Source organism: Podarcis melisellensis, assembly GCF_964234715.1.
Source record: "Podarcis melisellensis genome assembly, chromosome: 15".
In the NCBI taxonomy this organism is placed as follows: Eukaryota; Metazoa; Chordata; class Lepidosauria; order Squamata; family Lacertidae; genus Podarcis; species Podarcis melisellensis.
In genome coordinates this window covers 33,472,941-33,601,253 of record NC_138532.1, presented here as the reverse complement: position 1 = coordinate 33,601,253, position 128,313 = coordinate 33,472,941, and the positions used below count along the sequence as shown (strand labels likewise).

At 46.3% G+C, this 128,313-nt stretch overlaps 4 protein-coding genes across 7 annotated transcripts; 2 read left to right on the top strand and 2 right to left on the bottom strand.

The window, feature by feature from the left end:
• The first annotated feature begins 11,243 nt into the window (after window positions 1–11,243).
• Window positions 11,244–20,277, top strand: RFC2 (replication factor C subunit 2). Its single transcript, XM_081890610.1, has 11 exons — window positions 11,244–11,402; window positions 12,060–12,129; window positions 12,716–12,757; window positions 13,719–13,825; window positions 14,374–14,475; window positions 15,886–15,986; window positions 16,979–17,136; window positions 18,062–18,127; window positions 18,373–18,453; window positions 18,713–18,826; window positions 19,978–20,277. Exons 1-11 carry the CDS (start codon window positions 11,287–11,289, stop codon window positions 20,086–20,088), a joined length of 1,068 nt encoding a protein of 355 aa, XP_081746736.1. The 5' UTR covers window positions 11,244–11,286; the 3' UTR covers window positions 20,089–20,277.
• Window positions 20,278–21,090: 813 nt separating this feature from the next.
• On the bottom strand, window positions 21,091–45,551 carry LAT2 (linker for activation of T cells family member 2). 3 transcript variants are annotated; one of them, XM_081890733.1, is made up of 13 exons: window positions 45,478–45,551; window positions 38,922–39,034; window positions 38,175–38,217; window positions 35,569–35,612; window positions 33,448–33,496; window positions 32,164–32,201; window positions 31,551–31,589; window positions 30,875–30,905; window positions 29,080–29,138; window positions 28,370–28,426; window positions 26,665–26,733; window positions 25,804–25,855; window positions 21,091–22,172 (listed from the first exon to the last, which is right to left on the bottom strand). In XM_081890733.1, the coding sequence occupies exons 2-13, from the start codon at window positions 39,007–39,009 to the stop codon at window positions 22,160–22,162; spliced, it is 582 nt and encodes a 193-aa protein (XP_081746859.1). In that variant the 5' UTR covers window positions 39,010–39,034; window positions 45,478–45,551; the 3' UTR covers window positions 21,091–22,159. The 3 variants fall into 3 exon arrangements, with proteins under 3 accessions (XP_081746859.1, XP_081746858.1, XP_081746860.1); XM_081890732.1 differs by lacking the exon at window positions 45,478–45,551 and adding an exon at window positions 42,414–42,550; XM_081890734.1 differs by lacking the exon at window positions 45,478–45,551 and adding an exon at window positions 42,414–42,550 and having other exon boundaries at window positions 25,804–25,852.
• A 2,597-nt stretch (window positions 45,552–48,148) lies between these two features.
• Window positions 48,149–67,093, bottom strand: EIF4H (eukaryotic translation initiation factor 4H). 2 transcript variants are annotated; one of them, XM_081890688.1, is made up of 7 exons: window positions 66,931–67,093; window positions 56,581–56,765; window positions 55,923–55,987; window positions 55,720–55,819; window positions 53,101–53,169; window positions 50,749–50,907; window positions 48,149–50,037 (listed from the first exon to the last, which is right to left on the bottom strand). In XM_081890688.1, the coding sequence occupies exons 1-7, from the start codon at window positions 66,987–66,989 to the stop codon at window positions 49,898–49,900; spliced, it is 777 nt and encodes a 258-aa protein (XP_081746814.1). In that variant the 5' UTR covers window positions 66,990–67,093; the 3' UTR covers window positions 48,149–49,897. The 2 variants fall into 2 exon arrangements, with proteins under 2 accessions (XP_081746814.1, XP_081746815.1); XM_081890689.1 differs by lacking the exon at window positions 53,101–53,169.
• Window positions 67,094–70,658: 3,565 nt separating this feature from the next.
• MYBBP1A (MYB binding protein 1a) lies at window positions 70,659–122,759 on the top strand. Its single transcript, XM_081890187.1, has 27 exons — window positions 70,659–70,905; window positions 72,576–72,674; window positions 73,001–73,084; window positions 74,511–74,585; window positions 75,240–75,347; window positions 76,376–76,566; window positions 77,285–77,452; window positions 77,945–78,062; window positions 78,344–78,633; window positions 80,461–80,577; window positions 81,777–81,902; window positions 83,592–83,798; window positions 84,865–84,973; window positions 90,072–90,168; window positions 91,365–91,519; window positions 93,034–93,123; window positions 93,428–93,604; window positions 94,563–94,727; window positions 97,196–97,353; window positions 98,846–98,980; window positions 100,754–100,874; window positions 101,579–101,710; window positions 102,162–102,230; window positions 109,420–109,533; window positions 116,017–116,118; window positions 120,206–120,330; window positions 121,593–122,759. The coding sequence occupies exons 1-27, from the start codon at window positions 70,711–70,713 to the stop codon at window positions 121,984–121,986; spliced, it is 3,921 nt and encodes a 1,306-aa protein (XP_081746313.1). The 5' UTR covers window positions 70,659–70,710; the 3' UTR covers window positions 121,987–122,759.
• Window positions 122,760–128,313: the final 5,554 nt, after the last annotated feature.

The window sequence follows — 128,313 nt, the reverse complement described above, 5'->3', positions numbered from 1 at the left end:
CACAAAAGCACCAGATTAGGTTTAATCTAATCACAACAGTGCCAGATTTAGGGTGGTGCGAGCCATTCCCTCACACAGTGTGCCGAGCTGAGGGGGCTCAAAACTGAGAAGATCCATTTGGGGGTGCAAAATTTTGGCCTCACACAGTGCACCATATTATGAAAGTTTACCAAACTCCAGCCCTGATCACAGCGTCGCAAGATTGTGAAGGAATCCCTAACAGCAACCACAGGAAGTCTTAATGGTTGCCGTTTTGTATTATTTTGATTGTATTTTGAATGGACAGCCTATTTGTGTCTGTGCCAAAAAAACATTTTACTGTATCTGAAACGGCCTCTTGCTACAATCAGCAAATGTTTCTTGCACTGGATTAAAAAAAAATCAATATCTGAAATATTACAATAAGGTGCAGAGCTACACCCTTTAATTTTGTTTCTAAACTATGATTCCCTTTAAATAAATAGGGGACACACAGAATTAACCTATAGGGTTGTGGCAGCAAGAATGGGGGACTGCTCAGAAATGGAAAGCCCTGAAACTGCCCCTGGCTGGTGAGTGGATCAACAAGCTCTGGGAATTAGCTTCAATGTCAAAGCTAACCTACTACATCAGATCAAGAGAACAGATTTGTGGAAATATGGTCCCCGTTTATAATACATTGCCAGAGAAATCATACTCTCCCAAATGTTCAGTATGGTGTTGATGTTTTGAAGAATAGCTGATTCTAATAATTAGAAGTAGGTTGGCTGTAATAAAACACAATGTAATAGGAGTGATGCAGTTATAAAAGTGAAAAACATAGTCGTGAATCCAAATGAGTTAACAACTTCTCATTGGGGATGCGTTCATATGTCAGAAACGCACAGCGCTTCTGATATGTTCATCACCGTTTTTTAGATTAATTCCCATTAATCATTTGTTCATCTCACAGTTGTAAGTGCCTTTCACTGTCACTTTCCAAACAGCAAACTCTCTGTGTGTTTTCTTAAAAGCTGTAGAGCAAGGGTTTGCCGACCTTGGGTCTCCAGCTGTTTTTTGGACTACAACTCCCATCATCCCTAGCTAGCAGGACCCGTGGTCGGAGGTGATGGGAATTGTAGTCTAAAAACAGCTGGAGACCGAAGTTTGGGAAATTCTGCTCCAGAGTGACAGAGTACTTCAGTTCACTTTAAGTGGATAGGGAAACCCAGTGATGTGGGCAGCATATGATTATTATTATTATTATTATTATTTATTATTATTATTATTTTATTATTTATTGCAAAACCATGTTTGCAGCACTGAAGTGACTTCTCCGGGGTGCAAACCTGGGCGGTGTGTATGGAGGGCCTGGGCTGCCCAGGTGAAAAAACCCTCCCCTCGGCCTCACTGATGTGGTCCAAAGGAAAGCAGAATAATACATTTGGCACCAGCTTGGCTGCAGAAGTTGCCGGAAGGAGGCCAGTATTTGCTCAAATCCCACAAAATAGTCAAGAAGCCCCGAGGTCAAGTCTGCGACCTTACTCCACAACAAGCCATACAACTACCGCCCAGCTTCCCCTGCAAGAAGAATGTAGTGACCTTTAATGTATATTTAAAACAATCATTCAATTTCTTTTGTGAGATGAGTATCTTGCGTCCTTCAACGTCTTCAAAAGGGCACCAGCGCTATCATCCCAGTGATACGCAAGTTTATGTTGCATTTCACAGATGGATCATTTAAAAGGTTTGAAGTTAATCAAGGGTTTGGGGGAATCTTTAAATCAGCAGGCACTCTAAACAGAGTCCTCTCTAAAGACTAGCCAGAGGGGGATGCCTTGTGTCATTTTGAAGCCGAATGAAGTTTATTTCAGTGGTACCTCAGGTTACATATGCTTCAGGTTACAGACTCCGCTAACCCAGAAATAGTACCTCCGGTTAAGAACTTTGCTTCAGGATGAGAACAAAAATCGCACGATGGTGGGAGACCCCATTAGCTAAAGCGATGCTTCAGATTAAGAACAGTTTCAGGTTAAGAACGAACCTCTGGAACAAATTAAGTACGTAACCAGAGGTTCCACTGTATGACACAAACTGGGCTTTCCCCAACCAGGTGCCCTCCATCAGCACAGAGGAAGCCGCAGGGCTTTTTAAGCCTCAGTCTGAGTGGGCTGGTTGCTGGATTTACATTCACAGAATTGTGGAAGGGACCCCATGAGTCACCCAGCTGAACCCCATGCAATGGAGGAATTTCAGCTAAAGCACCCATGGCAGATGGCCACACAGCCTCTGCTTAAAAACTTCCAGTGAAGGAAAATCCACCACCTTCCAAGGTAGTCCGTTCCACTCTAAAACAGATCTTACAATCCAAATGTCCTTTCTTGTACAGTAATTTGAATCCACTGTTTCGGGCCCTACCCTCTGCGCCACCAGAAGCCTGCCATATCTAAATAAAGACCTACTTGGAGCTATCCAGGGTGCTATCGCTGCTTTGCCTGTTTGACCTCTGCCCAACCTTCCATATCTGGGCTTGCCCTCCAATATATTGGCCTTGCATTGTGGGAACCTGACGTGACCAGATTGTGCTTCTTGGACCTGGAACTGGTATAGTATTAGGTGTCCCTGGACTCTCTGGCTTGCACATTCCCCCAATTGGGTCCCATCTGCACTGCATATCTAAAGTAGTTTTGTACCACTTTAAACAGTCATGGCTCCCCCCAAAGAATCCTGGGGGCTGCCGTTTGTGGCTGGGTGCTGAGAGTTGTTTGAAGGCCCCTATCCCCCTCACAGAGCGACAATTCCCAGAGGGAAGAGGAATTGCTTGTTAGACCTCTGTGGGGAAAATAAATAGGTCTTTGCCTGACACTGAAAAGACAACACTGTGAGGTAGGCATCACAGTAAATCCCCACCCAAGAAAAATATACCCACCTCTGCTATGAAGCAGCCTTCCCCCAAGTCCTCTAGAAGACGCTGGGCTGCAATGTAGTGTGGCGTAGTGGTTAGAGAATTGTGCTAGGACCTGGGAGACCAGGGTTCAAATCCCCACTCAGCCATGAAGCTCACTGGGTGATCTTGGGCCAGCCACCCAGCTCACAGGGCTGTTGTGAGAATTAAATGAGGATGGGGAGAACGACTTACTGTATTTATTTCCCCCGATTTGAACTATAAAATGGTGACTTTCTTGAGTCAAAATGAGAGTACCCCTAAACATTTTTTTTGGGGGGGGAAGCACTGGTTGTGGGAATTAAATGAGAATGGGGAGAACCGCGTTTGTCACCTTGAGCTAGTGTTAGAAATTAGTCAGGCGCGTTTTGCTTCTGGTGCGGGTCCAATTACAACCATGTGGAGAACTCTGAATGCCAGGTAGGCAACTGACTTCTCCATCTGGCTGGCTCCTACAACTTTTTAAAGCAGGTAAGCAGAAGGGCTTATTTACTGCAGTTATCTCTCACCTTTTTCTCCAAAGAGTACATCAGGCATAGGCAAGCTCGGCCCTCCAGATGTTTTGAGACTACAATTCCCATCATCCCTGACCACTGGTCCTGTTAGCTAGGGATGATGGGAGTTGTAGTCCCATAACATCTGGAGGGCCGAGTTTGCCTATGCCTGGAGTACATGGTTCAGCCCCCTGCCTCAGTTAATCCTTACGACGACCCTGTGAGGTAGGTTAAGAGGCTGTGGCTGACTCCCAAGTTCACCCAGTCTGAAATACTTTCCTTGAAGCTTGAATTTGTTTTATTCTGGATTGTATCATTTGATGTTTTAATGTGTTGCCAACCGCTCTGAGATGGTTTTTCTTAAAAATATAAAGCAGTATAGAAATGAAATTAATAATAATAATAATAATAATAATAATAATAATAATAATAATAATATTTCACTATTTAAAAAAAGGCACCTAGACATTCCATTGCGGCAACCTTAACCCAGGTAATAAGGTGTCATTTTGTGATTTGCTTATATATGTGAGTTTCTAACACTGCCTTGAGCTCCCGAGAGAAAAAAGGTGGGATATAAATGCTATTGATCAATCAATAAATCTCTCATTATCCCCAATTCATTGACCATGCTGATGGGCGCTGGACTGCAACCACATCTGGAGGGCATCAGATTGGGAGAAACTGGTCTAAACTGTAATAGAGGGGTGGGCAAGAGCAGACGCAAGGCTCCAGAAGACTAGAGAGATATTGGCAGTGAACCCCCCAGGCTTGCAGAAGCTGAAAGCAACATTTGCCATGGGGGAGACCCCCCCAAAAAAAATATCCCAGTAAGCACTGAGCATGCCCAGTGGCTTTTGAACGTCCTTTTTTGGCAGGGGAAGGAAAACCAGGTAGAATTGGGGAGATAGAATGGAGTGACTAGAATCTGAACAGAAGCACTCCCACATGTCAACGTTTTGTTTGCTGCTTGTCTCACCTCGTTTCATTCACAGCGTTTTCCATTTTCATTGGGCGGTTTATCGTTCTCAGTTTTCTCATCATGGTCAGATTTAATGTGAGCCATATGGACAGGATCAGATTAGAAAGCTACGTTGAGGAAGCCGAAATTGCTTCGGAAGATTTTGGCCGTGGAGAAAATTGCAGCAGTTTCTTGTTGTCGTCTTCAGGCGGATTAAATGCAATTCAGAAAATTGGCAGGGGATTGGAAGTTTAGCTGGGGTAAGAATTGCGCAAAGGCACATCAAAGCACCTAACATTTAACTTCGCGTACAATAATAGGGACAAAAGCTTGCAAGTCACCCACTCATCATAACAAAAATCCCAAGTTAAGACCCTCAGGGAATTAGGCACTCACTGCTGAAGGCATCGTTCTGTTACAGGCTATATTTGCATGGAGGTGGAACCTGTGGCCCTGGAGATATTGTTGGACTTCAACTCCCATCAGCCTCCAGCCAGCACAGTCAATGGTCAGGGGTGAAGGGAACTGTAGTCCAATAACACAAAAGCTTGCCACCTTCACATCACTTCTTCTGCAATAGCTAGCTGTCCCCTAATTGGTAAAGCCCAGAGGGTGATGGGTCTTTTGCTAACAGAAATGCTAGAAAAATCTACCAGACAGCTACCCAGTTCAAAATAAACCTCAGCAGCCACGGTAGGTAAAATTGCAGGCCATCCTGCTGCAAAGCACCAAAGGTATTCATGCGTGTGCATGTTTATATGCTACCTAGACATCCAAAGGACGCGGGTGGCGCTGTGGGTTAAACCACAGAGCCTAGGACTTGCCTAGGTCATCAGAAGGTCGGCGGTTCAAATCCCCGCGACGGGGTGAGCTCCCGTTGCTCGGTCCCTGCTCCTGCCACCCTAGCAGTTCGAAAGCACATCAAAGTGCAAGTAGATAAATAGGTACCGCTCTGGCAGGAAGGTAAATGGTGTTTCCGTGCACTGCTTAGTCATGCTGGCCACATGACCCAGAAGCTGTACGCCGGCTCCCTCGGCCAATAAAGCAAGATGAGTGCCACAACCCCAGAGTCAGCCACGACTGGATCTAATAGTCACAGGTCCCTTTACCTTTACCTAGACATCCAAACCTGATGACTGTGATGTGTAAAAACGTCCATAGGTGCAAAATGTGGCTGCACAAATGCTAGTTTCAGAAACTTCAACAAGTGCTAGTGCAGGCCAGGAGGTTCAAATGCACTGCAAATTAGCTGGCATCAAGAACACTGCTTCCTGGTGCGTTTTTAAAGCGCTGATGCTAAATTGTAAAGTGCTAAATTGCTTGGATCTAGCTTATCTAAAAGCTCGCATTTGCCTATGTGACCCTGTCGGCTTGTTTGAATCAACAATAGAGGAGCTGCTCAAGTGCAGTCCATTATTTGTTTATTTATTAAATGTGTGTACCTCCCTTCATTCAAAGATGTCCTTAGGCTGGAAAGCACAGGGGTAGGGTCTTCTCGGTGGTGGCCCCACAATTGTGTTAAACATCGTTCTTATAAACTGCATCACTTCATACTTTTGTACTCTGCCTTGGAATCCTCTCACAAAGGGCTGTTTGTATGAATGACACATATGGGGCTGTATTATAAAGGCTGTAATTCTGTATGCTCCTACCTGGGAGTAAACCTGATTGAATTCAATGGGACTTACCTCCCAGTAGACATGCACAGTGTTGCACAGTAATTGTTTACTTTCTTAGGAAGGCTTTTTTAAATTTGAAATTTAACAAAAAATACTAATAACGGGTTACATCTAATGCTAGTCCTATTCATCATCATAATCACCATACCTTGCCCATCTGGCTGGGTCTCCCCAGCCACTCTGGGCGGCTCCCAACAGAATTAATAATAGTTAAAAAGCAATAAAACATTACAAACTTCCCTAAACAAGGCTGCCTTCAGATGTCTTCTAAAGTCAGGTAGTGGTTTATTTCCTTGACATCTGATGGAAAGGCATTCCACAGGGTGGGTGCCACTACCAAGGAGGCCCTCTGTGTGGGTTCCCTGTAACCTCACTTCTCACAGGGAGGGAACCACCAGAAGGCCCTCGGAGCTGGACCTCAGTGTCCAGGCTGAAAGATGGGTATGGAGACGCTCCTTCAGGTATACCAGGCCGAGGCTGTTTAAGGGAAACACATTGATGTTAATGACTATGACTAAGTTAGTTGTTGATGTATGGTGTGTTCTTTATATTCTGTTGGAAGCCGCCCAGAGTGACTGGGGCAACTCAGTCAGACGGGCAGGGAACAAGTAATAAATCATCATCATTATTATCATTATTAGGACTTAGGAGGATGCAAACCCATATTACGAGAGAGAGATTTCTGCTTTTGGAGCAGGAGGTCTGAGCAACCAAAACAATATGAGCTTCTAGACTACAGCAATTGGCAACAATTCCCTCCTTTGATGGCTCCATGAAAGCAGCTCATACTAAATTCATCAACAGCAAAGCAGGGCTGGTGGGTGGTGGTGGTGGAGGAGGAGCATCTGAAGGGCCAGGAAGTAAATATTTCTTAGGCGCACTGGAGAGTCACCCCTGGCCCACATCCAAAAAAACAAGGGTGGGCCAGAGAGGCTGGATGAGAAGCAAGAGATCCCTTTGGAGGCCGGCCCAGCAATAGGAAGGAGATGGTTGTAGGAGACAAGATAGCTTCCTTCTTGGAGGTGAGATCTCTATCAAAACCTAGAAGTTTGGCACAGCTCTCCAGGCCCACCTCACAGTGCAGAGTCATAGAATTGTAGAGTTGGCAGGCAGTGGCGTAGCGTGGGGGGTGCAGGGGGGGCCGGACGCACCGGGCGCAACATCTGGGGGGTAGGGTTAGAAGGCGCAAATCCACGGGTTAGGGGGCACAAATTCACGGGTTAGGGGGCGCAAATTACTTGCCTTGCCCCGGGTGCTGACAACCCACGCTACGCCACTGTTGGCAGGGACCACAAGGGTCAACCTAGTTGAACCTCCTGCAACGCAGGAATCTTTTGCGCAACATGGGGCTCAAACCCACAACTCTGAGAGCAAGAGTTTCATGCTATTACATTGTCATCCTCTCATCTCTGTTGACCCCTGAAAGGCACCAGAAGAGGTTTAGATTAACTGTTAGGCTAAGTATTTGTTAGAGCAGGAGTGGCAATCTTGCGGCTCTCCAGATATTTTCTGAACAACCACTCCGATCCATGTTTTCTCACTGGACGTGCTGGCTGAGTTTGATGGGGGTTGGAGTGCAAAATCCGGAGAGCCACAGATTTAGCCAATCCCACCGAAGAGCATATTCAGCAGTATTGCACAGGACAGCCTTCTTTGGACAGGTGCCCACCAGGTGTACTACAGCTCCCATCTCAGCCCCAGCCAATGTGGGGAGTTGTAGTTCAAAGCATTTGGAAAGCTCTAGGTTGGTGAGATAGAGCAAAGCAGGTTACCTGGTTGATGGTTCCCATTAGTGCCAAGAGAAGCTTTTTCCCCGGTGCAAATAGGAGTGGCAGGGTGTATATCACTTGATCTGGCCAAATCATAAAATCGAAGAATTGTAGAGTTGGAAGGGAACCCCAGGGTCATCCAATCCAACCCCCTGCAATGCAGGAATCTCAACACGGTCCCCCATCCAATCTGAAACTACACTGGACCCTGCTTAGCTTTGCAAATGTGCTACCAGTTATATTGCTGCACCATTAGGAAGACATGTTTGTGTTAGAAATTATGACCAGTAGGGGAAAGTTAAACTCGCCTTCCCCATAAGAGGCAGCCCCGATTCAGATATATCTATCTATATATTGAAATGCAACATACAGATTACTGAAATATAGAATTGTAGAGTTGGAAAGGACCAAACCTCTGTTGGAAAACCTCCACGGAAGGAGAGTCAACCACCTTCCAAGGGAGTCCATTCTACTGTTGAACAGCTCTTATTGTCAGGAAGGTCTTCCTCATGTTTACTCGGAACCTCTTATGTAGCACAAAACTTTGTAAGGGAATAGATTTTGTTTATGTGCAGTCATTTAAACAACAGATCTTGGAGACGAGTTCAAATCTCATATTAGGCACAAATTAAGGGAGATTTCCGTCCGTCTGCAAAGTAGGATACCGAACAGGGGCTGCTTAAAAAAATAAATACATAAACACATTGCAGCAAATTTCAGTATAATTTTGGCTGACTCTCCTTATTACTCATGGCTGAGTAATGCCACTGCGTAACTCTGGTCCGAGCCAAAACTGGGTGCCAATTTCTCAGAGACAAAAGAAGATTTTGACCTTGCAAAGTTGCCATTTTTTTTGGTCCACGGATGAGTTTCTGATCATCCCAGAAGTACAGGCTCCCTCTGCTGCTCAGTGTTGCAAATGCACACAACAGGGTTTTATGACGGCGTTTCTGCACCAGCCATTTATAGCACAACGAAAGCACATTTGTTACTCATGCTCCTCTTCCTTCAAGACTGAGAGTCTGCCACCGGCGGCATCCCATTTTAGGAACATGGGAATGTAGTTTATCTAGCCTAGTATTGGCCACACAGACCAACAACTTGTCCACAAACTTGGTAGGGTTCTCTCTCAGCCCTAGCTGGAAATGTTGGGAATTAGGATCACAGAACTGTAGAGTTGGAAGGGACCACGAGGGTCATCTAGTCCAACCTCCCGGGATCTTCTGCAAGCAACGCAGACACTCCACCACAGAACTATGACCTTTCCCTGATTTTTCAAGGTCTTAAAGTGCTGCATTACTTCTTCCTGAAAAATGCAGCTCCTCTCCTCAATTGCTCCCCACTTGCCATTGCTGCATGAGAAATGGCTGGATCCTGTCTTTGGCATCAACAGTGTTGGCCCTTGCCTTTAAAGTAGGTGGGTGGAAACTTTGGCCTGCTAAGGGCTGCTGTACTACAACTCCCATCAGCCCTGGCAAGCATGGCCAAGGGCCAAAGGTGATGGAAGTTATAGATCGGCAACATCTGGAGGTACAAGGATTCTAAAAGGCTTGGGACCCAAATACCTGAGCAAGCATCCTCCCACACCTGTGTTACAACATCTGTTGTTGGGGCCCTTCTCCAGGGGCTTCGATTATCAGTGGTGCACCACTCAACTATAGGAGAAAGGGCTTTCCTTGGCATAAGCAGGGAGCCACCACCAAGAAGGCCCACCCTCCGCACCTCCCTTGGGCAGGGCACACAGAGAAGGGCCTCCCTTAGAGCTAACATTCCAGCATTCCACGGAGTTGGACTACAATTCTATGATTCTATGAAAGCGTAGGTGAGCGACCAGAATGCTATGACCTCATTTAGGTGCTATGGGAGTTTCAGAGCTTTTGGCACACCCGTCCAGGCTCCTTTGCTTAAATCCACATGTGTGCACCTAGCAACACTTCAGAGTTATTTTAAGCATTTTGATTCCAGCAACTGCAGTGCAGAAAGCTCCTCTCTGTTTCTACAAGCAGTTTGGAGGCTTGGCACAAGAGCGGGTGATGAGGTAAGGTATTTGGGGTTGGGAGGGGGGAAATGCTTGTACATTTAAGAAGACAGTTTCCATTTGGCAGACCTGAGCCAATGCCAACCCCTTCTTGGAATGCCTTTTATAAAGGCATATAGACAATTAATTCAGGAAAGTGTCAGCAGCAGGTGGGAGGGAGCAAGTGACACTAAGCAGCAATCCTATAAACCAGGCGTGGGGAGACTTTGGCGTTCCAGAATATTGCTGAACTGCAACTCCCATAATCCCTGGCCATTCTGCATTTTTGCTGAGGAGTTGTGGTTCAGCAACCCCGTGCAGAGCCAAAAGTTCCCTACACCTGCTATATACTATTACCTGTTTCGGCAGATTAAGCGCTATCTAGAGAAAGCTGACTGAGCCACAGTGATACGCAATGACTTGTTTGCGTCCATGTTAGATTACTGTAATGTGGGGCTGCCTTGGAAAACAGCCCAGAAACTGCAACAGACGCAGAAAGTGGCAGCTAGACACTCAGACCATGCAATACCTACCGTAATTTACATCATATCCAGTCTGTTACTGCAGCTGGTTTTGGCCTTTAAAGACCAGAAGGGTTTGGGATGACGTTATCAGAAGGAACACCTATGTGGGTTATGAGCCTTCTGAGGCTTTAACATCAGAGACCTTGCTCTCTGGCCTGCCAGTGGGAGCCTGTAGGCTAGTACATATGAGGGACAGGACTTTCTCGGTGGTGGCACCACACCTTGGGAATCCCGCCCCTTCCATACCAGCTATGTGTGACTGGCTGTGACTTGTGCCGGGGACAATTAAACACTTCTGTTTCGTGTATTTTGCAATAGTTGTTTTCATGTCTCAGAGACTTGTGAGAGCAGTGTCCCTTGAAAGGTGTGTTAAAAATCTTCTGAGCAAATCATGCACGCACGTTTACCTGCGAGTTAAGTCCCATGGAACTCCTTTCAATTAAGAATTGCACTTTAAGGCCACGATCCTAATACACACTGACCTGGGGGTAAATGGGATGCAAACTCAACCAGACTTACTTCTGGGGAGATATGCATCGTATTGCGGTGTCAACACGCCGTATTTCCAGTTCGGCAGGTATAAAAATCGCGCACCTAGCGCAGTTAAGATGCAGTTCCTTCAACAACACGAAGATGGCATGAGCGGGAGAGCTCTCCCTGCCGCATTTCTGCCTGCCGTGCAACTCGTTTAAAAAGTCAAGAGGAAAAGGAGATTGGTGGGGAAACCAATCGCAAAATGGGCATCTCTGACATTAGCCAATGAGGCGGCAGGGAAGCACAGGCCCCGCCCCAGTGAGGGCGGAAGCGCCGCGCAGGCGTCAATCGTTGAGGTACGCCCGGCCCCGTTCCTTCATCTGCCCGCAGCCAAGATGGCGCCAGGCCCGTGCTCTGCCGCGGGAACAGGGGGCGGGGCCAGCAGGCTTTTCGGCGGGAAGCGAACATGGCGGCGGTTGCCATGGAGGTGGCCGGGCCTGAGAAGCCTCTGCAAGAGGAGAAGCCGCGGGGAGGCGCCGCCGCCTCTTCCTCCGCAGGGAGCGGCACTTATGAATTGCCCTGGTGAGAAAGAGAAATGAGACCCCCCAAAAAAAGAGAGAGTTGCAGGGAGCCCCATAATGTGTAATAATGGCAGCTGAAGGGGAGCAGCATTGTCCGGGGCGAGGGGAGTTCAAATAGAAGAACATAAAGCTTTTTGGAAGGATATTACCTGGGGGACATAAAGATTGATTGGAGGGAGTCAGGGACCAGCTTGGCGGCTGTAAGGCTGGTTTTGGGGGAGCATATATATTTAGCTCTTGGGGGCATATATTTGGCATGCAAGTAGTTGTAGGGGTATCGTTTTGGGGTGGCCATAGTGTGTGGGTCGGGGAGCATAAAACTGGTTGGAGCAGCGTTGCTGGAAGGGGGTTAGAATTATAGATTTTTGGGGGGAGGTGTAAAGTTCATAGAGTTGAAAGGAAGGGACCACAGGGTCATCTAGTCCAACCCCTTGCAGTGCAGGGATCTCAACTAAAGTTTTTGGCGTGCCCTGGCATGGGGTAACTTCTCCAACTGACACCCTGTGCTTTAATTCATACTAAGCTGAAAGCATTTCCCCTTTCAAGAAATCTTCGCTAAGCCTTCACTTTGAGACTCACTCCTCAGTTGGGCTTGTTTTCTTCTGGTCTTTTATACGAGGGAGAGGCTTAATGTGTCTCATGAAATTTTTTGACACAGGGTTGAAAAATACAGACCTGTAAAGCTGTCTGAAATTGTTGGGAATGAAGACACCGTCAGCAGACTGGAGGTATGAGACAAGCTTTGCTGTAACAAAGATCCCACTTTTGAGTTTCCATAACTGAGCTTACTCAGGAATGCCGTTTAAGTCTGTCTTGTAAATAAACCCCCCAAAGCCTACAGAGGTTTTGCTTCCTGCCCCCACCCCACCCCACCCCCCAATCTGCTGGGTGCTGGCAGACAAGGGAACACCCCTACTCTAGCAGTTAAGTTGTCTAAGAACATAATACTTGCTAGGTCAGGCCAATGGCTCATCATTCATTACATATCCATTTTTATCTATTTCCCAAAACAAAAAAATTCCTTCCAGTAGCACCTTAAAGACCAACTAAGTTAGTTCTTGGTATGAGCTTTCGTGTGCATGCACACTTCTTCAGATACACTGATACTTCAGATACACATTTCAGTGTATCTGAAGAAGTGTGCATGCACACGAAAGCTCATACCAAGAACTAACTTAGTTGGTCTTTAAGGTGCTACTGGAAGGAATTTTGTTTGTTTGTTTTGACTATGGCAGACCAACACGGCTACCTATCTGTAACTGTATCTATTTCCCAGTAACCTAGTCATCCCCTTTTCTCTCTTTCCCTCCCCAGGTCTTTGCAAGGGAAGGAAATGTCCCAAATATTATTATCGCAGTGAGTATCGATCAAATCAATGGAGTGCCTTCTTGCAGATCTTTCCAATTGAAGATTTAATCTCAAACCCGAGGAAAGCTTAAAAATAGAGTCATTATGCACTATCCAACATGGGTCACATCCAGAGTAGACTCATTGAAATTAATGGACATGGCTAACTTAGGTTCATTAATTGAAATAGGTTTACTCCGAATAGAAGTTAGTTGGGTGAAGGCCAATGGCAGTTACAAAAACAGCTGCAATGAAGACAGGGTTGGTGTTGCTGTCCTGGGCCACAATGTACTATTGCAAATACATATATATATTAAAGTTATCCTGCCTTGCAATTCTGAGACCTTACAAGCCAGTTTACAACCAATCATGGTTTTGTGGCTTGGGTTCTGAGCATCCAAGAGTAGGGTGGGAGTTATCTCTAAAGCAGCAAATAATCAGAATGCCCTCTGTGGACAGTGGTGGACTACCTATCAGTATCTTGCATTCTGTTCTCATCTCTGATGGCAAACTCCCTGTATGCTAAGATTACCTGTTCATCATCATCATCATTTTAGATCATCTGTTGAAGGTGAAGCCTGTGATACCTAAGGGACAGTGGAAGATTATGGAATGCCCACCCTGGGGAGGCTAATAATTGTAATTTTATTAATCTCCTTGACATCTGATAGGAGGCTGTTCCACAGGGCATGTTACTAATTTTTAGGTGTTCTGCATTGTATTTGCCTCTGTATTTTACACGTCAGGAGCATTTTTATACTCTACTGACCCTTATTAGCTGGCTTATTTTATTGTGATCTTTGTATTTTATTTTAAATGTGCAAACCAACCTGGGGACTTATATGAAAGGTGATGATATACAAATGTTTTAAATATTGGAATTCCCAAAGTTCAGGTTGTTTTGAATATGAGTGTGTGTGAGAGAGAAAGAGTTGGCTAAACCTTTGGGCAATCTTTCTTGTGTTGGAAGGGTCCTCCAGGAACTGGGAAAACCACCAGCATCCTCTGTCTGGCACGTGCCCTTCTTGGGCCTGCGTTGAAAGAAGCTGTCCTGGAGCTGAATGCGTCAAATGACAGGCAAGTCCAAAAGGATTCCAGTGGGAATTGGGTCATGCCTGGCTTTGCCATGAAGCAACACAAAGTTGTTGGCAGATTCCAGAGGAAGTGCTGTCTCTGTGTCCTCAATCATCTCTGTGTGCTGTTTTTGTTTTTTTAATGCTCTGGTCCAGTGTGTATTTGTGTAATTCTGACATGATTTCCCCTCCTACACCCTCCACTGCTGCTTCCTCGAAGCCTTGCCCAAAGGTCTTTTGGATTTCTGAGTAAACCCCGCAGCAGGCTTTTGGGCCCTTGTCCACCTTGGCGGGCCTCCTTAGTTGAAAACAAATCTAAGGGTTGCGTCTACTGTTCAGTGGTGCATGGATTTGTGCAACAGAACCTCTCTCCCCCCCCCCCCCCGTGCCCTCTTGTTCTTTTTGGAGCTGTAGCTTTTCTGCACCAAAAACTGAAAGATGGCGACATTTTTCTCATTCTTTGTGTCATTTCTTTTTTTAAGAAAATAATTTCTCCCCCATAAAACTTGCTGTATGTGACCCACAAATAATAACTGGACCTTCTTCTTCCAGAGGCATTGATGTTGTGAGGAACAAAATCAAGATGTTTGCTCAGCAGAAGGTGACGCTTCCAAAAGGCCGGCATAAAATCATCATATTGGATGAAGCTGACAGGTGCACGAATCTTTCTTCTAAACCAGGTGTGAGGAACCTTTGGCGCTTAGATGTTGCTGAACTATGACTCCCGTCAGCCTGAGCAGGCCTGACCAGCAGGTGTTGTATTTCGGCAGCATCTGGAGGGCCAAAGATTGCCCACAACTGTCCCAAACCTCTGCACCACATTTGACTCTCTTTGCGTAAGTTCTCGTGTGTTTCAAGGGCTGCCTGCCTCCCCGAGTCATGAGAAAGATCAACGCTACTTATCTCACAGTGCTGAAATAACTTGAGACAACCATGCCGCCACTCCTCCCCTTCTCACACTGTTGTGTTGCTTGGCACCAACTTGCACTCTGCTGAAGCATCACAACATATTCTAGTTGAGGTTTCATCCCTGTGCAAGAGGCATTGCAGGGAACAGTAGCAGCAAACAGCAGGCTCAAAGGGTTATTTACTTGTCATTATCTCGCATCCCATATTCTAAGGGCAAGCTCATTCTCAGAGTGTTTATATGGCATGATTCACACACAGGAGGGAGGTATCAGCAGGCTTGGGGAACCCCAGAGTTTCCAAAACGAGAGAGACCCTAACTAGGGGAAATCCCAAAACTTCTGGTGAGGTCTGAACATAGTAAGTGGCTTGAAATTCTGACTTACTGCCAAGGAACACATTGTTTATGAGCTGGGTGTCTGGTGGAATAAAAGATTATACCGTAGAAGAGAACAGGAAAGAGTTTTAGGGGAAGCTCCTGTGTTGCATAAACAATTTGAATTTCATTGCTACAATCTGATAGATAAGTAGAAACGGCAATTAATCCAGAATACAGCTGCCAGAATGGTGACTGGGAACAGCTGCCGAGACCATATAACACCAGTCCTGAAAGGCCTACATTGGCTCCTAGTACATTTCAAAGCACAATTCAAAGTGCTGGTGCTTGACCTTTAAAGCCCTAAACAGCCTCAGGCCTGTTTACCTGAAGGAGCATCCCCACCCCCATCATCCAGCCCAGACACTGAGTTACTTCTATGAGTGCCTTCTGGTGGTTCCCTCCCTGCAATAAGTGAAGTTACAGGGAACCAGGCAGAGGGCCTTCTCGGTGGTGGTGCCCGCCCTGTGGAACGTCCTTCCATCAGATATCAAGGAAATAAACAACTATCTGACTTTTAGAAGACATCTGAAGGCAGCCCTGTTTAGGGAAGTTTTTAATGTTTGATGCTTCACTGTGTTCTGTTATAATCTAATGGAAGCTGTCCAGAGTGGCTAGGAAAACCCAGTCAGATGGGCGGGGTTCAAGTAATCTATTATTATTATTATTATTATTATTATTATTATTATTATTATTATTATTTATTATTTACAAAACAGACACATTCTGGCAAGCTTCTGTGACTTAAATTATCTTACGTTTCTCCCCACACCCCCAACTAGCATGACAGATGGAGCCCAGCAAGCCCTGAGACGGACGATGGAAATTTATTCCAAAACAACTCGCTTTGCTCTTGCTTGCAATGCTTCTGATAAAATAATAGGTAAGAGCTTTCAGCCTGCTGGGGTAGGTGGCATAGATCTGTTTCAATAGTTCACACCACATACTGCCTCCCCTCTTTCGTACAGCTTTGGTCTCGCATAGTGTAGAAGCTAAGACAGAATCAGGAAGTTAGTTCACATCTCACCTTGGGTGTAAACTCGCTCAGATACCTTAGGCAAACCACACACACTCTCGGCCTTGGCCCTCTTACCTGCTATATGTGCATAATCATGTTGACCTGATCTGCAGGTAGGGCTGAGAATTTGCCTTCACAAGTGCAGTGGCGGAGGACGGGGGGTGCGGAGGGGGGTGACAAAATGACAAAAGTATGAGTTTTAAAAAATATTTTTTTAAAAAAATTGGGCTCACAAAACTTTTTAGTTCAGTCAACAAACATAACGGAACATGGCTGGCACTGGGTGCCACACCGCAGGGGCCGGCACTTAATACGGGGCCTGCAGCATGCCCAAACCACACGTCTCTCCTGGGAGTGACATGGTGGCTTGGGCGTCTGCAGGCTCCCCCTGCCTGAAACAGCAGCGTGGGACATCTGCCCTACAGCTGAGGGGGAGGCGGTGGAGAGTCTCCACGCAGTGTGCCCCGCCCCCATGGGAGGCTTACCCTGCCCCCGGCTGCAGGACGCGTGTGCCGCACCCAGCACCTGAGCGGCTAGCTACGCCCCTGCACAAGTGCCACTGTGACCAGTGGTTCCCGAAAAGCCTTTCCCCATGCAGTTTGATCTCAGGGTGTGTGGGCAAAAGAAAACAGGTCATCCAACAGCATTGTGATGTCAGGTGATCGACAGGTGGCTGGCTGCACCCCACCTGTCAAACCTGACCTATCAGGGTAGGTAGGTAAGGATGGAGCCTCCTGGCCACATTCAGTTCCCCACCGCTGGTGTGGGTGAACCTTCAGTTGTTTTAAGGAAGTTTCCTAGGCTCCCGAAAGGCAGGATCTCACCTGTCCTTTCTCCCTCTGCTTGTCCCCCACCAGAACCCATCCAGTCTCGCTGTGCGGTGCTCCGCTACACCAAGCTGACGGACGCTCAAATTCTTGCCAGGCTGATGAAAATTGTCGAGAAGGAGAATGTGCAATATACAGACGATGGGCTAGAAGCCATTATCTTCACGGCCCAGGGGGACATGAGGCAGGTGAGCACGGAATCAAAACCATCCTTCCACAGCTTTTCTGTTTCATGTTATTAACTAAGCAGTGGTGGCTTTGCAGCTGTCAGTTTCCGAGGCCCCACAGTTCGAGGAAACCAAGCTCCGGCCGTAGCCGGGGGGAGCAGGCAATCTGCAGAGAGCTTGTGGTCTCTGCTGCTGACAGGGTAGTGCAGCTGGGCTTGCGATGTTGCCAAAACCACAGAGAGAACTCCTTGTTGCCAAAAAGCAACTGATCTAAAGCTCTTTGACTTTTATGTCAGCCCCACTCTAAAGTGGGGGGTGCAGTGGGGAACTCCAAGCCTCAGAATCCAAACTGCAGAGGTCCTTCCCAGGCCACACCCCCTGATGACACACGAGCCGCTGCACCCCACAAGTGTCTTCCCGAGCTCCTACATTTCCCCCGCCTTCCTTCCTTTGGCATCTCTTGGAGGGCGAGGAGAACGAGAGACCAGAGGCAGGCTGGCAGACAGGGACGCTCAGAGAGCCAGTTGTGGAGTGCAGCAACCCTTGCTAGCTCCCTTGTCAGCCCACTCTCTTTCACCGCTGGCAGCTTGCTGCATTTCCATGCACACAGAGTGGAAGCCAAGCTCTTTGTGCGCGCATGTGAGCAGACACACGCATTTTGGCCCCACCTACCACCAGTATGTGGACCCTTCACCGCTTCTGCCAAGGGACTGGGACTTTAATGTTCCGTGAGCAATGGGTGGCTCTTGCACAGGGTCACAAACAACTTCAATGCAGCTATCCCATTCTGATTAGCAAATACAGCATGGGTGGAACCTGCAGCCAAATCTTTGCAGAAAGATCCAGAACACACCAGCCTTTTGTTTTGCCAGACAAAGAGTACTGAATAACTTGGAAGATCTCCATCACTTAAGTTCATTTTTTAAAAACTCTCTTTTTGAAACAGGCGCTGAACAACTTGCAGTCTACCCATTCTGGATTTGGCTTTGTCAACAGTGAGAACGTGTTCAAGGTCAGCAAAAGTGTTTTCTCCTTCTCTCTTTAGCCCGACCAGATGCAAAGGAGAGTCTGCAGGGCTCCTGTATTTTTCAAGACCTGCATAGAAGAGAAGACAGGGTGTTGGTGGTCCTGTGGCTTTTCCAGGGCCAGAGGGACTTGTGCAGTTCAGAAGCTTGCTTGGAATGCCTTCTTGCCCGGTTGGTTTATTCTCAAGTCAGTGAACCTCTCCGTTGGCTAGCTGGATTCTTCTTTCCACAGGTGTGTGATGAGCCCCACCCTTTGCTGGTGAAGGAGATGATTGGCCACTGCATCAGCGCCAATATCGATGAAGCATACAAGGTGAGTTCAAGGGGAGCATTCAAGCTCTTGCCACCCCACCCTATGGATATATCATATTCTGGGCAGCCATGACACAGAGCCAGTCGAGAGAGCAGTGGTCATGGATTGAGATTCTGCCTCTACTTCTGTCTTTGCACATTTGCTGATTATATTGCTTTTAATCTATATCGTCAAACTGCTGCTAAGAAATGAGGGTAAAAAAATATGTTAGCAATATGTATTTTTAAAAAATCTTGACTCGTACTCCTTCCTGTTCCAGATCCTGTCCCACTTGTGGAGGCTTGGCTATTCTGCTGAAGACATCATCGGCAACATCTTCAGAGTGTGCAAAACATACCAGATGGCTGAGTATTTGAAGCTGGAATTCATCAAGGTTGGTTCTGCCTCCGTAAGCCATAGCATTGAGATGTCCAGCCATGTGATTGTGAGAGGAATCTGCTTAGCACTTGCATGTGTTCGTGGCTCAGTTTCTGCACACAACATTATGGAAGGTGTGAACATAGTGAACAAAGAAGGCTTTCTCCCTCGTTCATAACACCAGAGAACTTGCGGACATCCTGTGAAGCATTGGAAGATTTAGTATAGATCTGTGTTTCCTGCTCTCCAGCTGTTTTTGGACTACAACTCCCATAATTCCTAGCTAGCACGACCAGTGGCCAGGGATGATGGGAATTGTAGTCCGAAACAGCCGGAGACCCAAGTTTGGGAAACGCTAGTATAGACAAAAGAAAGTACTTCATGCAGCACATAGTTAAATGATGGGATTTTCTGCAACCAAGTGGCAGTGGAGGACACCACCTTGGGTGGCTTTAAAAGACAAATTCATGGAAGATAAGACTGTCAGGATGCCTCTGAATACCAGTTAATAGGAATTGCAGGTGGGGAGAATGCTGCTGAGCTCGGGTCCCAATTGTGGGTTTCCACCTTTAGAACAGGCTGCTGGTCGAGATGGACCATTGGCCTGAAACAGCAAGCTCGTCTCACGTTCTTATCTGGGATAAACTCATCACACATGCACATGCAGAGACTTGCTTCTCTAAGTCTGTCCTCCCGCAGCAGACCATGCAAATACTCAGTGCAGTCCTCTCTGAAATAAGCGGAATGTACATCTCAGATTTATATCACAAACAGTAAATTTGGCAGCTTGACCGAGATGCTCTTATTTGGCATCACTTAGTGCAGATACAAAAGTTAATCAGGAAACCGAAGCTGCCTCCCTCCCCTCCCAGCTTCTGAGATGTCCACAGGCATTTCCTCACAGACTTGTAAGATCTTTCCAACAGGAGGGCTAAAAGCCCTTTTTATTTTTCCCTTAATGAATGTGGAGGTTCTCAGGAAGTGGTGTCCTTTTCCAGCTGCAAAAAAGGGCCCTTGATCTTGAGGTCTTGACTTAAGGATATGTGTGAGCCCAGAGGTGCTCTTTCAACCATATTTTCTTGCATGTGTCCCAGAGTTCTGTGTTTTATCTCAGCAGAGAAAAAAAGGTGGACTAGCTGGATCTTAAATGTCTTTTTGTGTGGTTAGGAAATCGGCTATACACACATGAAGATAGCGGAAGGAGTCAACTCGCTCTTACAGATGGCAGGACTGCTAGCCCGGCTTTGTCAGAAAACAGCGGTTCCTACAGCGAGCTGAAGCCATAGATGAGAGATGGACCTTGTGAGGAGGGAAAACTGCAAGTGAACCAACCTGTTTGCATTTGGAGTTGCACTTGGCGATTTGGATACAGTTGTCAAAAATGTTTGTGTGAACACATATGAGTTGTAGGGATTTATTATTATTTTTACCACTTCAGACCGAAATAAAGTTTGATATAAAGCTGAAGACCTTTCATTTCACTGTATTGATAAGATTACCACAATCAGTAAAAGCAGGTGCCTTTTAAAATTTTCCCTCACCTGTACTGTTCTGAGATCTGTGGCTGAAGGGTGATATACAAATATAATAATGATGTCGTCTTCTTTGGTGACCACTCATAGCCAAGTAAGATTGTCTTCCGTGAACACAGTGACTGTGGAGGCTGATGATGATACCATTTTTAAGGATCTGGGTAGCACATCTATCTTCCCATGAAGGATGTTTGCTCAGTTAACCTTCTACATCAGGGTTTCCCAAACTTGGGTCTCTGGCTGTTTTTGGACTACAGTTCCCATCATCCCTGACCACTGGTCCTGCTAGCTAGGGATGATGGGAGTTGTAGTCCAAAAACAGCCAGAGACCCAAGTTTGGGAAACACTGTTCATAATGCCCTTTTTAAAAAGCACTCAGTGCATTTGAAGCATCTGCTGATCTTTAGTAGTTGGAGGAATATCTTTAACATTGCTCCTGGGAATAGATGTAGACCTGGTCACATAATCCTTTTGTTGTTGTTTTAAATACCCCAAGCAATTTGATATTGTCAGCAAACTTGACTGTCTCGCTGGTCACATCTGGATCATGGAGAACAGGATACAGCTAGCTGTTAATCAGGTGATACCACAGTGAAATCAGATGCCCCAAAGGAACATTTTTCTTTTGTTGAAACAGTTTGACCCGTGCCCGCAGGGGGAAGATCCTTTGCATTGAATACAAGCCAGTGGTTCAGTGGGGAAAAATTGCATGGCAGTTAAGCTCATTGGCTCAGAGGTCCCCCCATCTTTGTCTGTTCTGGACCATTCATGGACAGGTTAAAAAACACAGGTGCTAATTGCAATCCTCAGTTGACTCTACTTCCTACAGCCCTCCATTGGGAGAACAGCTTCTACTATCTTCATGTTGTTGCTTAACTAGCTTACTGAGCCATAAGAAGACCTGTCCGCTTATAACTGCTGAACGTGCACTTTGTAGACCACAGGGGCCTCGGAAAAGATACAGACCACACTAAGCTGAAGTCTCTGTTTCTTTCACAAGAGATCCACCCACTCGTTTTTCTGCCAAGTGATAAATGTCGAACTTGCCTTGCAAGCTAAAACAAACGCAGCTACAATTAACTCACCGGAGGAAAGCAAAGATGTTGTCACAGGACGAACTACAAAACTGTGCTACCAGTCTGTGTAGATACAACACTCAGAAGAATTATTTTTTAGCCTCACTTGAAGAATTAGGGCCCGAAACCATATTTTCACCAATCAGAAGCTAATGGGTGTCCATGCCTTGTATTGGCCGAGAGAATAAAGATGTATTGGGATCTGTTGCTAGGTGTTTGATGGCAGAAGGGCAATAATTTCACTCCCAATTATTCAACCATTGCAGCGCCCACATAAGGCTCCCCCACTCTAGGGGGCTTTCAAAATTACACCGTAAATAGCACTGCTCTGGAATAACCTCAACTTCCCAGATGTTGGGACACATTCCCCACCCCAGCAGAACGGTTAAATCTCTTGTTGTGAATTATACACAGGGGTCGCTTGTTTATTTTATTTTCTAAACTGCTTAGAATACAATAGACTTTGCTCTGGCTAACAGACAGAACAAATAAAGCAAGAAAATGAAATGTAGATTGCCATTTGCTCATACTTCATTTATGAACAATCTCTCTCCCCCTTAACACACACACACACACACACACACACTTTCCAGTTGACTCTTTTTGGAGAGTGGCCTGCCTTGGTGAGGTGCACGTCACTGAATTTGCTTGAAGTTGAACTGCAAGGCAGGAACTAACTGCAAGTGGCCAGGTTCCCTGGACTGTAGAAGGAACGACTGCTGAAGCTTTCTTCACCAGCTCTTAGGCAGGAAACCTTAAGGGAAGAGGGTGGATAGATAAGAGGACTCTGTGAGTTGTAGGGGATCTTTAAGTCAAATCCCCCATTTGATGCATCCCCAATAGATGGCCATCCAGCAGGTGCTTCAAGACATCCAATAACTAAGAGATCCTCCATCCCTTTTGGGTCATTTTATTCTATTGTTGAACTTTTCTTGCAGTCAAGATGCTGCTTCTGTTGCAAGAGACCCACCCCATTCATTCTCCCTGCGGGCAACTTAAGTAAATCTGATCAAGTCCTGCCCTCCGGGGCAGCACCAGAAACCAACCTTCACCAATATGGAAACCATTCAGATATTGCAACTTTGCAATCATCCTTGCTCTGCATTCTTCAGGTGATTCCTCCAACCTTTCCTGGTCAGACCTTTCCCCCCTTTGCCCTGTCCTGAACCTGTTGTAACTGATCTGTAGTCTCAAAAGTGTGGGCCCCCAAACAGGACACAGTGCTCCAGAAGAGGTGTAGTGGTTAAGAGCGGTAGTCTCGTAATCTGGGGAACCAGGTTCGCATCTCCGCTCCTCCACATGCAGCTGCTGGGTGACCTTGGGCTAGTCACACTTCTCTGAAGTCTCTCAGCCCCACTCACCTCACAGAGTGTTGGTTGTGGGAGAGGAAGGGAAAGGAGAGTGTTAGCCGCTTTGAGACTCCTTCAGGTAGTGATAAAGCGGGATATCAAATCCAAACTCCTCTTCTTCTATTGCAGTAAAATTACTACCTATTCTGACTTGGAAACCATGGCTCTAGGAACTCAAAAACGGCATTAGCTTTCCTCACCGCCACATGTTCTGCTTGCAAACAACTGCAATCCTGAGCTCTTGCCTGACACATTATCATCTCCATCCCTTCCAAGTTCTATGCATCTGGATTGGGCCGGTTGTATGGGACATCCCCAGGTCTTCCAAGGTTTGAGGCTTTCCCCATTTCTTTTCTGCCTATTGGGTCTCCTCACCCCAAAATGGGGGAGGCTGTGAAAGAACTGGACTAAAGGATGGCTCAGAGCTCAAAAAAGGTTTGAGAAGGAGGATGCGAGAAACTCAGGTCACTCCAGCCTAGTCTTGTTTACTCAGAGTTGGGCAACCTTTTCAGAGATGAAGGCCTCATTCACTTGGAGGAAAGTGGTCAGGGGCCAGGAACCAGTGGCAGTGAGTCAAAGCAGAAAAGTGGGTGGAACACCCCATTTCTCTCCCTTATTCAACCATCACCCATTCATTTCAATTTATTTATTTACGGCTATTAGCCCATAAAATATGTACAAACATAAAAACACAGAAGCATAAAAACCGGTACATCTAACAACAGAAGGGGAACACCATGATGCAAGGGTGGTCATTGAACAGTGACAGTAACGGCTTGGGGCCCAGAAAGATCCAAGGGACAGTTCACAGAAAAAGGAGAACTGGAGACGAGATCCGTCATGCACTCTCATCATGACTGTCCGATTAGTTTTTGTTGTTGTTGTAATTTTTTGGTGGTTTTTGTGTGTGAGATAACCGCATTCAGGAATCTCGCCACCTGCAGAGTTACAAGAGCAGTGCGGCATGTGACTCAACAGGTCTGCCAACCAAGCGCAGTAAAGCAATACCCAGGAATTTAGTCCTAGCTATGCTATGTAAGGGACAGTTGAACATTATATGAGGAAGAGATTCAACTGTTTTCCCGTCACACTCGCATAGCGGAGACACCAAACCCTTGGAAAATCTGTAGCTCAACAGGTTCGATGGAAAAACATTGAACCTTGCACAAATAAATGCAAGTCGGTGTGGTGCAGATGAAAGAGATGACATGTATGATGGAAGGCCAAGTGGTGGGGTTATTCCGTGATACCTGGGAGAGCAGACACCCCCACCCCTGGAGAGGTTGTGTTGATTTTCAATGTCTGCTAATCTTTGCTCGATAAGGCTTTTGGCTGAGCGTAGGTTCATCTTTAAGGAGTCTGCTGGGGAAATTCCGATGCTCAAAAGTTTGGCATGGATTTTTCCTACCCACAGGTTAACAAAGTCATCCCGCCAGAGGCACTGAAAGAGGTAATGGTCGGGAAGCCTATGCCAGCTGGACAGCCAATAGCCAAAGACTCGCTTCCAGATGACCGTCTCCAATGATGCAATCCTTAACTCCAGATGTATGGCTGCATTGCTCACACACATGGGGAGTTTCAGGAGGCGACGGAGAAACTGATTCTGCAATGTCCCCAGCGATGTTAAATTGGACCCTGGGGCCCAGAGCGGGGCAGCATAACAGAGGGTGGAAACCACTTTTGCGTGGTACACCTTCAATGCAGAAGGAATGTGGGAGGCTCCGTCGGCCGCAAAAAATTGGAGTAGAGTGTAAAGTATTGTTTTCCCTTTGTTCAGTAAATACTGTATCTGTGGCTTCCAGCTTAGGTTATAGTGGAAAAAGACTCCCATTCATTGTCTTCCATTTTCTTTTTGTGGGAGGCATCAAAGGAGATGGAGGCCACTAGCAGCTGCAGATTGCCAACCTGTGGTCTACTCTGACAGCAGAACAGAAAGGGGAAGAGCTGTGGCTCAGTGGTAAAGCAGCTGCTTTTGATGCTAAAGGTCCCAGGTTCAGTTCCCAGTGGTATCTCCAGGTGGGAGAAACCCTGAACTGCTGCTACCCAGGGTAGCCTATGGAGCAAGTCAGCCCACTTGGTATATATGGCAGCTTCCTATATAGCTCCCCCAACATCTGAGCTGAAGGTCTTTCCTCGGTCCTGTATACCTGAAGGAGCGTCTCCACCCGCATCATTCAGCCCAGACACTGAGATCCAGCTCCGAGGGCCTTCTGGCAATTCCCTCACTGTGAGAAGTGAGGTTACAGGGAAGCAGGCAGAGGGCCTTCTTGGTAGTGGTGCCCCATCAGATGTCAAGGAATAAGCAACTATCCGACTTTTAAAAGACACTGAAGGCAGCCCTGTTTAGGGAAGTTTTAGTGTTTAATGCTGTGTTGTGCTTTTAATATTCAGTTGGGAGCTGCCCAGAGTGGGCGGGGTATAAATGAATTTTTTATTATTATTATTATTATTATTATTATTATTATTATTATTATTATTATTATTTTCCTAATCTTGCTGCCAGCAGTCCAGTTCACTCATGCAAGAGGTATGAGGTGACAGAAAGAACTGGATCACTTCAGACTGTAGGGCATGGATAGCAATTTTTTTTTAATGCTCACAGTAACAAAAACAAACCCTCCCTGCAACTAAAAAATCAGCACAGCAGGCAAAGGACAGGCTTTGAAGCTCTGTCCTTGGTGTGCTAGATTTCTAACTGCAAGGAGTCCCCTTGCCACACTCTATATTAGGCAGGTTTTGCATCTGGGACCTTAGGGGTATAACCACATGCTCTTAAGACTGAACCACTGAACAAATTGAGCTAAGGGAGAAGCCATCGAAAGTTCTCAAGCAGACAATGACTGCGTGCAGACATCCTCTCCATATGTTTTGGACCACAACTCCCACTAATCTGAGACCACATGTGCTGGCTGGGGCTGGTGAAAGCCGTAGTTTAAAACATCTGGAGGGAAGCAGCTTGTGGAAGCTTGCTTTACACTCGTCTGCCAGAGGCAGGGAGAAATAAGCAGACACACACACACACATATAAATGATTACCTGTAGTTTGGATGTGAATTGATGTAATCTGATTCATCGTCGTCAGAGTCTTCTGGTTTGAGAAAAACATTCCAGGGTTGGTCCAAGACATTTTTGATGTAAAAATTGCCACATGTCTCCCTCCCAATCATGCACTAATTAGCTAGGGGCATGATCTACCACAACTTCGTTCTGCTGAAGTAAAGCGGTCTTGGGCAGTTTGTCCTGTTCATCCTAGGAAAACTTCCCCGATATTTGAGTCCTATAGAATCAATAGCTGACTTCAGCCATCCAGCTAAACCGTAGTTCAGTACAATGCAAACAAACCATACAGCAATGAGAAGGAATTCATAAACTTTTAGTTAACCCCAACTTGCCATGTTGCCCAGACCCAAAATAAAGGCTAACACTAACAAAAGTGGTTTAAATGAGCCAGCTTTGGCTTGTTTGAAACAAATAATAAATGCTAACCATGGTTGGGTCTAGACAACATAAAACCATGGTTAGCCCAAAGTGGAAGCTTCTGAACTCCTTGCACTTGTGTGGAAGGAAGAGGGGAGGGGCATCGCCAAGGACTCAGGGCACAGACACAAATTTGCCTAAAATTTGCATGTACTAATTTAAATGCACAGATGCAAATTTAGTTCACCTTTCAGAAGGGCAAAAACAAAAATCTGGCTTTTGCTAACAGGGCTTACTTTTACAGGCTGGTACATCAATACAATCCGTCCCATAGCTAGAAAGCAGGAAAATGTTTTAGGTGCAGAGCAGATAGCTCAAGAAAGTTAGCCAAGTCACACATGACACACATCATGTCATCAAATAATTGAGATTGTAGATGATTTCTAAGATTTCTCAGAGAATTTGCAGCCCATAGTTCACCTGCGATCTGCGAGTGCTTCCATATCTGGATCGTCGTGCTGTTTTCATAAACATCCACATCTGCCAAGACTACAGAAAGGAAAGAGAATCCAGTCAGGGGAGGGAGCTGAAATTATTTGATTATTATTACTACATAAAATGTCTTGAAGCAACTTACAATAGTAAAAAGAAACAAGCAAAGAAACAAACAAACAACTGCAAAGACTTAAAATGTCAAACAAGATGAAGATTGCCGGCTGAGCAAATCTCACCCAGGTCCTATAGATAACCAGTTAGGCACCTAGGATTCTGGGGGAAAGAAGCAATGGCTGCTCTGAAACAATTGCATTGTTTGTTCGCAGGCTTACTTCCAAACTTCTTTTCTCTCGACCCCATCATAGACTCCTCTGTATTTAATGGCTCTGAGTGCCATTCCTTATGTAGCCAAAATGGCACCACCCACATTCTGGAGGGATATCTCAGTAGACTCGACCCCATGGAAACCCAAAGAGCAGCCCAACGAGGGCTGAGCATGCTCAGTGTGCCGGAATTCAAACCTATATCAGTAGTAACTGGCAACTCTCCAGGCACCCGGCTTGATCTCCTGTTGACCTCCCTGGCTGCATTCTCCAGCAAGATCCAGGCTAGGTCGCGATAGGCGATTCTTCTCAGTGTGAGAAGAACACCCCCCCTTTTTTCTGCCCCCCCCCCAGCAGGGGAAAGAGATAGACAGAAACGTATTTACATGCCTTTATTTCTGTCTTTGCAGCATTACAAAAACATGACTGCTCTCTTCAAGCTCCAGCAGTCGAGTGACTAACACATCCTGTACTTCCTGTACAGGAACAAGAGGAAGAGCTCATATTACACTCTGAGCTAATTCCGGTGCTTCGCACTGTGAACTGACTGTCCCTCTGTTTCCCACGGACCAGTCCCAACATTCCATCATGTGATGTTTTCAAGCTAGCAATTTGCAGCTGCATTGCATCCATATCGTAACACAGTGGCCCACATTCCCCACCACAACTATCCAGTGCTAGCTGGTTATGACAGGAGTACGTGTGTAAAACTGGGAGAGGAAGGAGAATGGAGTGTGTGCCAGTGGGCAAGGTCATGTGGCTCGCTTGGAGGGAACCGGCAGAAGGCCCTCGGCGCTGGACCTCAGTGTCTGGGCAGAACGATGGGGGTGGAGACGCTCCTTTAGGTATACTGGACCTTTGAGGTTGTTTAGTGCTTTAAAGGTCAGCACCAACACTTTGAATTGTGCTCGGAAACGTACTGGGAGCCAATGTAGGTCTTTCAAGACCGGTGTTATGTGGTCTCGGCGGCCACTCCCAGTCACCAGTCTAGCTGCCGCATTCTGGATTAGTTGGAGTTTCTGGGTCACCTTCAAAGGTAGCCCCACGTAGAGCGCATTGCAGTAGTCCAAGCGGGAGATAACTAGAGCATGCACCACTCTGGCAAGACAGTCCGCAGGCAGGTAGGGTCTTAGCCTGCGTACCAGATGGAGCTGGTAGACAGCTGCCCTGGACACAGAATTGATCTGCGCCTCCATGGACAGCTGTGAGTCCAAAATGACTCCCAGGCTGCGCACCTGGTCCTTCAGGGGCACAGTTACCCCATTCAGGACAACAAATTATAATCCTTCTTAACAAGGCTGAGTTGATGAAATTATGCCTGGTGTTTAGAAAGTGGAGAGATAAACACCCAAGTAAATAGAATTTACCAAGCCCACTGCTTCTTGATGGGCCAGCCACGTTTTGATAAGAGTAGGTATCTTCATCTGAAAGAGGAAATATTTGAGAATCAACATGGCATATAAAAGAAGAAGCCCAGTATCAATTAGGTGCTTGGCTGAATGCATATAGGAGGAGGTGTGGAGGAGGACTGGAAGAAATTTAAGGACTACTGTATTTACAAAAATATTGTAAATTGTATGAATGTTAAGAAAGATGTAAGATTATTAACAATATGGCACCAACAAGCTAGTTAAAAGGAATATGAAGATAAATGAAAAGATAAGAAAAGATAAATTTTGGATAAATATTATGTTAAAATCAAGCTTTTAAGGTTTGGGTTAAATTATCTAAAATTAGGGATACAATATTGGAAAACTATAATATAAGAATTGAAACAAGGTGATAAATTGCTGGGTAAAGCTTGAAAATTTGGAACGCAGGAACGAGAGATGTGAGGAAGTCCAAAGAAGCGAAGAAAGTATGGTTATTGTAAAAGTATATGTTATTTTGTTTTTGTTTTTTATTGTATTAAGAAAATCTTTAATAAATATATATATATATAAAAAATGAATGCATATAGGAGGAGGGATGTGGTCGTGTGCCCCCGACCCAGCCCCTGGGTGCACTGAGCACAAGGACCCTCCACACATCCAAACTGCACACCCTTCATATGTGTATTCTTGTCTCGTCCACTTACCGCTGGATTGCCTTACGAAACTCCCACAGTTGTAATAAATATCTGCAGCGATTGGTTTGCTAGAAGAGGGAAGAAGAGGGAGGGGGGCAGGAAATCCTTATGGAGTCAGAGAGAAGGATTTCCACCCAGAGCTCAATATTTTGGCAACCAAAAAGGCACTGTGACTTGCCCAGGAAGCTTTTGCTACGCAGCTTCAACATTTATTTATCAATGACACCTCCACTGATAATGAAATACCACAAACTGACGAAAAACACAGTATTACAATAAATTACTAAAAACACAGTATTACAATAAAGCTGTCAGGCACATCAGAAAGAGCCGGTTGGAAAATAATCTTAGGCCCAAAAGGCCTGTCCGAATAATACAGTTTTTAGAAAAGCGAGCAGGGATGGCTCCTGGTAAACATCTATTGGCCAAGAGTTCCACAGGGCACTGTCCTGACATACTAAAGGCTTGGTCCCTGCTACAGGCCAGTTGAAACTCAGGGGCATGTGAGACCAGTAAAGACGGCCTACGCTCCTGCATTATTGTGCCTGTTTTCTGAGATGAAGTGCTAAGAAGAACGTAAGAAGAGGCCAGCATCCTGTTCTCACAGTGGCCAACCAGTTGCCCAAGAGCCCTCTCCTCTCCTGCAGTTTCCAGCTGCTGGTATTCAGAGGCAATACTGCCTCCAACTGGCTAGTAGCCAACTGGCTAGTAGCCATTTGTAACCTTCACCTCCATGAATTTGTCTAATCCTCTTGTAAAGCCATCCAAGATGGCGGTGTTGTGAGAGGAACGCACTGGAAGAGGGCAGAGGCCATAGATGAAATGCTTTACACCCCAAAGACGACACCAAGCATTTTGAAACTCTCTGGGCCAAAGAAATTCATTTTTTGATGGACCACTCTTTCCATCTCATCCTAGAAGCCTTCCGAAGGAAGCTGCTTCCAGAAGACCTCATAGGGGGCACAAAAAGATTGTGGGAACAGTTTGATAAATATTAATGTAGGGCAGTTTAGGGGCTAGTTTTGGGTGTGAAGCTACTGGATATTTTTTACCAGAGCTTTATGCTCCCTTCAATATTGATGTACATTAAAGGAACTGCTAATTTGGGTCGATTTGTTTTTTTTAACGTTGCGTTGTAGTGACATTATACTTTTCATCATGTACCCTTATGGTACTACTGAATTTAGACCGTGAACCACAGAATCATAGACGTGGAAGAGTTGGAAGGGGTACCTGAGGATCATCTAGCCCAACCCCATGCAATGAAGGTATATGCAGCTGCCCCATACGGGAGCAATCTTGGCATTATCGGCGCCATTTGAATTCAGCCTGATTTTTTATTTCCCTTCTCTTCCCTCCCCCTCCCCTTTTATGAAGATCACCCGCTCTGAGACCCCACAGCTAATTCTCCCCTGGTCTCCTCGCTGGCCCAAGTAGGACCAATTCAGCCAGCTAGCTCTGGGGATTATCTAATTGATTTTTGATTTTTATTGTTATTCATGTTTTTATACTGTATTTTATGCTGCTGTTATAATTAAGTGTTTTAAATTTGTTGTTAGCTGCCCTGAACGGGGAAGGGAAGAATATAAATAAGAAATTATTATTATTATAACCAACTGAGCTATGTCGAGTGCAGAGGCATTTGTGGAATTTATTATAAGAAGGTATTGGCTATGACCAATATTTCACGTGGCCTGTGTAGGGGGAAAAACGGAGTCCGCTGTACCTAAGAGATCAGGAGAGTTTCAAAATAAGCAAACCACCCCCCTCCTGCCCCCAAAGCCTACAGCAATCCTGGACTTACACATAAGCAGGATCTTGCTCCATTTGCAGCACTGAAAGTACAATTGAGTGACCGTTAGTTTGAAGGCCATCGAGATAAAATTCAGAAGACTGTGCTGAGGTTTCCTCTCCAAATCCCAGTGGTGCTGGGACCAAAGTATATGGCAGAGCATGGAGAGATGAGTTTATCCAACAAGCCCTCACACACAGGGTGTGGAAACAAGATGGCAAGGGAGAGGGGACAGGACAGGGCGGTGAGAGAGTTGGGGCAATGCTTCTCTTGCGCAGAAGGATTCTGCTTCAGGTTCTGGCTCATTCTCCTCCCATGCTCAGTGGCAGCGGCGCTGGAAGGGGGAAAACGGGACACTCTCGGATGAAATCAGAAGCTGGGATAGCTTCTGTAATTCTGTGCATGTTCAGGGAAAATAGGGACACTTGATGGGTATGGTGCTGTTGACTCATGAAAGAAACAACAGGACTCCATTTATGGGGAAAGGGATACCCTTCATGGGTAGTCCATCTTCTGATTGTACACACCCCAGTTTGGGACAAATCCTGGCCTCTTGGAGTCTCTTGGAAACAGTGGCCAAAGGGGGCTGGATCCCCTCTAGCCCTCTGAAATTCACCCAGCACCAGTCTGTGCTTAAATCACAGCATCCGTTTCCTTTACCTGCGATATGCTGAAGTAGCGCACTTACCTTTTTCAATATTTTGATACCTGGGCTCAGGGCAGGCTTCTGAAAAGAAAAACCATGGCTGGGTGTGATGAAGTTCTGCCTGTTTCAGCCTGTGTTTGGCATGCGTTCGTTCATAATTCCACCTCGCCCCATTTCAACATTTATTTTTAAGTCTACATCATACGAATACTATTTAAACACACATTGTTCTGGCACAACATATTGACAAATGTATTTTATGTGAATGCGTGCATTTGTCAACATTTTGTTTATCCTTTGAGATCCACTTGGGTACTTCAGTACTAAAAGAAAAGAAAGAAAGGCAAAATATGGAAAGGGCAAAATCTGAAGAATGGTTCCATTCAATTCTGAACATTAACCCCCAAAGTCAGTGAGATCTGTGGGTCTTTCGTCCTCCCAGACCTTTTTAAATGTGTGGTGCGGAGGTCACCAAAAAAGACTTTGCATGTGGCCTGTTTCACAGAAACACGCCAGCATCATGGACACAATGCTATTGGACTTACACGCTTTAAAAGCCCATCCGTTCCAGCGAGAGAATATTGAAGCCTATGCCTGAGTTTAGTCTGGCTCATGGGGCCTTTTCAGGTCCTGTTAAATGAGTAAGAATACTTACGAAGGTGACTTGGAAGGGCCGGATGTTTGCTTCTTATGCTAAAATATAGAGGGACATATTTAGAAACGGAGAAAAACTACAAGAAAGCAAGGAATGCTAGATTGTGGCATGCCCAAGCCTACCCAATTGCTTAGACTGGGTGCTTGGCCAGGCAGATGGTAACTGGCCACAGGACCTTTTCAGCAGTGGTACCTGATTTCTAAATTAAGGTTACCAGAATTTTTTCAAAGAATCCGGGAACACTTAAAAAAAAAAGAGAGAGAGAGAAAAAGTTATTTTAAAAAGTTTGTGTGTTTTTTTTTAAAAAAAGAAGTTAAGAAGTTAAAAAAAGAAGAGGTTAAGGGGTGATATGATAGCCATGTTCAAATATATAAAAGGATGTCACATAGAGGAGGGAGAAAGGTTGTTTTCTGCTGCTCCAGAGAAGCGGACACGGAGCAATGGATCCAAACTACAAGAAAGAAGATTCCACCTAAACATTAGGAAGAACTTCCTGACAGTAAGAGCTGTTCGACAGTGGAATTTGCTGCCAAGGAGTGTGGTGGAGTCTCCTTCTTTGGAGGTCTTTAAGCAGAGGCTTGACAACCATATGTCAGGAGTGCTCTGATGGTGTTTCCTGCTTGGCTGGGGGTTGGACTCGATGGCCCTTGTGGTCTCTTCCAACTCTATGATTCTATGATTCTATTCTAAGTAATATCTTCTCTTCTATGAGCAGTTGGCTGGGTGGCTGGGTACTCTCGCTCCTGGCTCAATTTGGGTTGTGGGGGGGGGTGAGCGGTTCCCCCAGTTGACGTGCCAGGCATCCCCGGTTCCCCCTTGGCAGTGGCAGCAGCAGTCTCAGCAGCCCGGAGCCAGCCTGGTAGTGCAGTTGGCTCTGGCTGGCTTCAGGAGCTGCTGGCTGCCGTGTCGTCCGCCATTTTGCCTCGCCGGAAGTCCCCATATGATGTGTCTTGTGCCGTTGAACCAATCACACAACATCTATTCCCTACTAATAAAACTACAACACTTAAAATATAAATCTGGGGACATTAAATGAAATCTGGGGACATTAAATGAATCCGGAGACATTCTGGGGACGGATTTTGTCCGGGGACAGATTTGTAAATCCACGGACTGTTCCCGGGAAACAGGGAGATCTGGTAACCATATTCTAAATGGGGAGGGAGAGGGGTGGAGAGAACCATATTCAATACCTTAAGCGCCCACTGGGGTAAAAATGAAATAAATGCATCAGGCTGATGGAGCACCGTCTCCTTCAGAGGCTGCCAAAGCAGCCTGACCTACCTTCGTCCTGGCATGTCACATGGGATTTTTGGACAGTCATGTCTCGACACTGAAAACAGACAGGAGAGACAGAGACAGCAAGTAGTTAGTCACACCTTTGGAGGTGAAGGATTCAAATGCTACTAACTACATCAATGCAGAAATGCCATTTCTGCTACCGCCAAAAGAAGGAGGTGATGCCTGGGACTGGTTGGATGCAGAGGGATGGTGAAAGGAACCAGCTGGGGAATCCCCAGGGGAAGAAGGCTCAGAGCCCAGGGAATGGTGGTGGGACAGGGGAGAAGGGGCAGAAGACTGGGAAGAGGAGGTGTCAGAAGCTGAAGAGGCAACAGGGCTTAGTGAGCGGGGAGAGTCTGTGGCAGAGAGCAGTGCAGAATCAGAGGCAGACTCAGAGATGGGCCAAGAGGCAGAGATGAGTCAGGCTGGTGAAGAACCACAGGCAGCACCGGATTTAGGTTTGATGAGGCCCTAAGCTACTGAAGGTAATGGGGCCCTTTATATGTCCAGCTGACCTTCGTCAACGACAGATTGTTGCTGTTTTTTGTGTTGGATATATGCTATGTGGTAATTTATGGACCTAATAGGTATCTAAAGCCATTTGCACACAACAAAATACAGTGGTACCTCGGGTTAAGTACTTAATTCGTTCCAGAGGTGCGTTCTTAACCCGAAACTGTTCTTAACCTGAAGCACCACTTTAGCTAATGGGGCCTCCCACTGATGCTGTTCTCATCCTGAAGCAAAGTTCGTAACCCGAAGCACTATTTCTGGGTGAGCAGAGTCTGTAACCTGAAGTGTATGTAACCTGAAGCGTATGTAACCTGAGGTACCACTGTATGTATTTTATCAAAGTAATTGTTGAACTTATCTTATATTTTGGAAATGTACATCCCCTTTATTTTTGGGGGGCCCCCAAGAGAGTGGAGCCCTAAGCTATAGCTTGTTTAGCTTATACGTAAATTCGAAATTAATCACAGGTGTCTCCCCGTCCTGCTATGACCAGCTTTTTTCTGCCCTTGCATCCCAGAACCAGAAGAGGCATGAAAAGGGCGGAGGAGGGCTTGGCTGCACGCAGGCACAGTCTCCAAATGCTTGGAACAAACCCTTGAGAGATGAGGAGCTTGTCGCAGCAGGAGTGGGAGAAACTCATGACTCTTCACCAACTCAACTCATCTCTGCTTCTCGGCCTCCCTCCTTCTACTCTCCTGCTTCAGCTTCTGGACTTCTCTCCATCACAGATGGAGAAGTGGAGACAACCACCCAATGGTAAACTCTCTAATCCCAGGCTAAGCTGGCTAAAGGCATCATCCTTCAAAACGGAACATGGTTTCCAAAAACCACATATCAGGTGCAACGCATAATATGGATCCACTTTGCTATAGCAGACAGTGGGAGTTACCGTATTTTTCGCCCTATAGGACGCACCGTCCCATAAGGCGCACCTAGGTTTTTTTGGGGGGGGGGGAATAAAGGGGGGAAATTATTTTTCCCCCAGGCGCGGGGCTGGGGCGGGGGAGGCCCGCCCAAGCTTCCGCCGACCCCAGCCCCCAAACAGACAGCTCTCTGCAAGCCATGGGAGCCCAGCGCTGGCTCCCGCTGCTTGCTGAGAGGTCCGCGAAGCCTGGACGCGCTGAGCTCAGCAAGGGCAGGCTTCAGCATGCAGGCAACTCTCCGCAAGCAGCGGGAGCGCTCCCACTGCTTGCGGAGAGGTCCGCGAAGCCTGCATTCGCCCCATAGGACGTACACACATTTCCCCTTCATTTTTGGAGGGGAAAAAGTGCGTCCTATAGGGTGAAAAATATGGTAACTCAAAAGAACACACCTCTCTCACCACCAAAGAAACAGAAGTGAATAGCAGAGAACCTACACAAGCGACGCTGACACAAAACCCCACATATATTAAGGTAAGTAAAATAGAAACATTGCCACCCGACCCCACCCCCACTCACCGTTCCCCCCTCCACCTTCCCCCCCCTTTTCTTCCTAATGTCTCAACAAATGAAACTGATATGTAAAAAATGTTACTGGGGGGGGGGGAGAGAGAGACACATTGCATATACTTTTGTAAACCAAGGAAATATTTAATAATAATAAAAAATGGGGGGAAAAGAACACACTTACTCGAATGGGAGTGGACCGCCTCAAACCTCTGCTGCTCTCCATAACTGAAAAGATACAGGGAGAATCTTTGGTCTTTAGTTTTCAACATTTTGCTGCCAAGGACTGCATTCCCTTCATTATGTGCAAAGATGTGGGAGAAATTCAACTTAAAGTTGACAGAATATGCACAACTTGCAGACTTAACATATAGAATAAGAGAGCAAGAAGAACATACGTTTAAAGGAGATTGGAAAACGTTTATTGAATATATGGAAAATAACTGAGTACAGCTGAAAACACTGGCTGCATTAAGATAAATTTGACAGCGTAAATCATTTTTGATGGACGCTATAATGGAAAACCGATTCGTATAGTTTTTGTAAAATATGCAGGGATATAAGATATGCAAAATGAACCACGGAAAGAGAAGAAGGGAAGTCATTGATGTCATTTAAGTATGTAAAACGTTTATCTGAAATTGTAAAACAGAAAAATTAATAAAAATCATATTACTGTAAAAAAAATATGTGGGAGAAATTCAGTTCATGTTTAAAGGCAAATGTATCAAATTCACACTTTCAGAAAAATATGATTATTCCTGCATTGCAAGCGACCTTTGGGATGCATTCCAACTCAACAATTTGATGCTTCTATGAGAATCGAAACACAGCCATCCTTTGAAATTCCTACTTATCCAAATTTTGCAAATGCAGTTCTCTCACAAATGTCTACACATTATATTAGGGGGAAATGTGCTTAGCAATTAGCATATTATTGGAAATAACATAAAAAATGTGCCACATTAGGAGAAACTGCTTGCAAAGGCGTATTCGTTAGGAAAAATTCACAACAAAATGCTGAAGAATTTTCATGAAGGTGTTTTAAAGAAAAGATCGCAAATTGCTGCAGAAATCTGGAGAAATGGTTAAGGTTGGAAATGGTTAAGGTTGGGCAGGTCACCCCTTCTCTCTCTGCCACCCCACTCCCCCCCCAATATGAAATTAGGCAGCATGCCAGCTATGGCTTTTAAGACACCAGTTTGCACATCCCTGGCCATTGGCCACATGAGCTGGAGTCTGATAGTGGGAAGGCCACAGGCTTCCCCATCCCTGAACGAGAGAAAACAGAGCTGACCTTAGTTATGGAGTAGACTGCTGCAATGCGCCCTCTGTGGGGCTGCCCCTGGAGACTGTTTGAAAACGCCAACTAGTGCAGGACGTAGAAGACTAATGTTGGAACTCAAAGCACACATTGCACCAATTCTGTGCTGTTTACACTGCCTACCAATTTGCTTCCAGACAGAATTTAAGGCACTGGTTTGGGACACCTTCAGATTGGTGTCTTGCTGCAAAATAATAATAATAATAATAATAATAATAATAATAATAATAATAATAATAATAATATATTTATAACCCACACAAAAGGGACGCGGGTTGCGCTGTGGTTAAACCACAGAGCCTAGGACTTGCCAATCAGAAGGTTGGCGGTTCAAATCCCCACAATGGGGTGAGCTCCGGTTGCTCGGTCCCTGCTCCTGCCAACATAGCAGTTCGAAAGCACGTCAAAGTGCAAGTAGATCAATAGGTACCACTCTGGTGGGAAGGTAAATGGCGTTTCCATGTGCTACTCTGGTTTGCCAGAAGCGGCTTAGTCATGCTGGCCACATGACCTGGAAGCTGTATGCTGGCTCCCTCGGCCAATAAAGCGAGATGAACGCCACAACCCCAGAGTCGGCCACGACTGGACCTAATGGTCAGGGGTCCCTTTACATTTACCTTTATACCCCACCCATCTGGCTGGGTTTTCCCAGCCACTTTGGATGGCTTCCAACAAAATATTAAAATACAATAATTAATCAAATATTAAAAGCTTCGCTAAACAGGGCTGCCTTCAGATGTCTTCTGAAAGTCAGATAGTTGTTTATTTCTTTGACATCTGATGTCCTTGATGCAATAATAGCACATTAGTTGTGGGTTGTACTGGAACTTCCAGACATCATTCTGCTTCTTTAGCTGTTCTGGGACGCTTCTGTAATGTCACTGAATTATTGCCATCTGAAGGGACCCTCTTGCACCATAGTGCAACAACAACAAAAATCTGAAACATTTCCGATATTTAATTTATATGCCACTGGTTTGCAATAGAACCTCTTTAAGCAGTCTGTGTTTGGTTAATGTGCTGCTTCCCTGAGGGCACTGTGACTGCTCCTCAGCTGGTTTAGGTAAGCTGTTTGATTTTATTAAACTTTTTTATATGCCAACTTGGGAGAGCTAAGGCAGGGTAGAAAACTCTGGCCCAAAACCTGTGCTGCCTTGCAGCTATGCTCATTTGTGAGAAAGGAGAACAATCTGCTGCCTTGTGGGATATCTTTGGGGAAATGAAAGGCTAAGGAACAAACCCAACACAAATTTGGAGTGGATGGCGTCTCGTACATCCCCTTCTGGCAACTCATGCAGCCAAGCTGGTGCTGAACGCATTGCTCTGCTTTCCCTTGGACCACATCAGCGAGTCTGAGAGGGGCGTATTGGCATTTGGGCAGCCCAGGACCTCCATACACACTGCCCACGCTTATGCCCCAGAGAGCAATAAGAGAATCAGACATGCAATGGTGATCAGCTACTTACTGATTCCTCTGACTGTCCAGGCCTGTCTGCTCTTGTCTCCCTCCTACAGGGAGGAGAAAAACACAAACATTTGTGAGCTAAAATTATACAAAAGGTGGGAGTAACATAGCATGGTCCAGAACAAAAAGTTGTCATTTGTCAAGAGAAGATGAAAAGGGGGAAATCAGGGTCATTCTAAGGTTGTGTGTGGTAGGTGCATTTGCAGAGTGTGGTTGGCGGGGCAGTATCACCGTGCCCATTTTACAGATAGGCAAAACTGAGGTTGAGCAACAGTGGTTTCGTCAACACATATGCTTAAGGTGTCTAATCCTGCACACTATCAGCTTTCCAGCTGCACCATTTCCCAACAATTGTGTCCAACTACTCCTGCCAACCTAGCAGTTCGAAAGCACGTCAAAGTGCAAGTAGATAGATAGGTACCACTCCGGTGGGAAGGTAAACGGCGTTTCCGTGCGCTGCTCTGGTTCACCAGAAGCGACTTAATCATGCTGGCCTCATGACCCGGAAGCTGTATATCGGCTCCCTCGGCCAATAAAGAGAGATGAGCGCCGCAACCCCAGAGTCGGTCATGACTGGACCTAATGGTCAGGGGTCCCTTTACCTTTTTACACACACACACAAAACAACCTTTAACCTTCTCTTTGTGGCCATAGATGAGGCCCGTTTTTCACAATGTGCTGGGGACATATAAAGAGGGGAAACCCTCTAAACACGGATCCAGATCCGTGTTTCAAAGGAAAGCCTTACCTGTCCTTTGGCATTTCATGCACATGCTGACCAAGGCTCCTAAGAACATCAAGGAGAAGGCGCCCCAGATTAGCTCCACTTGGCTCATAGCTCGATCTTGCCGCAACTACAACCTCTAAAATGCAAGAGGAAGGTGGGTGGACAGCTCAAACCACAACACATGTATCTTCCCAACTCCAGCTGCACAGAAGCAGGCAAAGACTACCATACCCTCCAACATTTCTCCGGTGAAAATAGGAACTTCCCATTCCATAATTATGTTTTTTCTATTTATACTCCACACATCTTACTGGGTTGTCCCAACCACTCTGGGAGGCTTCCAACATATATAAAAAGGTAATAAAACATTAAACTTTTTTTTAAAAAAACCTTTCTCTATTCAGGATTGCCTTCAGACCAATCGGGGGTCGGATAACTCCAAACCCTCCAACATTTCTCCATTGTGTTAACGGAAAAATCCGAGGGCTCCCTTGGACAAAAAGAAAGACACCAACCAGGATTACTTGGAGCAAAACAGCAGCCTGTAGGCTTGGCCCTTATTGATCTGTTGCAACAGGGCGCTCCCCTCACCTGCAGGAGAGAGGAGGGACCCAGAAAAATGGTGTGCAAGGCCTTATAAAGACTTTTGAAATTGCCACCCTGTAGATCAAGACCACCCCCAGAAACATCATACATACATCACAGAAGGGGTGTAACCTAAGACCACCCCTTAAATACATCACACCTACGTCACAGAAAAGGTGGTCTAAAACAGAAATTTTAATATTGTTTATCTTCTGTTGTTGTTTATCTCCTGTCTGGCAGGTTACTTGATTGGATTGCCTGGGGAGCCTGGCCATTCTTTTGTAGTGATAAATACTTAGTTCTTGGGCCAGGTCACAGGCTCACACCCTATTCAAACACAGACATACCCTTAAGACAGGATTTGTGAAGGAAAAGACAATGGGGAGGCTTTTCCAGTTTGACCTTGCAGAGAAAACATTTGCTCAGTTTAGGAATCAAAATGGTTCCAGGCTGGTCTTCCTGTGCTGATCTATGTATGTGCTTGGTTGGTACACTTATGAACATTACCATATATTTAAGACCATAAAATTCCTATCACAATTGAAAATAGGGACATTTTCTAAGGAAAAACGGGATATTCCAGGATCAAAACAGAACTTGGGATGGCTTCTCTAAATAAGGGATGCCCTGGGAAAATAGGGACATTTGGAGGGTCTGGACTACGCCTGTGTGTAACCTTCTGCTCCTCCCACTTCAGTCCTCTGCTGGTCCTGGGAGACAGTGGAGCAGCAGGAGGAGATATGGAAGCCCTTGACTCTCCACCAGCCTGACCTCTCTCTCCCTTCTCCTGCCTCTTACTCTGGGTTCCCCCAAGGAATCCTGGGAGCTGTAGTTTGGTTAAGACACTGGGAATTTTAACACTGTGAAGGGGTAAATGCCAGTTCCCAGGATTCCCTGGGGGAAGTCATAAGCTATGAATGTGCATTAAATTATGCTTTCAGTGTAGGGTGTGGAACTACCCTTTGCAATACACATGACTACCTAAAGAGGGAGGTCTCCGCCACGGCCTTTACGCCCGGAGTCGAACGCTATCCAAATGCATCACAGTCCCACCCAGTTCGAACCCGGCTTGGATATTTGAAGCGAACAAAGCAACTCACGAGGCCTTGGCTCACCAAGCAAGGAGGAAAAGCTGGAGACTCTTGCTCAGACTTCTCCTGCTGTTGTTGGAAAGTCTGGAATCATAGGCCTGGGGTGACCGGAAACATTGAGAGCCAGCCCTCATGGGATGCTGATCACTGGGTCCCTCTAGCTCATAGGATCATGGAGTTGCAAGAGATCTGGGTTGTCTAGTCCAACCCTCTGCAATCTGAACACACGGTCTCCCATCCAGTTTAAAACCATACCGGACCCTGCTTCACTTTACAAGTGTGCTAGCAGTTTTATCGCTGCACCACTAGGAGCTCGTGTCATCTAAGCTGACTGGCAACAGCTTTCCTGGATTTCAGATGGAAGATGTTCTCAGGCCTGCCTTGAGATGCTGGTGTCTGCTCTGCTGCTGAGTCCGAAGCCAGTCCTTCCCTCACCCCCAATCCTCCCTAACCCCACCAGGACAAGAAAAGACTAATAGGTTTTAACATGTGAATAAAATAAAAAAAAAATGGGAGAAGCAGTTACTCTCTCTTGGGGATGTAACCACTGGCGTGGTTTGCAGACTAAATCCACCATCTCTTCCTCTCTCTCTCCTCTGCTGCTCACCTGGAATTGTCTCCCAATTTACCTGAGCAACGCTGCATCCCTGACATCCATCCATCCCCTTTCTTCAAAGCCCACCTTTCCCGAATGACTTTTGCTACAGCTCCTTCACGCCTAAAATCAGCCAGAGTACATGCACCTGAAACGAAGCCAGAAGCTGGTGGGAATTGTAGCGCAAAGCGTCCAAGGGCGCCGGGTTGGTGGAGGTCAGCCGATAGTGTCCCAGGAGAGGGAATGGCCTAGTTATTGGACACAAGGCTGAAGAAGAGCCCTCGTGCTAGGAGGGAAGGGTGTGCTCCATTATATGGCAGCTTTTCATTGCGATTCCCACCTTGGAACGAATAAATGCTCAGCTTGGTGGCACATTTTTCGATTTTAACGGCCTAACGGATAGCCTCACCTCTAAGTTCAGTTTTCACAAGGAAAGAAGGAGAGAGATTCAAGGATATTGTAGGCTGGCGGTAGAAAGAGAGACATTAATGGGATAGAAGGAGAGCAAGGGCGAGAACCCAGATAGATAGATGATAGAAGATGATAGATAGATAGATAGATAGATAGATAGATAGATAGATAGATAGATGATAGATAGACAGATAGATGATAGATGATAGATACATAGATAGATGATAGATAGATATAGATGATAGATAGATAGATAGTAGATAGATAGATTGATAGTAGATAGATAGATTAGATAGATAGATGATAGATAGATAGATAGATAGATAGATGATAGATAGATGATAGATAGATAGATAGATGATAGATAGATAGATAATTTATTATGGTTGGAAACCAGCCTATAAAACACACTTGGGGGTACAGTCACAGAAGGAAAACAAACAATTAAAACAATGTACAGCAATAAATTTAAAATGTATAAATGCAATAAGCATATAGACACTTAAAAATTTAAGATAAACTATGGCAGGGAGCTGACCCAGAGTCACCCATGAAAACGAGTTTGGGGATTTTCTTAACGAACTAGTTTGAGTCGGGAGATGGTCTGCGCCTACAGATCTGTACACAGAATCTGGAGACCATCCTAGAAGCTATTCATGCAGAGGAATGAAATAAGGTCTTAGCGGGTGACTGCTCAGCGGACAAATTAATACCCCTAAATCAGTCTTTCGCCCACCAAGGTTCCCCCATTTCTCCGAGAACCCAGAAGTGAAGTGTCTGGAGTTGAGGAAGGAGGCGCAAAAGTGAGAAGGCACCTGAAGGCAGCCCTACCTTCTGGTTCCAGTTGTTCTCAGGAGCTGCAGCTGATCCTTTCCTCTCTGGCCATCTCCCCTCGCTCGCTCGTCTCTGCAGAAAGAGCTGACCTCAATGTGGTCACTGGCTCACAGAGACGGTGATCAGACCTCTTGCTTCCTGTTCCCCTACATGAGTCACCAAACCCGGCATCCGGCAGCCGGGCTCGGACGCAGCCCTCTCATCAAACCACAAGACCAAAAGCAGTCGCGGGTTGGAACGCCTGTGCTTCGCATTCAGGTCAACCGCTCAGCCAAACCTGGGGAAAGGCTGGCTTAAATCCTACAGGTTGACTTGGACGAATATCGGAAGCTGCCTTCACAAGAGAGGCAGACCACCGGGGTCAGCTAGCTCACTGCTGCCCACAATCAGTGGTAGTGGCTCCACGGGGTTTGGGGCAAGTCAACCTGGATAGCTCAGTTCATTAGAGCTTGGTGCTGATGATGCCAAGGTTGCAGGTTCGATCCCTGTATGGGTAAAAAGGTAAAGGGACCCCTGACCATTAGGTCCAGTCGTGACGGACTCTGGGGTTGCGGGTCTCATCTCACTTTATTGGCCAAGAGAGCCGGCATACAGCTTCCGGGTCATGTGGCCAGCATGACTAAGCCGCTTCTGGCAAACCAGAGCAGCGCACGGAAACCCCATTTACCTTCCCGCCAGAGTGGTACCTATTGATCTACTTGCACTTTGACGTGCTTTCGAACTGCTAGGTTAGCAGGAGCACGGACCGATCAACGGGAGCTCACCCCGTCACGGGGATTTGAACCGCCAACCTTCTGATCGGCAAGTCCTAGGCTCTGTGGTTTAACCCACAGCGCCACCCGTGCCCCTCCCTGCATGGGACAGCTGCATAATTCCTGCATCGCAGGGGGTTGGGCTGATCCTCAAGGTCCCTTCCAACTCTACAGTTCTATGATCTTCCCTAGCCCTTTCTGGAAAGTGAACCTGGGACCTTTCCATGCAGAGCGTGCACTGAGCTACAAGCCCCTCCCCTAATAATAAAGCGACTTTCCACTCCTGGTGGTTTTGAATGACCGAGAATCATAGAACTGTAGAGGCAAAAGTGAACCTGAGGGTCAAACCTCCTGCAGTGCAGAAATCACAGCTAAAATACTCCCTGGCAGATGGCCATGCAACCTCTGCTTAAAAACCTCCAAGGAAGGAGAGCCCACCATCTTCTGAGGCCGTTTATTCCACTGTTGAAGAGCTCTTACCATCAGAATCTTATAATAATAATAATAATAATAATAATAATAATAATAATAATAATAATTTATTATTTATACCCCGCCCATCTGGCTGAGTTTCCCCTGATGTTCAGTCGGATTCTGCTTTCTTGTCATTTGAATTCGTTGGTTCAGGAAAAAAGGAGCAGGAGAAAAACAAGCTTGCTCCATCTTCCACAGAACAGCCTTCCAGATACTTGAAGATGGCGACTGTATCTCCTCTCAGTCTCCTCTTTACAAGGCTAAACAAACATGCCCAACACTCTGCAGCTAGGCTTGGTTTCCAGACCCTTGATCAACCCATTTTTTAAAAAATTACAGTGGTACCTTGGTTTACGAACTTAATCCGTTCTGGAAGTCCGTTCTTAAACCAAAGCGTTCTGAAACCAAGGTGTGCTTTCCCATAGCAGCGGGGGACTCAGTTTACAAATGGGACACACTCAACAGGAAACAGAACATGTTCTGCTTCCAAGGCAAAGTTCAAAAACCAAAACACCTACTTCCAGGCTTGCAGCGTTCTTAATCCAAGTTGTTCATAAACTAAGCTGTTCTTAAACCAAGGTACCACTGTACGGTGTATAGTGGTACCTCGGGTTAAGTACTTAATTCTTTTCGGAGGTCCATTCTTAACCTGAAACTGTTCTTAACCTGTGGTACCACTTTAGCTAATGGGGCCTTCCGCTGCTGCCGCACAACTTCTGTTCTTATCCTGAAGGAAAGTTCTTAACCCGAGGTACTATTTCTGGGTTAGCAGAGTCTGTAACATGAAGCGTATGTAACCTGAAGCGTATGTCACCAGAGGTACCACTGTATTTCATTTCACCAACAAATCTCTTTCTAAGAAGCAAGCTGATTTGACAATAAAAATGTTCAAAAATGAAAAGGTACACAAAAACTAATTTCAAATGCAAGACAGGTAACCTGACTGGGATAAAGATCTCCACTGAAAAGGATGCTTGATAGGCACCAAAAAGGCATTAGAGAAGACAACCATCTGATATGTAAGGGGAAGAATTTTCAAAGGGGGGGTGCCACCACAGTAGAGGCCCAGCAGTTTGCAATGTGCCAGTTTTGCTATACAACACAATAGTTGTAACTCAGTGGTCGAGAGAGCACATGGGTTTGAAGGCAGAAAATTCCAGGTTTGATCCTCGGCCTCTCTAGCTAAGGCTGATCAGAGAACAAGCTGCTGTCAGTCAGATCAGACAATATGGAGTTGGATCTGATCTGATAAAAGGGAGATACAGGCCTAAGATTCCAGGGAGAAACATCCCATGGGATGTTTATAAAAATATGTTCAAAAATACAATAATAGTTTTGACTCTGTGCTAGCATTCCAGTGATAAAGGAACTAAAAGGAGGTGGACTACAATTAAGGATTTATTACGTTTTCAGAATGTATTAGAAAAATTATATCGAAAGGTTTATTGTTTTGTGTACATTCGAATGTAAGATAAAACATATGCAAAGGGACTTGACAGGAAGTCAAAGTTGAAGAAAAGACTTTGGAAGATAAAAAGGGAAAAAATATTTACTTTCATTATTATCATTTCTGTGCGGGTGTGGGTGTGTTGGTGTCTGCACATATGTGTGTTGTTGTATGCAATGTTTGGGAGGAAATAAGACGGTAAATAACAAATAACAAACTAAATATCGATGGATGTGATTTTTATTTCTTAATTATATTTAGTAGTACTATGGCTGTATTGTTTTTTATAACATAAAACCATTCAATAATTTTTTTTTTTTTTAAAAAAAGATTCCAGGGAGAAAGTCTCGGATGTTTCCTGAGAGTGCGTATTTCAAACAGATCTTACCATCGGGCCCTACAACTTTTTTGCATTGCACATTGCTAGGCCCACCTTGAAACAGGAAGTTGATGTGCGATGGTGCCAAACCACGACACCCCTCTGAACAGAAGGAAAATTTAATGTGAAACAAAGGTTCCCCACAGAGCTGATACAGGCCCTAAAAGATCACCCTACACAGCTGTTAAATTGCACTTGGTAAAAGTTGGCTTCAGGGCCATTTGTGATAAAAGCCATGCAATAACAGGTGGTTGTATGTTTTTTTATAGATGGAGTAAAACTAAGGGTGGAACACCAAATAAGAACGTCCTGTGGTAAAATTATGGGGTTCAGGAGCTAGAGCATTCCAGGGAGGTATTGTTATTGGGTTTTTTTGTTTAGGTTTTTATTATGCATTTTGTGTTGGTTTTTTTAACATCTTTATTTAAAGTTCCAAAAGTACATAATTATATGTGCACTAAACATGGTGAGACATAAATAAGAGAAAAAGAAAAACAGAACCCGTGTAGAAGGAAAAATAAAAGGGGGAGGAGGAACCCAAAACTGTGTATTTTACAAGGTTGTTATTGTACTTCACCAGATCTTAACCTATTACAGTATTTGTAAGGATTCCAAACATCATTGAATTTGTCCATGGCAAATATGCGTTTACATGTTGCGAGTTTGTACAAGACTTCAATCCAATCGTAGAAGGGAGCCACATTTTTATTTTTCCAATTCATCAGTATCAGTCTTTTTGCTGTGGGTCAACTCGCATTGTCCTTTTGTAAGGTTCCATGTGCTGGGTATACAATTCAAGAGGACATTTTGCTCTGTAAATGTTAAGGTTGTTCCGTACAGTTGTGTTGATAGTTTCAGTTACATTCTGCCAAAAACCTTTCAATATAGGACAATGAAAAAACATGTTTTAGAGAAGCATTATCTCCATTGCACCTCCAACAGTTAGATACCTTAGATAGCCCTTTTTTAGACAAACGCAATGGGGTCCAGTATATTCAAAATGTTATTTTGTGTTTTTATCTTGCATTTTTATGCTATGATCCACCCTGAGATTTATCGATGAAGGGTGATATACAAATTTAATAAATAATAACATTAGCCTCAATCCCAACAGCATGAACAGCACTCCAAGCAAAATTCTCAGTTCCTATTCACTTTTGTGGTGGAGGCAAAAACACACACACAAAAAAACAAAAATGAATGGTGGGGTGGATAAAGTTTAAACCTCTCCACCCAGCCCAGCGCTCCGAAGGGGATGCAAATTTTACCCTCCCCAGATCTGAACAATTATTTGATGAGTGGGCTCAACAGATCTGCAAGTCACATCAACTGCAAAAGCTAAGCTGAGTTTTGAGTGAACATCTTGTCCAGGCCAAAACCCAGATCCATTCAGAGGGTGTGCAGCTTACGCCACCTAAGGGCCAAATCAGAGATGACAGCCAATGCACACCTGCAGTTTTGAAAAGGAATGTGTTGGAATGCTAACAGCATCCCGTTTTTGGGGGGGGCGCTGGGAAGAGAGGCAAAGAGCTGGATTCTGAATGGAGACACGGAAGGGAACAGCTACTCTTTCCTCCTTTTGTGATCTGGAGGGGAAACCCTCATTTTGAAGCTAGTATTTGAAATGGGAGGAAACCCATGCATTCTGAAAAATGTGCATGTTACTACTGAAAGCAACATTCGCTTCTGGCTCCTCTGTATGGACAGGAGCCAACCCTCCTCGCTCTTTCAGCAGAAGGGACAGAGCCCCGGGAAGCGGCTGGCAATCTTTTGGCAAAGAATCCAGCCCCCAGAAATGGTTAGGGACTTTCCATTCCTGCCACCTGTGTGCTGCAAATAGCAGCAATGTACCTAGCGTTGCAGCAGAATCCCAAGAATTTTACTTCTGAACAGGCTTCACTATTTAAATCAATAAACACTTTTCCGCTTAAGCTGCCTTTAATGGTATTGGTGCTTCTTTTCCTGCTGCTCAGAGGTGAGTGGCAAAGCTTTTGTAGCCAAAACTGTGTCATCCATGCACCATGCATCTGTAGGCCTGGGAGAGCCCCACTGTTTTGTAGAATTATTTTTTTTAGAATGAAACTGCACCCAGTGAAGACTGAGCATGCTCAGTGACCATGGAATGCTGACCAACTCTTTGCTGGCAGTGAGGAGGGAAGAGGGAATGGAGTATCCCAAAAAGAGGATAGTTAGGGCACAGGCACGCTCAACTCCACATTGCTAACATTTCATTTTAGGTCCCATTTTGTCAATTTTCCAAGCTCTGTATCACTGGTTCCTTCACCTTATCCAACACCTGTTAAGCGGGATTGTTTTTTTGGGGGGATGTAATTAGGATAGACATTTTAATTTTTGCAAGAAAATCTACTAGAACATATCTGCAGAACATCCTTTGATTTTCCATTCAATAAACTGTTGCCCCTTGAACAAATCTGACAGCCCCGACAACTCTTCTCTGCCCAGATGGTGAACAGACTTCAACACAGACCAGTCTTAAATATTACTTAATGTTTTCTTTATTTAAAAGTTCATTCACAAAATACCATATCCATAAATTTACTTTGTCATGAAGCAGAATGTGTTGAGTGTTTGGAAACTTGTCTTTACACGTTTAAAAGTCAAACGGGTTGACTACCAGGTGAGTTTTGCATGGGCATCCTCTTTTCTTTTCTTTTTTGCCTTTTTGCTTTTGCTCTTAAAATCTTGGGTCTTCCACATTTTGAACGGAAGAGCGGCTACTGGATGGATTTCGATTGGAACACAACCACACACACACATACACACACACACAAAAATGCATGTCTCGAAAGAAAAGTAGTGTTAGACAAATGGTTCTTATTCTTAGAAGTGGACTGAAAGACAGGGGCGGGAAGAAACATTTATACTATGATATCCAAGGGGAGGCTAGCCCTTGGAACATTTGCCTATACAAATTGGAACCTGTTTTTACACAATGGACATGTCTTTTTTTTTTAAGGGGAGAGGAGGAATAACACATCTGCTGCTTTCAATTCTACCTGTTCCAAAGCTACAACCGGATACCTTAAGCGTCTATGTCAGGCACTGCAGGTGTTCACACCTTGACCAGACCTCACACTGAAAGCAATAACCTGCGAGCGAGAAACAGCTCCCTTCTTGGTCACCCAACGGCTCAGTATTCTGCTCGCTCTTTAAGTGCGCCATCAAACCTTTTCAAGCAGAATCCTTCTGGTATGGAGAGACAGGGGTTTGCAATCACCTGTTGCCTTTAGCGGCACATAGACAATGGGGTTCTGCGACCCAAAGAGAGCGTCACCCCCTCCCGTCTGTTTGAGAGGCGAAGCACGAAAGCAAAGCTAAGTTCTGCACGGCAGCCCAAGAGACAAGAGCTGAATGCTGGAAGGGCAGAGTCAAGAGCCGTTTCCTTCGAAACAGAACCAAAGAAAGGAAGGAAGGGAGGAAAGTAAACTTTATTCGTTTCAGAAACTAGTTAAAAAGTGGTTAGCAAATATGTAAAAAGAAAACGCAAGAAAATGCTGGAAGAAGACAGTCCTTGGGTGCTACAGGAGGCACGAGCTTCGAGGGCCAGGGAGAAGTCGACAGGCCAAGTCCAGGAAGCAGCAGAGCAGGGGTCCTTGTCTAGATTTGGCTGCTGACACGCAACTCAGCCCCAGGCAGGGGTCTGCAAAGTGCTGGCGGCACTGCCGGGAAGGGGAGGGGGGGAACTGATTTTATTCAGTATATATATGTACATATATATTATTCCAAAGTGCCTAAGGGCTAACGGGTGGCAATCCTATTTAACGTTGTGTTGCATAAGCTAATTCTACAGGGGCTGTATTCTAGAGCTCAAGACGTCTTCCGCTTGGCCGGGACTCCTCGGAGTTCAGGGGCCACGAGGTTGTCGGTGGTAAGCATGCAGTGGAGGTAGAGAAGCACCGTGGAAGGCAGAAGGGAACGAAGTGGAGCAGCAGGACTGAACCCTAACCCGCGTGTCTCGGAAGTGGAAAGAGCCAGAGAGGAAGAAAAGGTGAAAGCAGCACCCCGGGGGAAGAGAAGTCAACTTCTGTGGAAGAGGGCAGCAATTTATTGGCCAGAAGCCATGTGCTGGGTTTGGGGGGAAATGGCTTGCGGGGGGGGGGGGGGGAGAGAGGAGAAACTTAAGACAATGCAGGCACTAGATACAGCAAAGCCAAGAACGTACTAAAAACCACTTGTTAACAGCTGACATGCATTCGCAAGCTCTGGTTTGTTTTGTTTTGATTTTTCCTTTTCTGTTTCAAGGAGGACAGGTGTCAGATGGTAGGAATGGTGGTTGCAGGGTTAATGTTCCGAGCACAGTTAGACACTCTGGGCTGTCTTGCGTTTTGTCTCCCACCCCCACCCCCAGTCCCCTCCCTCAACCCCTTTCTCCCGCCCGCCCCCTCCCATTGCATCCCACCCCTCAAGCTCATTCTTGCTCTTCCTTTACTATTTCCTCCCTCGGCTTGGCTCCACCAAAGATGGCAGAATTGGGGTTGGCTACTTGATTGAGAGGAGTGGCAACCGTCCGGGGCTTGAGCTGGAGTCTGGGCCGCTGGGCTCTTTCCTCTGGAAGAGAAGAAACATTTCTGCTTGAGATGCAGCTCAGGCGGTCCCGTGAGCCAATGAACAAAGGATCGTAGGGCACCTGTGACAGATTGATCAAGGAGAGAAAGCCTCCAGGTGCTGAACTCCCAACTCCCATCAGCCCCGGCCAGCATGCACAGTGGTCAGGGACGACAGGAGTTGTAGTCCGACAAGATCTGGAGGACCGCAGGATCCTATGTTTGGTATAAGGCCAGAGCCCACTTCAAATGCATGAAAGTAGCAGAGAAGTCCTCAAGAAGGCAGATGAACTGAGAGCAAAAAATGCAAAGCCTTATACCTCCTATCATGTTCATCTCTTTGCCACTGGCACAATCCTCTGCTCACTATCCTTGCAAGTGTGTGATGTATTTTACATGGACTGTAGCACCCCCCACCCCCCGCAAAACCTCATGCCAGGTGCCTTTAAGAGATCCATAAGACTCTCCAGTGTATCTGTTATAGCAGACGGTTATGGCCTGCTACTCTGGAATGTCTCATACTCACAAGTCCAAACTTCTGTTGAAATGAACGAAACCAAAAAGCATTTCAAAACCAAGGTGTATCACAGTGCCGTCTGTCGCCGCAACTGACGTGCGACCCTCCAGATGACGTCACTGAATGCTGCAGGCCAAGAGCGGTGGACAGCAGCAATTCAGTTGGACCAAAATGCAGGAGAAAGCAAAGGCTGCCCACCTTCAGTTGGCTCTCTGAAATCCATGGAAGCGCCACGCACTGGAGGCCCATCCCTGAAGCGACCGGTGCCTCCCATGGGTGGACCGGCTGCTCCTCCTCGCCGGTCCCCGGGACGGGTCCGGCCTCCCCGGCCTCCCAGGAAGTCGTCATCTCTGAAACCTGTCGGGAGAGACGCGGCAGTAAGGGCCAGCTCTTCGGACGTGTCCGAAGCGACAGCCTTGCTTCTCACAGAGGCAAACCCACCAGCAGCTCCATCCAACCTGCGGGAGCATCTTGCGGAAGAGTGGCGGCTGAAGGACCAGCTTGGCACGCTTGGCTTGCCAAGAGACAGAAGTGGTTTTAGTTAAGCAGGATGCACTGGAGAGATTGGGCTAGGAGATGACGGCCATGAAACAGGAAGAGAAGAGGCACTCTGCCGTTTCATACAACTAGCTACAGAAAGTGAAAAGCTCCTCCAACAGCGAGGGCATGTATGGGCCCTAACGCTGCCCAAGGTTTGTTGAGAGGTAAAGGCATGGCTTTTTTTTTGAGGATTGCCTGGTGCCGATGCTATGCCGTGGCTCTTGGTGGTGGTGTAAAAACTTGGCACTCTTGATTTTACTGTTAAGTGCTTATTTCATTCTCTTAGTTTGATTGGGTTGCTGTGTTAGATTTCCTTGCAAAAGGAAGAAAGAGGTTTTTTTAAAAAATAGATTGTTGATATTATGAAGGGGATCAAAGAAAAAGGGAGAAAAGTTTCACACCTGCAGACTGCAATACAAATGTAAGATTGCTGCAGCCTGAAATCACGATCCCATACGATTTCTTCCTTTTGGAGAGTGTCAAGTATTAATGCACTGAAGCAAGAGTGGTTGCTTTGGAAAGAAGGTAATCCTTGCTGCTAAAATCAAGATGCATACATGCATTTTTGCCAAGAGGTTTCTTACAACCGACAGGCAATCCATCCCTATTGCAAGTACTCTCAAAAATAAGATGGGAGGATAATTTGCACCAACTGACATATGCATACCTGTACAAGGATGCCAGAAGAAAGCCCAAATTTCTGACTAGAGAAAAATGCAGGGACTGTAATTATAATGACTACTTTTTATTAGGCTGCCTACCAGTATGCTTTTTATTATGTTTTTATCACTGACATTCTGTAATGTGTTTTTAATGCTGTGCACTGACCTGGGATCTTCTGCTAAAGGGCAGTATATAAACTGAAATGCTACTAATAATAAATAAATACTACTACCACTACTACTACTAGACTTACAGAGGCTTACAGAGTTAAGTTTGAAAATTTTCTGGCCAAAAGGAGGGTGGGGGTGGAAACATGATCAAATACAAGGAAAAAGCAGTCTAAGTGCATCAGGAGCAGAACAGGAGAGGGAAGAATGAACTACTTGAGGATAAGATGATCTTACAATCTCCATCCACTTGTGCAACTAAGAATGTGGCTGAATTTCAAGTACAACCATCTGCCATGAACACAATGCGTAGCCACAAGCATTTGGTTTATACTCCCAGATTCTCATCTGTTAAACAGGAATAACCCTCATTATGGTAGCTGTGGAGGTTGGATTGTACATACAAAAAACATCCTGCTAGTTTAGTGCTGTGTAGCAATAAACAGGAATAAAAGGAAAGAGATATAAGAGGCTACACACCCCGCTTTGAGCTGGTCTGCCCAGTTGATGGGAGCCAACTTAGTCCTACAGTCAGAGCATATATTCACGCCGCCCCTCCCAATTGCCTCTGCCCATATTGCAAGAGGAAAGAAGCAATCCAGCATGTTCAGCTGAAAGGCAAGTTAGTAAGCTTTCAAGAAGGGGGTGGAGAATAAGCTACCTGGGCCTATCCTCATCTCACCCAGTGGGCCTGATGCTTTTATTACAGGATCCAGAAGTGTTGTGTGTACCAAAAAGAGACAGACAGATGGAAGCAGAGTCCCAGCTGATGCTAAGACAGAGCAACTCAGAACTGCAGAATCCAAGCCGTGCCTTCTGAAAGCAATTCAGGTACTTGTATTTGTCAAAAAGATCCAACACTTATTCATGCCCTCAAGTCTTCGAAGACTTTCAACTAGCCCCACCCCTACCCCAAACTAGGACTAGACATTGAAATCCTTCAATCAAAACAGAACACAGACGACTTGCAACCTTTGCCACGGTCTTCAAAAATTAAGAAGCATCCAGATAAAGTTTTGGGCTTCTGCCTCAGTGGCCAACCAGACTGCCATAGGATGATCTGTGGTCACAGGCATGTCTGACAGAGAAAGGCAAAAGGAAATTGAAATAAAAACATTTTTTTGGTGGGGGTAGGGGACGAGGAGGAATCAGGAAAATGAAAATGGAGAAATACTGCTACCAGAACTGAAGTCATCTCTGGAATCCCATCCACCTCCTCGTGATTCCCGCGGAGCTCCTCCGCCCATGCCTAAAAAGAAAGCCACATTGCAAGCAGGGGTCAATGGGGAAGATCTAAAAAGTTCCACTGCCAGTGGGCGGAAATCCCAATGCTCTCTCAGTCTGGTGCAATCCTCACATTCACAACCACTGGGCAATTGTACTCTGCAGGAGAATGTGTCTAGATCAGAGGTGTGGTTGGCACATGAAAACCCAGGAAAGGACACCGCTCTTAGCTCTCAAAGAAGGGGGCTCATCCATCCAGGCCTGGGCAGGAAGGTTGCAATGAGGAGACCTGTGAAGTGCCAGCATCTTCAGAAAACGCAAAAGTTCAAAGACAGCTTTTCCGTTATTTCCCTGAGCTGAGATGCACTTAAACCACTTACATCACAAAACTACACAAAGAGGCAGAGGGGACCTGCTAAGGTTAGGAAGATGGCACATTTTCTGCAACATCTACTACACAAACCGTCTCAGCTGCTGCATCTCTATCTGGGAGCACTCATCCTTGTGACACATGTGGTTGCCCAGGCTATGAAGGAGAGCATTAGCAAGCTCAAGGTTCTTGATGTTAGTTAAACAAGAAAAAAGTTTGTTTCCTTTTGGATCCAACAGCTCAAACTGTATGGTATTAATAAAATAGTAGATGAACACTTGTGAGCTCACGCTGCTGCCTCCTTTTGTTTTAGAGAGCACCACACCATGAAATAGCCCAGCCTTTGAAATACCTTTCTGCTCCGGATACTTTTCTGCCTAGCAAAACACATACAGCTGTTTAGATCTGTCTGTGTGAGCCTGGAGCTCTTTAGAACAAAAGAGAAGGCAGCATTAAAACAGTCCAGCATTACTCAGAGCAGTAAGATGCACGGTTTTGAAGACGCCAATTAAATCATTAAGAGGTTATGAGTTAACTGCTCATTTCTACTTTAGCGCCTCAAGATACACGATGCCAATCTTGTTTTCCCACGTAGTTTTAAACTCCATACTTAACTTTAGTTGGGGGAAACTCAACTCAGACATAGTTGGGGGAACTCATGTCTTCAAAGGCTGGCCTACCAGTCTACACTAAGCCTTTTCTGAGCATCTGCCTACCATCAGAGCTAAGCAGTCACCTCCCATGTTTGCAGAGTGGCAGTACATTAGGACACATTTGCTTTCAAGCAAAATGAAAAAAGGCAGGTTGAGGCAAACTATTTATTCTCCCTGCCCTCCAGTTAGCCAAGAAAGCAAGAATATTCCCTCCAATTCAATTTCTCAATGATGTACAGGAGCAGGCAGGGAGACCCAAATCTCCGGCCACAGTTCAGTCAAAACCGCTTTTGTGACTACCACACCTTGAAAAGTCACTGCTTGCAGCTCCTCAGATTATAACTGAGCCTTGGTAGCTCCTACCCCGAATCACTCTCCTTCAATTTGCTTCCTTGAGGTTCCTCCCATGCCAGCCTTTAAGGAGATAAAGCTACTCACCTGTCTGGCTCTGTGCCTACCTATGAGATTCTCATACTTGGAAGAGTTATCCAAGAACACTTGAAGTCTCCTAAGCAGGCATTTGCTGGCACACAATATGGCCACTTGGTGCGCAACAAGACCTGGCTTGCAGCCAGAGCACCAGAGAGGTTGGAGAAGAGGACTTGCCACCACTGCCACTCCCTTTTGCTGCCTGCCACCAGCCACTCCTGGAACCAGCTGTGAACCACCCAGCCCAGTAGAGGGCAATATTCAACCTTGCAGGATCTAATTTGCCTTTTACTGGAACTGTGTCAGCTGGAGCCAGGTGCAAAAGACATACCCTTAGAATTAAAGAACAAGGTGCCTCTGTACAACTGCTAAGCGCATGAATTTGTTCTGAGCCCAAGAACTGAACTGAACTCAGTCCTTCCACACATAAATCAATTTCTTGTTAAATATTGTTTGCTTTTTAGACAGTACACTCTGTGTGAGTGTGTTTAAATGCTTTATATTTATATTCTAAGATTTCTTGATTTCAGCAATCTAATTTAGGTATGTCATTTTGCTTGTTGCTATTGTTAAACAACAAAAGTCAGAAATCTTTGCCAATACACCACGAATTACCCAAATATCTAGATCACAAACTACCTTCTGCCTACCCCGATCTAGGCTGCCCACCTCTTCTGAACTGCTGTGGCCTCCTGGAGCGCAGCAAGACTAGAAACTGATTAGCTTCTTGATTTATTTACTGGCCTGTTTATTTGGATTTAGCTCTGAACTTGTGGTGCATGGTCTAGATTATACCACTCCAATAATACATTATCACAAACTCTAGATTATTCCACCATTAAGACTAATTTTTCCCATATGTATTTAACTGTGTTTCTTGTCTTTGAATTTATTGAAGTTCAATACAGATAGTTTCCCCCAAAATGTTTTGTCTTTTGATAATACTAACATTTATATAATACTAACATATTGTGAGCAACTTTGGGCACAGTTTACTGTTGAAAAGTGGTAGGTAACTAAACTAAAAGCTTAGTATTATACATGCACACATGCTAGTTTAAGGCGGCACTAATGCACTCATTCCAATTTGCCATATATTAAAGAGCAGCTATTTAAACATCACCTCTGTCCTCTGGGCCGCCACCTTTTCTGAAACCGAAGCCACCTTTGTCTTGTTTCCTGCCTTCAGCAATGTCCACTCGGAGTGACCGGTCCCCCCAAAGCTGTTGGATGCAGAAGAAGAAGAGGAGAAATCTTACCACCAGTCATTCCAGCAAGGGCAGCTATCAATTTTCAAATACTATTTTATAAAAATGGTAAGCTTACTGCTCCATCGTATGTCAGAGCTTCTTTAAGCGATTCAACCTCATCAAATTCTACGTAACAAAATCCTGTAAGACAAAAAGAGATTAAAAACAAAACAAAAAACAGAAGCCAACTTTCATCTCAGTATCTGGAAAGTTGCGAACCCAGATGGTGTATACAAGTGGGCTGTTAGGAAAGGAAGTCAAACTAGGATATCAGGGCAAACAGAGGTTCATGAGCTGATCTGTCTCCTTGAGGTACCACTGATTTCCATCCTGTTCCCCAATCTCTTCCCTCACTTCTGCAAACAGAGTAAGGAGATTTGAGAGATGGTGGAAAGAGAGAACATGTAAGCAAACCTGAAGGACAATATGTTCCCACACAAAACTCCCCCAAAGCAAACGTCTTCAGAGAAGTTAAGCTGAGTGACCACTAGAGACTGCCTGTTCTTTCTATGACTGTAAGCAGACTATGAAAGCTAAATGGTACAGCACATGCTCTGCAGGGAGAAGGTCCCAGGTTTAATCCCCATCATCTTCAGGTAGCTCTTGATTAGCAGAGTATGCTTGAAAACTACTTAAGATGGCATGGGCACCTTAAAACCTGGTATCTCTCACCACTAATCAGCTGCCTCTCTACCTCAAACTTGGTTATGAAGGAGAGACATAGAAGCACCTACCTTTAAATTTATCTGTCTCTTTGTCTCTGACTAATCGCACACTCCTTACACTGAGATCTTTGAAAATGGCATCGATGTCTCCTTGGACCGTGTTGAAGGGGAGGTTGCCAACGTACGCTGTGAAGGGGGGCTCTGTTGGAAGCTCTTTCTGTCTACGTGGGCCAACACCAGCACTGCCACGAGATCTGTTGACAAGCACAGAATTAGAGCCTAGGCCAGAATGCTCCTGGGATCAGGAAGCAGCAAGGATGCTCCATGTGGGGAAGGCAGGAAAGAGATGTTACAGTAGAGCTGTATCTCAGTTATACTAGCTGTGTAATATAAAAAAAGGATGATATAGCCTCTCCTCCAGGAGTTGACAATTCAAATTTAGCCAGTAGAGAGAAAGGAGGGTGTTAATGTATACAGACACAGGGGCACAGAAAGTAGAAATTTTGTATTAATTGGGTATACGTTTTAACTAAAATCTTGCTATTAATTAGCCACACAGTGCAGCCCCAACAACAGATGCCTGTGAACAAATGCAGTTATGTGCAGCTCCCCAAGTATGAAGAACAGCAGTCAGCCATGCCAAGTTCAATCACTGTGCTGCCTGATCCTATGCGCATCTACTCGAAGTGGTTCAAAGATCTGAAGGGGGCAACTTTCCTCAACCTTTCAGTGCAGGACACTTGGTACAGGCAGGAGGGTTTAGTGAGCATGAGTAGAAACCCAAGGGCAACTTGCTTTTTATACAAAATTAATTCATATACACATGGTGTACAATTTGTTAACTTGACTGAATTGGGAGTGCATAAAACCAACCCCAGCATCCTGAAAGGCATCTGGAACAGCAAGGTGGCTCTAACCAGCTGGCTCTGTCATTTGGTGTCCGTGATGGAAGATGTTGACAGGCAGTTAAAAAAATGACATACTACTAACCATATGCAGGCCATTTTATACACAGGGCAGGCAGGAGGTAGATCAGGATGTACTGACAAGACCTCTGGATGAGCTGCAGCTACAATTTGGGACTCCCAACAGTTTAAGAAGAGCAAGTATAGAACGCTTTGCTGATATGGCTAGGCTTGTGCTGATAGATAATCTCCAAGCCTATTTAAGCCAGTATTAACTGGTAGGCTTTCTAGGACTGGGCAATATCTGGTTTTCAACACCGCGATATATCACCAGCTACACATCAGGATCTATTACAATGTGTAAAATAAGGATGGAGCTGTGTAGAGTCATTGGCTGGCTTCACAGTTTTTCCCACACTGTGATTTTTTATTTTGCATAGCACAAACATATTTATCATTATTTGTGATGTATTGACAGGTCAAAAATTATGAAACTGTTATCATGATATGAACTTCAAACCTGTTTTGGGCTATGTATCAATATACAGCCCAGCCCTATTGACTACATCTTTGTGTAGCTCTGCTAGCCAATTTTAAAGCTGTATTGGAATCCTATCTCTAGTGACTCAGATGTAGATTGATACTTTATTCAGAACCTTTTAACCCTGCTGAAAAGGCACCCAGATTGACAGTCCCTGGCTACAATCTGGGTGCCTTTTCAGCAGGGATTGTCAGTCCCTAGACTTACAATCTAAAATGCATGAAATAAAAGGGGAAAGGGAAGAGGGTTGAAGAAGGGAGAAAGTAAGCGAGCTCAGGCTCCAGTTCTAATTGGTGGACCTGAGAGGTTTAGTAACAAAGCATTGTAGACCTGCCCACCTCTATTTTTGAATGTTCTGACAGGCAAGGAGGGCACCCTACTTGCCTGTGGCCTTCCCAATACAATCTTTCTGCAGTCCTTATGGGAAGAAAACTATTCCATAGCCAAAGCATGTATTTGTAGTTAAAATACAGTCATACCTCGGGTTACAGATGCTTCAGGTTGTGTTTTTTCGGGTTATGGACCGCCGAAACCCAGAAGTACCGGACTGGTTACTTCCGGGTTTTGGCAGTCTCACATGCGCAGAAGTGCCAAATCGCAATCTGCGTTGCTGTTGGTTGCGAGCGCTGCAGGTTGCGAACGTGCACCCGACACGGATCATGTTCGCAACCCGAGTGTCCACTGTACTTTTTGGTATAATGCCCCAGTCAAAAATTCTGCTAGGGCAGCAAGCATTTTAGATAAGTGGCACATAACTGCTAAGAAAAGCTACTATGCGAGCACACAAAAAGCAGCAGATTTCAAGAACAATGAAGGATGAAGGGAGAGAGCTAGCCAAATGCTTTTGGATACTTTATCAGTCCTCCATTTGGAATACATCCCAGTTGCCTTCTTTTCACCTGATCAACATGCTTGATATGCCTAGAAAGAAGCCACAGGTGTCATCTGGCCAATTCCAAATATACCTGGAGCTCTTTGCCTTTTTTAAACATAAAAGCAATGCAGAAAAGGTGCAGATTTGCCTAGGTAAATATTCAAGTTCAGTAATGCTATTAGAAAACATAAAAAGATGCCTTCCAACTAAGGTTAACTAAATTGATAGTCTAAACTAAGACCATTTCTAAACCTAAATACATATTGAAAAAGAAAAGATACTGAATGCTAGGACAGGGTAAGTGTGTAGTTCTGAGTGTGGTGCTGTTGAGAGACTGCACTGTATCAAATGCTTATCAGTCCTAAATCTACTTCTTAGATAGAAGCAGTCACCATAACCTACTCAGTTTTTCTTACAAGAAGAAAAAGAAAAAAAGAAACCACTTGGTTCAGTGTTAGAACACGTGCAAAGATCTACTTTACCTGCACCCAACTGTGCATTAAAACTCACATCATGGATACCTTACGTATAACAGCAATGCCAGCAGTATAGTCTCATGGATATGCCCACTACGTTTATAAATGGGTGACAAATTATATTTGTCTTATGGAGTTTGACCACAAAGAGCTTAGGGAATCTGGCCCGTCCAAATAAGTATTGAGTGGGTCTTGCTCTGTGTCTTCCTTTCCACATCAACCAGCCATAAATAGGTTGGGCTTCTTCACAACTAACAGAGGCAACAGACTGATGAAGCATGTCACCACCAGTCCTATGAAGAGATGATGAACTGTTTTCTGGAAGGGTGACTCGGTCTTATGAGCCAACCATGACCAATTCATGTGCTTTCATAAGGACACTCATGTCACATTACACACAATTTAAGAACAGTTACTCAACCCAGTTGACCGGCAAACCAACCTCAGCACCATGAGCCCTGGATGAAGACTCCCTCCTAGATACTCCCAGTGACACACCTATCCCATCATGTTTCCTAACGACAATCTGTAGTCATCTAAATTTATGAAGTTGGTTAGCCAGGGGTGGAAACTGCTATTCCATCAAGACAGAGACTATAAAGGAAATGGGAACTAGGTACAGAGCAATTTATCTGATATACTCCGCAAGACAGGATGTTTAGAATGATGCATGTAGACATGTACCCTAAACACAATCTACTCTTAAAAAAACCACAACCATAAATGCCTCTGTATAGTTTTCTGATGAGAACTCAATTTCCTTGTCAAAACTTCACCAGCTGCCTACATGCAGGCAACATACTATTTTAAGATACAACTTTTCTAAAGTCCATATTACTGCAGAATCCAAAGAAATTAATAACATAATGCTATTACCCTTGCAGCACAAGAGCATGTGGTGATTGTGGAAGATTCATGATTCTTCCCTAGATATAAAGAGAGTTCTCAACTCCCTCTCACTCCCATAGGGTCTGCCCTAGCCTGGATGAATCACTAGCCCTGGATCAAGTCTTCTCAAGGGGAAGTCTTCATGCAAATGCCTCAATTTCACTCCTGGCATTATCACTGGCACTGGTATAATACTCATTAGAACATGAGAAATTAAAGTCCAAAGTACGAGATTGGTTGCATTACTATCAGATAAATGAGGCATTTAAACAGGACAGGAAAATAGGCTTCCAGAAGGAGAGGTCAAAATTAGAAACAGAATTGCTAGAACCCAATACTAAGAACCTGTCAAGAATGTATAATTTGCTGTTGAAATGGAATACACAGGATGAAACGGTGAAATCAGCTATGATTAAATGGGCACAAGACATCGGTCATGACATTATGTTTGCTGACTGGGAACAGTTATGGACCACCGGTGTTAAATTTACGGCATGTAATGCCTTAAGAGAAAACATAATGAAAATGATTTATAGGTGGTACATGACCCCAGCCAAGCTTGCAAAAATTTACCATTTGCCCAATAATAAATGTTGGAAATGTAATGAGACTGAAGGTACTTTTTACCACCTTTGGTGGACCTGCCCGAAGATTAAAGCCTTTTGGGAAATGATCTATAATGAAATTAAGAAAGTCCTTAAGTGGACTTTTCCTAAGAAACCTGAGGCTTTTCTTCTGGGTATGGTTGGCCAATTGGTGCCAAGGAAGGACAGGACGTTTTTCATGTATGCTACCACAGCAGCAAGAATCCTTCTGGCAAAGTATTGGAAGACACAAGAACTACCTACTCTGGAAGAATGGCAGACGAAGGTGATTGACTACATGGGACTGGCAGAGATGACCGGCATAATCCGTGACCAGGGGAAAGAGACAGTGGAAGAAGACTGGAAGAAATTTAAGATATACCTTAAAAATTGTTGTAAAATTGAGGAGTGTTAAGATGTCAAGGAATAAGAAATAGAGAATTGCAGCTGTAATTAACAAGTTAAAGGAAAAAAATGTAATGAAAGTGAATTAAATAATTAATTAATTGGAGGAGTTGCTAAAGAAATGAAAAACAAGGATGCAGCAAAAGGGAGGTATGGGGAAGTAAGGTGTATGGAAATAAGATTATGAAATTATACATGTTTATATGTTTGTATGTCTCTGTTTTGTTTATTGTTTGTTTTGATTATGTGTGTGGAAAACAAATAAAAATTTATTTTTTTTAAAAAAATACTCATTAGAACAAACACAGCTGCCAGCTATGAAGTCAATGCCATTAATAAAGAGTGAGGAAAGACGAGGTAAAGTTGTATCACTCTGACTGGCTCTCTAATAGGAAAACACCACCTCCTTTCAATGGTGAGGCAGCTTATAAAGCTGAGATACAATACTAGGTTCAACAGATGTGCATAACACCCATAAAAAGTATACATAGTCTCTACCAGCTAACCTGTAACCTTTGCATATTTTTGATTACAGTTTTCATCAGCTGCAGCCAACAATTTATTACAGACAGTTTACAATCACATAAAACTAAAACAAAAGCAGACTATTATTAAAACAGTGAAACAATAGAATACAAAGTAATGTAAAAATTTCACATACAAACAGCCTGAAAGTAGAAAAGAGTCTTATCTTGATAAATAAATAACTGTAAGCTCAGCACAAGTTGAACCACTTTGGGGGAAACTGAACAAACAGGACTAACATATCCTCCTGTTGTCACATCTGGTGGCAGGAAACCCAGAGACCAGTTGGAATGGGAGCAGGCACTTCTCTAGACATCCCTGTGTGACAAGAGCTCAAGGCAATGCATCAGTGCACTTTCTGCCAGAACAGAATCAAAAATATTTTTGCTGCAGACCAAAATCTAATTTCCAGTCCAGAAATGGGGGCAATAACTTTAACATATGTTACAGAATGGCTGCATCTGAATGTTTAGAATTAGGTTGTTTCACTGCAGTTTGATAGCACTTGAAATTGCAACTTAAGGAACTAGGAAATTACCAATACAGTACAATAAAGGGGCTATCAACATGTGCTGTTTGTTATCTTCAGCAAATCTGAACAAACTTTTTCAGGCTTGTGTCCCAGCTGTGCTCAAAAGTTTAACTTAGATTATTTAAGTACTGAAATTAATTGCACTGAAACTAATACAGCCACAGCAGTCAGCATTTTTGCAAAAGGCAGCAGTAAACAGCTCAACCAATTTCCAAGGTATTATGCCTACCTACTGCTTTCAGGAGCCTTTAAATAAGAATGCTAGTGAACAAATGCTGGAGCCGATGAAATCTGGCATACACTGATGAGTTTTCCATCTTAGACTACACCCATACTGTAATCAGCTCATTTCCCAGTTTGATAAACTCGAACTGAAAAGTAAGCTCCAAGTACCAAATGTTCACTTCCCTTTCCATAGGCAACACACAAGCAGCATCAGCCACTCCTCATAGCCCTACTCCCTTATTTGATTTTAGTCAGACTCTTCTCTGCCTTTTGCTTGTTCCTTTCTCATGCTTAGCCACTGCAAAGGGCTAGGAATGCACAGCTCTTATGGCTTGTAGAAAAAGGTACAAGCTGTGATCAAGTCAGCAAGATGCCTGGCAGAGATGTTGGGGAAACGAACCTCCAGGTGGCAAAGCAGATCATCTGTATACACCTCCCAGATCACGTTAATGTGGAGAATAATACACTGCAAGGCATATGCAATTCCTCCTATACAAAAAGTATCACCTAAAAAATACTGTTCAGGGGTCTTTGTGGGAGGCATCAAGTGACCAAAAGGCCATTAGTCTCTGCTCCACTAGATTCAAAACTAGCCAGATGAGTAGCCATGGACTTCTCCTTTGCTCCACCTCATAAATGTATAAGTGCCTTAACCTACCTCCTCACCCTAAAAGATACAACCCTGTATTTCATCCTTTATTTCACCTTCAATCTCATTTTTATCCTTACCCCACTATTTCCATTTCGTCTGAACTCTGTGTTCCACCTTACATCCAAAGGATATACCTTCCCTGACCCCTAGATTCATACCATCCATCCCCACTCCTGCTTAACCTCTATTGATTGATCCATAATCTTCCTTTCTTCTGCTCTACTATCAAGATTTAGATTTGGCAGCTCCTTGAGGAATAGCTTTGTTTTATTTCTTACTCATATTACTCTGTCAAGCAATGCTGACATTAGCAGCACTACGTATAGTAAATTCTCAGCAGTCCATACAAACCATACTGTAAGGTAGACAGAATAAAAAGGGCCACCCTGGAAAGACATATGAAATAAAAAGGGGCAAACTGAGGAGCTTAGTAAATCTTCCTATCCAGTATGTTTCACACCCACAACCATTTTCGTAAGAGATGCATATATGCTTTTCTAAAGAGATACGCAGTCAAATTGAATGCAGACCAGAAAACAAATCACATCTCCTAGCAGAACCCATCCGCCTGCAAAAGAATAGGAAATGTTTCAAGTGATTCCATTCACTTGCGAAAAGTATCATCCACCCTTCGCCAAATGGTCCTAGGGAGGAAAAACCACAAATATTACTTTAAAAATCATTAAAACAAAATACTCAACTAGATGACTCATCACTATCCCTGGCTCCTCCTGCAGGCCTGGACAAAGAGCTGTGTTTTCCATAAACGAAAGTAACACTGCTCTAGATGCACCTCAGAAGGGAGGGCACTCCAGAGATGAGAAGGCGCCCAAAGAAAGCTCTCCTATTAGTCAACTTTTATCAATTTCATCCCAAAGTATACATCGATGAGAGTACACTGAATTGTACTCTGAAGCAAACTAGCAACCAGTGCCGAGCCTTTAAGATCAGTGTTAAATGAGTGTAGCCATCAATGCCCACCAGTATCTAGCCAAAGCATTCTGCACAAGCTGCAACCTCTGAAACATGTGATGGCAGCTCCACATAGATGATGTGGACAATAATTTTATCAGGAGGTTATGAGAATATGAGTTACTATGGCCAGGCTTTTTTCCCCCAGATTGTAAGATGAGCCTGAAAGGTCAGGCCAATGGCCTATCTCATTCATTATCCAGTTCTCACAGTGGAAAGCTAGCTACTTGTCAGAAGCCTGCAAGCTAGGCATGAGCACAACATCACTCTGTCCACTTGTGATGCCCAGGAACTTGTATTCAGAAGCACAATGCTTCTGCATAGTCTCATGGCTAGTAGCAGTGGCTACCCAGGAATGGGTGTAGCTGGTGAACCAGGAAGTAGACACACCTAGCCACTGAAGCAACTTGGACCTCAGGTAACATAGCTGTATTATGCACCATCCCAAGCTATCTACCTGCCTTTCAAGGAAGTGCAACCCCATTTAGTTCTTGGATTCAAGAACCCAAAGCAAACCTCCATCTTGTCTGGATTCATTTTCCATTTATTGGTCCACATCCAGCCCATTACTGCCACCAGTCCAGTCAACACTCTGCCTCACCTGCTTCAGATGGAACAGAGAAAAAGAGTTGTGTGTCATCTGCATATTGATGAAACTTTGCTCCATGTTGCCTAATGAGTTCTCCCTGCAGCATCATACAGGTGTTAAAAAGAACGGGGGACAGGATGAAACCCTGCAGGACACTTACCATGCAGTCAAGCAGTAGCTCCCCATTACTACTCTGTAAGTAAACCTGGAACAGTGTGGTCACCTCCCAAAGCCACAGATTTGTTTGTGAGCACAACACACATAGTACTTTTTGACTGACCCTAAAGTTTTTTTCTTATGACAATTCTTTATGCTGGTTCTTTCTATTTTCTGAAACCTGTCAAGATAACCCAGAAGATTTCACATACTGAAGAATTCTTTGGGCATTCCCCCTCCCCTTCACTCAAAAACTTATTCAGGCAAGTCACTCTGACTCTTCCCCCCCCCCTCTATATTTGCTATATGAAGATAATCGTGATGAACCTACAGGGGTTTTTATGAGAATGGCTGAGATAACTGCTCTCAAGTGAACAAGATATAAAACTTCATAATTTTCTCACTTATACCACTTTTAAACAGTTTACAAAGCACTATATCCCAAATATACTCTCTACTATTAAAAATAGAAACCTCTCAGCTTCTCTCTGATAAGAGATCACACATTATTCTTACTGGAGTAATAGGACTGGTCAATAACTCCAGATTCTCTCACAAAGACAGCCCTGCAGTTATGGTTTAATGTTGTGTGTGAATGTAGTCATGAGATGTGGAAAAAGAGGAAGCAAAAATAAATAAACAGGTAAAGTAACTGTTACTTTTTTATGCCCCCTTCCCCATATACTATACTTATCCATCTATAAGTTGCTGGGTGGGTGTGAAGAAGGAAACATTTTCCTCCAACTTCCATCCATTCCTCCATATTACTCTTTCCTATGGTATGACTCATATGCTCCCCACTCCTTCAAATTATCACCCCCCTTGCCCACAAATAAGCACAAACTTGGGGAACAAACTCAATTACGAAAACAAACTCAGGTCCCAAGCCAGAGCTAAGAATATAGGATGAGCTCCTTATTGAACTACATGGAGAGGTTACAATATGAGGGAGTAGTAGTTTAGAAGAAAAAGTAGAGTAGGGATGGACCAGAAGATTCTCTCAAATTTATCCATCAAATAAAACTGAATGGCACAAACTATGGGATTCACTGCCACAAAATGCAGGGACAACAATGGGAATGGACATGGATGGCTTTACAGGGCATTAGACAAATTTGTAAAGTTTAAGACCACCATTGTTTACTAGTCATGACAGCTATATGCTACCACCTTCAGCAGCAGAGGCAGAATATAGCTGAATAATAGTTGCCCAGGCATTTCAGCAGGTTCCTATTGCCCACCATCCTGTCTACCTCTGGACTTTCCAGAAGCATCATGGTGGTCACTGTGATGCTGAATTAAGTAGGACCCACCTTATTAACCCTTATTCTCCTGTGGGACTGCAATCCCAGTTCCCAGGCAAAAGCATCCAGGCCTGAAACTTCTTCCCCACAGGCTTTACTTACACCCCACAGAGTCCCTTCCCGCTTTCCCCTTTAACCAACCTCAGTCCACCTGCCCCCCAGCACCACCCACCTCTTGATACCCCACTAAGAGACTAAAGAAGCTGGAGCCCTTTCCCCACAATCTTACACCTTCCTCGACCTGCCTCCTTTATCAGAGACCACTTACCTTCCACCGAAGCCTGTTACCCATTCCCATGAGAGACATCTCAGGCCTGGCCCATTTCCTCCCATAAATTATGCCCTCCTAGATCTCTTTTTCAGCCCCCCTTTCCTGTCAGAGGCCACTTCCACCAGAGCCCAAAATACCCCCCCCCCGCCCCAGGAACACCTTTGCTCACACCTTCCTTGATCCCTCTTGTCCTGACCCACCTCCCCCCGCCAGGGGCCACTTCCCTTCCGCCAGAGCCCGGATCCGTCTCCCCCGCCCCCTTCTTGGCACCCTCGTGAGAGGCGCTCCAGGCCCGACCCGTCCCCCCGCCGCAGAAGCTTCGCCTCCGGCCCTCCCGGGCCCCGCGCTCGCTCCGACCCGCCTCCCCCGCCCGGAGGCTCCTTCTCCTCCCTCGACACACGCGCTCGCCGCCCCGCGCACGGGCCCTCCTGCCGCCGCCGCCCCCTCGCTCCTCCCCTCGCCCGGGCCCCGAGGCCTCCCTTCGCCTCCCCGGCCGGCCCCGCTCCCCTTCCCCGCTCACCCGCGGCCGCCGCCGAAGCTGCTGTAGGCCCGGTCGTCATAAGCGTCGAAATCCGCCATTGCTGCTGCTGCTGCTGCTCCTACTGCTGCCGCTGCTCCTGTCGCCGCCTCAGCCTCCCCCGAGCGCGAGCGAGCGCCGCAGGACCCCCGCGCCGCTTATATAGCGGGCCTCGGCCAGGGGCTGTCCGTCGCGGTGCCTGCAGCCGAGGAGCGCTCTGCGCCTGCGCGCGGCGGGGGTGGCCCAGGCGGTGCCTGACTGGAAAGTGAAGTGGGGGGGGGGAGGAGAGGTTTCAAAATGACCCAGCCCTAGCAGGCAGAAGAGCCGCATGTGGGGATTGGGGTGATGGAGGATTAAAAGCTTCCCTCCTGCTACCTGAGGAGAGAAGTGGGAGGCAGTGTAGCAAGCTTCCCTCTCTGACCTGCTGGGAGGTGCAGAGAAGTGCTTTGCCATCCCATGCGTGAAATCCTAGCCTTGCAGCGCTGCCATTTCCAGCTTACAGTGGTACCTCGGGTTAAGTACTTAATTCGTTCTGTACTTAACCTGAAACTGTTCTTAACCTGAAGCACCACTTTAGCTAAATGGGGCCTCCCACTGCCACTGCGCTGCCGGGGCACGATTTCTGTTCTCATCCTGAAGCAAAGTTCTTAACCTGCAGCACTATTTCTGGGTTAGCGGAGTCTGTAACCTGAAGCGTCTGTAACCTGAAGTGTATGTAACCCGAGGTACCACTGTATAATCATTCCTCTGAATGCTAGATGCTGGGAATCGCAGGAGGGCAGACCCCCAGGAGTCTGGTTGGCCACTGAGGGCAAGGCACAATGAACGTATGTTGACATCTGCCTCTCTCTCGGGAGACAATGGAAGAGTGCGCATTTGGGGCTAAAGCCAACCCGTTGGAGAGTCACAGCGCCTGCTGTGGCTGTAGAGACCAAAAATGGGAGAGACATGTTTTGTTGCAGCTGGGGCAGAGGAAGGAGTCAGGTTGTGCTGCTGCAGGTGCACCACGGCATTTCTTCTCTGCGCGCTCCTCTCAGCAGTCGGTCCTCCTCGGGTGACTGCTGTGGATACACAACCTGCCTCCAGGCGCTGTGGTCATCTGCAAGGGATTCAGACAGGCAGGGTTGATGTTGCCAGCCTTTATGTCTCATTTGTAACACAGAGTTGGTCTGCGAGGGGTGCCTGAAGACAGTTCTGCATACAGGAAGTCTATACTATAGGAATCCTGTCATCTTCCATGCTGTGTACATGACCAAGCCAGCATAGATGTCGCTGAGACAGGACTGTGAACATGCTGGGGATGTGGACTTGGGAGAGCACATCTTTGTTTGAGACTCTGTCCTGCCATGTGGTGCCCAAAAGCTTCCTGACGCCGTACATTGAAGCGGCGCTCCTGGTGGGTGTAAGTTGCCCACAACTCACTTCCATAATGTTGTGCTATCTGTCTGTCTTCCACCTTTGTCTCCAACAATCTCAAGCTACTGCATTTGATTTTCCTCCTTCATCATTTTAGCCTCAAAACAACCCTGTGAGGTAGGTTAGGCTGAGAGGCAGCAACTGCCTCCCCTCAAATCAGTCAGTGAGCTTCATAGTCAAAGTAGGGATTTCAAGCCTGGACTACCAGGTCCTAGTCAGATGTTCTAACCACTACACAACATGACTAGATGAGCCACTGGCTTGATCCAGCAGGGATTGTTTTATGTTCTTAATAATTACAAGAAGGTTAATAGACAAGAAGGTATTTGTTTCATGATTTATCCCCAGATTTATTTTATGGGAAGAAGGCCCATAGAATTCAAGTTTTATTTCTCTTTAAAACCAATGGGGAAATAATTAAAATATATAAAATAAAATAATTAAAAAGTAAACAGGCAGAGAATGGAAGGGAAGCACCCGCTAAACTAGAAGAATCACTAATCACCATCTTAGTGTAAAAAAAGTTTTTTCTTTAACTGTCTGCATAAGCCTAGAATTGTTTCCAGCAGATATCTAAAAGTTAATACTGCTTGCTGAATCTCTATCAGAAGACCGTTCCACAAGACTGAGATGATGAAAATGAAGGCTCAGTTTATATACTGCACATATATCACGTGCACATCTAAAAGATTTTTAATCACTTACATAAGATCAATAACAAACAAGACAGTCCCTGCCCGCAGGCTTATAATAGAAAAGACACAACGTAGAAGGAAAAAGGAATGGGGAGGGCACAGAAAAAGAAGCAAATTCATCACACTGTCTTATGCAGGTTTATTGGTAACAATTGATATTATTGGTATTATTGTCAGGGGGTAATTACATTTAAAAAACCTTTTATTTCTAAATATCAGGCTATTGTTTGTTCCACATTATGACATTAACACTAAAAACTAACCAAGAATTCTAAACAGTAGCATTATCTCACAGGGGGCATTTAGACATTGTTGTCCTCGTTAATACATAAAATAACTTTTTGCCACATAGTTGAAAATTAATATTTGTTTTGTTTTGGTATAACTTAATATTTGAATTAATTCTTCAGCAGCAGTTACGGAGCTATGGAGACCACAAATCCTCATTTAATCTATCTATATACTGTTGCATGCCGTCCCAATCTCCGAGCGGTGCAAAATTCCAGGCGCCTACCCAGGGTTCCGTTTTCTTGGAATGGTGGGATGGCGGAGACCATGGTGTCTTTCTGATATATGGTTTATTTACACATATATACAAGCTGAGCCTACGATGGAGGGCTCACAGCATTAGCCCCCAAGAGTATCCTGCTTCTCCCATAAGTCACACAGCCTTCGATTCCACCATAAATCAGGCATGTTTCTGTCCTCAGCTACCCAGCCTGCAGCCTTGCCTTGAGCTCTCACAACACCCATTTTGCCTCTGGCACAGAGCCACCCATACTTTAGGAACCATTGTGGCCCTTGGCCAGTGGCGTAGCGTGGGTTGTCAACACCCGGGGCAAGGCAAGTAATTTGCGCCCCCTAACCCCCAGATGTTGTGCCCGGTGCAGCCGGCCCCCCCTGCACCCCCAACGCTATGCCACTGCCCTTGGCTGGCTAATTCAGCAATTGAATCCCTGCTGGATCCACACAAAAAAACCTCACAGCCATACTTTGCATTTTCTTGCAATAACCATCCCATCCCGGCAGCTAACAGTGAACGTGGGCTCAACCCTTTCTCCAAACCGTTTCCATTTGCCCAGCAGACAGTGGTCTGGGACGACAGGAAATATGCAAAGCCACTAGTTCCTCATCACTGAATTTTGCGCCCTGGGCAAGTCTAACCACTTGCAACACCCCCAATTGCTAACTCCAGTTTTCCAAAACGAAGTATTGTAGGAAAGCACAACACTTGAAACTGCAAAGTTCATTGCAAGAATAAAGAACGCAACGACGTTTGATTGCCTTTCTCAAAATACGTCTTGGCACACGAATCCTTTGCAAGAATGTGAATCTATAGAAAACAATGCCCCGCAAAAGTCAGTGCTGCGCCTTTCTGTGGTCTGCGCCCCAGGCGGCTGATAGCATCCGCCTTAGGCAAGCAAACGCGCCACCAAAAAAACCCCGCAAAAGAGCTCACATCCCAGGCAGGGATTGATGCGCATGCAGAGTCTGGCGTTTCCACGTGGGGCAGGCAAGGGCGTTGTGCAAAGGAGGAAGCCGAAGAAAGCCAAGCCGCGGCAGGGAGGCTCCTAGCCAGCCTCTGCGTTCCTTAACCCGGAAGGGGAGGTTCTCACGTGCAACTCTGCACCCCCTCCTTCCACGTGCGTCTTTTCGCTGCGCTGCCTCCAGCATGGCCGGGGATGGCAGCGGTAGCGGCAGCCCCGGCGATGAAGCTCTCGCCGCGGCCCCCATCTCCCACCCGGGCCGGCTCCTGGGCCAAAACCGGCAGTTTTTGGATTTCTTCTGGGACATCGCCAAGCCCCAGCAGGAGACGCGCTTGAAGGCGACGGAGGATCTGCTGCGCTACTTGCGAGAGAACCAGAAAGTAAGAGAGACGGTGGAAAGTTCATACTGTACTGTAGAAGCTTTTTGCAAACGCCACGCAACCCCCTCTAGGTTAAAAGGGCGGCTGGTAATGATAATGATAATAAAATATATTGCCAGCCATGTGACTGGGTTGCCCCAGCTACTTCCGAGAAAATCAAACATCAAACATTAAAAACACAAAACATTAAAGACGCGTCTCTCTCTCCCCCCCCCCCTCACCTACACCCAAAGTATGTGTTTGCAAGTATTGATATTATATATTGTATAAGTTCCAGCCATAGGAGTCCCTTTGAAATAGATTTTGCCCGCTGATTTCAGTAGGTCTTCTCTGACTATGGCTCAGTACAGCCGATAGTTTTTAAATGTTATTTTAATAGTAAAAACGATGTCTAAAGTCGTATAGCACCTGGTCGAATAAAGACAGTCCCTGCCTTCAGGTTTGCAGTGTTAACAGACAGGATACAAAAGGAAAAGGACTAGGGAGGGAGGAGGAAATGGATGGGACCAGATTGGTCTCTCTCTCTCTTCCCATGGTGAGACACTGGGTGCAGCTGCCCAGTGGGTCCTCTGGCTAAAAGCAGTCCCAATACTGTATAATGATGCCATCACATTAACTTTTCTGTAGCATTCTCACATTCTGCATTTGGTGAAATTCACCTTTGGATGTTTGTGGGCAGCAGTTTTCAGGGAAGGGCAATCACCAAAGTCGGCCCCACAAATTTCTTTCCCTGAAAAACTGGCTGCTTTGCAGAGGATTGGATCCTTGGGGCGCCTTCCAACACTACGGTTCTTTGATTCTATGTACAAAGCCACACAAAACCTATTGGTAGCAGCTTTGCACACCTATTTCATTAGGGAAAGTGGCTTACACATTTTATAATAAATAATTTGCTGCATGCAAACTGGGAAAAAACACCATACTGTGTTTTCAGTTGATTTTACCATGTTATGTCTGTGAGAAACATATACCGTATTTTTTGCTCTATAAGATTCACTTTTTCCCTCCTAAAAAGTAAGGAGAAATGTGTGTGCGTCTTATGGAGCGAATGCAGGCTGCACAGCTATCCCAGAAGCCAGAACAGCAAGAGGGATTGCTGCTTTCACTGCGCAGCTATCCTTCTTGCTGTTCTGGCTTCTGAGATTCAGAACATTTTTTTTTCTTGTTTTACTCCTCCAAAAACTAGCTGCATCTTGTGGTCTGGTGCGTCTTATAGAGCGAAAAATACGGTAGTTAGCAAGCCTATACTCACAGAGAGACATTTGATGCTGGGATTGCACTTTAAACATGCTCAGAGGTGGTTTTCCTCTCTATTGTTTCCAGGTATTTGAACAAGGGAGTTGTGGATTAGAAAAAAGCAGGCCCTGGAACTGAATGGATGATACTGGGGGTGGCAAAGGGCATGTTTTGGAAGAAGGCTGATGGGGTTGGCCTACTTCGGAAGGTTGTTGTTAGGATTATGAATGTGGAATTTAAGAGGTTTTAGGTAAACTGATTCTTTTTTTAAAAAAAACTTTGATCACTGTAAAAGCCGCTCTGAATTAGGCAGAACAATATTTTTTTCACAGAAGCTATTTTCAAGGAAAATAAACATTACTGTATTTTGGTTTGTGGGGTAGTCAAAAATCTCACCATCACCACTGCCTGAACTTCTGAATATTTTATTTTAGGACGACGAGCAATTGAAATACAGCTTGAAGCGCCTGATTGATGGATTGGGAGCAACACGCGAAGCAGCCCGTCCAGGATTCAGTTTGGCTTTGGCTCAGGTTGGTGTTCCCCAGTGGAGTGCCTTTGGGTTTTCTTGCTTTTAAGTTTTTTTTAAAAAAGGAAACATTAAAATAATTCCTTCCATAATTCTTCCAAAGAATTTTTTTAAAAAGTTTTTTAAAAACAACAACAACAACAACAACAACAACAACAACAACAACTATAAATTCCAAAGTAACATGCAGCCCTCCTGATGTTGTTGGACTACAACTCCCATCATCCACAGCCAAAGGTTAGGAGTGATGGGGCTTGTAGTCCCAGCAGCATCCTGTTGCCTCTTCTCTCCGATTCACACAGGTGTTCCCTTCTTTTTCTCTCTCCTCAGGTATTGCAGGTTTTTGAGGAGATCTCCCTCCTCACAGTCCTGGACCAGATCAAAGAAAAATACGACCTCGGCAGAGTGAAGAAGGTAAGGAGATGGAGTGGGCTTTGAGTTTACAGTTTGTGGTTGCCGTGAACAGCAGGATTTTGTTAAGGGGAGCTCTGCAGGTCCGCCGTGTTAATCTGGTGATCCAATCAGCGTCAGTCCACACGGGCCAAATCCTGGCCATTTGGGGGTTTGGTTTTGTTCTGCAGGATTTGGCAGGGTGACTGATGTCGATTGGATCGCTGGCATAGCAACATGCTCCAAACAGGCACTGAGAGAGAGAATGTGCCACAGCCAAGTTTCACCCAGAGTGAGTTATGCTTGTGACCATAAGGAAGTTTGTGGGTTGCTGGTGCCCATTGGGAAATCCTGTTTAAAGTGGTGCATTGAAAGAACGGTGCAAAGAGCCAGTTTGGCGTAATGTGTAGAGTGTTGGACTATGGCCTGGGAGACCAGGGTTCGAATCCCCACTCGGCCATGAAGCTCACTGGGCAACCCTGGGCCAGTCGCCATCTCTTAGCCTGACCTACCTCACAGGGTTGTTGTGAGGGTGAAATGGGGATGAAAAGAACCACGTACACCACTTTGAGATATTTGGAAGATAAAGGTGGTATGGAAATATATCAAATAAATAAATAATTTGTCAGCATCAAATACGGGTAATGAAACAGGCTTTTTTTTTTTTAAGCTAACTGCAGTTGACCTAAACCGTGATCCTCTGTGCCAGCAAAATGGGACAACGTGTTTAATATAGAAGCAGAAGCAAAAGCTTCTGAGATCTTCCTGGTCACGCTAGAGGACAAAAGGGGATGTCACAGCAAACTATGGTTTGTTGTAATGCATGATCATGGCTGTCTGGCTGGAGGAAGGGGGGGGGAGCCGTGTGGTGAAATTGTCTCATTGTCTGAGACAGCTAGGAACGTATCACGACCCATAGTTTGAGAAGCACCGGGTAAAAGCTGGTTATTTATTCAGGCCATTTGAACCCTGCTCTTTTGTTTAAAAAAATTCTTCCAGGTTAGCTTTCATGCAGTCAGATAACAAAGTAGGCTTGCAATCTGAAACAACATGACACACAAGGGAAGATGGCAGGGAGGGAAGAGGAAAAAAGCAAACTCGGTTACCATCCGGCATGAAAACAGTTAAGCAGTAGAAGGTTTTTCAGCAGAGCTGGCGGAATGGACTTCTCCCCACATTTCCCAAGATACTTCCCATGTTCCCCAAAACAGTATTTGGGGTCATTTGGGGGGGGGCCCTATTTGGTCAGCGGTGGGAAGGTTTTTTTTGAGGTTGAGGGCTGCATTTCCATATTGAAGTGTTTTTGGGGGGTGGATGGGGACCCATTCAAGTGGTGAGTGTTGCTAGATACTTCTTGTTTCCAAGTTTGCTTGCTCCAAAGAGTCGCTCGCGAGATTCCACAGCCTTGCCTAGATTGTCTTTTCTATGTTGGTTCCCCGTTTTGTTTCAGAAACTCTTCCGAAATGCTCTGTTTGGGAACTTTTTCGGCGTTCTGGCTCTGTTCCAGTCCGGGCGTCTTCCAAAGGTAACGCTAGATGCAAATGTTTCAGGTCTGCATGCCCCTGGTGCAAACCCTGTGACGTGATATTGATAATAATAATAATAATAATAATAATAATAATAATATGCTGAATTTTCTGATGTGCATAAATTATGCCGATAGAATCAGCTCTGCTGAGTCTTCTGCTGAATGGGAGGCCCTGGAGATCACTTCTACCAGTTGCTGGAAATCCCAAATCACCCCCACCTTTTCCAGGGTTGTTCACATATGCTTTCAAGCCTCGCTTGGAATCCATATGGACTAGAAACTTGAAAGAGCTCCTGTGCCTCATAATAGAACACATGACGCTCCAGTGTTCTGAGCTGATTCTTTGGCACATCTGAAACATCTGCTCTGCCTGGCAGCTGGTGGTAGAGTGAGGAGTGTTTTTCAAACATCAGCTGTTAGATCCTTTAAAAACTGGGTGGGCAATTTTTTCCTGTTAAGTTTTTCCCTCTGGGGTAACCTCTCAGGGAGGACCAAGACTATTCCTTGCTGAAACCCTCAAAAGCTTCTGGAAGTCACTGCCAACAATGTTGGGGTAGATGGACCAGTTCCTCAAATACATGCTTTCTCTCTCACGTTCCCTGGGTCCTCTCCATCCCTGTAGACTCACCCACTCTTATCTAAATTCCTTAGGATTCAAAGGCTCTCCTTGGCTGCGTCCAGCTTCTCCAGAGCCTTTCGGATCACCACGCCCACCTCAAAGACCTTCCTAGGAAGACATTGGCCGACATCGTTTCCGAGGTAGGGAGATGTGGGGTTTTGTTGCAAAAAAAAAAAGGGGGGGAGCCTCTTAAATATATAGTTGCTTAGCTTCTTCTGCAAGACCGGCTTGCAGGCACCAACCCGTCCCCGTTAGACCGCTGATGCTAATTATATTGCCTCGTCAGGACACAGGGAAATATTCCAGAGCTGCAATTCTCTTTGAGTGGTTCAACAGTCAATCCCTCTTCGCAGGGAATTCTGGGAGGCGAATGTGGTTCTCCTAGCAACTCTCAGCACTGCACTTCCCAGAATGCTTTGCAGGGGAGCCATGTTTAAAGTGTGCTTTAAATGTTTGGTGTGACTGTGGCCTCAGTTGGATGCCACCCATAATTGTCACGTAGGCCAGGATGTCTGGCGCCTGAGTGAGTCCACAGAAGTGAATGCTGATGTATTTCCAAGCAAACAAATATGATGAGAAGCGGATGTCCAAAGATGGTGCTGGGAAGGATGGATGGACTTGGCTGTGGGTGGCTTTATAAAATGGAGGACAAGGGAGGTGCAGAAAGAGATGGGCTTGTCCTGGGTGCAGAGGGGGTTGAGTAGCCACTGAAGGGGCCTAGGGAGTTTGATGGTCCAAGCGATGGAGGAGGTGAATACCTTTTTTTAAAAAAATAAAATAATTATTAGGTTTTCCACAATTATAACAAAAACCACAGAGCAGAATGACGCACAAAAAAAGAAAAATACATCAATGAACGAAAGAAGAAAAAAGGAACAATAAACAATAACAACAAACTTAATTCTTTACAAATCCAACCTTTTAAACATCTTGGTTGACTTCCTCTAGTCCCTCCCTTCTGAGTTTCCTTGTAGTTAAAAGTAACAGCTTTCCAATATCATTATTAAACTAAAACAATTTCCAATTATAGTCCATCTTAGAGGAGGTGAATACCTTTGGCACAGGAGTCTTGCCTAGAGGTGGGAGGTTTGAGATGTAAAAAAGGGGAATCTATCATGGACATCCAAACCCAGGGAGTTGTTCGCTTTTGTTTTTGCCGGGGGCTCAGATTCCGGAGGCTGTGTTTGAAGAGGTCCTTTTCAGCTTCTTGGAAGATGACCTCACCTCGGCCTTCAGCAGTCCAGGGCAGCTTTACCTCCTGCTGGTGGGCATCCAGAAGTTCCCCAGGGTTCTCCGGCCAGAAAAACTGAAGGCCCTCTTGGGCACGACTGCCGTCATCACGGCAGAAAACATTCCCAGGTATGTTGACCAGGAACGAATGCAGGACGCTTGCATCGCTTTACAGTTCTTTTGAAATTGAAATATTGAAGTTGAAATTGAAATACTTTATTGTCACTTGTACAACTTGTATACAGTGAGATTACACAAGCACCCTCACTCAGCTCTCTTAGTCTTAATTCCCTTCGTTTACTGACGCACACCCACCAAACCCCAAAGTCAGTTGCCCTGTTGTTATCTTTTCATTCAGCAGCCCACGGATAGAAGCTGTTCTTTACCCTGTTGGTGCAATTCATCAATCTTCTATATCTTCTGCCTGAGGGTAGGAGATCAAGAAAGTGCCGGCCAGGGTGTGAATCATCCCTGAGAATTTCCCTCACTCTTCTGAGGCAACGTTCATCCGCTATTTCATCCAGCGGATTCACGGGACAGCCCAGAATATCTTACAGTGAAGGAAGGAAAAGGAGGATTCTGGGAGATTCTTTGGGATGTTGTTCAGTGGTATATCCCCCGCTCTCTGCATGCAGAAGGTCCCCAGTCCAGTCTTCAGCATCTCCGACGAGGGCAGGGAAAGGCACCCAGTCAACACCCTGGGGAGCTGCTGCCAGTCTGACTAGGCCGTACTGAGCTATATGGGCCAACAGCCTGCTCTAGCCTAAGGAAGCTTTGCCTCCACACAACGGAAGGCAGTTTTTAATTTAATTTTATTTTTTAAAAATCGTTTTGCTCTTCCTTGCAGGCTGCTGGAGGTTTTGAAAATGGCGGCCAAGTCTGAGAAAAAGGACAGAAGTCTTCCTACTGTCGGACTGGACTTGATGAAAGTGGCTCTGAAGGAAGGCACCTTTGAGCTCTTCTGGAAAGAAGCCGTCGAGAACGGTCTGCTGAAGGACAACGTTGGACCTTGCAGGTTGGCTGGGGAAGTTTTGGCTTGTCTGTCACACGCAACGTTCACACCACATGTTTTGAAGCACTATGATAGCACTTTGCAACAGTCCCAAGAATTCTGGGAGCTGTAGTTTGTTGAGGGTCCTGAGAGTGGTTAGAAGGCCCCTTTTCCCTTCACAGAGCTGCGATTTCTAGAATGTTTTAGCAATCAATCTCTCTTCACAGAGAACTCTGGGAATTGTAATTCAGTGAGGGAAATGGGGGGTCCACAGTTCCCATGATTCTTTGGGGGAAGCCATGATTGTTGTAATGCTTTAAATGTATGGTGTGAACATGGCCTCAGTCTCTCTTTGCAGTTATTTCTCCCATTTTTTTAAATCCCAGTGGTTTTCAAACTGTGCTCTGGGAGTTTAGCCATTCTCAATTTATGAAATCAGTAGAGGCAGGCCCCTTGAAAGCCAGAAAGCTGCTTTCACACATTATTTCTTATCCCGTGTGTCTTTTTCTTCCTTAGTTACATGTGTTACCGGTTGCTGGGCAGCTCTCTCCCGCTCCTGTCGACTAGCCAGCTAAGGATGGTTCTCCGAGGGGAAGTCATGCGTCATTACGGGACCCATGTTGTGTCCACCCAGGTAGGGGAATGGCAACAATATCCCTTCCCCAGTATGGTTTACTGGAAAACAACTCACAGCATCTCTGCTGATCTTGCTCTCTGGGACAGATGTAGTCCAAAATGCCTGGAGGCCACTACAATGGCGAAGGCTGGTCTACCCTGATCAGCAGTGTCTCTCCAGGATTTTAGACAGCAGACGTTCCCAGCCCTCCCCGGAGACACCAGGGATTGGGCCCTTCTGCTTGCCAAGCAGGCGTCCTGCTGCTCAGCCACAGCCCTTCTCCTGCCTGTGTTTTTCAGATGCATGACAGATTCAAGTTTGCCCCAGAAATGGAGGCCTACGTCGACTCATTCTTGGAGGGATGCAGTGACCCGGCCAAGCAGCTGGCGGCGATGGTTGGCTTCTCCACGCTCACCAACCAAGGCTACCCGGTGGTGCCTAGTTTCTGGAAAGTGCTGAGGCACCTGCTCCCTGGGGCGTTGCTGAAGTACACGGCCTGGCTCAAGAACATGTTCCTCAACCCAGATTTGGACGCCTGCGTGGATTTCGCCACCAGGCGGCAGCAGCAGAACGAGAAGAAGACGGATGTGTGAGTGGCAGCTGGGGGGAAGGCGGAGGCACCTCCGGCCGAATAGGAAGCAGCCAGTGTGAGAGCCAGTGTGGTGTAGTGGTTAAGAGCAGTAGACTCGTAATCTGGTGAACCGGGTTCGCTTCCCCGCTCCTCCACATGCAGCTGCTGGGTGACCTTGGGCCAGTCACACTTCTCTGAAGTCTCTCAGCCCCACTCACCTCACAGAGTGTTTGTTGTGGGGGAGGAAGGGAAAGGAGAATGTTAGCCGCTTTGAGGCTCCTTTGGGTAGTGATAAAGCAGGATATCCAATCCAAACTCTTCTTCTTCTTATGCTGCTTCAGACCACTGCATGGAGGACAGATAAAGGAAAAGAAAGTCCTTCACGCGGAGCTTAGTTAAACTGTGGAACTCCCTTCCACAGGAGGCTGTGATGGCCACCAAGCTAGATGGCCTTAAAAGAGGATTAGACAGATTCATGGAGGAGAGGGCTATCCTTGGCTACGAGACAAGATGGCTGTGCTCTGCCTCCAGAGTCGGAGGCAGCAATGCTTCTGAATACCAGTTGCTGGAAACCCCAGGAGAGGAGAGGGCTCTTGTGTTCGAATCATGTTTGTGGGTTTCCTACAGGCTTCTGACTGGCCACTGTGAGAACAGGATGTTGGACTAGATGGGTCACTGGCCTGATCCTGCAGAGGTCTTCTTATGCCCTTGTCTCTCGCAGCCAGGAGAGAACCAGGAATGAATGAATGAATTTTAGTGAATGAATGAATTTTATTATTATGGTCACAGACCAGTTCCGGCTCACTTACAATATCAGGAAAATCGTAAAACACAACAGAAGTACATTGAATTGCAATGGGGTATAACAGAGACAATACAGATATAGCAGTTAAAAATATATATATGAAATCTTGGTCATTAAAATATCACCTAAAATTGTCAGAAGCTGGGACCTTCTACACTCAAAGCAGATGCTCTACCACCGAGATTCTATTTTTCACATGCACATGAAGCTCCTGTTGGTATTAGTGAGGCTTTGCCACTGGATTCTCTTCAGGTGTTAATTTCTGTGAGGTTTCTTGGCTGGGGTGGGCCCATTTGTACTTTCCACCAAGGCACCGTGAAGTCTTTAGACTGGCCAAAGCTCCCTATAGCTCAGTTGATTAGAGCCTGAGTCTCTTAATCTCAAGGTCGTGGGTTCGAGCCCCACATTGGGCAAAAGTTCCCTACTTTGCAGGGGGTGGGACAAGATGACCCTCGGGGTCCCTTCTGGCTCTACAGTTCAAAGATTCCCACCTATATCGGAGATGGTGGTCAATTGATTTGGTCAACTGTTGCCACAGGAACATAGGACGCTGGGTGTTGTTGTTTTTTTAACCAAAACCACATTCCCACCATTTTAAGCAGCCATGACTTCCCCCAAAGGATTCTGGGTACTTGGAGTTGTTATGAAGCCCCTGTTCCCCTCAGAGAGCTCCAATTCCCATAGCACCCTTTGAAGAGGGATTGAGTGTTAAACAGCTCTGGGAATCTTAGCTCTCTGAGAGGAACAGGAGTCTCTTAACTCTAAGCACCCTAAACAAATGAAAGTACCCAGAATTCATTGGGGGAAGCCATGACTGTTTAGTACCATGGTGCTTTAAATGAATAGTGTGAAAGTGGCCACAGGGGATGAGGGTCCCCGGCCCCACCTGGCAACACTGGAGGTGTCTCATAACACTAAATGATGGCTTAGCATGACATCTGAACTGGCCTGCTGTCCGCCATCTTTTTACTCCAATAAGATGGCAAGGCAAGGGTCTGCTTTAGTGGCTCATTACTTCCGATTGCTCTCTGTCGATGCAGGGAAATGACCCAGCACTGTGTGACGCGCCTGAGGAAATGGATCATAGCTCGGCTGGTTGGCCTTGTCGAGAACCCGCAGATCAAGAAGGGAGAAGAGTTTGTGACTGATGTGACCAGGTAGGAGGGACAAGATGGTTGACAGCGGCTTGCGCTGCCTGCTTGCTGAGGGAAGGGTTTGTTGTTCACTCGTGACAGGCCGAATACTCTAAACCAAAGAGCTGTACTGCTCACAACCTTTGTATGACCTTAGGCCGCAATCTGCACTATTCCTATAAAGCAGTGTTGTGCCACTTTAAACAGGGCTTCCCCCAAAGCTTTCTGGGAACTGCAGTTTGTTCAGGGTGTTCAGAGTTGCTAAGGAGCCTCTGTTTACCCTCACAGGGCTACAGTTCCCAGAGTGGTTTAATAGTCATTTCCTCTTCCTCCAAACCCTCCTCAAAAGCTCAGGTTTCTGTGAAATCTTCAATCCTCTCACTGGAATGAAGACCAAAGACACATAATTGAATAAAAGTACATATTCTTCCCTTTCCCAGACCTGTTTCCATTTTCCTCCAGATCCCATGTCAGAAGTTTAGCTTGTAAGGGAACGGGAGCTGGTCCTCTGGTACTTGATAGCGCAGTGTGTATGTTGATATTGCCAAGAGAGAAACTTAAGATCCTGCAAGACACGTTTGGCATTTACGATACTGGTTGCCACAATGCAAGCTAGATCTAGCTGAGATGTAGCCAGTGCTTATTTTCTAGAAAAATAGATGCTGCTACTCACTATGAAGTTTTTGCAGTAAGTGCCACACTTTTTAACAACAAAAAAGAGGTGCCGGTACTGTGTACCCTTGAGTAAAGGTACAAAGGTAAAGGACCCCTGGACGGTTGAGTCCAGTCAAAGGCGACTATGGGGTGTGATGCTCATCTTGCTTTCAGGCTGAGGGAGCCGGTGTTTGTTCACAGACAGCTTTCCGGGTCATGTGGCCAGCATGACTAAACCGCTTCTGGCACAATGAGTGCCAGAGTGTACAGAAATGCTGTTTACCTTCCCGTCGCAGTGGTACCTATTTATCACTTGCACTAGTGTGCTTCTGAACTGCTAGGTTGGCAGAAGACCCTTGAGTACCCCCTGAAAAAAAGCACTGGATGTAACAACCTGCCCCCCCCATCTAAATTTATTTGTCACAAACATGAGGACTGGAAACTTCTTTCCAGGTGAAAGTGGGTATTCTTGGCTTTCTAACTGAAGTGTCTCTAGAGTTGCAAATCATTTGGGAAGGCCGCTTTGTTTCAGCAGCCTGTATTAAGAAGTCGCTGTTGTCTTCTGCCAGGTTCTGCTTCTTTCACGCTTTTTTCAAGACCAAGAAACCGACCCCTGAGATAACTGAGACGAAAACCACACCATCGGTGCCCCTCAACGAGGCATCCCGCACAGCAGCCGCAAACTCATTTTTCAGGTATTCCCTTTGCTGCCTTGCTAGTTTTGAGCTCTGAAACTGTACATGACTCACAACCCCAGCACCTCAAGGACTGCCTCTCCCCATATGAATCAACCCAGACCTTGCAATCAGCATTCCTTGAGGCATTTCTCCATGTGCCGTCTCCTTGAGAGGCCTAGAGGGTGGCAGCACGAGAAGGGGCCTTTACCGTGGTGGCTCCCCGCTTGTGGAATGTTCTCCCCAGGGAGGCTCGTCTGTCAGCACCATTCTACATCTTTAGGCGTTAGGAAAAAACATTTTATTTTCCTCCAGGCCTTTGGCTCTCAGTTACCTGTGGCCTCGTTGAGTAGGTGGGATGTTTTAAGGTAAAGGTAAAGGTACCCCTGCCCGTACGGGCCAGTCTTGACAGACTCTAGGGTTGTGCGCCCATCTCACTTAAGAGGCCAGGGGCCAGCGCTGTCCGGAGACACTTCCGGGTCACATGGCCAGCGTGACAAGCTGCATCTGGCAAGCCAGCGCAGCACACGGAACGCCGTTTACCTTCCCGCTATAAAGCGGTACCTATTTATCTACTTGCACCCGGGGGTGCTTTCGAACTGCTAGGTTGGCAGGTGCTGGGAGCGCACCCCGCCGTGGGGATTCGAACCGCCGACCATGCGATCGGCAAGCCCTAGGCGCTGAGGTTTTACCCACAGCGCCACCCGCGTCCCAGGTGGGATGTTTTAATCCTTCCTTAAAAAAAAATAAGATTGCCATTTAGATTTTTCTTCGTTTTTCATTTTTTGTTTATGCCACCTTTTAATGTGTGTGTGTGTGATAGTTTATGTATGGCAAATGGCTTTGAATTAGCTTAGATGGTTGAGCTCTCAGTTATCTGTGGCCTCCTTGAACAAGCGGGCTGTTTCAACCCTTCCTTTTAGAAACAGGGTTGTTGTTTAGATATTCCTTTGTTGAGTGTCTAAGGCCAAAGCATAGGCAATAAAACCCCACCAGATGACACACAAGTGTTGTGGATCGTCCATCTCACTGGAAACACACAGTTCATATGTATTTTGCCCCTCCTTGATAGCCAAAGTCCATATGAAGACAGATGTGGATTTATTCCAGATTTTACATTGCTGGGCTATTGAAATCCTGGCTGCAGCTAGCATCCTTGTCAAAAGGTGTTTTTTTTAAGACATAATTTTTAATTGGTTTTCACATGTTTTTTCTTAAATTTTGGCTTCCCACCCTTACTTCCATGTTTTTATTCCTACCTTATACCTGCTGCTTTATCGGACATACAGTGGTACTTTGGGTTAAGAACTTAATTCGTTCCGGAGGTCCGTTCTTAACCTGAAACTGTTCTTAACCTGAGGTACCACTTTAGCTAATGGGGCCTCCTGCTGCTGCCGTGCCGCTGGAGCACGATTTCTGTTCTCACCCTGAAGCAAAGTTCTTAACCTGAGGTAATATTTTTGGGTTAGCGGAGGCTGTAACCTGAAGCGTATGTAACCTGAGCTACCACTGTACAACTATCCTCTATTTCACTTACCAATGTTTTCTTTCTATGTCAAAAGTTCTTTAGAGCGACAAGCTTTCACATTGTCGGTCCTCATATTCAGCAACGACAGCTGTTGAGGAAGCCTGATGTAACTATTTTTTGCATTTCTGCATATCCCAAATGGCGGTTCCTGCGTTCAGTTGCTGTTTTCTCTCTCCCTGCAGTTTGCTCCAGCACTTGAACACGATGCCTGCCCTGGGGGACTCGGCCAAAGCAGAAGAAATGAGGAAGAAGCACCTTCACGGCTTGACCGCCAGCGGGGACCCCTGGCTCTACCTCATCGTCCAGTACGCCAGTGCCCTCCTCTCTCACCAGGCCCACGTCACAGTTGTGGTCCCATTTAGCGATGAAGAGAAGCTTGCTTGGGACAGGTACGAGGCACTTAGAGCGGGGTGGGGAGCCTGTGGCCTTCCAGGTGTGGTTGGACTCTCTTCTCATTGGAGTAATAATAATAATAATAATAATAATAATAATAATAATAATTTATTATTTATACCCTGCCCATCTGGCTGAGTTTCCCCAGCCACTCTGGGCGGCTCCCAATCAAGTGTTAAAAACAGTACAGCATTAAATATTAAAAACTACCCTGAACAGGGCTGCCTTAAGAGGTCTTCTGAATGTCAGGCCGTTGTTTATCTCTTTGACATCTGATGGGAGGGCGTTCCACAGGGAGGGCGCCACTACAGAGAAGGCCCTCTGTCTGGTTCCCTGTAGCCTCACTTCTCGTAATGAGGGAACCGCCAGAAGGCCCTCGGCGCTGGATCTCAGTGTCCGGGCTGAACGATGGGGGTGGAGAAGCTCCTTCAGGTATACAGGACCGAGGCCATTTAGGGCTTTAAAGGTCAGCACCAACACTTTGAATCGTGCTCGGAAACGTACTGGGAGCCAATGCAGATCTCTCAGAACCAGGGTTATGTGGTCCCAGTGGCTACTCCCAGTCATCAGTCTAGCTGCCGCATTCTGGAATAATTGCAGTATCCGGGTCACCTTCAAGGGTAGCCCCACGTAGAGCGCGTTGCAGTAGTCCAAGCGGGAGATAACTAGAGCATGCACCACTCTGGCGAGACAGTCTGCAGGCTGGTAGGGTCTTAGTCTGCGTACCAGGTGGAGCTGGTAGACAGCTGCCCTGGACACAGAGTTAACCTGTGACTCCATGGACAGCTGTGAGTCCAAAATGACTCCCAGGCTGCGCACCTGGTCTTTCAGGGGCACAGTTACCCCATTCAGGACCAGGGAATCCCCCACACCCACCCGCTCCCTGCCTAGGGCCCAAGCTATTTTACCGCCCGAGGCAGAGGGACAAGTTGGTTCATTCCCCATTCTGTGTACAAAGTCTGACTAGACTGGCCTAGTCTCACCAAGCTCGGTTGGCTGGAGCAAGCAAATAACAAACGCAGAGCTGCGTGTCTTAGCCTGACCATTCTCTCCCCATCACAGAATGCTCCAGACGGTGGAAACCTTGCGGAAGAGAGAGAAGAAAAGTCAAAACCTGAAGTCCTCCGCTTTCCAACACCTCCTGCTGTTAGTTGGCATTCACCTCTTCAAGGTAATATCCAGTGCGCTGGAAGCGGCTGTTTTGGGTGAGGCTTTGAATATGGCTGTGGCCATAATCCCTGAGCCAATAATGATGAAGATAATAATGGAAGGGGAGAGATATTTTGCAAAGGGCTGCCAGGGCTTGTCTTGGGAAGGGCACTATTGGGTCTACAGTGGTACCTTGGTTCTCAAACTTAATCCCTTCTGGAAGTCCGCTCCAAAGCCAAAGCGTTCCAAAACCAAGACACGCTTTCCCATAGAAAGTAATGCAAAATGGATTAATTCGTTCCAGACTTTAAAAAACAACTCCTAAAACAGTAATTTAACATGAATTTTACTATCTAACGAGACCATTGATCGATAAAATGTAAGCAATAATCAATGTACTGTAGTGTAAAATAGTAAGACAGTATTGTAGATGATAACAATTAAAAAATAATATTTCTTACCTGCATTGATGATAGTCATTGTTTGGATGGCGGGGGGGAGGGGGCTTTTATCCATTTCCGCAGTCACACAATCAATCAATCAATCAATCAATCAATCAGTAGCTGAACTGGGTTCCACACAGTCACAAAAACAAATTACCGTATTTTTCGCACCATAGGACGCACTTTTTCCCTCCTAAAAAGCAAGGGAAAATGTGTGTGCGTCCTATGGAGCGAATGCAGGCTTTGGCTGAAGCCTGGAGAGCGAGAGGGGTCGGTGCGCACCGACCCCTCTCGCTCTCCAGGCTTCAGGAAGCTATCCGCTAGGAGTGGGAGACCCAGCTCTCCCACTGCTAGCGGACCGCTGCATTAATCCCGAAGCTTGGGGCGTGCGGAGCTCAGCGCGCCCCAAGCTTCTGGGTGCCGGCAAGGTCTCTGCTAGCCCTGGGAGAGCCCCGCGACGTCGCCCGGCTCTCCCACCGCTAGCGGAGCGCTGCATTAATCCCGAAGCTTGGGGTGTGCGGAGCTCAGCGCGCCCCAAGCTTCTGGGTGCCGGCAAGGTCTCCGCTAGCCCTGGGAGAGCCCCGCGACGTCGCCCGGCTCTCCCAGGGCTAGCGGACCACTGCGCTAATCCAGAAGCTTGGGGCGTGCGGAGCTCAGCGCGCCCCAAGCTTCTGGGTGCCGGCAAGGTCTCCGCTAGCCCTGGGAGAGCCCCGCGACGTCGCGCGGCTCTCCCAAGGCTAGCGGACCACTGCGCTAATCCAGAAGCTTGGGGCGTGCAGAGCTCAGCGCGCCCCAAGCTTCTGGGTGCCGGCAAGGTCTCCGCTAGCCCTGGGAGAGCCCCGCGACGTCGCGCGGCTCTCCCAGGGCTAGCGGACCACTGCGCTAATCCAGAAGCTTGGGGCGTGCGGAGCTCAGCGCGCCCCAAGCTTCTGGGTGCCGGCAAGGCCTCCGCTAGCCCTGGGAGAGCCCCGCGACGTCGCCCGGCTCTCCCAGGGCTAGCGGACCACTGCGCTAATCCAGAAGCTTGGGGCGTGCAGAGCTCAGCGCGCCCCAAGCTTCTGGGTGCCGGCAAGGTCTCCGCTAGCCCTGGGAGAGCCCCGCGACGTCGCCCGGCTCTCCCAGGGCTAGCGGACCACTGCGCTAATCCAGAAGCTTGGGGCGTGCGGAGCTCAGCGCGCCCCAAGCTTCTGGGTGCCGGCAAGGTCTCCGCTAGCCCTGGGAGAGCCCCGCGACGGCTAGCAGAGACCTTGCCGGCGGCCAGAAGCTTGGGGCGCGCTGAGCTCCGCACGCCCCAAGCTTCGGGATTAGCGCTCCGCTAGCCGTGTCTAGGCTGCGGATAGCAGCCTGCTTCCCGGAGCGTCGGGCGCCCTGAAAGCAGAGCTCCCGGCGCTTCGGGAACACACCCGCAGCGTGGGGACCCTTGCAGGAGCTCCCCGCAAGGCTCCCCACGCTGCGGGTAGCAGCCTGCCGCCCGGCGGGTGGGGCGCCCTGAAGCAGAGCGCCCCTCGCGCCAGGCATACATCCGCAGCTTGGGGAGCCCTGCAGCAGTTCCTCACAGGGCTCCCCACGCTGCGGATAGCAGCCTGCTTCCCGGAGCGTCGGGCGCCCTGAAAGCAGAGCGCCCGGCACTTCAGGAACACATCCGCTGCGTGGAGAGCCTTGCAGGAGTTCCCCTCAAGGCTCCCCACGCTGCGGATAGCAGCCTGCCGCCCGGCGCGAGGGGCGCCCTGAAGCAGAGCGCCCCTCGCGCCGGGCAGACATCTGCAGCGTGCAGAGCCCTGCAGCAGTTCCTCACAGGGCTCCCCACGCTGCGGATAGCAGCCTGCTTCCCGGAGCGTCGGGCGCCCTGAAAGCAGAGTGCCTGGCGCTTCGGGAACACATCCGCTGCGTGGAGAGCCTTGCAGGAGTTCCCCGCAAGGCTCCCCAAGCTGCGGATAGCAGCCTGCCGCCCGGCGGGTGGGGCGCCCTAAAGCAGAGCGCCCCTCACGCCAGGCATACATCCGCAGCGTGGGGAGCCCTGCAGCAGTTCCCCGCAAGGCTCCCCAAGCTGCGGATAGCAGCCTGCCGCCCGGCGGGTGGGGCGCCCTGAAGCAGAGCGCCCCGCGCGCTAGGCAGACATCAGCCAGCCCCACAAGCTCGGGGGACAGCAGGGAGGCGCAGCGCCACTATCCCGCTGTTCCTCGACCTGGTTTGGTTTCCCTGACCTGCTTTTGGGGGGGAAATAAAGGGAAAATTTTTTTCCTTTATTTCCCCCCCAAAAAACTAGGCGCGTCCTATGGTCCGGTGCGTCCAATCGTGCGAAAAATACGGTAACTGAAAAAGCCTCAAAAACAAAAATGCAAAATAAAAAGCAAAAACAAAAGCCCCAAATAGAGTGGTACCTTGGTTCTCAAACTTAATCCGTTCCGGAAGTCAGTTTGACTTCCAAAATGTTTGAAAACCAAGGTGCGGCGTCTAATTGGTGTAGGGCACCCGGAAACAATAGCCGGCAGCCGCATCGGATGTTCGGCTTCTGGAAAAGGTTTGAAAACTAGAACACTTCCAGGTTTTTGGTGTTTGAGAACCAGGGCGTTTGAGAACCAAGGTACCACTGTATATAGTTCAGTGTTGCCTACACTGACTGGCAGTGGCCCTCCAGGGTTTCACAAGCAGGGGTCTCTCCCAGGCCCTAGCTGGAGATGCTGTGGCTTGAATCTGGGAATATATTTTTTTACATAGAAAGCTGTGCTCTGCTGCTGAGTCGCAGCCTCTCCAAAGTGGGGAGCAAACAGAGACCTGTCTATCTCCCTGGCAACTCCATCCTTTCAGGCAGCGCTACAGGGGTCCCCTCTTTTATTAATAAATATTATTGCATTTACACCTCAAGGAGCTCAAGGTGGTGTACATGGTTGTCTCCCTATTATTATTCTCACAACAACCTCATCTGTTCAGGCCCAGGATCTTCTCTCTTCGATTCCAGAGCCTTACTGTTTAAATACCTGGAAACGGCAGAAGGAAAGCCTGCCTCTGAGCATGTTCAGAGTGCAGTCCCAGCACCCAATGATTAGTTCTTTAAAAATTCATTGGCTTGCTTACTGTATGCCTCACAAACGCGACATGATAAAACCAGATCAGAACACAGTATGGAAAGATGAATTGCTATTTTGCAGGAAATGGTAAACAGAACAATGTATTTTGCAACAAATGGTGTAGCAAAACAATCCTGCGGATTTGGCAGGGAGAAAGAGACCAGGGATATGCTTGTTGGCCCATGGAATAAAAAAAATAAATAAATCAAAAAGCAAGCAGGCAAACCCAGGAATTGCAAGTGCAGGGTTTGAGCATGAGTTCTAGTGTATTTCTGTACCTGCACAATTTTTATTTATTTTAGCAAACCACTGCTTTGTCTTTCAAAAATAAGAAGTTTACAAAAATTATCAATAAGAAACAGAGAATTAAATACATGCAAAGGATGGCTACAATCATCAGTTGCTAAAAAGAAACAGAACATGTAACTTCTGCATGTGTGGATAGACTTCCTTACAGAAAAAGTGTTTAAGCAGACGCCGAAAACAGAACGACGAAGACACCTGTCTGATGTCAATCAGTAGGGGGTTCCAAAGTGTGGGTGCTGCCACACTAATTCAAAAGATGAGTCTCTTACAAGTGCAGAGCAAGTATTATGTGTCAACTGTAGCAAGTGAACTGCAGGATCATTGCAGAATGCCCTGAGGATGGGCTCCTGGTTGCAAAATGCCTGGTGGGGTAGTGTGATGGCTTGTGAATGCTCTCCGCAAGAAATGCCTTTGCTCACTCAGAGATACATATATACAGTCTTTATTTTACATATGTACCGTATTTTTTGCTCTATAAGACTCACTTTTTCCCTCCTAAAAGTAAAGGGAAATGTGTGTGCGTCTTATGGAGCGAATGCAGGCTGCGCAGCTATCCCAGAAGCCAGAACAGCAAGAGGGATTGCAGCTTTCACTGCTCAGCGATCACTCTTGCTGTTCTGGCTTCTGAGATTCAGAATTTTTTTTCTTGTTTTCCTCCTCCAAAAACTAGGTGCGTCTTGTGGTCTGGTGCGTCTTATAGAGCGAAAAATACGGTGCAAGCAGCATGTTACAATCATGCATCTGAATCCTCCTGCTCAGATTCTTGGAGTGCCTTACGCCCACCCCTTCTTCAACAGAAAAGGCGTGGAATTTTCATGTGATGTCTCTGTCCCCTCCTCTTTAACACTCTCCTTTCCTTGGCAGACATAACAGGCATTGTTTCACTGTCTGTGCCAGAACTTCCTGTGGGGAGTTGAGGCTCTGGTCCAACATCTGTGAGCTGTCCCTCCTCCTGGCTTTCCCTTCTTTCCTCCACCGCCACTTCCCGCCCCCCTTCCTCTGCCTGTCTCTTCTCCTCCCCTTCATTCCCCGTCAATACCATGACAGGTAGGGCTATGGAATGCCAATTTTAGGAAATGGGAGCACCACTGGAACATAGGAACACTGAAGCTCTTTCCCACCAGAAAGTCTCCCATCCCAACCTACTTTGCACCAACCTTGCATGCTGCCCTGAGTGACTTTGGAGAAAGACAGGATAAATACATAGGGACGATGATAATGACAACATTTGACTCCTTTTTTCTTTCTTTCTCTTTTGGTTCCCTCCGCCTCTCGCTTCCTCACTCGATTCTCGCCCCACTAGTCTCCTGCAGAGTGTGTGAACCTTCTGAGTGACCTGCAGAATTGCACCCAGAGAGCCTTTGGAGAGAAACCCAAGAAGAAAAAGACAGCGGCTGCTGGTGAGTCTCTGTTCACAGCCTGATTTATCCACCACACCCTTGTAAATAAGCCCCTCATAGTTGCTGGCCTGATATTTATCGATTTATATAATAAATAACAGGAGACTATAGGCATATGTAGGTGTGAAGGCAGAGAAAGACCAGAGAAGGGCAAACTTGCTCTTTTTTCTGTCTGTCTGTTTGGTGGGCCTCCAGATCCTATGCTAGTTCTACTCAAGAGTAGACCCATTGATTTTAACAGACATGACCAGGGTGGATTTGATTTAAATCACGATTTAAATCACTAGTCAGTAAGACTTGATTTAAATACCTATTATTATTATTATTATTTTTACAGAAAGACTCATTCTTGCTGGTATAACCTTAATATTTACAACAGATGAGGGTTTCATTTTTGGAATAATTTTCAGAGTAGTTTTTACAGTTTTTATATGAAAAACTACTGATTTGGTTATACAATTAGAAAAACATAGACAGATAATCATGAAATTATTGTGAGGTTTAATAAGTTAATGGTTTATATCTGGACCACTTTTCTGCTGTCCTTTATTCTAAGGAGAAAAATAATTATTTCCTTAATAACAATTTATTTAACTAAAACAATAACATAGCAGATGTATCCATGATTGTTAACTGTTGTGGTTAAACCATTTAAAAAAAAAAAAGAAAACTTAGACTGAGTTTTAGCACACATGAAAAACCAAGAAATCCTTATTTATTTATGAAATAGCCTTAGGACTATAATGAAACTTAAATAGAAAACTATCTTTAGAAAGATTTTTCCTCCAAAACCATTTTATTTTATAAATAGATTTTTTTTAATTTATTTTAAAAAAATCATTGATTTTTATCCACCCTGGACATGACTAACTTCGGTCCATCAGTGGGTCTATTCTGAGTAAAACGTGGCTGGATGTAGGCCCTAGGCAGCCTTTGGCCTTCTAGATTGCTGCAAGTTTCAGCAATGGCTGAGGCATGATGGGAGTTGTAGTTCAACAACACCTTGAGGGCCAAGGCTGTTGACAGCATTTGGATGCGCAGGAGGGATTGTGTTGCAGCCCAATTCCCTCCTCCACCAGCCCACCCATGTGCAGCTCCTTGTCTCTTGCTAGCAGGATGAAAGGCAGGCTGGATTTGCTGACCAGGCCAGTGTTGGGAGGCATTCAGGCTTTCCCTGTGTGTTTTTCTCCACTCAGGTGGCGAAGAAGAGCCGGAATGGGTGGAGGTGATCATCGAAGTCCTCCTTTCCCTCCTGGCCCAGTCCAGCGGGCTCATCCGACGGGTCTGCAAAAGTGTCTTTGGGCTCGTCTGTCAGCACATGACGAAGGGCGCCCTGCAGCTCATCCTAGACGTGAGTAGCCTGTGGCTGTCCAGAGCAGGAACGGTGACATTCTCACCCTCCGGGGCCGTGTGCTCTTGGGGGAAAGTGGTTGGGAGCCACATCCCAGCGGTGGGGAGAGTCAGAGCTGGGTGAGGTTAAAGTGTGCGTGTGGGGGGGGGGAGTCATGTTCATTTAAAGCGCTAGGATACAGCCGCCCCCCCAATAATCCTGGGAACTGTAGTGTGTTAAGGTTGCCGAGACCTGTATTCCCACAGAGCTACAATTCCCAGAGTTTGCACCACTCTGGGAATTGCAGCTCTCTGAGAGGAATAAGGAGTCTCCTGACAAGGCCCAGCATCTCCTCCCGACCTCAGGCCTGTGGGGCTTCAACCCCAGTAGAAAAACACTTCCACACTTCTGCTTTTGACGATGGCTGTCATTGAATTCTACTCAATATTGACCCAGAGCAGAACCCCGATGTATAGTTAGCAGAGTAAAAACATAAACACATTTGGTCACAAATACATTCTGGATTGGCACTGTCCATAAGAAATCCAGTTGCAGCAGACTTGACTTAACTTACAATAACTTAAAATAAGACTAAACCTTAACACTATACAGTGGTACCTCAGGATGCGAACGGGATCCGTTCTGGAGCTCCATTCGCATCCTGAATAGAACGTAAGATGCGTCTGTGAGTCTGCACATGCACAGATCGTGTTTCGCTGCTTCCGCGCATGCGTGTGATGTCATTTTGACCGCATGCGCGAGTGGCGAAACCCGGAAGTAACATGCTCCGTTACTTCTGGGTCACCGCGGAGCGCAACCCGAAAATACCGTATTTTTGCTCTATAGGACACACCTAGTTTTTGGAGGAGGAAAACAAGCAAAAAAATATTCTGAATCCCAGAAGCCAGAACAGCAAGAGGGATTGCTGCACAGCAATCCCTCTTGCTGTTCTGGCTTCTGGGATAGCTGCACAGCCTGCATTCGCTCCATAAGACACACACACATTTCCCCTTACTTTTTAGGAGGGAAAAAGTGAGTCTTATAGAGCAAAAAATACGGTACTTACCCTGAAGCATATTTATCTCGAGGTATGACTGTATACAGAACACGACAGCAGAAGAAAGAGAGGTAGAAAGGGAAAGTGAGACCCAGGCCTTACTTTTATAGTCAGACAGAAAAAGAGAAGAGAACCAGTTCAAAGCAGCTGTACTCAGCTTCTCTGAAGGTATAACCCAAACATCACGAACCTTCTGCTTGTTTCTTTCACACAGAGCAGCTTCCAGAACCCTCTTGAATTAAGTAGGATAGGAAAGATCTCTACACATCAGATCAATGCTTTCTGTACCAAGAAATGCAAACTGACAATGGCAGCCCTGTGCCACAGCAAATACATGTTTTGGGAGAGCCACTCCTTTGTGCATGTGAGAGAAGGGGCACATCTTTGTCAATATGCCGCCTGCAACTTAAGTTTGAGCGTCAGTACTGACCACCTGTGTAAAATATATATGTGTAAAATGTACATATTTCTTCTCAAGGTTCTCGACCCACAGCATGACCAGGATGAAGAGAACGCTGTCGTCGTGATGGAAGAAACTAAAAAGAAGAAATCTTTGCCGGAAGATGTGGTAACTGCTACCAAATTTGTTATAATAGTGCCTTTAGCCCTGGAGCGTCACTAAGGCCACTTTCCCCCTTTGCATTTTAGGACTGTGTCTAATAAACTGTGTAAAATGTTGGCAACCACTGTTGTGACTTCAGGCTAAGCCTTCTGACGTTCCTGAGCCGCTGTATTTGCATATAAAATAAGACCGAATGGCAAAAGGAGCGATTTTGAGCACTTTTAGCTTGATGCAGGATTTTTCTAAGGACTGAGATTTGCCAAGTCTTGGATTCCCGATAAACTGAGTTGAATTTCCTCTTTCTCGGCAGAGCGAAGAGGATGATGGTGAGGAGAGTTCTTCTGAAGGAGACGACAGCTCTGAGGACGATGAGAGTGAAGGGGAGGAAAAGGAGGCTTCGGAGACGGATAACGAAGATGAGAACGTTGAGGCTGACGAGAAATTCCGCGCCATGCTGCGAGGAGTTCTGCAAGCTGGGAATGCACTGGTAAGTGCCGCAGGAGGTGAGGGCAAGGTGTTGAAGGCTTAGCAATGTGGCACTGTCTTATTTTTTTAAAATAAATATTTATTTGGTTTTTCAGATTAAAATTTTACAGTCATAAAAACAAGATTCCAAGGAATCTCCTGGACTTCCATCCTCCCCTTTGTGGGTCCTATTATTAATCCTTTCTTCCTGAATCTTTTATGATGATCCAAATCTTTTCCATCTCCATTGTATCCAGAATGCAGCATTAAACTAGAAGTGATACAGTGGTACCTCGCAAGACGAAATTAATTTGTTCTGCGAGTTTTTTCGTCTTGCGATTTTTTCGTCTTGCGAAGCACGGATTCCCTGGGTATTAACGGTTTTAAGAAAAAGGAAACAAACTCGCAAGCCCATAGGGAAATTCGTCTTGCGAAGCAACTCAAAAAACGAAAAACTCTTTCGTCTTGCGAGTTTTTCGTCTTGCGAGGCATTCGTCTTGCGAGGTACCACTGGATTCCAATCCCACTAACCATTTTAACTGTTTACAATGGTCTTCAAGATGAGTTATAAATTTTCCCCATTCCCCTTATTAAAATTTTGGTCTTCCTGATTTCTGATTCTTCCGGTCATTTTAGCCATTTTGGCATAGTCCATCAACTTGATCAGCCATTCTTCTCTGCTAGGGTCTTTATCTTCTTTCCATCTCTGGGCCAATAATGTGGCCCTGTCTTCTGCGCTGAGGGAACCCCGAGTTTTGTGGGGAAGAGAGCTGAATTCTACAGCTTGGAAACCCATTGGGTTTTCCTTCCTGGAGTTGACCCACTAAAACTGGATGGAATTGACTGACCCTAATCTGTCAGTTCCAGTGTTTCTACTCTGGGTCAAACCTAGTTGGGTACAACCCAAACAGTGGCATAGGACCAGCACTGGGCACAAAACTTTAAAACACACACACATTTTTAATATTTAAAAATCCCAGGGTGGCGATGACAGTGACGAGGACGTTGATGACGAAACCATGATGTCCTTGGACGAGAACCTGTCGGCCCTCTTTGCCGAGCAGAAGAAGCGCATCCAAGCCAAGAAGGACGAGAAGGAAAAGATGCGCAAGGAGAAAATATTACGCCGGGAATTCAAGATCAAGGTAGGAGGAGACGAGGTGTTGGCCCCAGGGGAGAGAAACCCTTTGAAATCGCAATAAACGCAAAGCTATTGAGAGCTGGTTCAGATTGCTGCCTCCCAGTAACTTAAGCAGAGATAAAAATGAAATAGAAATGGATTCGTTGCCCCTGGGTGTGTTTTCAGCCTGCATCTAGAAAACATTGCATTGAAAGATGGGTTAAAATTACTCTAATTGTAATAACATTCAAACCATGGGTTAGATCCTGGGTTTTTTATCTGACTTGTTCTGAAGCTGATAGCCAAAAGCAGTCTTTGAAGCATGAGTTTTTTTTATTATTTTAACCAGAGGTTTTCAACCTTTTTGAGCCCACGGCTCCCTTGACCAACTACAGTGGTACCTCGGGTTACAAATGCTTCAGGTTACATACTCTCCTAACCCAGAAATAGTACCTTGGGTTAAGAACTTTGTTTCAGGATGAGAATAGAAATCATGCAATGGTTGAAAGCCATTGATTTAAACATTTTCACCCCACTTTTCAAGGCGCAATATTCTCTTGGAGCGACGTAAGAAACAGCAAAACATAAAAATAGCACTACTGTAAAACAGTACATATATATAACAGCAGCTGAGCAGTAAAACCACAGGAGATTTGCAGACCTTTATGCTCTTGGAAAGGGACAGCATCTATTTTTGTTTTGATGTACGACTTACGGCACATACCATTTTTAATTTAGAACTGCTGTCCATCCCTCTGTGGCTGGATCTGAGGATGAGAGGATGCGGTTGGGTTTGGGATTGTTTTAATTGTGGCCTCCAGGGGTCAGCATAAGCTTGGGAAACAGTTTAGAGCATGTGAAATTCTGTTCGGTGGCAAGAATCCAAACTGGAGCAGTAGAGCCAATTACTGAGCTAGCTTCTGAGTTACACAGGTCTCTTCCCTGATGTTCCCTGAAAAAATAAGTGGATCAGGGAGGAAGAAGAGGAAAGGTCTTGTTCTTTAGCAACATGACAGAGGCCTTGACAGATGGCAGTGGAGGAACCCTTTTGCAGACTATTTTAGGCTGCGATCTTATACTCACTTACCTGGGAGTGAGGCCCATTAAAAACAACTGGGCTTCCTTCTGAGCATAAGTCACTTTGCGCAATTTGCAATGTGAGTTGCACTAAAGCTTAGTGGGAGTTGGGAGAACAAAGGGACATTCATGCAGCCGGATCTATGTGGTTAAATTGGGTGGGGCGCCCCAGGACTGGGGATCAGATGTGGCTCTCAGGAAACTCGCCAGGCTACACTCAAGGTGGTTTTTCCCCTGGCTCAATTGTGTCCTTCAACTCTGATAGCTCTTGACAGTGGTGTGTGTGTTTGTAGAAACCAGCTTGCTCTGCAAAAGGCAACATCTTACTTGCATTGCCCCACCCACTTTTGCTTCTGGCCCCGCCCACCAAGTGGCATGTGGCCCTCGGAAGCTTTCTCAAAATAGAGTGTGGCCCTCTGAATGACCAAGTCTCCCAGCCCCTGCTCTAACCACAGTAGCAGGTTATAGGAACGTCCTTCCTCGAGACCCTGGAGAGCTGTCGGTCAGAGCAAGCAGTGCTGGTCCAGGTGGACAGATAGGCTGTCCTGTCCCCATATACTGTAGTCATTCCTGTTGGCACAGCCCTAGACTTCTTGCAGGTGCACCCCTTCCTTGTTTCATCTCCGCCAAGCTAAGCAGTTGGCTCCTTACCTCTCTCGCCCTGACCTAGCCACTGTGATCCACATGACGGTCACCTCCAGACTGGATTATTGTAACTCGCTCTACATGGGGCTGCCCTTGAGACTGACCCAGAAACTCCAGCGGGTGCAGAATGCCGTGGTGAGACTCCTTACGGGGTCCTCGCTGCGAGATCACATTCACCCGGTGCTATACCAGCTGCACTGGCTCCCGGTGGAGTAAAGGATCAGGTTTAAGATACTGGTTTTAACCTTTAAAGCCCTATACAGCCTAGGACCCTCGTACCTACGGGACCGCCTCTCCTGGTATGTCCCACGGAGGACCTTACGGTCTTCCAACAAAAACATCTTGGAGGTCCTGGACCACAGGGAGGTTAGGCTGGCCTCAACCAGAGCCAGGGCTTTTTCGGCTGTGGCTCCAATCTGGTGGAACGCTCTGTCACAAGAGACTAGGGCCCTGCAGGACTTGACATCTTTCCGCAGGGCCTGCAAGACAGAGCTGTTCCACCAGGCCTTTGGCCAGGGCACAGCCTGACCCCCTCTTTTGGCAATCCTCACAGAACTCGAGCTCAGTGGTTGCCATTAACCTGATTTGAACTGATTTTATATTGAACTGATTTTAGAATGTATTATTTTACTGTTGTTAGCCGCACTGTGCCCGGCTTTGGCTGGGGAGGGCGGGATATAAATAAAATTTTATTATTATTATTCTCTGTCTCTGGAAAGCTTGTGTTGGCCTGAGTCCGACACATCTCCCTTCTGTCCCTCACATTTCCAGGTTCTAGATCTGGTCGAGGTGTTCCTGTCGAAGCAGCCAGAGAACCCCCTCGTGTTCACCATCATCGACCCTCTCCTCTCCGTGATCGAGCAGAGCATGAGCAGCGAGTCCGACAAGCAGGAGCAAGACTACCTCCGGAAGACGGCCGATATCTTCACGTGAGTTTGTGGCGAGGTTTCTTATTTGCTATTTCAATTTAGATAGCTCAGGCGGTAGAACAGAAGACTCTTAATCTCGGGGTTGTGGGTTTGAGCCCCACATTGGGCAAGAGGTTCCTGCATTGTAGGGGGTGCGACTAGTTGACCCCCCCCCCGGGTCCCTTCCAAGTCTAGGTTTCTGTGATTCTATATATATACCACTACAGTGGTACCTCGGGTTAAGTACTTAATTCGTTCCAGAGGTCCGTTCTTAACCTGAAACTGTTCTTAACCTGAAGCACCACTTTAGCTAATGGGGCCTCCTGCTGCCGCTGCGCTGCTGGAGCACGATTTCTGTTCTCATCCTGAAGCAAAGTTCTTAACCTGAAGCACTATTTCTGCGTTAGTGGAGTCTGTAACCTGAAGCGTATGTAACCTGAGGTACCACTGTGCTGACAAACCCCAAAGCAGTTTACAAGAACTTAATGCGTACAGTAAAAACCACATAAGAAGTTAAAAACAGACATCACATTATTATAGCTAGGAAGCGGCAAGCAGAATGTAAAATGGAAAAATGGTATAAAGAGGTGTGGGATATAGCTATTAATGATAAATTAACATGTGCCGTTAAGGTAAAAAGGTGAATATGCAGGAGAAATGATTTTGAGGAAATATGGTGGGTGTTTGTACAAACTGAAAAGGGTCACACCATTGCAAGAGATGAAATTTTGGGAGGTTGGATAGTTACAATGGAACAGTGTCGTGGGGGGGCACATTTTTATTCTTATTTATTTATGATTATTACTTTGTCAAAATAAAATAAACATTAAAACAGCAACACCACACAGACACAAAAACAGACATCAACAAAAGTATGTATTCCTCATTGGCTATGTACGTCTGATGGAATAGTAAGGTTTTCACCAGGTGTTGAAATGGAAGATGTCTTGCTCAGTTTTTCTACTGGCAGACCGTGATCTACCAGTCTTTCTTTGCCGTGCTGGAGTTTATTTCAAGTACCTTTGCTACATCTTTATCCAGAGGTGCAAAACGAACTGGGAGTTGCAGACCTCGTGTTTGCCTGTATGCATCTTGATGTGGATTCAGTCCACGTGGCATGGGAGGAAGATTTTCTTTTTCAGGCAGACCCCTGGATGTGAAACATTGTGTATCCAATGCCAGTCCTACTCAGAGTAGACCCATTGAAACTAACTTGAGTCCGTTAATTTCGATGGGTCAACCCCAAGAAAAATGTAGATGGATGTGACTCTATACCAGGATCTGCTGCAAAGAGAGAGCCTGCAGGTCTATAGTGTGTTCCTATCGGTGGTACAAAATTGTCCAGCCGTGCTCTCAAGTCAGCATTTTGAATGTTTTTAAGTAGCTGTGCTACTCGAACACTTTAGGTGTGGGGGGAAAGTGCAGTATACAGATTATGAATAAAACAAGAATGGTATCATACCGGTAGGGTTTCTTTGGTTTACTGACTGTGTTGTGTTCCCTTGGTTTTCAGGAACCACCTATGCAGATCCAAGCAGTACTGCAAAAACGTGGCCCCCATCCGGGAAGAACTGCACGCCCAGCTGGAGAGTCTGGTGAAAAGAGCTTGCAAGCAGAGCGACTCCTCTGTTGCCCTTTACTGCTTCAGGTGGGTCGTTTGGGCAGGTGTGTGGGTTTAACACACACACGCACACACACACACTTTATCTTCTCATTTAACACTGCAGTTGAAAGGGGTCTGGAACCCTGAGATTTTCAATGAAAAGCAAAACCCGTTTTTCTAAGTTTAAAAGACTTAAAGCAGGTTCCTAGTTCTCACGGTTTTGGAGGAAATCTGCAGAGGTATCTTCTTCTTCTTCATTTTTTATTATTATTATTATTATTATTATTATTATTATTATTATTATTATTAATGATTTGTGCCCTGTTCATCTGACTGGGTTACCCCAGCCACTCTGGGTGGTTTCCAACATATATAGCAACATATTAAAACATTAAACGTTAAAAAGGCTCCCTATACAGGGCTCTAAGAGAATGTCTTCTCCCATATATACCTGGCGGGTGTATAAACTATGCAAAGTAAATGTGTTTTGTTCTGCATAATTTATTCTGCTACACCAGTAGCCCAGTACAGGCACCTCCCCACTTATGCAGGGGTTACGTATAGTGTAATTGTTTAATAGCGGGGAATGCCATCTAAAAAGCCTGCAAACACCCTCTAAGCCTCTGGAAAGCCTTTTAAAAACCAGCAGCACTTACCAAACTGGCATGAATGGTGGCAGTGGCGGCTCTCAGTCTTCCTCACCACTGGAGGACTGTGTGAAAATGATGGCAAGGTAGGGGGGTAGACTGGTACCCCAAAGTTCCCGGCTGTGATTCAGAGGTAGACCGGTACCTCAAAGTGCTTGGCTCTTTCCGTACCATTTTCCTGCTCTTTTCAGACCATCAGTGCCCTTTTTGCAGTTTAAATTGATTTGTTCCATTTATTTCCTTGTGCCGTGCGTATACGCGGTCATGCGCTACTTGAACACGGGTATGTGTGGAGACGCCTGTTAGGTACTTAGTCTAAAAAAGAACAGAGTCAGAAAGAAGAAAAGGCTAGAAAAGGGAAGCGGGGGGGGGGGGGGAGAGAGAGAGAAATAAAATAAAGGAAAAAACTAAAGAAAAATTGAAAAGAGTAAAAGGACTTCCAGTTCTCTTCTGCAGTGACGTATTATATTCATTGCTTACAAATCCAACTATTTGGTCTTCTATAAACCAGTATTATTCCAATCCTCAAATCCTGATATTGCCAGTTCATTTTCACTCAAAAAGCCCATAAGAAGTTTCCAGTCTACAAATTGTTACATACAACAAGCACCAATGTTGGAATGAATGTTTGTTTATATTTTTCTTTGATTACTTACGTTACATAGTTTTTAAAACCAATAAAGCATTTAACGAGGGGGGGGGTAAGTTTCCAATCCTTAAGAGGTGTCAGTAACAATTTTTCTCTTAATTAAACATGTTAACTTTGCCATCTCAGCCAGATTCAATAATTTTACCAGTCATTCATCTATAGTGGGCAGGGCTTTCCATCTTTGTGCAGTCTCACGGCTGTAGTCTTATATCGGAGTATTCTTCTGTAGTCCTTTTCTAACTGTGTGCCCTTAGCCCTAAGAGAAGGAAGACGTGTGTATTATACAGGGTGCTGAAACCCCAACTCCTTGCCACTAGAAACCTATCCCTACCCCCTGCCTGGCATTTCTCACCCACAAGCCTATCCTCGCAGCCGTAATAAGGTCTAGAAACTTGCTTTTGAAAATGGAAAGGTGAGGTTCATGGAGGTTCTGAACCTAAAAGAGATTTCTGAGCTGGTGCAGCATGGCATGATACATACGGTTCTCCCTGACCCTTCTCTTGCGTATCGCTCTGCTTTTAGTGGGTCCCTGTACCTCTTCCGGGTATTGAAGGGGAACACGGCTGCTGAAGCTGCTCCACAGGTCGCTCAGCCGAAAAAGAAGCTGAAGAGCAGCGAAGGAAGTGGTGTGCCGACCGCTCAGGTGAGGAGGTCCTGCATTTCTGCATCTGTGTCAGTAAACTGCAGCCTGCATTCTGCTAGCATGGGGGCAATCCTGGCAGCCGCAGCAAATCCCACCCCCTGCCTTAGCCTCCTCCAATCAGAGGCTGGTGCAGGACTCTTCCTGAAATATATAGCAGTGGCAGATTTGTTCTCTGATCATTGTGTCACGAGGGAGGTGGCATCCACAGATTACAGTGGTACCTCGGTTTTTGAACGTCTCCGTTGACGAACATTTTGGATTTTGAACGCGCCTCAGAAGTTGAACATGCCATACGGCTTCCGTGTTGAGTTTTCTGTTTTGAGGCTTCCATACTGAGTTGTCGGTTTTCAAACGTTTTGGAACTCAAATGGACTTCCGGAATGGATTATGTTCGAAAACTGAGGTGCCACTGTATTTTTACTTTTATTAGTATTCTTTGTTTACCGCCCTATACCCAAAGGTCTCAGGATGAGTCACAAGATAAAATCACAATATAAAAACACAAAATACATAATCAGAGCAAAAACAACCCAGTAACACACACACCCTCTGACAGATTTTCAAAGGGCATTGGATGTCAATCAGCCAAAGGCCTGGTTAAAGAGGAACATGGGGAGAACATTCCACAAGCTGGGAGCCACTTCAGAAAAGGCCCCGTTCTTGTATTACTAAACAGTTACTCCTTTTGTGCCTTTTTCTCCTAGTCCCTTGCTGTCGGCAGCCTGGACCTGGACCGAGTGTCCGCTGTGTACAAGGAAGCGTTGAACCTGTTTTTGACAAAGCGCAAGAGCCCGCTGACAGGGCCCATGTTTCTCGACCTCTTTGAACGCCACCCGGTAAGTAGCGGAAGAGTCAGGTCTCGCATCCTTTCCCCACCACGTGGGCACACAAAATGCACATTGGTTGTCGATCTGTTTCCTGGGATCCAAGTGACGTCCCAGGAACGGAAGGGGTGTTCTGTTGTCAAAGCCTTCACAGGGTAGTTAGTCTTCTGTACCTCAGAATTTATGACACAACTCTCCGACCAGGGCCACATTCACACCATGAATTTAAATCACCACTTTCAACTGTCATGGCTACTGCCCTCCCCCAAAGAATTCTGGGAACTGTAGTTTAAGGGTTCTGAAGGTTGTTAGGGGAGCTTGATTTCCCTTTGCCGGCCAGATTTGGAGACCTGACAGGACTGTGGGCTGGAACTCCCACCCCTTGCTTGTCCTAAAACACCACTTGCGATCCTGGTGATGTGAGGCTCCACTAACTCTCAGGTCTCTTCTTTTTCCCTTGGAGATCATGTGCAACCAACTGATTGACACCATTGTCAAGTCGATCACAGAAGGCGCTCGGCAGCACCAGCAGGTAAGTGCAAAGGCAGCCAAACTGAGCGGGGTCTGGGGTGGAATTTACCTTTTGTGTTTGTGTATATCAGTGCAAAGGGACACAGGTGGTGCTGTGGGTTAAACCACAGAGCCTAGGACTTGCCAATCAGAAGTTTGGCGGTTTGAATCCCCGTGACGGGGTGAGCTCCCGTTGCTCTGTCCCTGCTCCTGCCAACCTAGCAGTTCGAAAGCACGTCAAAGTGCAAGTAGATAAATAGGTACCACTCCAGCGGGAAGGTAAATGGCATTTCTGTGTGCTGCTCTGGTTTCGCCAGAAGTGGCTTAGTCATGCTGGCCACATGATCCGGAAGCTGTACGCCGGTTCCCTCGGCCAATAAAGCGAGATGAGCGCGGCAACCCCAGAGTCGGCCACAACTGGACCTAATGGTCAGGGGTCCCTTTACCTTTACCTTTATATCAGTGCAAATGATGCGATGCCAGTGACTTATTATGTACGTTTAAGAGATTTTAAAAACCAATCACAGCTCCCTCTTTCCACGAATTCTCCCTCTCCTTCCTAGGTTTAACAGCAGCTTAGCGTTAACATCTTACAGCTATGCTAATTGCAATTAATGCTCATCAAGGTCCCCGAGTTTTAAGCAAGAAATAGGGGTGTGTGGTACATTTACTCCTGACCCTGACATATTTCTTCCTTTCCTGTTGGCAGTGTCGGGATTTGGCTTATCTTGTAAAATGGCCGACACTGCGATTTGTAATAAATAGCTTTGAATACATACTAGGTGGGAAAGCAAGCCTTGATGGGACTACTAATGGTTTGCCTCAGACGTCTGGTTCTCGCAGAGGGAGGTTTTGCCCATTCCAATAGTTATAATTACTTGTGAGGCAGGAATGTGTCTAGAATATGAAGTGGTGCGAGGAAATTGCCTTGGTGTTTCCCTCTCGGTTTTCTTCCCTTTTCTGTTTTTTCCTGTGGGTCATTGAGCTTCCTACCATTGTCAGCCTGACATTGTTTATAAGCATCGAACTCTTACCTCCCAAATTCCAGACTGAAACATGCACAGAAATGAGGCTGAATTTCCTTCGTCTCACACACACAAGCGCACACACTCTAATGCGGTTCTGATCTTATTGCTGTGACAATTTCCCCCCTCAGGGAAATTGACCTTCAAAATGGCTTCCTCAAGTTGTTTATCCCTGAATGAAGGGGATTTCTGATTGTGTGTGTGTGTGTGTGTGAGAGAGAGAGGGCTCATTTATTTCCTTTTTCTCCTGGATGAAATTTATCTCTGTATGACTTAGCTACCTATGAGTATCCCCTGAGTTTAAAGCAAGATAATGGCTTTAAACTCAGGCAAAGTCTCTACATAGCTCCATCCTTATTTCAGACATTGTGATGTATCGGTATATCACGATGTTTAGCTGGTGACATACCACAATGTTGAAAACTAGATGTAGCCCAGCCCTAATATGAGCACAATAATAAATTAAAATAAAACAAAATAAGATGGAGCAGAGTCTGTCTGATTATTTTTTAAAGAGGCGATTTATGTTCTAGGCTGCTTCTGCAGCCTTGAGACTCTTTGATTTGCCAGGATAAAAAAAGCAACCCCCCCCCAAAAAACCCCCAGCAACTAAAAACTACACTCCAGCACATGGCGTCTTATGACTAATGTACAGCATGGCATTAAAAGAGGGGGGAAAGACGCCTCTCGTGAGTGCTCACTTCTGCCCACACCGGCAGTGAAGTGATGACTCAGTTGCACGAACGCATGTGAAGTTGAATGCCTTCACCATAGATGTTTTTCAGCAGGTGGTAAAGGGAGAATTAATCAAGGAACATTTTGCATAAAGAATGAGAGGCAATAAAATGTTTTTTCTTTTCAAAGAAAAGAATAATAATCCTGCTCTGGTTAGTGTTGCCTACTCTCTCTTTCTGAACTGCAATTAGTGCTTTCAGCAATGATTAGAGCTTATTTTGTCGATTGCCCTTTTATCCCGCTCTTTTGGCCAAAGGGTTCCAGCCAGTGTGTGCCCTGTCTTGTCCCTCCCTGTTAATGGTCACAACAACCTTGCGAGGAGGTTTTGGCAGAGAGAGCAAGCGCTAGAAATGGCCAGTCCAATTTGGCAGCCCCCTAGATGACGGGGTGGGGAGAGAAGGGGGTGTCAGAAAGAAGAGAGGAAAGGGGGCAATCTTACCGCTTGTGGCTTAGCCCACTGCTAGCATGTGGCCTCCAGCAGATCACACCAGAAGGAATGTGGCCCTTGGCAGAGAAAGAGTTCTCCATCTTCACCCTGGTCCATGAGGTTCCCCCCTCTCCCTCACATCCCTTTAAATAGAGCTTGTATTAAACCCAAAACCTAAAGTGTGACCTTACCTGTCCTTCATCGAGTCAGCGATTCCTAGTTTGGTATTTTCCTCCTTTGCATAGGAGAATCTTCTCTCTCTCTCTCTGTTTTTAAGGAAGTGGCCCTTTTTAGACGAGATGGGCAAAGAGGAAAAAGCTTCAGGCCTTCAAAATGGAGAGGACCCTGGCCCCAGGCCAGGCAAACACTTAAGTGGTTTTAATTTTAGGCCAGCCAATCGATCTTAATTCTGCCTGTATTATCACGCACCTCCCAGGGGCCAAAGCTGTTGCATCGGTCCCCCCCCCCCTTTCCTCAGACATCACGTTTGTCTCCGTCTCTCCAGATTTCAGTTCTTTTATTCAGAAACAAGAGCCTTTGTGGCACTCTGAAAACCAAGCAGATACATAAGGTTTCGTGGACTAGGTATAGTCCAGGAAGTATTTGGTTGCAATTGAGATGATGATGATGATGATGATGATGATGATGATGATTTATTGTTTCTGCCCCACCCATCTGGCTGGGTTTCCCCAGCCACTCTGGGGCTTACAGCAAAATATAAAAAATAACAAAATGTCAGACATTAAAAACTTCGCTGAACAGGACTGCCTTCAGATGTGTGCTAGACATTGTGCACAGTGGTACTTCGGGTTACAGATGCTTCAGGTTACAGACGCCTCAGGTTACAGACTCTACTAACCCAGAAATAGTACCTCGGGTTAGGAACTTTGCTTCAGGATGAGAGCTTGGTTTTGAGGCCAGTTTAAGAGTGTGGAACTCTGGAGATGTTAGGCACTGGACCATATCGTTTATGTATAGGTGAAAGAGTGTTGGGGCTAAAATGCATCCTTGTTTGACTCCCTTTGTGTTCAGCATGAGAACAGAAATTGTGCTCCGGCGGCAGCGGGAGGCCCCATTAGCTAAAGTGGTACCTCAGGTTAAGAACAGTTTCAGGTTCAGAACGGACCTGCAGAACGAATTAAGTTCTTAACCCGAGGTACCACTGTAATTCTTTATATTCCTGACATCTGATGGGCGGGTGTTCCACACAGAGGGTGCCACCACCAAGAAGGCCCTCTGCCTGGTTCCCTGTCACTTTACTTCTCTCAGTGAGAGAACCGCCAGAAGACCCTCAGAAGTGGACCTCAGTGTCCAGACTGAATGATGGAGGTATAGACGTTTCTTCACATATAATGAGCTCAGGCCCTTTAGGAGCATTTGGAGTCAGACAGAGTCCCTAAGGTACTTCGGGCCCCAGTTCTTTTCTCACATTGTGATTTTTGCGTAGCCCACAAACAAATTAAGCCTGGCTTAAATACAGTTCAGAGGGGAGGAATCCTCTCACCAGTCCAGATGGCACGCAGTTGGCTCCCATATCCTTACTCCAGAGGAGGCTAGCAGAAGCAAAACAGAGTTGTCCGGGAGGGCAGTTGTTGTCAGTCTCTTCCCCAGCTGTTAGTACAAGTCTTATTTCACTGATGTGTGCAAGTTCTAGTAGTGTTATTTCATAGTTAACTTGATGGCTACCAACTTGAGCTGCTTTAGAAGGGAATCAAACCAATTCAGAGAGGCTGTCCGGGGCCACAAGTCACTGGCAGCATGTCTCCCGATACCCAGAGAAGCATTAATGGGAAAGGCTGCTGCTGCTGCTTGTGGACTTCCTGGGGGCACCTGATTGGCCACTGTGGGGTGGAAGGCGGGGGGAAAAGATGCTGAGCAGATTAAGGTCTGTTGCAGCAGAATTATTTAAGACCGGCTTGCACCTCCTTAGGTTGTTCAGGCAATGCCCTTCTAAGGTCTGCTTTGGCCTCCTTATCTTCATTGCCACAGGTTGAAAGGGATAATGAGAGCTCCCCGCCTGGAGCAAAGCAGATGAATTGTTCACCGGAGCGTAGCTAACCTGTCTCTCAACAGCCGACTCTCTCCGTGGAAACGTACCGGGGCAGTCCGCAAGGACTTGTAGGGTTGAGTAATTTCCCTAATGCGCTCGAATTATATTTGCCGTTTGATGCGTAGAGAGCAGAGGCTTAAAAAAAAAAAAAAGATAGGAGACTGACAAGAATCCACACCAGCCTTTTCCCCTTCTTCTTTTTTTGCAAAGTCCACCAAGCGTAGCCTGAGGGGAGTCTATTGCCTCGGTTGCAAGGTCACAGGTAGGTTGCAACTTGGAGGTGCCAGTGAGGGACTTTGCTAAGACATCTCTTCTTTCACCAAAGCGTTTGACTAGCAGGTGGAGCGGGAACTACTGTCGCATCTTGACATTTCATCTCCTCGGAATCCCACTTTGGCAAATTTTGGTGTCAAATGTTTACTAGGTAAAGGGACCCCTGACCATTAGGTCCAGTCATGACCGACTCTGGGGTTGTGGCGCTCATCTTGCTTTATTGGCCAAGGGAGCTCAGCATGTGGCCAGCATGATTAAGCCGCTTTCTAGCGAACCAGAGCAGCACACGGAAACGCCGTTTACCTTCCTGCCAGAGCGGTACCTATTTATCTACTTGCACTTCGTGCTTTCAAACTGCTAGGTTGGCAGGAGCAGGGACCGAGCAACAGGAGCTCACTCCATCACGGGGATTCGAACCGCCAACCTTCTGATCAGCAAGTCCTAGGCTCTGTGGTTTAACCCACAGTGCCACCTGCGTCCCGTTTACTAGGTAGTTTTTCAAAATTGTAAATATTCACTGGAATCATTGGTCAAACACCTGTTATTAGTATCTGGCATCCAGCGATGCCCAAAAGCGTTTTGCAGCTTAAAAGAACAAAGAGGTGGCTCAAGGACTAACACATTTCCTAAGACTGTAAAATTGACGTTATCCGCTGCAAGATAAAAGCTTCGGTGCGCACCATACATTGAAAGCACTTTTGCACCACTTTAGCAGTCATGGAATCCCCCCCACCCACCCAATAATCTTGGGAACTGAGGGTGCTGAGAGTTGTTAGGGGACCGCTCCCAGCGCTACAGTTCTCAGCACCTTTAAACTACAGCTCCCAATATTGTTTGGGGCGATCTCCTTACAAGTATTTTGATGAAACATCAGGAAAACCTTTCTGACACTAAGAGCTGTTTGACAGTGGAATGGCTTCCCTGGGAGGTGGTGGACTCTCTTTCCTTGCAGGTTTTTAAGCAGAGATTGGATGGCCATCTGTCATGGATGCTTTAGCTGAGATTCCTGCATTGCAGGGGGTTGGACTAGATCAGGCATGTTCAGCTTTCAAGAGACTGTGATCTTCTCCCACTTTAAAAAGACTGGCAGTGATCTACCAAAGGTGTTGAGCTTTTGGGGGGGGGCAGGGCAGGATCTTGCGGTCGACAATGCACCCACCACAATCAACCAGTAGATGGCAATCAACTTGTTGGACATCCTTGGACTAGATGATTCTTGGGGTCCATTCCATCTCAACAATTCTCCCAGTCTTCTCCTCCTCCCCTCTGACCTCTCATCATCATCTCACAGCCAATCCCTGGGCTCTCACCACTTCTCTGCAGCCAGCAAATCCATGACAGTTGGCATCAGCTCTGCCCCACTCTGGGAGCAACTCCCCCCTCCCCCCAGCTCCAAACTCAGGAGCTCTTTGGGACATAAGGGTTGGCCAACTTCCCCCTCTTTATTTTTGGCCCATCTCAGAATCTGGCTGTGTTCCCTTAGCTCAGCAGGTTGCACATCCTGTAACTGGCCTCTGTCTTGGCCACCGATAATACGATTAAAAATAAAACCACAGCTCCTGCCCGGAAGTTGCACAGAGACAGGATCTGGTCCTGGCACAAACTGGTATATCACAGCGTTCATCAACCTGGTGCCCTCCAGGTGGCTTTGAGTTGAAGCTCCCATGACCCGTTGACCACAGCTGGAGCTGATGGGGATTGTAACAATATATATTTTTTAAATCTGGAGGGCACAAAGTTTGCAGAGCTGGGCTTTATTATCTGGAAGGTGGTGGAGTTTTTGCCACTAGCTGATGAAATAAAAATGGAAGCGCTTCCCGATTCTTCCTAATCTTCTTTCTCCTGCTGGCTTAATTTCCGCGATGGTTCAAAGATAGGAAGAAGCAGAAGACCTTTAAGTGTCTCTGTGTTGAATGGCTCTGTTTGTGGCCTTTAGGAACCCAACCGAACGAACCAACCTTTCCGTGTCTGATGTGTTTCCGTGATGCAGGTTGTTAAAGGCTAGCTGATCTGCGTGTGCAAGGATCAGGGCTCAGAGACAATCAGTGCTTGTGCAAACATCCACAGGGTTTGAGGTTTCTTTTGCCTGGGAGTTTCCAGCTGTTTTTACACACTGCACAGCAACAAACCTGTTGGCTTCCCAGTGTGCATTTAGAAGGGCACTGTGCCCTCAGGGGGGTAAGGTGTCAGGGGATGAGCCTGAACAGCAAAGACTTGGGGTGTGTTGTGGTGGGATGGGAGATGGAATGCCCTGAGGTCTTAAAATCAGCTGCAAAATGGGATTTTGATCAAGTGTCTTCCTCTGGGAGGATGCGTAGGTCTCCTTCTCCCTTGTATCATCTCCTTGCACCACAAAACTACTACAGTGGTACCTTGGTTTAAGAACAGCTTAGTTTATGAACAACTTGGATTAAGAACGCCGCAAACCCAGAAGGAGGTGTTTTGGTTTGTGAACTTTGCCTTAGAAGCAGAACATGTTCTGCTTCCTGTTGAGTGTAAATTGAGTCCTCTGCTGCTATGGGAAAGCACGCCTTGGTTTAAGAAAGTTTTGGTTTAAGAACGGACTTCCGGAACGGATTACGATCATAAACCTAGGTACCACTGTATTAGACACAGGCTTAGGGGTGGGTAGGGGAGATTGCTTCCTATATTGTACCAGTTTCCATTAGTTCACCTGCTTTTCCACCCCTTTCTTTTTCAGGCCCAGGCATGCATGCTTCTTCAGAAAGCTCTGCAGACCCGGGATTTCAAGCTCTCGCTGTCCGAAAATGACTGGGAGGAGCTGATCAGGGAGAGCACCAATCAGATAAAAGAGGTGAGATGTTCCAGCCTCATATTAAAACCAGTGTTTGGTTCCCCCCCCCCCCCAATAAATCTCATATCTCTACTCTACTGCTATCTTGAGAGTATGATCTGGTCCGTAGACAGGAGAACTGCACTCATATGCTGCTGAGGAAAAGGAATGGGCTGTGTTCATGCAGCAGTTTATTCCATTTCCCTTACGTTTCCCTAACTGTTAATTTGCACATTTTATTTGAGCTTCCTCGTGATGTAAACGCCACTTCTGGAACCATAGTGGAAGTTTTAGCACCCATTTCAGTTGCCTTCAGAAAAAACCCATTAACACAGATAATTGCAGGAGTAAAGTGACGAAATTTGGGGCGGTATACCGGCATACGAATCTTTCCTGCTTTTGCCATGGGGGAATTTGGGAACAGAGGCACACATGTGCGGGAATTGGAGGGGGGTGAGTAGCAGTGTAGTCCAGTAATGTTTGCTGTTTTACCCACTCCTATTGGCATGAATGAAATATAGCACAACATAGCAGTGTGTCCGTGAAAAAGGCCACAGTTCTATAACGCAAACGGTGAAAGGAACATTAGAGAACAGGACAGAATACAGTTGGCCAAGGTCCTTATCCAAACTATTCCTTTAGATACAGCGGTACCTCGGGTTACATATGCTTCAGGTTACACATGCTTCAGGTTACAGACTCCGCTCACCCAGAATTATTGCTTCAGGTTAAGAACTTTGCTTCAGGATGAGAACAGAAATCGTGCTCCGGCGGCACGGCAGCAGCGGGAGGCCCCATTAGCTAAAGTGGTGCTTCAGGTTAAGAACAGTTTCAGGTTAAATACAGACCTCCGGAATGAATTAAGTACTTAACCCGAGGTACCACTGTATTTAGCAGGTCATGCTGGCAAGGGCTGATGGGAGTTGTTGGCAAAAACATCTGGAGGTGAATGTATACGATACTTTCAAAGGGATAAGGACCATTACTTTCTTCCGCTGCAGTATTTAAATCCGTTTTGCAACCCAGCACAGTCAGTCAGATAGAATTAGGCTTGCTCGCTAAGATGGCAAAATGGACATGTTTAATCAGAGAAAAGTCATTGTTAACATTTGCCAAAGATTGGAAACCTCTCACAGACTTTTGCGCAGACAGAAATAATGACATCTGGATTGGAGGGTTGAAGATGATGTTTGTTTATAGAAAGTTGCTTTGTGGGGTGTTATAGTAAATTGGACTATAATACTGTTTTTATATAGTAGACAGATGAAGAATTGGAAGTTCTTTACTTCCGAATTTACGTTTCTATCTTTCTCTTTTAACCTATTTTCTATTCTTTTTTTATTTCTCCCTGCCTTCTCTATTCCTCCTCCCCTTCTTTATCTATATAAAAAGACTTGGTTTGATTAAAAAACGGGAAAACATATCAAGTTTTGTATTTTTCTCTGTCAGCCTCAATAACATTTGGGCTTGCTTAACACCCACTCCATCTTACAAGGTAAAGAGAGACATTTCCTTGCCCTTTTTGCCCACCCCTCCTCCTCTTTCCTTTTCATCTCGCCTGAAGAAGCGTTGTGGAAAACTCAAAAGTGACATTTCAGCTAGCTGTAACACAGATATGACCTCCCTGCTATTCCTAGATATTCTCTCTCTTTCTCTGTGCAGTGGACCCAACACTGCTACCTGCATTTCTCATATATAAATCTCAGGAAACAGACACCTGGAGACGGTTTTTCCCTTTGACAGGTGCTTCTGCTAAATCGTTCGCTGGGGCCCAGTTTGCTGCAGCCTTCCGCTTCCCGCTGTGCCCTCCTTTTCACCCCGGCTTGTAATTTAATAGGGCCGCACGGTGTCTAGTCCACCTGCTGCAGGTGACGCAAGACAGATGATTGCAGGAGTTAACAGGTTGGGGAGCCGTCCTTTTTCAGCGTGTTGTGTAACATGAAGCCGAAGGAAAGGGAGTCCGGGGGAGGAGAAAGAGGCTATTAGGGGAGAATATGTGACAGTCGCCTAAAATAGCATCCTAACTAGCTGCAGGCCTCTGCATCTCTGTGTTCACTTACATAATAAGAACTTCCTGACCTTATTTGTATCCATTTTGGTTGGGATGCCATTTGCGGGGTCACCCGTGCTTCAGGTTCTCCGCTATGCCTGACCAACCGCAGGCAACTTGTTTTCTGTGCCTTCACTCCAAAATTGATTCCAGAAAATATATTATTTATTTATTCAATTTACATACAGCCCTTTATCAAAAGATCTCAGAGAGGTGTACAGCGTTAAGAACACATTTTACAGAGCATCAATTGTAAAAAAAAAAGATGATAAAATAATCATAAAAACCATCAACTCCCCAGCTTTAATATGGGTTTATTATTATTATTTTAAAGCTATTTGTATCCTGCCGTTCTCCCAAGTTGGGATTCAAGGTGGCTCGCAAGGTTTTTTTAAAACATTAAAAACTCAAAGTCGTAAAACCAAAACCATTTAAAAGCAATAGTTTGAATACAGTGAAACATATTTAGGACCAGCCATTAAAGTACAGTTTGCCCTGATGGCAGCCCAGCGATCAGCATCGCCTGCACCTGAGTTTCCATTGGACCGAGAGAAGGTGCTCACCAGAGGATCTTAGCACCCTAAGGCTTCATGCCTGTCAGAGTAGACCCATTGAAATTCATGGGCATGGCGGGTTCGGTCCATTAATTTCAGTGGGGCACTCTGGTTGGTAAGGAGGAACATTTTAAAATAGGTCCAGAGGGGTTAAATTCTTTTGGTCTACTTCTGCAATCTAGGATCTAGCTAACATGTCCCATCGGTGCAAGGATGTATGTTTCCACACTGGAACTTTCCCCATCCTCCCCTGCCATGTGTGCAGCCCCTCACAACCCCAAAGAAACTGCAAATATGAATGGATGAAAACAGGGCCCAGCATTTGCCTCTTCCGGTTTTGAATGCTTGAGCTGTGTTTTGTAAAATTTTTGTTTTGGCAGGCATTAGGTACAGCACCACAATACGTCTTGTAGGCAACTGGAGAGCTTTTCCTTCTACCTCCAAATCAGATATTGTGTTTTGATAATAAGTGTATGTTCTGTTGTGAGCTGCTTTGGGCACAGTTTGCTCCGGAAAGATGATACATGAGCTAACCCGTGTTCTCGTCTCAAATGCTGGCTATTCAATATACGCGGAGCTCGGGTTCTGATTTGTTTGTGGTGCTTTGTCCTTGCTTAAATCCACAGGATCGCTTCGGGGGCCTGTCTGTTTCAATCCATCACTGTTATTAAAAACAAAAGCCAATAATGAGCGACATATTTTGATGGCTTGGGGGGGGGGCTGAACCTGGTGACAAAAACGGATGTGTGTGTGTTGAGAGAGAGAGAGAGAGCAGCAGCAGCAGCAGCATCAGTTAAGCTTGGATAATATAAAAAATACACTTTATGAATGGAGGAGCTTCTTCAACAGCCCTTTGCATCAACCCTGGCTTTTGCCAATTTGTGTCTGGGATCCTCATAGTGGAAATATTTATTTTAATGTTGATGTTTGCGGCAAGGTTTTCTTCTGGCACAAAGGCAGCAAACAGAGGTGGAGGGCAGGGGTCCTCAGCCTTAGAAATACAGTGGTACCTCGGTTTACGAACTTAATCCGTTCCGGAAGTCCGTTCTTAAACCAAAATGTTCTTAAACCAAGGCGTGCTTTCCCATAGCAGCGGAGGACTCAGTTTACAAATGGAACACACTCAACAGGAAGCGGAACATGTTCTGCTTCCAGGGCAAAATTCACAAACCAAAACACCTACTTCTGTGTTTGCAGCGTTCTTAATCCAAGTTGCTCATAAGCTAAGCTGTTCTTAAACCAAGGTACCACTGTATATCACTCAGCTGATGAGTTGGCCTGCTGGACTCGTAGATTCACCTCTGCATACCAGCAGACAGAGTGAATCCCGTAAGCTGTTTGCTAAGGATGGTCCTGGGCACCAGGCCTTGCACGGCTAGAGGAGGGAAGGCATTACCATGGCAATGCAAGGGCGTGCCAAGAGGCTCTAGGCCGGGTTGTTGTAGGGATTGAATGAGGAGGGGGAGAACCACATACGTGGACAGAGTTGTTCCGCCTGGCCTTTGGCTTGGAGTCAATTTGATCCCCTCTTCCTTTTTTCCTTTCTCCTCCTGTGATGAGGGTGCATTTTAATGTTTTAATGTTGTGTTTTAATCTTGTTTTTAAGTTGTTTTATTTCAATTAGTTTTTATTATTGGTTGTTAGCCGCCCTGAGTCTGGCCTTGGCTGGGGAGGGCAGGGTATAACTAAAAATTATTATTATTATTATTATTATTATTATTATTATTATTATTATTATTATACACCACCTGGAGCTCCTCAGAGAAAAGGGCAGGATATAAATGCAACAAATAAGTAAAATAAATAACTAGGCAGAAGCATAGCTGGGCAAGGAAATCCGCAAACCCAGTGGCCCCATGGAGTCCCTGCACCAGAGTAAATTCTGGCATATATCTTGTCCTGATTTGCTGGTGGCTCCTCGCAGAGCAGACTGAAGATCAGTGCTGTTCATATTGAGGCCTGCTCTGTCTGTAGGCAGCAGGACCTGGAGACAAAGGGCCCCTCACTTGCCGAACTCGAGAACAATCCTGCTATTTAAACTGTGTGTCAGACCAGCTGGAGATGATACGGGTTGGGTCCTTGGCTCAGGGACGAACCCAGGAGTTGTGGCAGCATAGCTTTCTTAAATAAAAGAATAGCAATAATCCTCATCTTTGTTACTGGCTCTTTCCCCTCCTTCTCTGGGAAACAGCTTATCTGCATTGCTCGCCAGAATGACAAAGCATAGCAACATTTTTTACTGGAATCATCAACTCCTAGAATGGTAGCATTGGAAGGGACCCTCACGGGTCAAAACCCTGCGAGGCAAGAATCGCAGCTAAAGGATCCCTGACAGGTGGCCACCCAACCTCTGCTTAAAAACTCCTGCGAAAGGAACAGACGATAATTCGGTTGCACAGACATCTCTAGCCGAATGAATTGGAGAGCAGTTGATGGGGACGTCCGGCAGAGGGACGCGGGTGGCGCTGTGGGTTAAACCACAGAGCCTAGGACTTGCTGATCAGAAGGTCGGCGGTTCGAAAACCCCGCGACGGGGTGAGCTCCCGTTGCTCGGTCCCTGCTCCTGCCAACCTAGCAGTTTGAAAGCATGTCAAAGTGCAAGTAGATAAATAGGTACCGCTACAGCGGGAAGGTAAACGGCGTTTCCGTGTGCTGCTCTGGTTCGCCAGAAGCAGCTTAATCATGCTGGCTACATGACCCGGAAGCTGTACGCCGGCTCCCTCGGCCAATAAAGCGAGATGAGCGCCGCAACCCCAGAGTCGGTCACGACTGGACCTAATGGTCAGGGGTCCCCTTTACCTTTACCTTTACCGTCCGGCACAGTGGACAGGACTAGGCTAGATCAGGCCAATACAAGACCAGCCCACCCACAACACACCAGGGGGCAATGAATGCCTCTGCAGCTAACAACAACAACAACAATTATTATTATTATTATTATTATTAATTAACATCCCACCCTCCCCAGCCGAAGCCAGGCTCTGAGTGGCTAACAACAATAAAAGTAACACAGCATTCTAAAATCAATTCAAAATCAAATTAATGGCTCTACTCCTCTCCCTGCTCTGTCTCATTCTGAGGAGGTGAAGCGGGGTCCTTCCTTAGAGCAAGGCATTCTGGGAGGAGGGGACCAGGAAGAGAACTTGTGACCCGCTGCTGTGGAACTTCAAAGTTCTGTGTCGCGTGTTGCATACGTTGAACCTCTGTGAAGTTCGGCACTTGTCAGTCCCCAACTCCCACATTTATGGGGCTGTACCACTGTCCCTGACCCCAAGTTCACACAGCAAAAACCCAAATGTATGTGGAGACCTATGGGACCCTGATGCTTTTGCGGAGTTGATACTCTCACGAGAAGCTAGGCGCCTAAGGAATAGGACCATTGAAATGAATGGGACCCAAGCTGTCAGGCCCATTATTTCCAATGGGTTTTCTCTGAGGAGGACTAGCACTGGAGACAATCCCTAGGCCAAGAGGGGGGGGGTACCTTTGGCCTGCCAGATGTTGCTGAACTGCAACTCCCATCAGGCCTAACAGGCGTGACCAGTGGTCAGGCACGATGGGAGTTGTAGTTGGGGGGGGGGGCTGGTTTATTTCCCTCTCATTCTATTAATAAAACAAAAAACAGCAGACCAAGTTTCACAAAACATAATTCATTTCTTTCAGTTGCTTTTGTTACTTGTTTTTCTGCCCATGTAACTTTCCATACTTTCTTACACCATGATTCTAACGATAGATTTTTAATGTTCTGGAGTGATAGTTTTCTGATCCTATGCCTTATTTTCTCTTTTTGTGGCAGTGCTGAGGAAACCGCAACAAATAACATAAATGTCTTGAGGTCCCTCTTCGTGGATATGATTTTCGTAGTAATTGATTTCATTTTCTTCCTTCCTTTTTTCTCAGACTTTAAAGACAGTGAGTGAAATCAAGGTCAAGGTGGACCAGGAGAAGATCATCAAATGTCTGGAGCTACTGAACTACCTCATAAAAACTGTGACTCAGCAGGTAGATTTTGCTCTTCCAGCCTGGTTTTATCTTTTATCTGGGACACTGGAGTCTCTTAGCTCACGTAAATTGATCATATGGACCTTTCCTCTTTGGATTAAGATTGCTGTTCCGCTAGGTCTTTGTAGTTGAGAATAGGTGCTTCTTGGTGTGAGATAAGGCTGGATGGAAATAAAGCCTTACTGTACATTGGGGATGGTGATGATGGTGATAATAATAATAATTTTATTCTTTATACACCACCCATCTGACTGGGTTGCCCTAGCCACTCTGAGCAGCTTCCAGAATATAACAGAACACAGCAAAACATTTGACATTAAAACCTTCCAATACAGGGCTGCTTTCAGATGTCTTTGGAAAGTTGTGTAGTTGTTCGTCTTGTGTAGTTGTTGACATCTGATGGGAGGATGTTCCACAGGGCAGGTGCCACTACTGAGAAGGCCCTCTGTCTGGTTCCCTGTAACCTCACTTCTCACAGTAAGGGAACCAGCAGAAGACCTTCGGAGGAGAACCTCAGTGTCTGGGCTGAATGATGTGGGTGGAGACACTCCTTCAGGTATACTGTTTAGGGCTTTAGAGGTCAGCATCAACACTTTGAGTTGTGCTCAGAAACGTACTGAGAGCCAACATGGATCCTTTCGGACAGGTGGTATATGGTCCTGGCGGCTGCTCCGTGTTCTGCCAGTCTTGACTCCTGGTTCCTTGTCCAGTGTCTTTATCTCCTGGACCACCAGCGCTTTGTATCAACCACAAACCAAGTGGACTCAGGTCTGAGCTTCAAGGCCTCCACCTGGGAATGGCATCAGTGCTGCCTCCCGATTCAGTCAGCAGATCCCAGGGCCAATCCCTATTCCACCCTATCCCAGATTCCAAACTTCCTCCTCCCTGAGGAGCATCTTAGCCCATCAGAGAAGATCTTGCTACCTTCTCTCATCCTGCATACTGTCCTGGACGTGGCCTGTGCTGGGGGCTATGTTTACCTGTCTGTGTTCCCTCTGATGGCTGCTTCTGAAACCCAGCCCCCATCCACATGTGTACCTCATTCTTGGTGTCGGGCTCTCATACCCCCTCCCCTTTGGACCCTGCAAATCTTGACTGCTTAGCTGCCTGTCCCCAGTAGAGAGTGAATGAGTTGTTGCTGAGCGACTGATTCAGCGGATGGGTGAATGAATGAAATCAAGTAATGAATGAATCATTCGTATTTTATCCCCCTTGAAGCGAACATGATGGGGAAGGAAGCAGTGGCATGAAGGAGAACAATGATGCATTCTGCATATGCTCAACATTATTCTGGCCTTGCAGGAGAGCAAGAGCAACTTCATGCCAGCCCCAGCTCATATGTTGATTCCTCCTCTCCCCCTTCTTCTTTAACTGTTATTATGCGAGGCGATCCTTCGCCTTCTTTTGGGCATATTTATTTATTGGTGGATTGTTTAGAATTGTAGGCTTGGAAGGGACCCCAAGGCATAGCTGTCACCCGTCCCTTATTTGGCGGGAAACTCCCTTATCCCAGCGCCGTGTCCTGCTGCTGTCCCTTATTGATGATGTCCCTTAAATTTCCCAGGTTTCAAAGGAAGCAGCTCCTCTCCCTCCCTGGCGGCCAGGGAGGAGAGAGGCTCCAACTGTGTTGCTTGGCTGCCCAGCCCACCCCCCTCCGGCCTCCTCTCACCAGCCTCGGCCCCCGGGAGCCCCTTCCCGCCAGGACTGGCGGGAGTCTCAGGCCCTTCTGCCGCCATCCTCCTCATGGCTGCCAAACTGAGCTTCTCTGCCTGGGGCCTCCCCACTGCCTGGCGCCGCCGCTACCGCTAGCCCGTACTGCAGCTGCGCCGCCGAAGGACTCGGATCATATGGGCAGTCTATGAATTGCTGTGGAGCCTTGAGAGGAGAGCGAGGGCAACCATTGAGAAAGCAGTTCAAAGAGAGGAGGCGGAGGCGCGGGCAGGTGTTCCAAGGGCTACAAGGGAAGGACCGCAAGCGCTTCTCCCATAGATTTGTAGTGGTAGACTAGCATAAATGGTCTGATCTGCGTGTTTACTTCGAGTACTATTTCCCCAGCCCCTCTTCCTCCCGCCCCGCCTGATGGAACTGTGAGCTGCAGGTGGAGCATGAGAGAAAAGATACAGAACTGCAGCAGCATCTTCGTAGCTTGGACTTCATTTTGCGTGAAAAGTGGTTTCATCAGCTGGTGTCTTGAGCAGTAACCTCTGGAAACGAAGGGCTAAAAACTGGCGCTGCTCTCCCAAATTATCTGGTCCCTTTTAACTTCGTATCTCAGCTGGTTGACTAAAATCCCTTATTTTGGCTGCTGATCCCTTATTTTCGAGGCTGCTGGTCCCTTATTTTCAAATCTGTAAGTTGACAGCTATGCCCCAAGGGTCTAGTCCAACTTCCTGCACTAAAAGTGCTTGTAAGACCTTACGGATCCTTAAAAGTTTGGTTTTTGGGGGGCTGGGGAGCTAGATTGTCAGTGGAAAAAATCATTTGCAGCTTTTTCGACTGCTGTGTGGGTGAGACAAGGACAGGACCCTTGTGGGAGAGAGAGGTTGACAGCTCAAGCTGACAGGAAGGAGCCAACCCAAGTTTCCCTTCTGGGTCTCCAGCTTCCCCTGAGCTTCCTTCTCCCGGGTCTCTTCCCTCCTCCCTCCCAATGATACCATCCTTCTCGCCCCCCTTAGACACCATGTCTTTCTGTGAAATCGCCGGCAATCTGTAGCCAGTGGCAGCGGCCAGGGAATCATCAGCACAGCTTCCCCAGCCCTGACAATGACAGCGATATGTTCACATATTATCCATTTCTCAGCACAGCCTTCGTGTGTAATGATCCCAAGTGGGTGGGGGGTGAAGGGCAGGAATGCACCATAAAACTCAGGTATAAGATATCCCATTTTATCTATTTTGGAAGAAGACCAGACTCTACAGGTAGATGTGTTTAGAAAGAATTTTATTTATCAGTATAAGCTGGCTGGCCTTGAGCGCTGCAGTTCTCTTCGCTGTTTTTGTGGGTGGTCTTGAGAAAACTTGGCCCGGCTTCAGACATCCCTGGAAGGAGGGGGGGAAAAGGGCAGTGAGTGGGATGGCTGGAATTTAGCAACATCACCCAGAGCACCTCCACTGGCATCTGCCCAGCAACTTCATCTGCTAACTTCAGCCTGCCGGTTTCCACAGCTTTCACCTGTTCACAAATATCCGCCAATTTCCTTTTTCGCACACCGTGTTGGCATGAATGCGCACACGCCACTTGCCTCGACCGCATTTGAAGCCTCCCATTCTCACTCACACACAAACAGGCAGCAGCCAACATCCACGAAGAACTCCAGCAGGGACGTTTCTTCGTCATTCACTCTCCATTCATTCCCATTCATGCCCTGGCTTCAGCCCACAAATATCCGCCAGCTTCTGTTGACTGGTGTCCGAAAGTGAGCTTCAACAGACCTTTTATCTGGAACTCCTGTCTCTCATTCCATAATATCCGCTGCCTCTGTTGTCTTTTGTGCATCCATTAAATTTCCCCCCCCAATAAGACACTTAAGTGGAGATTTCCATCCTGGTTTGTCTACTTTGAATCTGACTTTTTTAAAAAAGCAAATACAGTAGAACCTCTATTTGTGACCGCCTCTACTTGGGCCCGATCCAAGTTGCGACCGCAGCAAACCCGGAAGTAAATACTGGGTTTGCCGTGATTCGCGTATGTGCAGAAGTGACTTCTGCTGTTTGCGCACGTGGAGAAGCGGCAAGCGGCTGCCGCCGTCTGCAAATGCGCAGAAGCGCACTGCTACTAAATGCACCAGCGACCTGGATCGACTTACGGACGGACCTCTGGAACTGATTACGTCCATAAGTAGAGATTCCACTGTACATATATGAAACTGTTTTTATATGCTTATATTAAGTTGCTCTGAGATACATATCTGAAACTGAAAATAATTAACATGGAGACACATGGCTGCTCCTTCGTTTAGGGAGACCCAAGAGCTCCATTGCGGGACCGCATCTTGCCAATTTGTGAGCGTGTAAAGATACCGACTTATTTGAGGTGCAGTGTTTGGTGGGTGTCAAGCAATCTGGCTTTGTGGTCTTTCCCCTTCAGAAGCTGAACGTGGATCTGGCAGGGCTGCGCCATGTGCTGCAGGCGCTGAGTCAGCATGAAGGCTTTGGGAGGTCCACACGACTCGACAATATCTACTGGAACGTCATGAAGCTCCTGGGCGTCACGTAGGTGCTTTGTTTTGGGGCGAAACCTGGCCGGATGCAAATCGCATTGTTGGCCCTTGCGTTTATTTATTACTTGCATTAAAATGAAAGCTCATGAGAGGTCCCCAGCAGGAGAGCCTCTGTGGTGTAGTGGACAGACTACGGGCATGGGAGACCCGGGTTCAAATCCTCACTCAGCCAGGAACAATCTCCCTCGCAGGGTGGCTGTAAGGATGAAATGAGTAGAGGGAAGACCATGTCTGCCTGCTTGAGGTCCTCCGAGGAAAGGTGGGATATAAATATAATGCCACTGAAATGTGGCTTACTGGTAGAACATTGCTCTGTCCCAGGTTCCATCCTTGGCATCTCCAGTTGGGGCTGGGAAGGACCCCTCCCTGAAACCCTGGAGAGCTGCTGCCAGTCAGTGTAGACAGCACTAAGCTAGATGGACCAGTGGTCTGATTCTGTCTGAGGCAGCTGTCTAGGCTCCTAACAACAGCAACCTGGGTTGGAACAGTGCAGGGATGTCTTCAACTCCTTTCCCCCTTGCCATATTCCCAACTCCCCCCCCCCCACTTGCCTGCAGTTGCAGTTCCATAAATGAAGAAGATGTATCGGAGGGCCGCTCAGGTTTTATTTGGCTCTCTGCCTTAAGATGGCTTCATAATCTTTGGCCTGTTAAATATGATGCCCAGTGCACTGGGGGGGGGGGCACAGAGGGCAGCGTGAGTAGGGTGTAGCAGGGCAGTTATGCACCCTGTTAGCCCCACCCCCCAAAAGTGCCCAGGCTCCTGGCCCTATCCAGGTGTTTAGAAAGTTGATGCGAGTTTTAATTTGCTTTTAGTCTATTGTTATTTTAACGTTTTGAAATGCCATATTACTGTTTTGTTGCTGATTTTTCTTAGTGATAATTTTATTATATTTTACAATCAAGCTTAGTGCTTTTTATTCTTATATTTTACACTCAAGCAGTGAATAAATAAATAAATGAAACATCCAAAGGGGACCCAGTTTTGGGAAGCCTGGAATAGATGAGCTTTTCTTATTTATACAGGGTGTGGAACATGTGTACTCTGTATCTACAGGGCCTCTTTTAAAGGACTCACCCTGTATAAATATCATAATAACAGGGCTGGGGGGAGCCACTGCTCTTAACCCGCCATAAAGCTGCATCATAGATATACACACATCCCCTTTTGCTGTCCTGCGATTTATCCAGCCCGCCCGTTTCTCTGTCCGGTGTCTTTTCAAAGCAACTTGGACCATCTTCTCTTGATTTCCAGGCGACCGGTCAAGGAGAAAGCCCCGGCCCAGCCGAAGAACCCAGCCGCAGCCGAGGCGCCGAAGCGGAAGAAAAAGGGCTTCCTCCCTGCCACCAAGATACGCAAGAACCGCAAGAAGGTGCCGCCAAGCCAGTCCCAGGAGAACGGTGCCGAGAACGGCGGCAAAGAGGCCGCCACAACTGCTGCAGAGAACGCCACCCCTGTGGGGAAGAAGAGGAAAAGGAAGAGGAAGAACCGAGGGGGAGGCGGCGGCCAGAGCCAAGTGTCCGTGGAGGGTCCTCCAGCCAAAAAGTTGGCACAGCCACAAGGGCGCGGCAAAAAGGCTGATGCGCAGCAGGGCAGTTTGAAGAAGAAGAGAAAGAAGGGAAAGAAAGGGAAGATGGCAGAGGACTGATTTGGGAAGGGAACTGGAAGGGGGAAAGTGCTGGTTTTATAAATGCTCGGAGGAGCCTTGGCCAACATGGCGCCCTCCAGATGTTTGGGACTACAACTCCCATCAGCCCTAGCCAGCATGTTGTAGTCTAAAACACCTGGAGGGCGCCAGGTTGGCAAAGGCTGGGGAAAAACCTTTTGCACCTTTTGTTTGGTTTAAAGCAGGGTTTCCCAGACTTGGGTCCTCTGCTGTGGTTGGACTACAACTCCCATCATCCCTAGGTAGCAGGACCAGTGGTCAGGATTAATGGGGATTGTAGTCCCCCAAAACAGCCAGAGACCCAAGTTTGGGAAACCCTGGTTAAATAATCCTCTGAATGCAAATGTGTGATAAGCATCCCTTTTATGTATATAAAAAAAATCAGCTTGCAGAATTTTAACTATACTACTATAATATTTACTATAGTAGACTGTTACTGGTAGTATATTACTACTGATTGGAAGTCCAGTACTCTGCTCCAGAGTTACTAGCCTTGAAACAAATAAATAAAAGGTTTTGGGTCCCTTGGTTATCGTGCTCGGAAAGCCCAAAGGAAGCCAGATCACAGATAATATAACACATTTTGGGTTTAAATGGAAGCAGCCTCTTTTAGACGTCGCTGTCAGAACTCCTTGGAACATTCAGATTTATGATCCTCTCCAGCCCGCCGTCCTGACCTTTTTAATAACAGAAGGCTGAAAGTTACTCCGCTGTTGGGTGTGTAATCCTTCATAAAAATTATATGTTTTAAAAGAGTTAGCAGTGGTGAAGTCTCTGTTAGAGCTGGAACAGGTTTTTCTCTGCATGTCTTTATTTGATAGAGACGGGTTGGGGGAATCGATGCCCCCCCCCCTTTGCAAAAGATTAACAGTCAATATAATAAAGGATTGTCCTAGAGCTGGAAGGGAGGTCCAGCGTCTTCCAGTCTAGCCCTCTGCCAGTCAGTGCAGGAAATCTGTTTCAGAGATCCAACCTCTTCTTCAACACCTTCTGAAATGCTCCTTTGGACTTCTGGACAATCAGAAGTCCTTTCTCTCGTAATTTGAACCCTCTGATGTGGCTTATGCCACCTGGGACAACGGAAAATGATGTTGCTGAAGTTTATTCGGTGGGGGAGAATAAAACAATGAAAGGAAGAGTTTCTCATAGAAAAAAATTGAGAAAAATAGTGCCTCTATTTTCTGTTTCATATCTCATGTTCTACAAATGCTAGAAGCATGCTTATACTTTTGTAACTTTATACTGTAGAGCGGCTAGTCCTTCCTTTTATCCCTTGATCTGTTTTTGCCAGGTTGAGCACAGTTTCCCTTGTTTTGGAAAAGACAAGGGCAAAGCAGGAGCTGAGAATTCCTGCATGGCAGGGGGTTGGACTAGATGACCCCGAGGCTCCCTTCCAACTCCACGATTCTGTGATTTGATGACTTCCATCATCTTTGCACTTCCTCTTGTGCTTAAACCTAAAAAGCCCTTCAAAAAAATGTAATTATACAAAAAGCGGCGTGTCGTCAAGCACAGCGTCCAAGGACAATTTTCTAAGCTGTACCGCACCACCGTTTGTTAATCCACACAAGGCTGTACCAGCCTGCAAATGATCCACCGTCTCCCCTGTTTATATTTCCACAGTTCATGAATTCTTAAATACGTCAGGCTGTTAGCCAGCCAGATGCCAAATCTGCTTCTTGTGTTCTGTCCTGCTGGTGAATTTCTGCCTCAACGGGATGCCAAGTATATTGACACATGCCTACCTGCAGCACTAGAGATCTCTGCTCAAGAGTTCGGCAGGGCTTGCTGACTTACTCTTGGTTTGCGGCCTAAATCATACATCTTAATTGGACCTAAATCGTAATCTTGAATGGGGTCTGTCAATACAATTTGAGGGCTACTAAAGTCTTAATTTTGGTGGGGTCAGTACATTGGTCCGGTTTTCTTAAAAGAGCAGACGGTGAGGCAAACCAGTGCCTGGGCCACACCACTTTAAGGCAGTTCAGTGATGGACTTCTCTGTATGAAAACTCAAGCCCCTGCATGTAGAAGACTAGTAGGAAAGAGGGTTCCTAGGGACACGCCTCACTTATATGCTAGATTTCTATCTGCAGTGTGCGTTTGTAATTTGCACAGAAACGGAGTAGGCAGAAGACACGAGCACAACTCCCCGGTGTTTTTATAACGCATAGAGCTTTATATTCCTCCTCGGATCTGCTCATCCTTCGGCCTGTCACATCTTGCTTCTCTGCGGGTGCCGTAGAATAGGATTGGATGTGGAGAGGAGCGTAGGAAGACATCAGGGCCATGGGCGTCCCCCACGTCCCTCCGTTCAGTCTCGCTGTTTTAATTATTCTTTAATGATGCAGCTACAGCAGCCCACCCTCTGCGTATGTCTTGAAGGAAACAGCTGCTCATCTTTTGTGCCTGAGGAGAAGAGGCGGCACGTCCCGTTGGAGAACATTCATAAGAGCCGCTAAAAAGTTTTCCGCTGAGGAGAAGCGGATCTCTGCGTGGTGCGAAAAGGACCATCTCGCCAAGCAGCCGGGCAATTTGAGGTTCCAGACCCCTTGAGGACAAGGGTACCATGGCAACGCTCCCATCTGCATCCCCCTCGTGGCCTGGAAAGAGGCCTTTTGACATATGAAGAGGATTAGGCATCTGAGGGGAAATGGGTGGATGAAAATGGCTGGCGTCACGGGCAACAGCCTCCTTCACTAGTTCCCCCAGGGAGGTTTCCATCCTACGGAATTCTGGGTACTTTGAAAATGGGGACTTAAACCACCTGCTTTTTGCTGTCTGAGGAGAAGCAGTACTAACAGATGGGTGTGAGAGATTCTGTCGTATTCTGTGCACCACAATGTTGCAGTGAGGAGTTCTCGTCCAGGGTTGCAGCAGCCAGCCACGCTCTTTTTCAGGATACTCCATTGCACGCTTCCCCATACAGTTTCTATTTGCTGCTCTTTCAGCTGCCAGCCAGCATTTTGTGGCTACATCCGTACCACACACTTAAAGCACTATGATGCCACTTTTTTTTTTTTGCCAATTTTCCCCCCCCTTGATTTTTCATAATCTTTAACCAATTGTTGCCAAAGTAATACAAATTTAATACTTATTAAAGTGACACCACTTTCTTTCTTGCGGCCTTCCGCAAACACCCCTGGGGAATGTGTTAAAGGTGCTGATTGATTTTAGGCATCCCGATTCCTAGATTTTTATTTTTATTTTTGAGTTCTCCCTGGTACGGAGTACTGGCACCTTGTTTTATTTTTGCTGCTGTAATGGGCCAGGAGTCTGCTTCACCTGTTGAACAGCAGACTGGAGGGGGGAGAAGATTGAGTGACTACCTGCAACTCATCAGCCTTCAAGGACTCAATAGAAGGTGCTGTTAAGAAGCAGCTGGCTTCAGCTGCCTTAAGCTTGAGCTTCCAGCAGCCATCAAATGCTGGAAACAACGTTTGCAGGTCCTGGCTTCTTGCTCGTCTTGACCCCTGAACCCATGATCATTGGATTCCTGGACCGTCTGACCGCATGGATTGCTGTTAGCCCGACCCTGGGACTGGACCTGACTTCGGATGCTGACAAGATGTCCACCTCAGAGATGCTTCTGGTTGGCTGGTTTGCACCTTGTCGCTCAGCAATGAGATTATGACAACTGCCCGTGGCAGCCATTTTGTGCTGGCACCCATGGCGCTGCCCTCCATGAGGAGCGGCACCTTGCTTCTTTAATCAAAACAGCACTGCCCATTCCCCTCACACAGCTACAATCCCAGGCGTCCCTGTAATGAGGGATGGACAGGCTGATAAATATATTAATAATGTATTATTTGTACCCTGCCCATCTGGCTGGGTTTCCCCAGCCACTCTGGGCGGCTTCCACAGAGACCAAAGATACACTAAGATGTCACACATTAAAAACTTCCCTGAACAGGGCTGCCTTAAGATGTCTTCTGAATGTCAGGTAGTTATTTATCTCTTTGACCTCTGATGGGAGGGCGTTCCACAGGGCGGGCGCCACTACCGAGAAGGCCCTCTCCCTGTAACTCCACTTCTTGCAGTGAGGGAACAGCCAGAAGGCCCTCAGAGCTGGACCTCAGCATCTGGGCAGAACGATGGGGGTGGAGACGATAAACCGTTCGGGAAATTGCAGCACCCTTAGCAACATGCGGCTTCCAGAATTCTTTGGGGAAATCCATGGGAGTCCAAAGTGATTTCGCTGTTCTTTAAATGAATGGCACGTATCTGGCCAGAGGCAGAGGAGGTCATTCAGCAGGTTATTCCACCTGAAATGCTGCAGGCCTGGGCTTTGCTGTCCAGCAAGCCGACATGCCCCCACATTGCTTCCAGTCGCTGCCAGGCAGGTCGGGAGTTGGGGTGGTAGCAAAATGTATCCTAAGGTTGAAGGGGAACCGACCTGGGCCTTTTGAGAGAGAGATCGATGCTTTGCCAGCAATGTACTTCAGATAATCCAACACAGCTCAGTCAGTAGAGCGTGAGCCTCTTAAACTCAGGGTTGTGGGTTCAAACCCCACGTTGGGCAAACTTATTCCTGCATTTCAGGGGGTTGGACTAGATGACCGGCAGGGTCCCTTCCAACTCTTACAATGTTATGTGGTCCTCAGCAGATCGCCCCTAGAGGAATGTGTTGATTATGTGAGGGGAAATGCCTTTTTCATTTGCTCTCTTCGTAGTCCTGTTCAGCACCATTTCTGAGACGGGGTGGGCGGTTGGTTGTGGGGTGGGGCAGTTGTGGAAACCGCTGTCAAGGTTCCTGCAGTGGGCGTTCCCTGTCGTTCACGAGAGATGTCAAAAGCCAGCCTAAGCGCATTATTAAAAGGCTATGCCCCCATTAAAAGCCCTCGGATGTGACCTGGCTCACCCCCTCCGCCGAAGCTCGCCTCTGAGCTGTGCCTTGTTATAAATTCTGCAAATTGGTTCTGCAAATGGAAGGGGGTGGTCGCGGCCTCTCGCAACTGGCAGTCGGTATGGGGGTTGTTCCTGCAGAGACTGTGTGTCAGGCAGCCGAATTGATTTGAGAGGATGAATCGTCCATGCCTGGAAGCGTCAGGGAATTCTGCCATGCCTGGGCACATGTGCATTTGCCTGAAGATGCATTGCTTGAATTGGGGGTGGGGTGGGGTGGGGAGGAGTGTGCATGCAAGGTTCACCCTCCTCTAAGATCTTTGCACTGATAAACACACATGTACACCCACCCACCCACACGTCAGTCACTGACTTCCGCCGTTTGCAGGCGGCTTCTACTTGAATCTGCCTGAATGCGAGTAGAACCATCCGCACTGTAACAAGTCATTTAGCCCTAAGGCTAATCTCTCTGTAGCTGACAAAAACAGTCAGGCTGACACTAAGCGGTCTAGAGACCGATGATCTGAACCCAGCTATGGCAACACAAATCTCAACAAGAGTTGTATTGGATCATATCACCAGCCCCCTCTCTATTGATTTCCCCCTAAATTGATTTTTGAATTCTGAATTTATTGTTACTCAAGTTTTATACCGTATTTTATGCTGTTTTTTTGTTGCATCAATTAAGTGTTTTAAATTTGTCGTTAGCTGCCCTGAGCCCAGTTTTCTGAACCGGGAAGGGCGGGGTATAAATAAAAAATTATTATTATTATCCCAGACCCTGCAGTCATCATCTGAGGCCCTTATCCAGGTGCCGCCTCCACAAGGGGTCCGGACGGTGGCAACATGAGAACTGGCTTTTTCTGCGGTGGCTCCCCACTTATAGAACGCTCTGCCCCGGGAGGGTTGCCCGGTGCCATCATTACTGAGAATTAAGGGTCATTGCAGGGGGGGTAAGGGGCCCACCCTGAATCACACCAGCAGAGCTCAGGAGAACCCAGACGGCAGGACCCCCCCCCATTTCCTTCCTAGTGGTGAGAGACCAGCAGTGCCTCCTATTTGCCAAGACACTGCTGTAGAGGTGGCATGGGGGGTGCTGCCAAGGAGGAGGCAGACCCAGCTTCCAAGGAGCACATCACAGGTGTTGCTGCCATCGTGGCAGCAGCAGGAGACACGTTCCTTAGAGCCCGGATCTGCTGCCCCTATGTATCCTGCCGCCCGAGGCAGTTGCCCTGCTTTGCCTCCTGCGTGGACCGGCCCTACTTGTTTGCAGCAAATCTCTCCAGATCTCTGCACAGGCATGGCTGTAAGCGCTGCTGGAGGAGAAACACCTGCGGTTTCCTTCAAAGCCGCTGTCTCACCTGGAACCCGCGTCTCACGACAGGCAGCCGAGCAAGAGATGAAAGCCGGCACAAAGTGTTTAAATAGCTTTATTTCTTAATTTACATAATGCATATATTTATAT

Bases quoted from the DNA above. Each gene is read 5' to 3' on its own strand.
- RFC2 (XM_081890610.1), top strand. From the start codon at position 11,287: ATGGCGGCGGTTGCCATGGAGGTGGCCGGGCCTGAGAAGCCTCTGCAA. The intron at 18,128-18,372 runs GTCAGCAAAAGT...TTCTTTCCACAG, and splicing joins ACAGTGAGAACGTGTTCAAG to GTGTGTGATGAGCCCCACCC. The intron at 18,827-19,977 runs GTTGGTTCTGCC...TTGTGTGGTTAG, and splicing joins TGAAGCTGGAATTCATCAAG to GAAATCGGCTATACACACAT.
- LAT2 (XM_081890733.1), bottom strand. From the start codon at position 39,009: ATGAGCCAAGTGGAGCTAATCTGGGGCGCCTTCTCCTTGATGTTCTTA. The intron at 35,613-38,174 runs GTAAGTAGCTGA...GTATCTTTTCAG, and splicing joins CTGGACAGTCAGAGGAATCA to TTATGGAGAGCAGCAGAGGT. The intron at 33,497-35,568 runs GTAAGTGTGTTC...GTCTGTTTTCAG, and splicing joins GGCGGTCCACTCCCATTCGA to TGTCGAGACATGACTGTCCA.
- EIF4H (XM_081890688.1), bottom strand. From the start codon at position 66,989: ATGGCGGATTTCGACGCTTATGACGACCGGGCCTACAGCAGCTTCGGC. The intron at 56,766-66,930 runs GTGAGCGGGGAA...GCTTGTCAACAG, and splicing joins AGCTTCGGCGGCGGCCGCGG to ATCTCGTGGCAGTGCTGGTG. The intron at 50,908-53,100 runs GTAGCAGTATTT...CTCTCCCGACAG, and splicing joins CAGAGATGACTTCAGTTCTG to GTTTCAGAGATGACGACTTC.
- MYBBP1A (XM_081890187.1), top strand. From the start codon at position 70,711: ATGGCCGGGGATGGCAGCGGTAGCGGCAGCCCCGGCGATGAAGCTCTC. The intron at 72,675-73,000 runs GTTGGTGTTCCC...CTCTCTCCTCAG, and splicing joins TCAGTTTGGCTTTGGCTCAG to GTATTGCAGGTTTTTGAGGA. The intron at 76,567-77,284 runs GTATGTTGACCA...TCTTCCTTGCAG, and splicing joins ACGGCAGAAAACATTCCCAG to GCTGCTGGAGGTTTTGAAAA.